The 144179-nt window shown below is 46.9% G+C and overlaps 1 protein-coding gene and 1 long non-coding RNA gene across 2 annotated transcripts; one reads left to right on the top strand and one right to left on the bottom strand.

Annotated features, from left to right (window-relative positions):
* Positions 1–48376: 48376 nt before the first annotated feature.
* On the bottom strand, positions 48377–103779 carry LOC146866674 (uncharacterized). The gene is made up of 5 exons (XM_085614448.1): positions 103530–103779; positions 101792–101894; positions 78688–78740; positions 72724–72776; positions 48377–48500 (listed from the first exon to the last, which is right to left on the bottom strand). Coding segments are annotated over exons 1-5 (420 nt in total). The 5' UTR covers positions 103740–103779; the 3' UTR covers positions 48377–48499.
* An 886-nt stretch (positions 103780–104665) lies between these two features.
* Positions 104666–127235, top strand: LOC146866673 (uncharacterized). Its single transcript, XR_014965728.1, has 4 exons — positions 104666–104709; positions 125960–126098; positions 126627–126691; positions 127139–127235. It is a non-coding gene; the product is annotated as an uncharacterized LOC146866673 (long non-coding RNA).
* Positions 127236–144179: the final 16944 nt, after the last annotated feature.

The following is a 144179-nucleotide window of genomic DNA, read 5'->3' as shown; positions in this document are numbered from 1 at the left end:
AGTGGGTGTAGCCACCCTTTCCCGCCTCTACTCTGATTGGTAGGCTCTATTTTGGACCATCCCCTAATCTTGGGGATATATGGGAATAACTTTGCCCTAGAGCCTTAGATTCGTACAGGACTTCACAGAACTGACCTTCGACGAGCTGCTGCCCAGCTGACTGAAGAAATCTCCCTTGGGATAAAGGAGTTATCCCCCTGCTTGGCAGGCACCTAAAAGACTACAAGATACCCGGTTGGAACTTCGTTGCTCTCACGACCTTCGACGCCTTCCAGCAACCTCGAGGTGGGTCTCCAGTGCATCCCAGCGTCCTGTGAGTGTGCCCAGCAAGTCTGAGCACCCTGGACCACGTGGGTGTCGAGATCCCCGCATACCCCGAGACACCGGTCACCTCTTGTCCAGCACATGACCCCGACCAGTGGGGAAGTTGTGCTTTGGCCCATTCTTGAGCCAACCATCAAGCAGCATTTGTGCCGACTCTCAGCTCCCTGGCCCGCTCCGGTGGCCCGTGGGAGCCCTTTTACGCACTCCATTTTGCTGCCTTCCGCGGTCCCTTGTCTCTCGACTTGTGGGCCCTGACGGAGGACAATCTTCTTTTCCAAGAGTTCCCCTGGTTGCTCAAGGCCTGCTCTACGCTTCCTGCAAAGGAGAGCACCCTCAGACCTCGTGGGTCTGCACCAGCAGCTGCTTTGTTCATCTTGCGTGGGTTGCGGTTGCCAATGCTTAGTGGATCCAATCGGGACACTAACACCGCAGCGACCCTCAGCTGACGTGGGACAGTCGCCTTCCAGAAGCTGGCCTTCCTTGAAGCCTCCCGGAGCCCGTGACTGCAGAGCCCAGCTGTACCTTCCACACCTGAAGCACCCGACATCCACGAGTTCCTTCCTGTGAGCTCCCTGGTCACTGTGCTGTGACCCAGACTCTGTCCCCTCTGCTTTCAGGTTCATCTTTGTCTTTTCTTCAACTTTAATCTTCACGACTTCAACGACACTTCCAGCTAGCAGCAGTTTGGACTCCTTTTCCATAGAAAATCAGCCCGCGACCCGACACCAGAATCGACCTATGCACCCGGCTTCCCTGGGGCAGGTAACAGTGGTACTTCGGTACTTCCGTGGTGGTGGGCTCTCCAAAGCCTTAAGTCTCAAGTCTTAACTTTGTACTGTTGTTAGAAGTGTCCTTAAACCTTAATTATCCAACCGCGACATTCTCCATAGGCTAACATTGCGATCCCGATAGCAATTTATCGCACTGCACACGCCTCCCGTGGGTCCCCTTCCTCTTAACTGTGGGAGGATTCCGAAGGGGCCAGCGATCCTGAATGCCCTAGGCATTGCCTGTAGAATTGTCGTGGTTCTTATACCACTATTTTAGTATATGGTTTGGTCCCCCCCTGGGGCCCATTGATTTCTGTGCTATTTATTGTGTTTATAAATGCTTGTTTGAAGTGTAACTTTGCCACTAGCCACATAAAGTGACTGTGGGATTCTGTCTAGAATAAATACATATATTTTATATATATACCTGTGTGGGCTACTCTTTCATTTGGTTATTCAAGAGGTTATTATGGTAAAACAATAAGCTTAACACTCCTTCAAGACTTAGCCTGAAGGCTGCTCTCCACAGCTACCACTAGGATAGCTTTCTTTAAAGGTTGTCTTAAACCTATCATCAATAGGAGTCGAATTGGACTGGTGCAAGGTGTCCCTATAACTAGGAACAGCATATGCCAGGCCAACTTCTCACATTGGTGTGCAGCGGTTGGATTCAAGCTTGCCATTGTTTTACCAGATAACAAATTGAATTTCTAAAGTGAAAGCCACAAGGTACCAAAGGTACATATAAATTCAAGCTAGAATACAATAAGTTCTACTGAACTTGGAGTTGTGTGTAGAGGGTTTAGCACACCTTGACTACAACTCAAGAGAGGGTTCAGTAGGCCACACTTAGTGTAGGTAGATACATCACTACACTAAACATGTCTTCAGGTGCAGGTGCCACTAAGGCTATGGAAGGACCCCAGAGGGTCCCAGTAGATAAGTATGATAATTTCTCCTTTGCAGAGCTCAGGGAAATGTGCACCCTTAGAAAACTGAAGACAAACAAAGGTGCCAACACACAACGTCTCAGGGAAAGCCTGCTCATAGCAGACTTTATGGAATCCATAGGGTCCAGAGGGACAGACAGAGTGGGTGGGCATCCTTCAGAAGAGGACACTCCCAGAGTGGACTCTGATGAGGAACAGGAAGAGGATGAAAATCCTGACCTGGAAGAAACAAACCACTCACAGCATGGAGGTGATGGCTCAAGAGGCACTCCCTCCACCCTTAAAAGGAGAGTGGTGGATCCAAGAAGGAACAGATCCCCCTCAGTGGGATCCAACCATTCTAGGAGATCCAAAGGGTCCTCTGCCTCTTCTCAGAGAAGAGAATCCTCTCATGAGAGGAAATGCAGACTGATCAAATTTGAGCAGGCTAAGCTTGAGCTTAAAAGAGAACAGTTAGCATTAGACAGGGAAACCCTGGAGCTTCAGAAAGCTTCAAGAAAGTGGGGTCTAGAGATCCGTGGTGGCAGTGATGAAACCCCTAGAGTTAGAGAGAAAGTCCCTGACAATAGGAACCTCCACAAGATTGTGCCCCCCTATCAGAATGGGGATGATATCCACAAATGGATATCTGCTCTTGAAAGGGCCTGTAGAGTACAGAGGGTCCCTGTAGAGCAGTGGGCAGCAATCCTGTGGCTCTCCTTTTCAGATAAAGGAAGAGACAAGCTCCTCTCTGTAAGAGAAGAGGATGCTGATGACTATTATATCTTGAAAGATGCTTTAATAGATGGGTTTGGCTTAACCACTGATCAATACAGACTTAAGTTCAGAGACACCCAGAAAGCACAGAATCAAGATTGGGTAGACTTTGTGGATTGTGCAACCAAGGCACTGGAAGGTTGGTTAAATGGCAGTAAAGTTAATGATTATCAAGGATTGTATAATCTCATTATGAGGGAGCAGATTCTTAATAATTGTCAGAACCAACTTTTACACCAGCACCTGGTGGACTCTGATCTGACCTCTCCCCAAGAATTGGGAAAGAAGGCAGACAAATGGGTCAGAACCAGGATTAGGCCTAAGAACCAAGTTGGTGACCAGAAGAAGGATTCCACTAAGCCCAAAGAGAAAGGTGGGGATGATAAACAAGAAAAGTCCTCTGAAGGGCCCCAAAAACCCAGTGCTGGGGGTGGGTCCCAAAATACTCCCTCTAATAACAAGAAACCATATTGCCATGTGTGTAAGGAACCTGGCCACTGGAAAACTGACTCCAGCTGTCCAAAGAATGGCAATAAAGAGAATGTTCCTCCAAAACCAGCTCCAACACCCCCTGTTACTACTAGTAGTAATCCCCCAGGTGGTGGGAGTGCACCCAAAAACTTAGTTGGGATTTCTTGGGGAACTCAGGGGGACTCTGACCTATCCAGGTCCCCTACTCAAGCAACTATGGTCTGTGATGGTGGCATGGGGTTTGCCAACTTTACCATGAGCCCCAGTATTCTGGGCAGGTACAGACAAGAACCAATAATCAATGGTCAGAAGGCTGTGGCCTATAAGGACACAGGGGCCAGTGTCACCATGGTGACCAAGAGGCTAGTGCCCCTAGATCAGCTTTTACCTGGGTTTAGCTACCAGGTGACCAACATAGATGGAATCAGGACAGATCATCCCATGGCAGTGATAAATCTCAGCTGGGGAGGGGTCACTGTCCCCAAGAGAGTGGCAGTGTCCCCAAACTTGCCTGTAGATTGTCTACTGGGGAATGATCTAGAAATCTCAGCCTGGGCTGAGGTTGACCACAAGGCCCATTTGAAAATGGTAGGAATCCCTGAGAGAGTGGATGAGACCCTGAGGGCCTCACCTCCACCCCAGGAGGAAATAGAAAGAGTGAAGCCTGAAACTATGGATCACTCTACCCAAACAGAGAGCATAGGGGAGGAGGAGCAGTCTTTCCCCCACCAGACTACAGGTAAAGGTCCAGTTTCTCAGGGAACTGATCCTGCCCCTTGTGAAGTAACTGCCCCAGAAGTGGACAAGCTTGGCCTGCCCACCTCTCTGATGGCAGGGGACCCTTCCAAGGTGGTACCCAGTCTGGAGCAGGTATCCTGCCCCTCTCTACCCTGCCTCAGTCAGCCCAGGGCTGCAGAGGTCAGGGAGGTCAGTGGACCCTTATTGGGCCCCTGCCCAGAGGAACCCCCTCATCAACAGATTAGGGACACCCAGCAGAGTAGTTTCAGCCAGGTGCATATTCCTCTACAAACTGAGGGATCCCCCTTACCCCTAGGTATAGGCACCCCTCAAACGGATGTTGTTGAGCACAGGGAAACCTGGGGCCTAGCTGCCCCAAACCTTCCAGTGCCCTCCACTATTCCAGCAAAAGGGATCCAACCCCCAGCTGTAGGCAGCCAGAGGTTGACCCTTAGGGCCAGATATGACACAGTCATGGGCAGAAAGGCTTCCATAGTGGCCAGTGATCTGAGGAGGTTGAGACCAACCCAAGTAGGGTCTCACTTCCAGACTCAGACACCCCACCAGCCCACCTCTGACCCAAAAACCAATACAGGTAATTTTCCTAGACTTTGGAGAAACTCTAGAACCCCTTGGGGTAGGATTTCCCAAGTGGACCATGACACAGGGAGCAACCATGTTAGTACAGGTTCTTCCTTATATGGCCACTCAGGAAATAAAGGCTTATCTGGACAAGGTTTGCCTTATCTCCTTTCGTTTGGGGGGGGGGGGTTATGTAGGAGAGTGGAATCTGACTAATGGTTGCCCCCAACTTTTTGCCTGGTATTTAAGTGGTTTTTGACTAGTCTGGCTGGGATCCTGCTATCCAGGACCCCAGCCTATCTGCTTTCTCCCTAAAACTGTTGTGAGTACTCTAGGTACAAACATAATTGGATCCTGGGCATGCCCTACCAGTCCCTTGTAGATGGTACCCTAGGTACCCAGGGCATGGGTCCCCCAGTAGGCCTACCAGGGCTGCAGCACTTATTGTGCCACCCTGGGACAGCCACCCAAACTGACACCACCAGGCCACTACTGTAGCCTGGGTAAGGTGGTGCTAGCACCCCTTACAGGGATGTAGGTACCCTATGTCCCATACCATACAACACATATACTCTCATAGGTCACCCCTATGGCAGGCCCTGGTAATCCTACAGGGCTGGGTGCTGAGGTATGTGTGAGGGGGGACCCCTACGTGAGTAGGACCTCTCTGCAACCTTCGTAAAATCGTTACTGGGTTGTTTGTAGTGTAGCCATACCATATACTCTTAACCGCATTATAAGTTATTGCGTCATCGCTGTAACTTAGGAATGGCTACACAGAACCATATCGTGTTTGGTGTCAAACATGAAGGAATCATACCCCCAGTCCAGCCATGGGCATGGGGGCACGATTCCCCCTTGCTAGGAGGGTGATATGGGAAAAGCGGTAGAATTTGGACACCAATTTAAAAGTGCACATGTACCACAAAATGGCTACTGTTCGCCACCTACACGACTCTGGCTGGCTGTTGCTGGGGAAAACCCCAGCCTCGCCATCTGGACAATAGGGCTCCTGTGGCAGGGAGGTGCCAGCACCTCCCCAGACAGGATATGTGGATTGGAACAGGGTGGGTGCACCAAATGTCCTTTCAGAGTTGCACGTAGGCAGCTGCAGAGCCCCAATTCTGCATACACCGCCTGGAACCGGTTCAGGGGCATCCTGCCCCTCGCCCAGGCGGGAAACACACAAAGGGGAGTGGGTGTAGCCACCCTTTCCCGCCTCTACTCTGATTGGTAGGCTCTATTTTGGACCATCCCCTAATCTTGGGGATATATGGGAATAACTTTGCCCTAGAGCCTTAGATTCGTACAGGACTTCACAGAACTGACCTTCGACGAGCTGCTGCCCAGCTGACTGAAGAAATCTCCCTTGGGATAAAGGAGTTATCCCCCTGCTTGGCAGGCACCTAAAAGACTACAAGATACCCGGTTGGAACTTCGTTGCTCTCACGACCTTCGACGCCTTCCAGCAACCTCGAGGTGGGTCTCCAGTGCATCCCAGCGTCCTGTGAGTGTGCCCAGCAAGTCTGAGCACCCTGGACCACGTGGGTGTCGAGATCCCCGCATACCCCGAGACACCAGCCACCTCTTGTCCAGCACACGACCCCGACCAGTGGGGAAGTTGTGCTTTGGCTCATTCTTGAGCCAACCATCAAGCAGCATTTGTGCCGACTCTCAGCTCCCTGGCCCGCTCCGGTGGCCCGTGGGAGCCCTTTTACGCACTCCATTTTGCTGCCTTCCGCGGTCCCTTGTCTCTCGACTTGTGGGCCCTGACGGAGGACAATCTTCTTTTCCAAGAGTTCCTCTGGTTGCTCCAGGCCTGCTCTACGCTCCCTGCAAAGGAGAGCACCTTCAGACCTCGTGGGTCTGCACCAGCAGCTGCTTTGTTCATCTTGCGTGGGTTGCGGTTGCCAATGCTTAGTGGATCCAATCGGGACACTAACACCGCAGCGACCCTCAGCCGACGTGGGACAGTCGCCTTCCAGAAGCTGGCCTTCCTTGAAGCCTCCCGGAGCCCGTGACTGCAGAGCCCAGCTGTATCTTCCACACCTGAAGCACCCGACATCCACGAGTTCCTTCCTGTGAGCTCCCTGGTCACTGTGCTGTGACCCAGACTCTGTCCCCTCTGCTTTCAGGTTCATCTTTGTCTTTTCTTCAACTTTAATCTTCACGACTTCAACGACACTTCCAGCTAGCAGCAGTTTGGACTCCTTTTCCATAGAAAATCAGCCCGCGACCCGACACCAGAATCGACCTATGCACCCGGCTTCCCTGGGGCAGGTAACAGTGGTACTTCGGTACTTCCGTGGTGGTGGGCTCTCCAAAGCCTTAAGTCTCAAGTCTTAACTTTGTACTGTTGTTAGAAGTGTCCTTAAACTTAATTATCCAACCGCGACATTCTCCATAGGCTAACATTGCGATCCCGATAGCAACTTCTCGCACTGCACACGCCTCCCGTGGGTCCCCTTCCTCTTAACTGTGGGTGGATTCCGAAGGGGCCAGCGATCCTGAATGCCCTAGGCATTGCCTGTAGAATTGTCGTGGTTCTTATACCACTATTTTAGTATATGGTTTGGTCCCCCCCTGGGGCCCATTGATTTCTGTGCTATTTATTGTGTTTATAAATGCTTGTTTGAAGTGTAACTTTGCCACTAGCCACATAAAGTGACTGTGGGATTCTGTCTAGAATAAATACATATATTTTATATATATACCTGTGTGGGCTACTCTTTCATTTGGTTATTCAAGAGGTTATTATGGTAAAACAATAAGCTTAACACTCCTTCAAGACTTAGCCTGAAGGCTGCTCTCCACAGCTACCACTAGGATAGCTTTCTTTAAAGGTTGTCTTAAACCTATCATCAATAGGAGTCGAATTGGACTGGTGCAAGGTGTCCCTATAACTAGGAACAGCATATGCCAGGCCGACTTCTCACACTTCATTCCTTCATGAAGTCTGGTCCTAGCTGAGGTGGGGTTGTTTGTGAGTGATAAGATGAGCTGGGTGTCGTCGGCGTATGATATAAGGTCCAGTCCGTGTTTGCGTGCGATGTTCGCCAGGGGGGTCATGTAGATGTTGAAGAGAGTGGGGCTGAGGGAGGATCCTTGAGGTACGCCGCAGATGATCTCCGTGGCTGTGGATCTGAAGGGGGGCAGGCGGACTCTCTGAGTCCTTCCGGAGAGGAAGGAGATGAACCATTCGAGGGCCTTGCCTCTGATGCCGGCGTTGCTGAGGCGTCGTATCAGGGTGGGGTGGCAGACCATGTCGAAGGCTGCGGAGAGGTCCAGGAGTATGAGGGCCACGGTCTCACCCTTGTCGGTCAGGGCTCTGATGTCGTCCGTGGCTGCGATGAGGGCGGTTTCGGTGCTGTGGTTGGTCCTGAAACCGAACCGTGTGGGGTCGAGGGAGTCGTTGGTTTCCAGGGCGTTGGAGAGTTGAGTGTTGACAATTTTCTCAATCACTTTGGCGGGGAACGGCAGGAGAGAGATGGGCCAGAAGTTTTTGAGTTCGGTGGGGTCTGCTGTGGGTTTCTTTAAGAGGGCGTTGAGCTCTGCGTGTTTCCAGCTCTCCGGGAAGGTGGCGGTGGTGAGGGAGGCGTTGATGACATCTCGGAGGTGCGGTGCGATGATGTCGTCGGCTTTGTTGTAGATGTGGTGCGGGCAGGGGTCCGATGGGGATCCGGAGTGGATCGAGTTCATGACGCGGGTGGTCTCCTCGGTGGTGGTTGGGCTCCAGGTGAGGATGGTGGTGATGTCGGTAGCGGGTTCCGGGGGGGGGTTCGTGTCGGTGGTCGGGAAGCTGTTGTATATGTCGGTGATCTTGTGGTGGAAGAAGGTCGCGAGGGAGTCGCAGAGGTCCTGTGATGGGGGGATGGAGTTGTTTTCTGCGTCCGGGTTGGAGAGCTCTTTGACGATGCCAAATAGTTCCTTGCTGTTGTGGGCGTTTTTGTCAAGTCTGTTCCGGTAGGCTGTTTTTCGTGCGGCGCGGAGGTGTTGGTGGTGTTGGCGGGTGGCGTCCTTGAGAGCTGACATGTTCTCTTCGGTCTGGTTGAGGCGCCACGTCTTCTCGCGGGCGCGGCATTCTTTCTTGGAGTCCTTGAGGTCGGGGGTGAACCAGGAGTTTTTCTTGTGGTTGTTGGTGCTGGCTTGAGCTTTCAGGGGGGCCAGGAGGTCGGCGCAGTCGGAGATCCAGTTGGTGAGGTTGTTGGCGGCTTCGTTTGGGTCGGTGGTGCTGGTGGGTCGGTTCTGGGAGAGGGTTGATGCGAGCTGATCCGTGGTGATACGAGTCCAGTGTCTTCTTGGTGGTTGCTGGGTGTGGTGGTGCACAGTGGTCTTCTTGAAGATGAAGTGGACGCAGCTGTGGTCCGACCAGGTGAGTTCGGTGGTGTGGCTGAAGGTGATGTGTTTGCTGGAGGAGAAGATGGGGTCGAGCGTGTGTCCGGCGTAGTGGGTGGGTGTGTTGACTAGCTGATTCAGTCCCAGGTTGGTGAGGTTGTCCAGTAAGGCGGTGGTGTTGTTGTCAGTGAGGTTCTCCAGGTGAAAGTTGAGGTCTCCTAGGAGGATGTAGTCGGTGGACGAGAGTGCGTGAGGGGTGACGAAGTCTGCGATGTCTTCGCTGAACTTGGTGCGGGGTCCTGGTGGTCTGTACATGAGGGTGCCTCTGAGGTTGGTCTTGGGGTCGCTGTGGATCGTGAAGTGGAGATGTTCGGCGTCGGGGAGTCAGTTGTCGGTGTTGGTTGAGATGCGGATGGTGTTTTTGTGTGCGATGGCGATGCCTCCTCCGATGCGGTCTTTCCGGATGATTTTGTAGCCGTCGGGGATGGCTATGGCGATGTCGGGTGCCGAGGAGGGATTCATCCAGGTCTCGGTGAGGAAGGCGATGTCCGGGTTCGTAGAGTTGATGAGGTTCCACAGTTCGATGGCGTGCCTGTGGATGGATCGGGTGTTGACCAGGATGCAGTGGAGATTGCTTCCGGGGGAGTTGTTCTTGACGGGAGCGATGTTGGTCCGTGGGCAGGTGAAGTGACAGTTGTTGCAGGTGAAGGGTCCGTGGGTCCGTTTAGGGTGGGCGCGGTAGCAGCCCGGAGTGCGGCCGGGGTTGAGGTTGACGAGGGTGGCGGAGTCGTAGGTCAGGCGGGGGGCGCGGGGGCCAGGGGTTCAAGCGCTGAGCGCGGGCCAGGCGCGGACGGGCGCAGACGGGCTTGCCTTAGGCGCGCCTTTGGTGCCCCAGCGGCACGCCCGCTGCGCGCGGCCGCCATTTAAGGGGTAGCTGGGGAGGCGCGGTCAGCTGGGAGGCGGGCGGGTAGGGGAAAAAAGCGGCAAAAAAGCGGCGGCGGGAAAAAGGCTCCGAAGGCGAGGAGGCCTAGAAAAATGAAAAAGGCGCAGAAAAACAGGAAAAACGAGGGGGAGACGGCGGGAGGGCAAGGGGGACGGCACTCAGGAGATGCAGGCAGGCACTTTTGAATGCAAACTGAACCAAACTAGCTGATAGGCAGCTTTAAAAAATAAGTGCAAACCCTAAGGCAGCTGCAAACCCTGATGCCATGTTGAGCTGGAGGAGCAAGTGACAGGACATAGAAGCCTAGGACCACCAGGGAATACAGCCCCAGATGAGTGAAACTCACATCCCACAGCTGCAGGCTTCATGCTGCATTTCGTGAGACCCTGGAACCTTGGCACTATGCAATGTGTCATGGTTCTCTGGTGCCCAGAGGCCACAGTTGCAACAGAATACTCCCCTCCCGAAGCCCCAGGTTTGTCACGGAAGGCCAGAAAAATGTGATTAACTAATTTTGAGGCATGGACTAAAGATGCAAGAACGTAAGAGCGCCCACTAGCAAGATAACCCTTCCAATGAACAAAGAACTTAAAGCGGCCTCTGAAATTTAGGGAATCTCAGCTCTCACTAAGTTTGTACTCTGGTCCTTTATCTACCATAGCAAGACTAAGAGGAGACATCAGAGAAAAAGGATCAGGCAGAAAATACTTCCTCTGTGAGACATGAAAAGTAGGGTGAATCTTTAAAGAGGAGGAAGATGAAGAGAGCTTCTCTCACATGCTTTAAAAGGGATCTTGTTAGGCAGACAACTTAGTCAGAAAGCAAAAGGACAAGAGTTTCAGAATCCTTAACCAAAATGCATCTTCTAGAAATGCCATTGGCAAGACTGTTCTGTTAGCCAGAGAATGTGAATAACGTAGAAATCATATTGAGAAATGAAATAGGCCCACTGTGTTTGTCTGTGCTTTCCTTGCATACTCTATAGACACTGGAGAATTTGATGCCCTCACTGGAACAACCCAATCCCCACTTTTATTGGGAGACCATGGTTGTCTACCTATCCTCCCAGTTTTGTCGAGACAATTGTAATTTGTAGGGGAGTTACTGGGCTGTATTGGAACAAGAACTTTCTGGAAACCAGTCTCACTCCACTGTAAGCCAGACCTTGTCAATTTGAATGGCTTATTAAATCTTTCTTGACATCTTTCAGAGGCCTTCTTTTCTGTCACTCCTTTCTCATAGGGATTGGATTGCGTGATCCCAACTGTACCCTGAGATATAATTCACTTTGGGAGAATTTTCTCTATTTCCCAGCACAGGAAGTAAATTCCGAGGAAATATTTGGATAAAATCCTTCAGAATGTCCCGATTGCCCAATCAACATCCCAAGCTAAAGCGTCCCAAAGAATACCAAAGAGCTAACACCAACAATATAAGTGACTCTATGTATGTGACTGGGTGCATGAGTGTCCTGTGACAGCCCATGAAAGGCAACCTCTGTAGAAGATCCACAGTTGGGTCTCTCAAACATCTTGAAGTTTGCCAAGAAATCAGCATAATTGTTCAGAAAAGGGTCTTCAGTGACAACTGAATGAGTTGCCTAAATGAGATCTGCAGCAGTCAAGGATCTAATCTGATAATCCACTTTGGATCTGTCAGAGGCAAATTGTACAGGTTGAAAGGCAAAATTTATCACCTGGCCAACCAAAAGCTTGTTTACTCTTGAAAGATCTCTGAAATACTTAGAAGTTGGAAGACTCATGACAGACGGTCTCCAGACATGGAGCAGATTGCTTGGTGAAGGACAGCATTCCCTGTCCCTGACAGGTCCAGTTCCAGGGTTTGTTGCTAAAGGGCAACAGCCAGGTTTACGCCAGGATGTGTGTCAAAATCAAAAATTGTAGTATTAAAACTTGTTAAGAGTCTAAATGCTTACTCAAAATCTGGGTCATAGTCTTCTGCAGTCCGATGTATGGGCGACAATTTGCGAAAGCCACAATTTCACATCACACTGAAAAATGTGATAGACAAGTGGCCTTGAGGAGCTGCCATCTTCTTAGGGGAAAAAAGCCAAACGCATGTAAAACCTCCTTTCTGGATGAAGATTTCAAAGAATAGAAGAAAACCACAAATCCAGAATCCAATAGTGGAATTCTTCATGAGCAAGGAGTCTGGATCACCAAGTAAAGGAAGCGGGTAAACAAGCAAAAGACACAGTTTTGTTAAAACACACCCTCCAACAAGACTGGAGACTTTATATAGTAAAGAAATGAAAAATAAATGATGTCAAACATCACACAACAGGAAACAAAAAGTATTGTGAATACCAGACAGGAATCAAGGAGGAAATAGCCATGATGAAAAAGACAGCTGCAGACCCTCAGGTCGGTGATTGCATTGTGTAACTAGAGCAACCAAGGGCAGCACTGCAATCTAGGAGCATGAGGAAATGGAGCCCCTCGGGTAGGAGATTGCCATTTTGGAGCTAGAGGAGCAAAGAGCAGAAATTAGGAATTCAGGAGCATGAGGAAAGGGAGCCACAAGTGAGAGAAATGCATAGCCTAAAGCTGAGACCCAAGAATTGCAGGACCATGTAAGGCACCGATAGGTTCCTAGGCGGCTGAGACACCGCAATTGCAACAGCTTTTTTTTGTAGGTAATACATTGAACATTTTCTTCATCTCACAGTACAGTGAAGTTTTGTTTATGATGCTGGCACACAGAAGTGACACAAATTAATGATGTCAGTATGTGTTTATGTATTGTATCTTTTCGCTTCAATTACATCTCTCATTATCTCTGTGAGAAGATCCTGCCACTTGCTCAATAGATACATTTTGCTGAAAGTTGTAAGTAACTGGTGTGTTTGTGCCCATAGACTTGCATGAAGAAATAAATGTATAGAAAATGTTAAAATTTGCATGCATTTTAGGATTCCACACACTAACTGGCCATTTGTGGTTGAGATCTCTGGTTGGTTCAAGTTTATTTGTTGTGCTATTCACTATTTAGGCATTAAACACGAGTTACACTTTTTGGCTTCCTGACTTCTTGTGTTTTATTTGAACAAGTGATGCATTAGCCTGAAAATCAAATCTGCAAGCTATATACAGGAGAGCGCTGGACCGGGCTGTACACAATGACACCAGGTGCCGGAGATAAGGTAGAACTTTCTATAGGGGGGCTGGGATAGAGCTCCAACCAGCACTGGACTTGGCGAACATGCTCAAAGCAAGAGCTCGAATGAACCAAAATGTAGGTAAGGTCTTATTGTGCTCACTGTTTATTTGTTTATTGCTTGCTTTGCAAGACATGTATTGTTTCATCGTTGTAAGTGTGTTTTTAGAAAGGGTGTTCACAATTGTTTTCCTCATAGGAGATGACAGGAAATATAAATTGATAGGGCAGGGTAGGATTGGTATGAGTGCAGTGAAGAGAAAATGTATATAAGTCAAAATCCAAGGTTTAGAGTAAGTGTTCTCTAGACAAAGTCCAGTTAATAGGGAAGATATGCAGGAGCACCATGAACAAAAGCACAGACCTTTGAAGGAAGAATTTGTCTGAGAAGAAGGCCTGTGATCCAGGCGCCTGCCCCCTCTATGAACCCTTCAGGGCATTGACTGAAGCTCTGTCAAATGCAAGTGGATCTCTGGTTGTGAGTGTGCAATACCTTCCTTTGTCCATCCAAGAGATCATTTAGAAAATAACTAAGGGAATCCTATCCCATTTTTCCATCTCCTTGTCCACCCTTTCTAAGGGTTGAACTATAGGCACAAATATGGCAGACCCTTTCTTTGTTACACTAGTGCAAGAGAACAATAAAAAAATCAAAACAAAATCCAGTATTTGTAAAGCGCGAACAGCTACCCGAAGGCATCCCGACCCTGAGGGCCGTCGGGAAGATTAAGCAAGCTATTGCCCAGAGTCACATGGTGCTGGGCTGACCTGCCACCGGTGCTGGGCTGACATGCCGCCGGTAATCGAACCGTGAGCCCCAGATTCCAGCATCAGTTGCCCTGGCCGCCCTGGCCGCCCTGGCCGCGGCCCCACACCTCTTCCCTCTAAGGAAGAGAGATGGGGTCTGAGAAGTCTAAACATGCAAAGCCCCATTAAAGAGACTTCTGCTTATAATATGAAAGGACCCTCGGTGTCAGCGGAAGTGCCTCCTCTACTAATCTATCAGGATGCTCATCTTTAATAATAGAAAGCAGCCTTGCGATGTGCGCATAGATTAGTGATGTTATGGATATGTAGATAGCCTGTGGATGAAGATAGTGATGCCATTTGTACATAGTGCAAAACAAGAACTTGTACATGATGTTCAGGGGGTTGTGCTAATGTTGTGCAAAGCTAGATGTAAAACCAAGTTTAGTTTCAGAGAAACAAATCCAACATTGTCGTGCATGCAAATAAGTGCAAAAGGTCACAGCTGGGAATTTCATTTGTGATGGCAATGTAAGAAATACTCTGCTTCGCTACATGAGTTTTACTCTGGAATATAACAGTAAAGGCATATGTGTGGTAAAAATGTGCGTGGCAAAGATGTGTGGTAAAGGCATATGTTGTAATGGATGCGTGGTAAAGGTAATGGGTGGTAATGAACGCATTGCAAATGCAGGTTCCCATGGGTTTACGTACATGTACAACAGAGGAATACTGCACTGAAGCCCCACTTGTGTGGACCATATCAGGTTTTGCTCATCATCAACACAGTTGTTAAATGTCATGGTTTGGTGGTGTAGATCCACTCATCTCACTGTAAACATACTTCTTCTTCTAGAGACTACAGAATTCCTGTTTTTGCTTCTGGACCTGTGACTGGTCATGGATCCAGACTTCCTGTCAGAGTTGTTTCTGCTGCTACATTAGCGGCTTTTGGTGGGACACTTTCTCTGCGTCCACTTGGTGTGTCTGCTGCACCACCACCAGGTGATGCTCCACCTGCAGCTTTGTCATTGTCACCACTTCTATCTCAGGTCAGTGGCCAGTTCTTGGATACCGGATCCTGTCTGTGGGTTTGGGTTACTATCTTTTTCATGTTATGTGTATTTGTAAAGAGCACTATCACCAGTGAGGATTTCCTGGTGCTGAGAAGTTGTGTGTACACAGCGCTGCCTATGGTAGGTTGGTTAATTGAAATGCCAGGTCTTCAGCTTCTTGAGGAATTCAAGAAGCGAAGAAAAGGCTCTGATGGGGAGTGAGAGGTCATTCTACGCTTTAGGAGGCATGTAAGAGAAGCACTGTCCTCCTGATCTGGCTCTGTGTATGCATGAGATATATGCGCCTTGGAGTTCTGTTAAGCAGAGGTGTCTGGGAGGTTAGTGAAAGAAGAGGCAGCTATTCAGGTAGATGGGGTTTGAGAAGTGCTTTTCCTTGAATTATGTTACAAATGTAATGTTAGATAGACTTGTAGAGTGCACGAATGCCTGGAGGAGTCACTGAGGTGTGATCTGATGTGAGTTCCATGTGGAATGCTGAGGATAAGCCTGACTGCCAAGTTCTGGATGGTTTATAGTCTTCTGGTTAGCCGCTTAGTGATCCAAGCATCGTGGGTGTTCCCATAGACCAACTTGCTGATGATTAGGGTACGAGTAATAGTCTTTCTAGAGTTGCTTGGGAGGCAATTGAAGATTTTCCTCATCACTTTCAGGGTGTGGAAGCAGGATGCATTCATGGCGTTGACTTGTGCGTTCATGTCCAGTTTGCTTTTGATAATTATTTTGAGGTTCCTGGTCTGGATTCTGGGTACAAATAGTATGCAGCATGAGCTTTGAACCAGTACCTAAAATATTGGTATGATTCGCAATGTACCCCAATGTAGGCCAGGCTAGTCTCCTAACCTTTCACCTACATATACCCTGCCATTGCACTACATAACAGTTTTTGGTGCTGACCTTTTATCTACTTAGGTGCTGCATAAATGTTGTGTAGTTTTCCCCCAAAACAAGCCTCATTTGGTATGGATGAGGATTCTCAGAATCACAGCAGGGTTATCATCTTCTGCATAATAACTGTGTTAATAAGGTTCATCACTATCGTCATCCTCGGCCGACATGACGCAGTATGGTAGAACTCCTGAGGGTACCATTTGGGTATATAAGCTCCATATCGTTGCTGAGGCAGGAAGAGGAGAAAGACTTCCATGCTGACACACTGACGGGAGACGCAGAGGTTCTTGCACGTAGACACTGCAGAATGCAGTGGTCTGACTTTCCTTGCAGTGTGTCTATCTCGAGAACAAGATGAGGTCATTCACTCTCCCACATCGGGTAATGGGGTTGGCTCTATCCTAAGCGGATTCCTGGCTATACACCTACATACATGCCAGGTACATTTAGGTACATCTAGTTAGGTTTAGCACTCGAGGAGGAGTACGCATTATTACTGTCATGCATTTATATGCGAGCATACATCCATCGTTCTAGTATTATGGTAGAATTCTACCATCTATTTACTCTGTTGGTGCTTATACCAGTATACATCTGTTTCTGTCTTATGGTTGTTACAGCACACATATTTTATACTAGAATGACGCTGATTCAATAAATGCTTATTGAAAACATCCCCATTGTTTATCCTATGTATCTCTCCATTGGAAATGGCCCTTTTTGCAGGGTGTTAGACTTGGGGGTCTCTAGTTGGCACAGGTATGCACTTGTGACAAATAGGGACCCTCTCCTCTAGTCAGGGTAGGGGGGTACACTCCTAAAATAACCCCTGCTCACCCCCTTGGTAGCTTGGCACAAGCAGACAGGCTTATCTCAGAGGCAGTGTTTAAAGCATTTGTGAACACATACAGTAACCAAGTGACAACACTACAAATGGACACCACACAGGTTTTATATAAAAAATAAGTATTCTTTATATAGATTTACCACAAGACCATTAAACGACAAAAACACACAATACTGTTACTTGAGATGGTAAGATTTTGCTTAGTTCTCTTAAGTTCTTAAATGCGACACTTTAAGTCAATGTACCTTTTAGATGCGACACGCAGGGCAACAAAAGTGTTGCAACGATGTTGATGCGATGAAGTTTTTGGTGCAAAGAAATAAAGACGTGAAGATCTTCCAGATACATTGTGCTTCTCCGATGTTGCGAGAAGACTCGACTCGATGCTTCAGCTGCAGCGGCATCACCCTTTACGCAATGCGACGACAGCGGCCTTGGCAGCGACACTCTTCTCCGGCGTTTGCAAGACGCTTCCGCTCGATGCGATGTTGAAGCGGCGACACCCCTTTACGCGATGCGACGACAGCAGCTCCGACGGCGGCACGCTTCTCCGTGGATGCGAGGCGCTTTTCTTGATGCGGTGCAATGCGACAACTACGATGGCTGCGATGGCGACACGCTTCTTCCTCGATGCGAGACTCTTCTCTTGATGCGGTGCAATGCGTCAGCTACGATGGATGCGATGGCGACACGCTTCTTCGGCGTTACGAGACACTTCCTGGATGATGCGAGACGCTTCCGCTCGATGCGATACGGCAGCGGCGACACACTTTACGAGATGCGACGACAACAGCTCCGACGGTAGCACGCTTCTCCTTCTTGAGTCGCGCTTCCAGCTCCTTGTGACACGCAGTCCCTCAGACGGCCCAACAACAGCAGCAGGCACTTCCAAAGAACTCTGGGGAGCTGGGGGGTGAAGTCTGTTGTTCCTGAGACTTCAGCAGGAGGCAAGCTCTATTCCAAGCCCTTGGAGATCCTTCACAAGTTGAGCAAAAGTACACACAAAGTTCCTTTCTCCTCTCTTTGGCAGTAAGGCAACCACTGCAGGCCACTCCCCCAGGTTCAGGGATAGTTTCCTCCTCAGCTTCTTCTGGTTCCTCCCTCAGCAGAGGTTCTTCTTGTTTTCCCAAAGTGATCTAATTTCTTGGGATCAGGGTCCCAATATTTATACCCAGAAATCCTTTGTCCTCTGAAGGCAGAGGTGTCTTTGCCCAGTCCAAACCAGTTCCTGAGCACTCTGTTTACCAGACTTCTCCTTTCCTTTCACAGTGCAGGGCAGAAACATTAGACACCCCACAGGAGGTGGAGCCAGCATTGTGGAAGGCAAGTACAGCCCTGGAGCACTTTGTTGACAGGATTCCTTCTCTTCATTCACTGTGCAGGGCAGAGACATCAGCCGCTCCCCAGGAGGTGGAGCCGGCATTGTGGAAGGCAGGCACAGCCCTATTCAGGTCCCAGGTGCAACTCCTCCCACCCATCTAGAGGCAGATCTCTCTATTCACCACTGGGGCACCTCACCCTGTCTCTTTGAATTCCCTAGCCCTGTCACTCAAACTCCAGACATAGGAATACACACAGCCTAGCAGAGGTAGGTTTGAATGGTTAGACAAGAAAATGCCTACTTTCTAAAAGTGGCATTTACAAACACAGAATGTTAAAAACCAACTTCACTAAAAGATGTATTTTATCATCCTGAGTTCAGGCATACTAAATTCAAATTTCTACCATGTTCCCTGAGTCAGTTAGGATTATAAAATGTAATAACCAAACTGCTCATTCTGGCCTATGGAGAACAGGTAGCCTTGCAATAGTGAAAAACAAAAATGGCTGTAATTCACTATTAGAACATGCCACACACACCAGGGCATGTCCTACCTTATCCTTACAATGCACCCTGTCCTTGGGCCTACCATAGGGGTGTCTGATATGAAGAAAAGGGAAGGTTTAGGGACTGGCAAGTTGGTGCACTTGCCCAGTCAGCATGACAGTACCAGACTGCATGCAGGCTCTGCAATGGCAGGCCTTAGACACATGTTTACAGGCTGCTTCTGTGGGTGGCACAACCAGTGCTGCAAGCCCACCAGCACCACTTGGATTACAAGCCCTGGACACTCCTGGTGCACTGTACTAGGGTCTGACAGGTATATTAATTTACAATAGGGAGCGCTTGCACTATGGCACTGGACAGCAGTGCCACAGTGCCCTGAGCAACTAACACCAACAAAAACATATGAGGCAACAGCGAAAAATGGAAGGGAGACTCACGCCAATGTGCCAGGTCTAACACAGAGTTATCCCCAAACTTGTTGCTTCTTCCTCCTATTTTTTCCTGACCTGTTTGTGTTGGTTTTAGAACTTTGGGCACTTAACCACTGCTAATCAGTGCTAAAGTGGATATTTGATTTACTTGTTAGTCCCTAATAAAGTGCACTGAGTGTGCCAGGGCCTGTAAATGAAATGCTACTAGTGGACTTGCAGCACTGATTGTACCACCCACATAAGTAGCCCTAAAAAGGTAACTCAGACCTGCCATTGCAGAGTCTGCTCGCAGTTTGTAACTGACATGTCGACTTGGCATGGGCACCCACTTGCTAGGCCCTAAACCTTCCCTTTTCTACATGTTAGTCACCTCTAAGGTTGGCCCAAGGTACCCCTGTGGGAAAGGTGCAGTGTATGTGAAAGGTAGGACATGCCCTGGTGTGTGTGGCATGTCCTGATAGTGAATTACACCCAATTTCGTTTTTCACTATTGCAAGGCTACCTGTTCCCAATAGAACAGAAAGGGAAGTTTGTTTATAACATCTTATAAACATAACTGGCTCTGTGAACTAAGTAGGAAAATAAAGTTTAGTATGCCTGAACTCAGAATCTAAAGATGCATCTTTTAGTGAAGGTGATTTTCTCATTCTGAGTTTGCAAATTCCACTTTTAGAAAGTAGGTATTTTCTTGCTCAGTCATCCTGTGTGCCTCTGCTCGAATGTGGATTGCCTGTCTGGGTTTTGGATGACAGAAGGCTGGGGAACAGGAGTGGCTCGAGATAGTCTAGGTAGGGTCAGGAAAGGGCTGAATAGGCCTGGGATGCAATGGGGGAAGGGGGAGGAGATTTCTTTGCACCTCAAAGGGCCTGGTCTGCCTCTGACAATGCTGTCTCCACCTCCTGCCAGGAATTCACACCAGAGAAGGCAGAACTGGTTCTGGCTGGGCACAGACACTCTCTGCCTAAGGGATCAAAGGATTTTGGGATATAAATATTGGGGCCCAGACCCCTGGGGGCCGATTCACCAAACCAATCTGAGATAAAATCCTAAACTTACTACTTTTGGTATTCACAGAAGGCATTTAGTAGTAGTAAAGTTAGTATTTTGTCTTAAGTTAGGATTTTGTCTTAAATTTTGGTCTGAGGACCAAATCCTAATTTAAGACAAAATCCTAATTTAAGACAAAATACTAATTTAAGACAAAATTCTAACTGAAGACAAAATACTAACTTAAGACAAAATACTAAAAAGACAAAATACTAACTTAAAACAAAATACTAACTTAAGATAAAATACTAACTAAAGACAAAATACTAACTTAAGACAAAATCCTAACTTAAGACAAAAAACGAACTTAACACAAAATACTAACTTAACACAAAATACTAACTTAACACAAAATACTAATTTAAGACAAAATACTGACTTAAGACAAAATACTTTACTACTACTAAATACCTTCTGTGAATACCAAAAGTAGTAAGTTCAGGATTTTGTCTCAGATTAGTTCTGTGAATCGGCCCCCTGAACTTTAGAACTCTTTAGTACCAAGAAGACTGCCAAGGAGAAGAGCTCGAGAAGCTGTGAGGAGGAACGACCACATTGGTGTGTGCTTTGCTGTGTTGGCCTGCAGTGGCTGCTTCTGTCTTGAGCAGTGAAAGGACTGGACTGAACTTTCTGCAATCTACTTTTGTGAGTTTCTCCAAGGGCTTGAGGTAGGGCTTGCCCCCTGTTCAAGAAGTCTCAGGAACAGCAAAGACTTCAAGTTCTTCTGCCCTCACTGTGTTTTTTGTGCTGCAACAGAAGAAAAGCAACCCAACAACGTCTACGATGCCGCTGCCGGCTCCATGTCCTGAAGGCGCCGCAGAGGGCACCGCCGCAATGCCGCACCGTGACCCTGTTCTCTACGCCGCCGCCTGCTGACATCGCCACCGTGACCTGTGGGCACCGCACTCCGCACCACCTCACTTTACGACGCTGCCTCTGACACCGCTGTTTGCACCGTGGTTCGAGGGCACTGCTTGTAAAGTTACACGACGCACCACCCTCATCTCGCACCACAGCCTTGGCCTACTGATGCTGGCGCCATTGACTCCAGTTCGATGACAGCGGTTCGGCAACGACGACGCCGCGGCTTGCACCGTGATCTGCCAGCACTGTGACGAGCACCACCTTCATCCCTCACCGTGACCCTGGTCTCACCGACGACGCCATCTGATGCCGCCATTGAGCTGCTGCTCGCACTGCGATCTGAGGGCACTGCACACCGCTGCACTTCGCTCTGCAGCACACGACGCCTGCCGACGTCAGCACTCCTGACTCCAACAGAGAGGAGATAGACCAGCAACGCGTGTGACTTTGAGGGCCCCAACGACTCCTGCACCAACCTCCGGAACCGACGCCTGCAGACGCCGTATTTTCGGAAGCTCAACAAGAGGTCATCGACACCCTGCATCTCTAAAAGGTACTGTTTGCGGGTTTACCCGCCACCGTAGCTGGCCTGCGACGCCGTGGTCAGCCAGAACTGTTTGGATTTGTTTACTCATGACGCCATGAAAGCCCCAGACGGAGCTATCAACTAAAGATTTTTAAGTACTGTATTGTGGATTTTTATCGTTTTTGGTTTTGTCTTAAGTATATAAAAATATTGGATATTTTTCTAAACTGGTGTGGTGTCCTTTTGTAGTGCTTACACTGTATTACTGTTGGTTATGTGCAAATGCTTTACTCACTGCCTCTAAGATAAGCCTGACTGCTTGTGCCAAGCTACCAAGGGGGTGAGCAGGGGTTATTTTAGGAGTGTAACTCCCTTATCCTGACTAAAGTGGTGGTTTCTGCATGGCTTTTGCACGTGCCCTAGCCTGCCAAAAAACTATTTCTAACACTCTCTGAGGCAAAGTGAGCAAGAGTGACTGAGCGAAAAGTCCTGTACTGTTTCTATGATCCCTGAGGGGTCAGGGTGGTCATGTTCAATAGTTGCCAGAAAGGATTCACTCCTTGGTGAGAGGAGTTCATGGTGGCACTGTGAGGTAGCTGGTATACGGGCGAACATATCCAGTGGGGGTGCCTGGAATCAGTCTGGACACCGATCCCACAGTTTTTGTTGTCTAAATGCGCAGATCATATATAGATTTGTAGGAACTACACAGCATGGCACTGCCAACATTGGTGTGGTTCTTATTTAACTGTCAAATCTGAATAGTTTGGTCGTGCTTTCTCAGAGACCCCTACTCACAATTACCCAGACACGTCTGAAGTGGGAAGGGATATATCCGCCACAGCTGAGTAGGCATATCCTATGTATTGGCTGTAGGTTTATTCAAGCTTGAAAGATATACGGGTACATGCCTCATAAATCAGAAATAGCGATTCCTAAATAGCGATTAATAAGGAATCGCTATTTAGAAATCGCTATCCACAATGCATGAACCCGTTCGCACAAAATTACCGAATCGGTAACAATCGCAAATGTGAATAGCTATTTCACAAAAGAGATGCGCAAATTCCGAAAAACACCTTTTGCGATTTTGCTTTTGCCGAGATCGCAATCAGCGAACTCGCAAATTGCGATTTCGCAAAAAGCGTGTCACATTGGAAGCATGCTAATGACATCACAACCAGGAAGTCATCCAGTCCATGCTTCATTCAGTGCCCAGAGGAAGTGACAGGAGGAAGCAGAGTGCTGGAGCTGAGCTAATTCATCACCCAAGTCTGTTTGCTGTAACTTTCTGTGCACCAGAATGGATCAGACAACATCAGGGGAGAGTGCCACGACCAGAAAGAGAAAACTGAAATTCAGTGAAAGAGAACTGGAAAACATAATTGAGGAGGTGTCCAAGAGCCATGATAAGCTCTTTGGGAAACTTTCACTCAAAGTGTCAGAGGCAGAAAAATGCAGGCTATGGCTGCGTATAAAGAGCAAGGTCAATGCTGTGGGTGTCACACACCGCAGTATAGATGATCTCAAGAAGAGGTGGTACGACCTGCGTAGCCGTGGCAACGAGCGAATCGCAGAAAGGCTGAAGGAGGCCAGGAGCACAGGAGAGAGCCCATCTACAGTTCCAGACAACACAGCCCTCGAGGACCTGGTGGAGGCCACAATTCAGCCTGATGCAGCGGTGGGAGTGACCCAGCTGGACACATCTGGCGTGGCTAGTACTACACAAGGTAAGATGCATGCAACCATACACTTCAAAGTACTGTTCAATTGTGTACATACCCCCAGTCCAACCCCAGTGTACAGGTCAAACTCCAGTCCACGTTTTCCCTCATATACCCAATGCATTATGGGAGTTGTAGGCATGTCAGTCAAGTGGGCGGTCAAACACAACAATGGCAAGTAAAACACGCCAACAGTGCATGGCCGTCAGTGATTGCAGTCAGTGATTTAATGTGAGCCAAGTATGCTTAATGTAACTCAATAGTAACCTTAACACAAATTAACATTGCACTGTTTCACAACGCAGATGCAGCTGAAGTAGACTCGGAAGACAGTGATTGTCTAGACATCTCGGAGATTCCTGCTGAGACTGATGTGGAGACTCCAGTTGCCCCAGCAAGCACACCCCCCGCACCCACAAAACGCAGGGCCCAAGTTCCATCACTGCAGCCCATGGAATCAGAGCTGGCTCCTGCACCCACTCCTGTGACCAGCCAGCCTCATGTGAACACAACACCTACACCCCAGGCACTGGTCCAAAGTGCACGGAGGCGCAGTTCAAGGGCCCGCATTGCTGCTCAGGAAGACCAGGCTCCAAATGTGTGGGGTGGCGTGGAGTCCCAGATGTTGCGGGTGCAGCGCCTGCAAGCAAGACACATGAGGTCAAACCAGCTGCAAATATCGAAATTGGCCAAGAACATCAGCCTCATGACAGACAGTGTGCGGGAACTAACCACAGAGGTTGTGGAGGGAAATAGGCAGACCAACTCAAGCATGTAGGAGCTCACCAGGGGATGCTTAAGTGCCGCTGCACACAGAGGAGAAGGCATTGCCAGAGCATGATACGCATGACAGCCTATACCAGGTCCAACAATAAGCTCTGCAACACCACTGCGCTGCTGGCACGTCACTCCGTGGCCATGCAAATTGATATGGGCCATTGTTGTGGGGATGTGGCCAGGGCCCTTGGACAAGTGACCACTGCCGTGGAACAGATCCAGGCCGGTACTGTTGGCGGCAGCAACTTAACGGTGGTGGAGGGGAGTGAGGAGGCATCCAGCCTTAGCAGCCTGTCGGTGCCAGTGACCACTGCCAGGAGGCGCAGTTCCCGCAGGACAGCATCTTCTGTTGCACATCAGGGTGATGTAGCCGATGTAGGCGAAAGGCATTTGTGCGTGCGTGGCAGGAAGTGCCAGCCAGACATGTCCTCCTTCATTTGCCCATGGTGACGTAACCATGGTCAAAACCATTATAGTGATTGATATCCAGGGCCTGGAATTGTTTATTTTCCGGTATTCTTCTATGCAATCACGTTTCTATTTTGCACAAATCTCTGTGTAACTACACAATACTACATGGGCTCATGCTAGTAAATGCTTTTCTCTTCGACATTTAAGTGTCTTGTCTCATCATTACATACTTCAGAAATGTTGTGTGATGTCTGCACATCTCCTTTGCCCTTCTGCTGATCTTGCCCCATGCGCTTGTCGGAGTTGTGCGGGTGGTTGGTTGTCCCCCTTAGACTCACTGTCGGACACCTCAATGTGTATACCACTCATGGTGGCAATATTGTGCAACATGGCACATGCAGCCACGATCCGGTAACAGGTCTCTGGAAGTTACTGCAACGCTCCACCAGTTTTGTGTAGAATGCGAAAGCGGCTTTTCAGTAGTTCAATCATGCGTTCAATCACATTCCTTGTGCTGATGTGTGCTGCATTGTACCTCTGCTCATGTGGTGTGGCTGGGTTGAGGTATGGTGTCAATATGTAGTTCCGCACGGCATATGCGCTGTCACCTACAGGGTGGAAAGGAAAGGGTTAGCCTCAGTCATGCATTGACATTCATTTGATTTATGTAGAGAATATGTATATGTGTGTACAGAGTAGATGTCCTTCGCCAAATTCACTCCTGAGCAGACACGTCTGGATGCCACTGTGTCGAAATATATAGGAGTCATGGGTGCTTCCAGGGAATTGCGCCAAATGATATGTTTTGCATTGCACACTACTTGCACATTGATTGAGTGATAGGATTTCCTGTTCCTGAAAATGTATTCATTCGCTGCTGGGCGACAAATGGGGACATAAGTACAATCTATGCAGCCGATCACACGAGGGAACTGTGCTACCTCATAGAAGTCCAGTTTTGTCTTGTTCAAGTCCTGTTGGGTTGTGGGGAAGGTGATGTGGGTATGGATCCTTGTCATCATGGCGTCAAGGAAGGTTTTGAAGAAACGTGAAAGGGAGCTATGTGATTCCCCTCCAGCTACAGCTACAGCTACTACCCCCTGGAAACTGCCTGAGGCAAGTAGGTGCAGGCAACATAGGACCTGTACATGTGCGGGATAGCATGGGTCCTATGGGTCTGGCTCTGCATTAGGGGTTCCAATTCTGCTATTGGGTGCAGGATCATTGCACTGTTCAGCTTGTACTTATCGGAGATTTCATCTTCTGTTTGTCTCAGCAATGTGATGCGCATTCTGAAAATCCGCTCCTGTATTCTCCTTTTGTGCTGGGCTGTAGCATGGATCCTCATCTTCCTCACCATCACGTAGATGGGGCCTTCTGAGTCAGTTTAAATAGGTTTCTGAGTGGTTGCACCTGTGCCTGATAGTTCCCTTCATTGTGCATAAAACCTTATCTCATTTTCCTTGAAACTCCTTCAACAATGTCTGTCGAAGAGCAGGCTGCCCCAGCATCACATGCGAATGTAGTGGTGGATGGGGAGCAGGAAGGTGCTAGAAGCATTTCGGAAAATGTCAGATATTCACTTTGTTTAAAACTAGCAGAGTTTGGAGTCCCAGGATTAGGTGGGACCGTAACATTTGTGATTGAGGCACACAAATCATTCAGGACGGAGATATTCTATTCATGGGTTAAATTCCCACCTGCAGATGCACGCACAAATACATTTAATTCTCACACTCCGGAAGAAACACCAGAAGAATAATGTCCATATGAGGACAATGAAGTTCCGCTCAGTTACCAGAAGCATATAAACTGGTTTAAAGGCGCCCTCCCACACACCACATAAAAAGTGAGACTCGGTCCGCTTAGCAGAGACGGAGCACCTTGGCCAGTCCTTGCGGCTTACACACTGCATTCAGACATTGACACATTGCCAATAGCAGACCTGTGTCCAATTCACAAAGAAAAAATAAAACTTACAAAAATTTGACACAATTAGTAATGAGAACCCTCACACTTCAACCAACTAAAATTACCCCAGCAGGTCAACTACAAGGGACTGCAACTAAAATCACCCCACAAACACTGAATAAAGTCATGGGAAGAAACGGCTACTAAACATGAGCAAATGTCATTCTGGATAGCACAGAAAATAGCACAGTTAGAGGCAGTGTTTGCACACACAGGCCCACAAGTAAAAACAAAGAATACTGACAATCTGCTTGCCAATGGGGATAGCTCCTCCGATAGAGGATTGTACCACTTGGTGTACAGTCTTCGCTGCCATCTATGCCAGAACCTATGGTATCCCTTTAATAGCAGTGATACAAGAAGTATTAAGACAGATTCAAAATAGGTATGGAGCAGAACCTGCTCTGAAGTTGGAGATTAAATTGTTAGTTCATTTCTTCCAGGTATCTACAATTATGTTAGAAAACATAAAAGGGGAGTCAGCAGCGGGGGCTATATGCCATCACTTGACGGAATGCCTTCCTGCACAACAGGTACCAGAATTATCTAATATTACCGAAGATACATACGCCAAATTAGGTAGAGATTATTTGGGAACTAGAGCTACAAAACCACAAGTGATGGGTAGTCTTGAAAAGGATAACACCAAGCAAGTACCTGATTCTTCAAAGAAGAAATGGGAGAATAAAAAACAAAAAATAGAGCAAATATATCACAACCAAGGGGTGAGTCTCCTCAGCAAGAGCCCTCCAAAAGGTGGTATAACCTTGGAAATCATGATAACATTAAATAACCTGACAAAAAATCAGGATACTGATACACGTTCCTCTCATCCCTTTCAGGGTCCATCAAAAAACTCGGAAAGGGAAGAACGGTTGGAACACAGATCAGAAGAATGAACAAAGTCAAGTGACACACATCGCAGTTTCAGACTTTAATATCAAAACAGAAGATAAACCAAAATCAAAACTTCAATTTAAAAAGAAGAAAATAGCAGGACTTAAAATAAGACATGCCCAGGCTAGGAGGACTCAGCTTCTGAACAGAGAATGAGGTCTGACGATGCTACAGGGTGCAGCAGAAGTAACAATAGCTCACCAGAACCTGACGGAATTGCTAGTGACAACGGTGTTGGATTTAGGGGTGGGCGGAATGTGCGAAAGTGACTTTTGCAAATTATCGCGAAAATGGTAAAAATCTCCGCAAACACGCGGAAATATCGCGAAGATGCAGAAGTTTTTTTCCCGCCCGTTCGCGGTATTTTCTGCGTGGTCGCTGCTCGCCAACTTACCCATGCGGTTGCTGGCTACCAACAATCCAACATCTCGTGGAGAACGCGACCGGATCGGGAAAACTTGTCGGCGAACGCGGGGATTCAGGTAAGGCGATCGCGCGCGCGCGAGAATGTATTATTTTACAGCGCAAGCAAGAAACAAATTATCGCTAAGCTGCGGAATGCGGAAATTTTGACATTTTCGCGCTCTCCGCGGAACGCGAATATGTCAAATTATCGCAATTTCCCCGAGCGGAACGGAAATTTAGCCCAGGCCTAGTTGGATTAACATATCACTGTGGAAACACCTGATACCAGGGTAAGTGTCACACATTGGTTATACAAAATAACACTCCACATGGAGGAGGACATACCCAGGAATGTTAAAGGTCTCTTCTGAGAGAAACTGTCCTTTGGATGAAATATTCTTTTAGCATAAAAAGATTGCCCGCCTGAATTTGTTATGGATTGTCCGAAAGGAAAACAGTCATTTTATCAGCCTTCTCTGATGTCGTTCAAGAATCACTGAAGCATTCATACGCAAAGGAGTGGGCGGTAGCATTAGCTCCTGCATTATATCGTAATCATGCAGGGTGGGATACTGAGATACCTCACCGTGTAATCCCAGTAAAAACTACTCAAACTCCACAGAGACAGTACCCATTAAAAAATGAAGCGAAAAAACAAGTCAGAGAGATCTTGGATCACCTTGAATATCAAGTTGTAATAGAGAATTGCACCTCTTCCATGAATAATCCTTTGTTTTGCGGAATGAAACCTGATAATTCATACGGTCTAGTTTTAGACTACATGCATTTGAACATATGCATAAAGATATTTGCAGTACAAAATGCACACAGTGCCACATTAATGAATAACATTGTGCGGAAAAAATACAAAACATCACTGGATATCTCAAATGGATTCTTTTGCCAAAATATAGTGCGTGAAAGCAGATTTTTGACAGAATTTTCAACCCTAGCCTCTCAGCGTCAATTTGTTGACAGCCCCAAGGGTATAAGAATAGCCCCGGGTTGTTCTCAGCAAGGGTAACAGAGTTGCTTCAAACTTTTGATGAAGAGGCATTGAATTTATCTGACGGATGATGAATAATTGGATCTCTTGACTAGGTTGAACAACATTATTTTGGGGCTTGCCTCTGAGGGCTACAAATTTAACTTTAAAAAATCAAAAATTGCCCACCTCAATGTCCTATTTTTGGGATATGAGTGCTGAAGTGAAGGAAAAAGCCTTGCCGCTAACTTTTTAGAAAAGTGTGCGCTCCTCCAACCTCCAAAGACTTACAATCCATATTAAGATTCCTAAATTTTGGCAGAACATACATTTTAAATTATACAGAAAGCCTTTCTACGATTTAATCAGACCTGATTTCTTAGTCCAACACTGGACACAGGAACATACAGAAATACTATGTTCCCTATCAGCTGACATGATAGCATCCAAACACTAACACACAAGTGTAAACTGGGCCTGGGCAGCAAATTCTGTTCCGCTCGCAGAATTTGCGGAATTTGGGTAATTTGGATAATTTCACGTTCCGCGGAGAATGCAGAATTGCCCAAAATTCTGCATTTCGCAGCTTCAAGTGACACACATCGCAGTTTCAGACTTTAATATCAAAACAGAAGATAAACCAAAATCAAAACTTCAATTTAAAAAGAAGAAAATAGCAGGACTTAAAATAAGACATGCCCAGGCTAGGAGGACTCAGCTTCTGAACAGAGAATGAGGTCTGACGATGCTACAGGGTGCAGCAGAAGTAACAATAGCTCACCAGAACCTGACGGAATTGCTAGTGACAACGGTGTTGGATTTAGGGGTGGGCGGAATGTGCGAAAGTGACTTTTGCAAATTATCGCGAAAATGGTAAAAATCTCCGCAAACACGCGGAAATATCGCGAAGATGCGGAAGTTTTTTTCCCGCCCGTTCGCGGTATTTTCTGCGTGGTCGCTGCTCGCCAACTTACCCATGCGGTTGCTCGCGGGCGCGGCCATCTTGTTTTCACTCTTCTCGCGGTGCATGATCGAGAGAAGAAAGACGTGATCGCGCGACCAATGACATTACTGCGGGCGCGAACTGTCGCGAGACAGCGCAAATGGCTACCAACAATCCAACATCTCATGGAGAACGCGACCGGATCGGGAAAACTTGTCGGCGAACGCGGGGATTCAGGTAAGGCGATCGCGCGCGCGCGAGAATGTATTATTTTACAGCGCAAGCAAGAAACAAATTATCGCTAAGCTGCGGAATGCGGAAATTTTGACATTTTCGCGCTCTCCGCGGAACGCGAATATGTCAAATTATCGCAATTTCCCCGAGCGGAACGGAAATTTAGCCCAGGCCTAGTTGGATTAACATATCACTGTGGAAACACCTGATACCAGGGTAAGTGTCACACATTGGTTATACAAAATAACACTCCACATGGAGGAGGACATACCCAGGAATGTTAAAGGTCTCTTCTGAGAGAAACTGTCCTTTGGATGAAATATTCTTTTAGCATAAAAAGATTGCCCGCCTGAATTTGTTATGGATTGTCCGAAAGGAAAACAGTCATTTTATCAGCCTTCTCTGATGTCGTTCAAGAATCACTGAAGCATTCATACGCAAAGGAGTGGGCGGTAGCATTAGCTCCTGCATTATATCGTAATCATGCAGGGTGGGATACTGAGATACCTCACCGTGTAATCCCAGTAAAAACTACTCAAACTCCACAGAGACAGTACCCATTAAAAAATGAAGCGAAAAAACAAGTCAGAGAGATCTTGGATCACCTTGAATATCAAGTTGTAATAGAGAATTGCACCTCTTCCATGAATAATCCTTTGTTTTGCGGAATGAAACCTGATAATTCATACGGTCTAGTTTTAGACTACATGCATTTGAACATATGCATAAAGATATTTGCAGTACAAAATGCACACAGTGCCACATTAATGAATAACATTGTGCGGAAAAAATACAAAACATCACTGGATATCTCAAATGGATTCTTTTGCCAAAATATAGTACGTGAAAGCAGATTTTTGACAGAATTTTCAACCCTAGCCTCTCAGCGTCAATTTGTTGACTGCCCCAAGGGTATAAGAATAGCCCCGGGTTGTTCTCAGCAAGGGTAACAGAGTTGCTTCAAACTTTTGATGAAGAGGCATTGAATTTATCTGACGGATGATGAATAATTGGATCTCTTGACTAGGTTGAACAACATTATTTTGGGGCTTGCCTCTGAGGGCTACAAATTTAACTTTAAAAAATCAAAAATTGCCCACCTCAATGTCCTATTTTTGGGATATGAGTGCTGAAGTGAAGGGAAAAGCCTTGCCGCTAACTTTTTAGAAAAGTGTGCGCTCCTCCAACCTCCAAAGACTTACAATCCATATTAAGATTCCTAAATTTTGGCAGAACATACATTTTAAATTACACAGAAAGCCTTTCTACGATTTAATCAGACCTGATTTCTTAGTCCAACACTGGACACAGGAACATACAGAAATACTATGTTCCCTATCAGCTGACATGATAGCATCCAAACACTAACACACAAGTGTAAACTGGGCCTGGGCAGCAAATTCTGTTCCGCTCGCAGAATTTGCGGAATTTGGGTAATTTGGATAATTTCACGTTCCGCGGAGAATGCAGAATTGCCCAAAATTCTGCATTTCGCAGCTTCGCTGAATTTTTTGCTTGTTCGCATTCTCAAAATGCATGTTTGCAAGATATTTCCCCCCAAGCACGCAAACAGCGTTCACGAACAGGAAAAAAGCATTGCGAACAAGCAATTCTGCGTGTTCGCAGAATTTCTGTGTGCTCGCGGAGATTTTTTGCCATTTCGCAGAGCTTTGCGTAGCGCAACTGCGCAAATTCCGCCCACCCCTAGTGTAAACACTATGAATTTGGTGATCCGTATAGTCACTGGTAAATCTGGATACACTTATCTAACCTTCAATGAAGGCGAAACTGTACCCTTTGCATACAACTCACATTTGTACACAAACGCTGAGATGCGTTTTGCATCCACTGAAAAGATGCTGACAGCAGTTCAGACTGCTGTAGTAAGAGAAAGTGCATTGGCCCAGAGGAAATGAATAATTGTTGTGACTCCAGTACCGGCCTTAGGGGCTGTTACAAAAGCAAGTGTTCGAGACACAAAAGCACTGCATCTACGATGGATACAATGGGCTAATTCTATCACTGCAACCGATGTGGACTACAAAATTATGCTACATTAAAAACACAAGCATTTCTGCAGTACGAACAAGAATATCCTCTCCCAAATTAAATATTGCCTCTAGATCAGTATGAATACATTATTTACACTGACGGATCTGCTCAGCCTGCCATAGAAAGTAAACAGCAATACAGCACAGCATGGGCGATTGTAAAAGGTCGTATGTGGGATGGCAAGTTCCGTCCTAGCAATACACAGACGCAGTCTTCAAGAGATTGCATGGCACAGCTGGCAGAAATAAAAGCCCTGATACTGGCACTAAAAAATACAGATCTTCAATTCCCCACACTTATTATGTGTGATTCATTTTATTGTGTCCAGTCATACAATGAATACCTTCACTACTGGGGTGAAAATCGTTTTAAAGACTCGAAAGGTCGCACAATAAAGCACAAGTTGCTTTGGGAACAGGTGGCAGAGCTGAAAAAAGGCTTGCTGCGGACTCATGTGATACATACGCTGAGTCATCAATGTGTTGTCATGCACGTTGAAGGGAATTCATTGGCTGGTGAAGCTGCCAAGGCGACAGGGCGAAATGTTGCCTTTGCTGCAATCACTCGTTCTTGCACGAGAATAGACGGAGACAGAATGGTAGCTGTCATTGCTTCACACAAAAACAGCTCAGACATGCCAAAAAGCTTTCCACTCAAGTACTCCTACAAGTTAGATGCACAAAATATACCATATGCTCAAATTCCAGGAGTGGGGGATAGAGTGATACCAAACATGAATCACAAATTAGGTTTCATTCTAGCTGCACACGAGGGTCTGGTTTCAGCACACACCGGGATTACTGCAACAATTTTGCTACTGAAACAACGCTATTGGTGGCCAGTTTAAACAAAATAGACAAAAGCATTTGTCCTTAAGTGCGACATCTGTCAGCAGATGAAGTGTTTAACGGTAGCACGCCCACCAAAAACACCACTTCTAATTTCAGACAAACTTCTCGCTTGTGTCTATTTGGACCCCTGCAGCCCCTTTCAATCTGATGGGGCTTACAACTATATCTTGGTGGCAGTGGATTCATGCTCTAGATTCGTGTGGGTTTGGCCTCAGTGCTCGGCTGACGCCTGAATGATTATAAAGGATTTTCAAGTCTTCATAGGGACATATGGAATTGTACATTACATTCTGACCATAACCCCGCGTTTAGCTCTCAGGCTTACAAGGAAGCCATGGGAAGTTTGGGTGTAGCATTGCGGTACTCCTCTCCATATCATCCTGAGGGAAATTTGATTGTGGAAAGGAAAAACCGGGAAGTAAAGCAATCCTTAAGAGCAAGGGTATTCGGCTTGGTTGGCAGTTGGGTCAATCACCTCTAAGGGGTTCAGAGTGCACTTAATAACATGCCAAGGAGCTCACTGTGAGGCGGTACTCCTTAAGAGGTCCTGTTTGGGATGAGAATGTGGGTACCCGACCTCGATTGTGGCAGCACAGTGGCTGATGACAAAGGATTTAAAATGAATGATCGTTTGGCTGTTTTACAGGAACTTTATGAATTCCGGGCATTACAAAGTAATGTCCATATAAAACGCTCCACCATTGAGAAAGTCAAAGCTATTCTGCAAGACCTGCCTGGGTCCCAGAGATCGGGGATCTGGTCAGAGAAATTGTGGACAAGAAAGAATGGGCCATCATATAGAGTGTTTGTACCTATCCTGGCTGTCGAAGGAACAAGAACAGTACTTCTTCCACCTCTTGCCAGCAAAAAGAGAAGAGATTTGTCTCCATTGATCTGATCAAACCACACTATGTGGCCGATACTGGATAGCAGGACGCGTGGGCTCCTTAGCAGGCGCCGATCTCCGCTGGTTCCATAAAGGAAGTTAAGACAGGAAGACTAATAACATTCAAAGATTCTATTCTATGAAGTAACAAAGTTTCCAACAAAGGAATAGAACTCATGCCGATTGAAATTGAACAACAACAAAATTCAAATGAGACACAGATCCCAATTCGGCCTAATACTGACATCCATGTGAATATGCCTCAAAACGAGTCATCTGCCAGTTCAACAAAACCTGCTGAGCTACCAAAGATAGAGCAGACAGCATTTGACCACTTCATCAATTTTGATACCTTCTGACTGAATCCGGTTGAATCTGGTTCGCCTCTAGCTTCTGTTTCCCTCAAAGAAAAAGTATATAACATCTTCCTTTGGCTGAAAAAGACATATGGTTTCTCCCTGGCTACAGCTCTGGATTGCAATTGATATACTGTTCCTAGTCCTCTGGATAGGTTTAGTGACTGTCTTCTTCTTGCTCGTGAAGGGACATCATCTCCCAGAATGCTCCTCAGTATCACATGTGAACTTGGTACTGAAACCACATCCATCATCTCATCATGAACAGAGAAATCTGTCCTTTGTGAACATTACAGCAATTCCTTTTCCTGAAAGAATAGCTTGGGATAGTGTTTCATATGATGTATGTGGTCCCACTGTACTTACATCCTGCACCTACATCCGCAAAGAAAAATATTCTTCCTAATACGAAACAGACATATTTTGCATACTTCATTTCCCAACTGTCTAAACAGGGTTTCGGCTTATGGATGGACACTATAGACATAAAATCAGACTGGGGGACTAAGGAATTGCAGGTTCAGGGAACTGAGGCATTATTTAGAGCATGCCTCATACCACAACAGATTATCTTCCTGAACGACACTGTGCAACAGACTTCCTGTCTTGGGTTACCCAAGATTAAGGACTAAAACACACCTTGTATTCCCTTGCATTCACACTTTGAGGGATGGAAAAACTATACAGAAATGGTGAGGGTACATTAAATGACATTATGCAATATGTTTCATACAATTCATCAGACACAAATAGGTGTCAGTCAAGATTCAAGAGTAGCACCGAAGGATTTAGTATCCCTAGACCAGACTTACGCTATGTACAACGAGAACAGAAGTTATGCCTAGATTGGCTAAGAACCTCATCACTGTCCCAAGTGAAACAACACTTGTACTTACTGTCAGATGACATGGATTTAAGAGATTTTTTGCTAGGTCCTCGAAATCTATGTTGTGAACACTTTTTATACGCCATTTACAACGAAGTTTGGAAAATCTCTCAACAGGAAGCTGCGGAGAGGTTGCGAGAGGTTGATAGGAATAACCTAGAAAAGGCTTTGGCAGTGGTTGACAATGGTATGACCACACTAACATCCAGGATGTATTCACTGGGCAACATTGTGTCTTCTGCTACAGATATAATGGAACAGGACCTGTCCATCTAAACTGGGGTGGCATAGTGAGAAAAAGAATGATGGATTTAACCCAGATCTCTTGACTGGGGGGTGAATGTTTTGTCTTTTGCACCCAACAAGATGGGCAATCACAGTTGAGCTACACTTTATTATTAAGCTGGATTCTACAATCATTGTGCTCTGGTCACGTGCCCTAGCGATATATTAACAGTATGTCTCTGTTTTCGGCTTATAATCTATAGAAAAGGCAGCCGAGAATGGCACAAAGAGATGCAAAATATACAATGCAGCACATTGAAATATTAGAGCAATTACCTTTCACCGTGGCAGAGTCACTGTCCACAGAATGGTTGATTCATAGCTATATAACATTGCCTGTAACAACTTTCCAATTTAAATATTGCCTAGAAAAACACCGGGTAGCAATGGGTAAGAACTTCATCCATGAATCTTGGGAGTTACTGTATAGATTTAGATGCAGGAATAGGGACACAAAGGTGTTTCTCAGCAGTACAGACTGCTTCACAGGGCCTGTAATGGTTCAGTTGCAAACCTATCCTGTCATTTCCCTAGCTTCCGTGGTTAATCCAGTGTTCATGCTGCTCTCAAATGAGAGTTACTTAATCCTGAATGATCAAGGTTGTTGTTGGATGCTTCAAGTCACCGCATATCTAGTTACAGTAAGTTTTTACAAAATGATGAGTCCTTAGCCTCAGCCTGAGAGACTTTGATCGCCAGAATACAAGGTCCTCAGCTGAGATGGAGGCACTGGTATAAATAAATTGACCTTTCCATTTCGGAGGAATGGTACAGAGTATCTTTAACATGTCTGTTACGAAGGGTATAGTACACCTAATTGAGACCATAGGTTCTGATATGTTAAGCACCTTTCAGACAGTCTTTGGAGTGATTCCAGCTTTTAAACAATACATATTAGAAAGCATATTTGGAGGACTTCTGCTAATTCTACTACCGGGTATCCTCATTTAAATTTTTCTGCTATGCAATGTACATCCCAGTCGGCAAGGAGATGGAAAAAACGCTCTTTGAACGGCGTTACTGTGACCGTATGGTATCCATCTGGGCACACCCCGACTTCAGAATCTGAGTGAGTCTTGCTTCCAATCATTCTGTCTAGTCTGGATTGACTGTGTTTTGCTTGTTCTCCACTGCTTGTTCTGCGGACAAGAAAGCGTGTTGGACCTCTGTCTAACACTTCCATCGGTTGCGACTCCAGAAATGGATGTATTGCTGGACCTGTTAATGAGCCACCTGGTGCAGTGTCCTCAGCGTATTCCCATGGTGAAGTTGGCATTCTTAGAGCCACCATGGGATGCTACCACTCCTGTTGGATTGGATAACGGCTCTAATGCAGGCACACAGGCTTTGGATGTTTCGAATGCTTTCTCAGCATCGGCTGTGGGAACTGAAGATCACCTTTGTTCAATTGACCTGATCTGTGATGCGTAATAGGAGAAACATCCATTAAGTTTTGAAAAGGCTCCCTTGAGCCATTGAGCTGACGAGCTTGTGGAGATGCACCTGAGCGCCTGTGAGAGGTACTGAGACCTGTAAGGATTGTGGCAGCCTGCTCAGCAACCCCATATAACCCCATATAAAATTCATTTTTATCTCTACTGATGACGGATGAAAATCCAGAAACACGTGTCTAGAGATGTACAGCACTAACCTACACCAACTTTGGTGGAACACTCCAGTAAAATCTCAAGTAAGCATGTACTAAGAACTGCATTTACCATAATGCTAAGGGGCGAACTGTGTTGGGTGATGAAGCAGTGTGCTCCCACTCCTTCCTGTTTTGAAAGGGCCCCCTTGAGCCATTGAGCTGACGAGCTTGTGGAGATTCACCTGTGAGAGGTACTGAGACCTGTAAGGATTGTGGCAGCCTTCTCAGCAACCCCATATAAAATTTGTTTTTATCTCTACTGATGACAGATGAAATCCAGAAACACGCGTCTAGAGATGTACAGCACTAACCTGCACCAACTTTTGTGGAACACTCCAGTAAAATCTCAAGTAAGCATGTACTTAGAACTGCATTTACCATAATGCTAAGGGGCGAACTGTGCTGGGAGTTGAAGCAGTGTGCTCCCACCCCTTCCTGCCATTCCCATGCAGTCATTACATCGCAATGTCTTTACAACGCAACTTTTACAATGCAAGTGCCTTTACATCGCATGCTATTACAACGCATGCCATTACAAAGCATGCCATTACAATGCATGTTATCACAAGGCATTATAAGATAAGTAATGGAGAATTTGAAGTTTTAGGGTAAGTATGGGTTTTGGGGTAGTTGGGAATAGTAATTTTTACCCCTACACTATTGAACACTTTCCCTACTGTTGCACTCACTGGAGTGGGAATAGTAATTTTTACCCCTACGCTATCGAACACTTTCCCTACTGTTGCACTCACTGGAGTGGGAATAGTAATTTTTACCCCTACACTTACCCAACTGTTGCACTAAAAGTATTATCCATTGTAATGGTATGCATTGTGATTTAATGCGATGTAATGGTAGTTGCGATGTAAAAACAGTGTTGTAAAAGCATGCGTTGTAATGGTTTGCGTTGTAACGACATATATTCGTGTTATAGGTAACATCGTCTGTGAAGGCAAACAGCAGTGATGTTGGGTCTCCCACACAGGATATTTGGCTCTCCGTGTGCTGGGAACAATTCGGCCTCTTTTCCTAAACAACCAAAATTGGAATTTTAAACACTTTTTTTCTTTTCTCACTCTTACTAAGCACTATGGCGTTCAGGCGTACTCAGTTGCTCAAACTATATATGAACATATTTTAAAGAACTTATAGAGCTTTTTACCTTATATAAAGGTCTTATAAAGTTTCAAAGCATTTTTTAGAACTTTTAGACATTTTTATTCTGAATATTTAATAATGTTTTTATGATTGATTTTAAAGACATTCACTTTTATTTTTGTAGTATATCGTCCAGTCTGATGAGGAGTGGGTGTTATGATTTGCAACGTCCCCAAATATAGGCCTAACTTTCACCTACATTTACCCTGCCATTGCACTACGTCATGTGGTTTGGTGCTGACCTTTTACCTAGTTAGGTGCTGCATAAATGTTGTGGGGTTTTCCCTGAAAACTTGCCTCATTTGTTATGCATGAGGATTCTCAGAATCATAGGAGGACTACCATCTTCTGCATAATAACTGTGTATAAGGTTCATCACTACCGTCATCTTCGGCTGACATGACACTGCAAGCTAGAACCCCTGAGGGTACCTTTTGGGTATATAGGCTCTATATCTTTGCTGAGGGAGGAGGAGGAGAAAGGCTTCCATGCTGACACACTGACGCAAGATACTGAGGTTCCTGCACCAAGACACTACAGCACGCAGTGGTCTGACATCCCTTGCAGTGTGTCTATTTTGAGACATAGACAATGTCCTTTGCTCTCCCAAATCAGGTAAGGGGGTTGGCTCTATCCTAAGGGTATTCTTGGCTATACACCTACATACATGCTAGGCACATTTAGGTACATCTAGTTAGGGTTAGCATTGTAGGGGTATGCATTATTACTGTCATGTATTTATACGCGAGCATATATCCATTTTTCTTGCAATATAGTAGAATTCTACCATCTATTTACTTTGTTGGTGCTTTTACCAGTATACATCTGTTTCTGTCTTATGGTTGTTACAGCACACGTATTTTATACTAGAATGACTCTGGTTCAATAAATGCGTATTGAAAGCGTCCCCATTGTTTATTCTATGTATCTCTCTGAGACAAAGTGAGCACGAGTGACTGAGCGAAAAGTACTGTACGGTTTCCATGATCCCTGAGGGATCAGGGTTGTCATCTATGATAGTTGCTAGAAACTATTCGCTCCTTGTTAAGAGGAGTTCATAGTGGCACTGTGAGCTATCTGGTATACAGACTAACTTATCTGGTGGGGGTGTCTGGAAACAGTCTGGACACTGATCCCACAGTTTATGTTGTCTAAACATGCAGATCCTATATAGATTTGTAGGAACTACACACAAATATTAAAACACACTTTAAACACATGCATCTTATCTTTTCTTTTTCATGCATACAGTACATGTGCATGAAAACAACACAGCACATCAACTCACTCTCAAACACCATCTCCACCACATGCACACACAGGCCCATCAAAATGCCTTCTTAGCATGCTGGATAAAGAACATGATTCAGAAAAGCTACACGATTGCTATACTAATACAGCTAATGCCAGCACTAAAAACACACCTGCTACAAACCCACACAATACTGATCATTCTTCTACAAAACATAGTCTCACTTTCACCAAAGGCCATTCTCTAAACTGTCTACTAATAAAGGCTCGATCCCTCTCTAAAAACAAACATCACATCTACGACCTTCTCACAGATATCAAACCAGACATACTATTCATAACTGAGTCATGGTTGGGAGATGATTTGGCTCCAGTCCTGCATGAAGCCGTTCCTCTAGGCTATCAAACGATCACCCAAAATCATATAGGCAAAAAAGGAGGTGGTCTAGCTGTTGTGTTCAGGCAAACATTACATATCACTAAAGTTGACGACATCTCCATAAAGAATTGTGAGGCTCTTCTAACAACATTCAATCCTACAACGTCTTCCTCCTTTAACTTCCTGCTCCTTTACAGATCTCCACCTAGCAAAGCGACATTCCCAGACGCACTTCTAGACACAGTTTCAAACCTGATAACAATACACTCCAACCTATGCGTTCTGGGTGACCTCAACATTTGGTTTGACAAACCCAATATGATCCATCCAAAAACAATAATCACTGGCCTAGATGCACTGAACCTGCATCAGATTGTCCACAAACCAACACACATCGCTGGACATATCCTAGATGTCATTTTTGCTAATACTGAACTAGTTACCTTTCAAACTATAACTCCAGTCACATAGTCAGGCCACCACTTGCTTGCTTTCAAACATAAAGCAACACTAAGCCACTCACCTAAAACTACCTTACATCCATCCACCTATTGGCCGTGGAACAAACTCAATTTGGAACACTTAGTAACTTAGGGCCAGATGTAGGAAGCCAAATAGCGAGTGCAAATGCTGAAATTCGCAGAAATTCAGCATTTGCGATCGCTATTTGGCTGCTTGCAATGTAGGTAAGTTTAAACCTACTCACAAAATAAGGAATCGCAAAATTGCGATTCTTTATTTTGCGCAAGCATTTAGAGAATCGCAATTTGCGATTCCCTAAACGCTATGCTAGTAGACATCGCCAATTACGATTTTGCCTTAAGGAATCGCAACATACCACCAACTTCAAGTTGGTGGTATTTTGCGATTTCATTTCAAAAAGCACTTTTTGGCTTTTTGCAAAGTGCCATGTGGCACACATACATGCCCTTATGGCATGTATGTGCGCCACGTGTGCACACATGCACATTTCAGGGGTGCAACAGGGTGTCCTTTTGGAACCCTTGCACCCTTGAAATTGCGCCCGCAATTTGCGAGTGCCTCTTGGTGACTCGCAAATTACGGGCGCAAATCCTATTCATTCCTATGGGCTTCGTGGCTCATAGGAGTGAATGGGATGGGATTCCTTGATTGCGAATCTCAATTTGCGATTCGCAATTAAGGAATAATAAGGAATCGCAAATATTTTTACGATTCCTACCTACATTAAATTTTGTGAGTCCTTAATAGCGATTCGGTAAAAATCGCTATTAAGGACACTCAAAATTGAATTTACCTACATTTGGCCCTTAGTAACTCATAAGACCTTGACTTCGGTCATAGGCCTGCACTCTCCCCGCAGCTCCTGCTCTTCGCTGCGCAGCGGAGGCCCCGGCCCTGGGTGTTCGAGGCTGCTCCCTCCAAGGTTTTTGTGATCTGTGCGATTTTGTCACTTTGTTACTCGTGTTAATTGTGCTACACTGATTACTTGTTTTTCTTCTCTGTGCGCTAATTCCAGCTTCTGTTTCATTTTTATTCTGTTCCCTCCACTGTGTGCTAATTCCAGCACCTGCTTTCATTTTTGTTCTGTTTTCCCTCACTGTTCCCTCCCCATCTGCGCCTGCCCCCTCGCGCCTCCCCCGTTTCCGCCACTGCTGCCCCAGCCCCTCCCCTCGTCACGCACCCATTCTCCCACCTCCCAGCTGAGCCTCCCCCCCCTAGATAATGCAGACCGCTGCACGGTCGCGCCACTGGTGCACCGAAGGTGCGCCTAAGGCAAGCCCGTCTGCACCCGTCTACGCCTGGACCGCACCTAGTGCCGGAACCCCTGGCCCTTGTGAGAGCCACGACACCTGATGATGATATGACGTCGGCTTCCTCTATGGACTCAACACCGGCTGAACATCAAACTGCTGCCAGGCCAGCCCGACACTAACCGACGGACCCTTCACCTGCAGTGGCTGCAGCTTCGCCAGCCGCTGAACACATGCACGCCCCATGTCACCCGTCAGAGCAGAACGCAACCACATCAGATGCATACTACTCACCACCCGCTCCATCCACAAGCACGCTGTCGAACTCTGGGACCAACTCGACTCAGCCTCCCTGAACGTCGCCTTCCTAACAGAGACCTGGATGAACCCCTCCTCAGCACCCAACATCGCCATAGCCATCCCAGATCGATACAAGATCACCAGAAGGAACCGCACCAACAAACCAGGAGGAGGAATCACCATCGTCCACAGGAACACCATCAGAGTCTCGACCTGCACGACAGACACCCCTAGCACCGCTGAACACCTGCACTTCCAGATCCACACCGACCTCAACACCACTCTCAGAGGAACACTCGTCTACTGACCCCCCCCCAGTCCCCAGCCACAGTTCATCGACGCCATCTCCGACATGGTCAGCACACATGCCCTTGCGTCCACAGACTACATACTCTTGACCTGAATTTCCACCTCGAGAACACCAACGACAGCAACTCCGCTGCCCTGCTCGATAACCTCGCCCAACTCGGACTCAAATAGCTCGTCACGACCCCCACCCAGACCGCCGCCCACACGCTCGACCCCATCCTCTCAGCCAGCAACCACTTCACTTTCAGCCACACCACCGAACTCCACTGGACCGACCACCGCTGCGTCCACTTCCCCTTCAAGAAACCCGCCATGCACCACCAGCCGCTACGGATATCCTACTGCAGCTGGAACAAGATCATGGAAGACCAACTCATCACCACCCTCGCTCGAGACCCACCGACAGACACCACCGACACAGCCACCAGCAACCTCAGGCAATGGATCGACGACTGCGCCAATACTCTCGCCCCAATCAAAAAACCCTTTAACAGACTCACCGACAGAAAAGCCAGCTGGTTCACCACCGACCTCCAGGAAACCGAGCGGAATTGCCGAAGACTCGATAAAAAGTGGCACCTCGAAAAGACACCGTAAAACCACACAGCCCTAAAGAACGCCATCCGCAAGCACCACCAACTCGTCCGAGCCACCAAAAGGTACTCCTAACTCATTGACAACAACGCACACAACAGCAAAGATCTCTTCAACATTGTGAAGGAACTCTCCAACCCCAGCGCCAACGACATCCTGCCGTCACAAGAGCTGTGGGACTCCCTAGCCACCTTCTTTCACCGCAAGATCACAGACATCCACGACAGCTTCAACACCCAGACCCTGTCTACAGCCGCGATCACTACAGGCCCACCGCCCCCCAGCCCAACCAGCCACCTGCTCTCCTGGACCCACATCAATGACGACGACACCATCAAGACCATGAACACCATCCACTCCGGCACACCAACAGACCCCTGCCCTCACCACATCTTCAACAAAGCAAAGCGCATCATTGCATCCCAACTTTGGAAGATCATCAACTGCTCATTCGGGACCGTCACCTTTCCGGAAAGCTGGAAGCACACCGAGATCAATGCCCTACTCAAGAAACCCACAGCAGACCCAAAGGACCTCAAGAACTTCCGGCCCATCTCCCTCCTTCTGTTCCCGGCGAAAGTCATCGAAAAGACCATCAATAAGCAACTGACCCACTTCATCGAGGAGAACATCCTGGACCTGTCCCAATCCGGTTTCCGCAGCAATCACAGCACCAAAACCGCCCTCATAGCTGCCACAGACGACATCAGGACCCTACTGGACAACGGCGAAACCGCGGCCCTCATCCTCCTAGACCTCTCGGCCGCATTTGACACCGTCTGCCATCACATCCTATGAACACGCCTAAACGACGCAGGAATACACGACAAAGCCCTGGACTGGGTCGCCTCCTTCCTCACCGACAGAACCTAGAGGGTCCGCCTCCCGCCTTTCCGTTCCGAAGCCACCAAGATCATCTGCGGCATGCCCCAAGGATCATCCCTCAGCCCCACCCTCCTCAACATCTACATGGCACCGCTCGCCAACATCGTCCGCTCGCACAACCTCAACATCGTCTCCTACGCCGACGACACTCAACTGATCCTCTCACTCACCAAAAACCCAGCCACCGCCAAAACCAACCTCCACGAAGGAATGAAGGCCGTCGCCAGCTGGATGAAGACCAACCGCCTGAAACTCAACTCAGACAAGACAGAGGTCCTCATCCTCGGACCCACTGCCGCCACATGGGACATTTCCTGGTGGCCTGCCGCCGTGGGAGCCGCACCCACACCCACCGACCACACACACAACCTGGGGGTCATCCTAGACTCATCGCTCTCAATGACCCAGTAAGTCAACGTGGTCTCTTCCTCCTGCTTCAACACCCTCCACATGCTTCGCAAGATCTACAGATGGCTCCGCACCAGAACCAGAAGGACAGTCTCCCAGGCCCTCGTCAGCAGCAGACTGGACAACGGCAACACCCTCTACGCAGCAACCACGGCCCAACTCCAGAAGCGACTCCAGCACATACAGAACACCTTTGCATGCCTCATCCTTGACATACCCTGCCACACTCACATCACTGCCCACCTGAAAGACCTGCACTGGCTACCAGTCAAGAAGAGGATCACCTTCAAGCTCTTCACCCATGCCCACAAAGCACTTCACAACGCCGGACCAGCATACCTCAACAAGCATCTCACCTTCTACACCCCGAACCGCCAGCTGCACTCGGCCGACCTCGCCCTCGCCACCATCCCACGCATCCACAGGACCACCACCGGCGGCAGATCCTTCTCCTACCTCGCGGCCAAGACATGGAACGGCCTCCCCACACAGCTGCGACAGACCCTGGACCTGCTGACCTTCAGGAGACTTCTCAAGACCTGGCTGATCGAGCAGTAGCTGCCCACCCCCGCTCAGTGCCTTGAAACCCTCACGAGTGATTAGTGCACTTTACAAATATGTGATTGATTGATTGATTAACACAAATAACATCCAGTACAAATCTGGAAACAATAAATTATGTTCAAAATCTATACGAGTGGCTACAGGAAGCTTTCGACATCCTGATACTACTCAAAACCACACAATAGAACGAAAGAAAAAAAGCGCCTTGGAGAAACAGAAAAAAAAGACATAAAACAACAAATTAGAAAGCTGCAACGTACCTGGCTCAAAACAAACGCCAAACAAGACAAACTTCACCTATGAAAAATTAACAGTTTATACAAGTCAGCTATCGAAAAAAGCTAAGAAAAGGTACTATTCAGACAGAATTCTAAATTCTAAATGTGCAAATAAAGAATTTTATAAAATACTCAATGAATTTCACAAACCATTTTGCCTAGAATGAACTCATCCTGTTGCTCAAGATTTCACAGACAAACTGGCAAATCATTACATGTACAAAGCAGACACATTGGACTCGTACTTCAAACAGAAACAAAGCACCAGTACTAAACCTTGTACAAAACAACAATCCAAGAATACTCTAACCCAGCCTCTCCGTTACTTCCAACAGATCTCACACTATTAATTTATGGACCTGGTCAAAGCAAGCAGGCCTGCTGGCAGCCCTTCTGACCCCTGTCCACCACAAACTTTCAAGGCAATTCTTTTGAACAACATCTGCTGCCACTCCAGTAAGAAGAATCAGCTATGATTCCTTAACTACCGGAATATTTCCAGAAGAACTCAAAAAGTCACACATACGCCCTGAAGAAAACGAACTTGGACCCGCTGAACCCTGACAACTACAGACCCATTACAAATGGACCTTTCCTGGGCAAACTGATAGAAAGAGCAGCGTTTGCCCAGATGTCACAATTCATTGAAGAGAATGACATACTTTCAGACTTTCAAACAGGATTCAGTCCAGGAAGAGGCACTGAATCGGCCCCCCTTGCCATCTGGGATGACCTGAAGAATACAGTAGACCGCAACAGCGTTGCTGCGCTACTCCTCTTGGAGCTCTCGGCTGCCTTTGACACGGTTGACCATGACACTCTGAAACAAAGACTCTATGAAGCTGGCATAGAGGGAACTGCTCTAGACTGGATCGCGTCCTACCTTTGAAACCGAACTAATGTCATCCATACCCCACCTTTCTAGTCCAAACCATACTCCACAAAAGCAGGGGTCCCTCAAGGTTCTATCATTTCCCCCATGCTTTTCAACATCTACATGAAGTCATTACCGGAACTGATCAATCAATTTCACCTCACGTGCTATAACTATGCAGATGACACGCAAATACTGCTTCAACTGGAATGCCCCAAAGACACTGGAAAATCCTCAATTTTCAGTTGTCTCAGAGCTGTGGATCAGTGGATGACTTGGAGCCATCTCAAATTGAATGCTTCCAAAACGGAAATACTCATGTGTGACGATCGGAAACATTATGACCCTCTTGCCGCCTGGCCTGATGAACTGGGATCACTGCCTAAAGTATCATAGTAAGTAAGAAATCTTGGAATGACCATGGACTCCAAGCTGTTGATGAATGCCCAAGTGGATAAACTAGCAAGATCAAGCTTTGTCACTATAAAAACGCTGCGACACATTTTCCTTCATTTGGGATTTGGGATTTCCACACAAAGTCCAAGCTACCATCTCCCTTGTTCTGTCCAAACTCGATTAAGGCAATAGCCTCTACCACGGATCACCTTTAACGACCATGAAAAGACTACAACGGATTCAGAACTCGGCTGCCAGACGACTCTTGCATATCAAACCTCGAGACCACATCTCACCTGCTTTGAAAGCCTTGCATTGGTTACCGGTAGCCAGAAGAGCCACGTTCAAGCTACTTTGTATCACCCACAAAGCAATACATGGAATGCGACCGCTCTTCTTCAGGAAGAAAATCACCAAACACATTCAACATAGGAACCTCCGCTCTAAAGGGGCATCTCGCCTCAAGATCACAAGATACAATAAAAAACCATGGGTGGCATATCCTTCTCTATTCAAGCAGTCAAACTATGGAAATCTTTACCCCCCAACATAAGATCCACCGACAACCACCTTATTTTCAGAAAACTACTCAAGAATTGGCTCTTCCCCCAAAAGCACAATACGCAAACAGAAATTTACAGCATATCCCTCTCTATATAAGCATTTAGTTTCACTATAGATAAGTACCTATCTTTGTGTATTGCTTTGTATAAATATGTAGAATAATTATGTTGTTAAAACAAAATAAAAAATAAAAATAATCTTTGGTCTACATGTACTTGCTTCCATTGTGCATCTATGTACCTCCATATACTTGGATCTTTGTGACTTTTCTCCTGAAAACCATATCCAATGCACTACCCTGTTTCTCATCCTGTACCTCTATCAATATATTTAATCTGCATATACTTACCTCCTTTATGCAGTGATATACTTTTAATGTACTTATGGATCTATATATTAATCACTTTCTTCTAATTTAGCAATTCCAATGCACTACCCCATTTCTCAGCCTATACTTCTCTCAATGTATCTTCTAGCCCAACTTTCTGACTCCTCTCAAACTTCTTTCTACTACTCTTTCCAATGCACTACCCTATCGTTCACCCTATACATCCATCAATATATCCTCTACATCCACTCTCTCATTTATCCCAAACCCCATACCACTACTATGATCCCCAAAATAACCCTTTCTAGACTCTCGCCTACTCTACCCCTCCTTGCATCATCTGACACCTCTTTTACTATACCGATCCCCCAAAACAAACCTTTCTAAACACTTCCCTCTGACTCCTTCCCTCCAAAAACCCTTTTTACTCATACAAAAGCCTCCTCCTACTGCTATGACCTAAAAATTAAAAAAAAATCCTTCACTCTTCTATCCCTCCACTATCCTTTTCAATCAAATTAACAGACTAAAATGTTCACTTCTCAAATTCCATATTCCATTATACTAATTCAACACTAATCCTTTATGGGTTCCAGAGTAGCATGCTACTCGCCAATAAAGCATTTCAACACCTCATCAGGCTTAAAAGCACTATATAAATGCAAACCCTTTTCCCTTTTCTACCCCTCCCCAACCCTTCTCAATCCAAATAACTGACTAACATATCCACCACTCAAAATAATTTCATGTTTCACCATACTAATTCAACACTAATCCTTATGGGTTCCAGAGGAGCGTGCTACTTGCCAAAAAAGTGCTTCAAAACCCCATCAGGGGTAGTAAGCGCTATATAAATACAAGCCTCTTTTGCTCTTCTATCCCGCCATCTACCCTTTTCTATCCAAATAACTGAATTACATATCCACCACTCAAATTACTTCATATTTCACTATACTAATTTTCAACTCTAATCCTTTATCGGTTCTGGAGTAGCGTGCTACTCGCCAGAAAAGCGCCTCAACACCCATCAGGGGTAACAGGTGCTATATGAATGCAAACCTTTCTTCCCCTTCTATCCCTCCGCTATCCTTCTCACTCCAAATAACTGACTAATATCCACCACTCAAATTACTTTCATATTTCACCATACTAATACACCACTAATCCTTTATGGGTTTCCGGAGTAGCGTGCTTCAACACCCCATCAGGGGTAACAAGCGATATATAAATACAAACCTTTTTTTCTCTTCTATCCTTCTGCTATCCTTCCGAATCCAAATAACTGACTAACCTATCCACCACTTAAATTTACTTGCATGTTTCACTATACTAATTCAACACTATGGGTCCCTCTATGCTGCCTACAAAAATATGGGTGAGACTTCCAAGGACCTATTGGCATTGCCAATGCTTGTTCAGCAGTGTAAGTGACACTCTGTCCTTGGAGCCTTCCTTTCATTGTCTGACACCAGTCTTTCCAAATATTTAATTTGATCTTCTGCTGACTTGGTTTGTTCTGAATAATGGAAAAAAGTAGCAGTTCATCCTGTTCCATCGTCCTTCGAGCTATATTTAGATTTTAATGAAGGTTTGGAATTCTTGATTAAAGCCACCAGCTGAAAAGATGAGAAAGCCTTACCCTTTCATGTCAATAAGCAGACTACTGTGGCAGCTCCTTGCTGTGAATAAGTTTATGAATGGAAAAGCTGACCAAAGGGACGACCAATATGAATTGGCTTAGTGTTACAATGACTTTTGTCAGTCTTCAATAATAGCACCAGAGAGGTGTTTTGCTCCTTGTCCACAGCTCCTTGTCCACACTGAAAAATACTTCTGAACTGCCTTAAGCCATTCCTTGGTGCAGAGGTCTGTAAAATAAAACCAATGTAATGAGCATTTTAACTATAGAACTTTATAAGTAATGCTTAGATTTAACATGTATGCATGCATTTAAATTCAAAAGACAAGACTGCTGTCCCTGAACTTGCAAGTTCAAAATATGTTGAAGGCTGCTTTTAAAAAAAAACTGCTTTATTTAAAAAGCAAATGCAAAAACAACAATTGATGGACAGAATGCAGAACAATGTCATACATTCACCCCAGTATAGTGATCCGGGCCTAAATCCATCGTTTTTTTGCTCACCATGCCATTCCAGTTTGAACCCAGCCATAGACTAATCAGTCTTGACCCTGTGCCCAATGGGAACAGTCCAGCCCGAACTGCCAGGCCAGGTCCTCCCTGGACAGGAAACAAGTATCCTAGGACCGTTTTTGGGGTTTCACCCCTGTTCAGCCAGGATAGCTTGACTCCAGTGGCATGGAGAGCACGGGACCCACGTCTGGACATACCCGTCCCACTCGGAGTGACAAATGCAAAAACAACAATTGATGGACAGAATGCAGAACAGTGTCATACATTCACCCTATTACAGAGATATGGGCCTAAATCTATTGTTTTTTTGCTCACCATGCCATTCCAATTTGAAACCAGCCATATGCAAATCAGTCTTGACCCTGTGCCCTATGGGAACAGTCCAGCCCGAACTGCCAGGCCAGGGTATGCCCAGGCGTGGGTCCCGTGCTCACTACACCACTGGATTCAAGCTAGCCTGGCTGATGAAAGGTGATGCCTTGAAACCGATCCCAGGATGCTTGTTTCCAGTCCAGGGAGGACCTGGCTTGGCAGTTCAGACTGGACTGTTCCCACAAGGAATAGGGTCAAGACTGATTTGCATATGGCTGGGTCCAAACTGGGGTGGTGTGGTGAGCAAAAGAATGATGGATTGAACCCAGATCCTTGTGACTGGGGTAAATGTTTGCATTGTCCAGCATTCCGTCCATCAATTGTTTCTTTTGCATATGTCGCCCTAAGTGGGAAGGGTATGCCCAGACGTGGGTCCCGTGCTCACTACACCACTGGATGCAAGCTAGCCTGGCTGATGAAGGGTGATGCCTTGAAACCGGTCCCAGGAAGCTTGTTTCCAGTCCTTGGAGGACCTGGCTTGGCAGTTCAGGCTGGACTGTTCCCACAAGGAACAGGGTCAAAATCGATTTGCATATGGCTGAGTCCAAACTGGTGTGGTGAGCAAAAGAATGATGGATTAAACCCAGATCCTTGTTACTGGGGGTGAATGTTTGCATTGTCCAGCATTCCGTCCATAACTTGTTTATTTTTCAATTGTTTATTTTGCTTATTTACAAAGCAGTCACAGACATGAAGCAGGCCACCATCCCTGTGAGTGCTGGCCATTCCCAATGGGGTCACAAATTGCGACCTGCCTCATGAATAATAATGAGGCAGGTTGTTTGCAACCCCATTGAGAATCCCAAACAGTGTCTGAGACACTGTTGTACATTCCATTTTGCAAGTCCCAAATTGCGAGTCGCATAACAACGCAATTTGCAACTCACAAAATTGAAGGGTTGTACATCTGGCCCAGAGTGATGAAGATAGATAGATAGATAGATAGATAGATAGATAGATAGATAGATAGATAGATAGATAGATAGATAGATAGATAGATAGATAGATAGATAGATAGATAGATAGATAGATAGATAGATAGATAGATAGATAGATAGATAGATAGATAGATAGATAGATAGATAGATAGATAGATAGATAGATAGATAGATAGAAGCGCACCCATGACGAAACATTTTGCCTGGTGTGGGTGAGAGTTTTACATCCTTTTTTAAAACATATGTAAAAATATTCATTCAAGATAGAACAAAATAAGCAACCCACCCACACACACACACACACACACACCTACTCTTGTACCACACAGCGCACATTGTACACACAAGGTATATCCTTCTTGCATATCTCATATATAGTGAGGGCAAAGGGCCCTAGATATGGAGAACTGACATACCCTTTACTGGGTAGTAATTTCTGGCAGTCTAGCCAAAGGGATACGGGTAAAAGAGATGTCTCTCAGTGTTGGCTGGGGACCTTTAAAAGTGATGGGATGTAATTCTTGGCTCGATTTCCAGTGAGCAATACTGAATTCTACTCAGGGTAGGGGGTTCGTTTGCACTCAGATTTGCACTCTCACTCACTCACTCTCACCTAATCTTATTCCCTCACTCTCAGTGACTTACTCAGTCTCATTGACTCACGCTGTCTCACTGTGATCCACTTAGATTTACTCACTTCCACTTACTTTCACTTAGTTCCATTTCTTCTAAATTACTTAATCTCACTCTGACTCACTCAGTCTGACTCAACAAATCTCACCGTGACTCACTCATTTGTTCCTAGTCTCACTCTGACTCAATCACTCCCACTCAGTCTCCCACTGACTCACTCATTCTCCCTGATTCACTCAGTCCCTCTCATTCTGGTTCACTCAGTCTCACTCATGCTCATTCAGTCTCACTTATTCCCACTCAGTTCCACTTATTCCGACTCACTTAGTCTCACTCATACTCTCATTCCCACTCAGTCCCACTCATTCTCACTTAGACTCACTCTGACTCACTCATTTACTCAGTTCCCCTCATTCTGATTCACACAGTAGCACTCTGACCTACTCATACTCACCCAGTCTCACTCATACTCATGCATTATAACTCTCAATCACTCAATCTTACTCTAACTCACTCACTCAATCTTACTTTGACTAGCATTTTCTCAATCAATCTCATCCATTCTCACTAGGCCTCACTCAATCTTGTTCAGTCTGACTCAATCATTCTCACCCATTCTCACTCTGAGTCACTATCTCACTCATTTTCTGGCTCACTAAGACTCACTCAGACTGTGACTCGTTCAGTCTCACATACAGGAACACTCAGTTGCACTCGCTATTAATCTCGCTTACTCTCCTTCCTTCTCACTCGTATTCACTATAACTCACAAACTCTCTCACTTTCACTCACTCAGACACACACACACACACACATACACACATAAACATGTTCATACATACACACGTTCTCTCAGAGACACACACTCTCAAGCATGCACACACAGCATTTGAAAGCTATTTTTACTTACCTCACTGACTGCTCAAGTCCCGTTTGGACTCCTGCTCCCTTTTACTTGCAGTGCTGGAGCATGATGTAGCAGTTACTACACACCTGTTCAGTCACAGACTCGAGGTTTCAGTCTCTGATATATGCTCATTCACCTAACCCTTCTTCAACTTTGTGATGAGCTGGAAAAGGGTAGGGTGACTCACTGATTTGTGTGTAGTGATTAAGCCTGCAGTGCCAGCGTCTACCATTATCTCTGACACATCAAATTTCAAAAATGTGTGAGGCAATGAGCTGTGCTATAAGTGCTGGGGGTTTCACCAGCTATGGATACTCCCTTTAATGACTGTTGTAGGCAGCACAAGCTATCCAACAGTGTTACAACAAGCTTCATCAGACAGCTGCTGGACATTTTCATAGTACCTAGAGTGAATAATATGTTATTATTCACTCTGCATAATAAAAATGGAAAAGGGCCAGAAAACAAGGAGGGCACAGCCCTGGAGGCCTAAAGGGAGAGCCACCCATGTGCGCTGTCTGCCTCAGGGCTAGAATTACGTTGCCAAAACTGTCAGTCTTGGAGCTCTGTCTCAGGCAGGGTCTGCCAGCATTGCTCGCAGGTGGGGTGCAGGTGCAGGGGCTGTGGGTGTCGTGGGGGCTATCGGGGGGTCACGGGGGATGTCGTGGGGGCTGGCGGGAGAGCAGGGTTTAGAAATAAAAATAAAAAAACCTCCTCGAAGCCGGCTCCTGTGTCTTCTCTGCTCCTGCTCTCCTGAGTCTGCTTCCAGGAACAGGAAGCAGGAAGCCAGGCTCCCAACCCTAAGCCAATCACAACGCTACAAAGCAGTGTTGTGGTTAGTCTGAGCTCCGAGACACCGCACTCAGACAGGGGCTGTATGTGTGGGCATGTTCTCCATGCAGGCTGTAATGCAGCTTGCATGGAGAACAGGAAAGTGCACATGACTGCTTTGGGCAGCCCTCGAGGGAAGCCAAACAGTCATTGTGCACTTAAGTGGGCAAACCACTCCACGCCCGCCATGCTGCATGAGCAGAGCAGCCCCGCCCACCCTTCCACCTGCAAAATAAACAGATCATGATAATAACTGAAAGTTATCATCATGTTATGTTTCCCCTTCTCGCACTGCTTGAAAGCAGTGGGTCGACGCTCCCCCGCCATAGCGGAGGAGCTGCCACTGGTCTCAGATATCTCCAAAAGCTCATCTTTCCCCAAATCTTGATCATGTTTCTTCCTCTGCACAGCTTTCCCTTCAGGAGCAGCAGAACGATCCTCCACACACCCCATAGCCACAACTTGAGACAAGCAAGTTAAAGCCGCCTCTTCCTATTTCTAGTTGTTTCGAGGCAACCAAATCTCAGCAACTCTGACATTTGGCTGCATACAAATAATGCGCCCACTCCCCGCAAAGCGCGTCTATCATTAACCCCACCATAGGGCCCGAGCGCTGATTTCTCTCAGAGCCCTCAACTGTTCCGCCCAAGGACCAAGCACATGCACAGGGAGCGCAGCCATTAGCAGTGAGCTTGCAACTCACATGGTGATACATTTTTTTTGAAACCCTAAACAGTATAACCAAATTTAAACCAGCAAAAACTAGCATGTCTCTTACCTGTCTCGACAGGAAACGATGCAGGCATGAAAGAGGTAGGGAGGAGTCTTGATTTTATTTTGTGAAAATAAAAGAAAGACTAGAGTGTAGACAGGCCTGTCTGGGGGCAGGGTTGCCTCATTTTGTAATGACTGGGATGGGCAGGAGCCTAATCTGGGTAATTAAGTTTACTGGTAAGTAATGGATTGATTATTAGTGCGTACTAAAGTTGCAATTTTTATGGCTAGGAGTGAAAGTAGGCAAAAATGCAGGAAAAGACGCCGACTGGTATTTAGAGAATGTATGAGTTACTATGTGTCCCTTATTTTTGCACCCCTTATAGTTTTGTGGTAAAATGAGACAAAACACCAACCATACACTATGTGAAAAGAAAACTAAGAAAATATGCTTGCGGCTAATCAACCCAAATGTTACGTCAGCGAAAGTTTGACATTTCTAATTTAAAATGAATGTGTGAATCTTTGCATTAAGATAATATTCTTAAAATGAGAGCCCTGGAAGCCTCTATGTAATAGCACCAATTCATCTATTCTTACACTTTACCTCATGTCCCTAAATGGTACTTCAGGCTGCCGATTCTCCCGGTTTTGGTAGTTGCCACTATGTCCACAACTGCACTGCGCGTGATCTTCGGCTACCAACCTTGTACTAGTTAGCACAATGTACCTCATGTGTGCCTATTATTGTATTTGAATTCAGAAAATGGCAATGTATAAACAAAGTGTCAGTAAAATGTATAGTTCTCCCATTCCTCATTTGGTATTCTTAAATCCTCTGAAGCCTTTTTTAAAAATGCATTTCTATTGTGTTTACTACATGATCCCAGTTCTTAAAGTCCCATACCTTCTTACCTCAGTACAGCTTCAGGATGGATTTGGAATTCCCTCTGGACCCATTCATATCTTGAGTCCTTTTCAATAACGCTGTTTTTATACGGACTGTCTTTAAAATGGACGTTACTGTGTGATTTTGGTATCTTGGACATTTAACATTTTGGTAGGTTAACACCAAGTCTTTTTTCGTTTTCTTTTTTTTATAGTCATATCTTTGACTGTAGTGCCATAAAACAATTTGCCCGGATGATTTTTGCAATCAAATAAACCAGAGTGTTTCCAAAAAATTAATTTGAATCTTCCTAGATAGCACAAGTTAAACTGAAATAGTAAGACAAGGACGTTACCTGCTCATTTGAGCTTTGCAGCATGTGTGACGTGTGGGGAAAGGTAGGGCTGGACGCCAATGAACAAGGCACAGATGCACTACGTAACACCAACAGAATGTTCTGCCCTTACTAAGTTCGGTAAACAACCGCTCTTACTATTACCCATTTTTTAATACTTCGTTTACCAGCCTCAGAAAGATAGACAATTCATAGCAAAGACTTTCCTTCAAGTTTTGCAGCCCTCGTCCATAGATGCTCTAAGAAAGTCTCTCAGGTAAAAAATAAATATAAAACATCGTTTTCCACTGGTGGCAAGTGGTGTTTGCCACCGCATCAAGCACGCCTTCAGGGGTGTGACGGTGAGTGGTGACTTGCACATATCAGCTGGCTGGATTCTATTTCTCTTACTCTAAGCGTGGTTAATACCAAGTATGTCGCACTTACTAAAGGGAGTGCCGTGGGCTGAGTGATTCATGCATTGAGCCTGGAAGGGAATCTGTTCTCAGTCGCACAGCCTCATTGCCCAGCACTCTGCTTTATTCAGGAAGTGTTTCGAGAGCTGAGTGCAAAGAAGTAGCAGAGATACAGGAAGGTAATCGGATCCATTTGGTAACAGAAACTGATGTTGTCTAATGGATAAGTTGTCAGCTTTATAAACAGGAAGACTGAGTCAGTGCTTAATTTGTAAACTATGAAGTGCAGGTGCTCAAATCTTTGTTGGAGGCCACACCTACTTTTCACTGGCTCCACCCACTTCCTCAATTGGCTCCACCCACTTCCTATATTAGCTCCACCCACTTCCTCAACTGGCACTGCAAAAAGACAGATGAATTTCAGCAAGGGTGCCTTCCTCATAGTAAAGTTTGATAGGAGGTTCCCCTGCTACTTCTACTTCTAGGTACATCCAGGCTAGTGTCCGGCACTCAATATTTCATCAGCCTCAAATCACACATGCAGTCTGTCTAAAAAAAACATTATTGCCTAGCTGCGGGCAGGTTAGACAAGCACGACATTCTGATAATACAGCGCTCTAAATGGGATCTTACAGCCACAAGAAACTCACTAAAAGAGATACCACAGAAGTACTCCTCCTCAGTCCTGAAGCAGCACCCAGGCGGTGTAAAATGTACTGAGTGCATTTGGCTCAAATAATTATAATTAACTGTACGCCATGAGAAACTGCATTTAAAAATACCTAATAAAGTATTTGCACAAGTCATCCACAGCTCCAGCCTGTGCCTGTCCCTCCCTGAGCTGAAGATTCCTAAGATAAGAACCTCTCTCCCAGTACTGCTCTCTCCACTGGCCCAGGCTGTCCCTCCCGGCCCTGAATATTCCTGGCATAAGAGCATCTTTCCATAGCCCCAGCTTGTCGCCTCTCACAGCACTGCTGTTATCAGAACGCCTGTCCAAACCCCCAGGGTAGAGCGCCCTCTGGAAGCTGTCCCTGTTCTAGGAACCTCTCTCCACAGCCCCATGCTGCCTCTTTTGTTGAAGCATTGTCTGCTAAGAGTCTCTCTCTGCCTCTATCTCCTTCAGACCCTCTGGAGCCTGCTGCACCTCTCCGAGGACCCTCCCACTCACTGCCAGAAGTTTGAGGCAAACCTCTTTGCCCAGGGTCGGTGCCAGCACTACTTCCGTGGCCTGCTGCCTGAGGTACCACCGGCTGGGCCACGGGGTTCAGCCTGGTAAGGGCTGGCCTCAGCCGCCATGAATATTTCAACAGAAGCCTGGGAAGTGGGAAAAGACACCGCTGTAGGGGGCGCATTCTCTCGAACTACACCACCGCTCTCTGGCCCCGGAGTCTCTTACTGTCTGTGACCTAAGACCCCTCTGTGCCACCTTAGCCACCCTCACACATGCTGTGGCTTCGCCGGTGACGCCTTTGCGCCCAGAGTCTAGCACTCTCTGCGACCCCCCAGTGATGTCTCTCTGCGTGCCGTCTGCCCCCTGAGTCTGGTGGTACTGTCTGAAGCTGCGAGGCACCAGTTCTGTCCCTCTGTCCCCGGCCCCAAGTGTGGCATTCTGTGGCCTCGGTGATGTCTCAGTGTCTCTGCCCCTTGAGGCTGGCACTGTCTGAGGCACCAGTTGTGTCCCTCCCTCTGCCCCCGCCCCCCTCACCAAGTGTTGCACACTGCTGCGGCCTCAGTGATTCCTCTTTGCCCCCTACCCCCGCCTACTGGGCACACTCTGCGGCCTCTGAGAGTGTTGCCCGGGCCGGGTTTACTCAGAGAGCAGGGCCGTTTGTTGAGTGCGACAACGATGACGGACCACCACACCTGAGAAAGTGAAACCAACAGTCGGGATCGGCCCGCGGCCGCTGGAACATAATTTGTGCGAGTCTGCGCATACCAGCCGCTATGTTTGGACAAGTCAGCGAGTCAGCCAGGGGCTGGGCGGGTAGGCTAGTGCGGCGCGGCAGGGACTTTTACTTAAACCCGCAGCAACCTGCGCCGGCCAGTACAGTACTGCGGCGCCAGCAGGCCCTATCCAGATCAAAAGTGTACACAACTTGTATACTGCTACAGTTAATCTGAATGATGAATCACATGCATACATTGCATTGCATCCTAGTAATAATCGTATCTTATGGAGCTGCCTCCCACCATTCCAGTGATCTTACAACCAGACCCTCACACTACCAAAAACAAAAACAGCGTTGGTTTCTGCACGGTATTGGAATGGCATCACTCACTGACTAGTTAGTTGGCTTAGCTTAGCTAGTTTACGCACAGTTTTAACTTCTTACTGTTACTTGTGGTGGGCGGTCCGGCCGGCCGGCAGGGACACACACTGGCTGGCCTGGCTGCACTGTCTTTGCTCAGTGAACTGATTTTTTACGATTAGGCGGCCTGGTGCCCTGATGCTGTTTGCTACTAGACAGTACTGCACTGTACTACTGGCTGATGATCGATGCCTATGCATGCCTGCACACAGGCTGCCCTCAACGTCGTCGTCTGTCGGGGGTCGGGCGGCGCCGCGCCTGACTTGAACGATGGATGATGACTCACACTCTGTCCTGGTTAGCAGTGAGCTGGGGTGGTTATGCTGGGGCGTGGCCATGTGTAAAAAATCAGCTCGCGCTGCGCGTACAGCGACAGCCCCTACCCCTCGGCCCCATCAAACCCAAATCCAGCCCGCCCCTGGCGTCCCAATAAATCAGTGTGTGAAGGTATGCAGTACTGGTGTGTGTGTATACTGTGTTCCGCGGCCTGCTCACTGGCAAGTGGCAAGTTGCAACACTGTCTGCAACGCACAGTCAACTGCAAGCACCCACTCACTGTGTGAACTAAGGGCTGCGACCCGCCCGCAGCCGCCATGATCACAACATATGTATAATTTATTATCTTGGATTTGCCTTGGGCTCAGCGGCAGCCTCAGGGAAGGGCATCTAATTAAGAGAAGTCTCACACAGCCGCAACCAGTCACTGTTAACCGCTGTGACTCACATTGAACAAGCTGAGGCTGCATGCACCGAGTACAGACTTACGGTAAATTTAAAAAACATCAATGTGTGACGTGCGGAGCAGATGCGTAGACCCGGCCCTGTCAATTAAGTGCCGGTGCTAAGCACCGGAAAGCACCGGCACAAATTAAGCCCTGGTTTGAGTGTTCATCTCCACCTCTCCACTTTACTGAATGGTGTGATCCTGTGAAACAGTTGTTTGCCTCTCTTCCCTTTTCTATATTATTTGAAAGCATCTAAAAATACACAAACATCTCGCACCCAGAATTAATCTCTGTACGAAAACAATCATTTAGAAAGCCAGTTTGTTTGGTTTGTTTTAGGTGTATGTGCTCTTTGTTGTGATTTCAAAGGGCTGTTGTATGATATGATTGGATGCACAAACACAAAACACAGACACAGGCACCAACATGCCCAAAGACAATACCCAGGGACAGACACACACACACATAACTTCCCTTTCACACACTCAACCTTAAAGTCTGACAACATGTATAGTCAAACACAGTTGGATGATGATTGGGTACATAAACAGACTAAAGGTTGTGTGGTTGTAGATTGGGATGAATAGGTAGTTGGGTGGCTCATCAGGACTTTGGTGTCAGACTAATGCACTATCTTATGTGTGAGCACTGGGGAACCCAGACACACACACACACAACTTCCCTCCAACGCACACAACCTTAAAGTCAGACAACATGTATAGCCAAACACAGGTGGATGTTGGTTTGGATACATAGACGGACTAAGGGTTGTGTGGTTGTATATAGAGATGAATAGGTGGTTGGGTGGCTCATCAGGACATTGGTCATCTGACTAATGCACCGTACAACGTGTGAGTACCGAGGGACCCGCAAAAGGTCACCATCAGGGAATTCCAACCTAAAGAGGATTAGTACTATGCACATCCAAATAAGAGGGGTGCAAACACTTGTTTGCCCATTCCCCTTGTAAAAGTGAAAATCAACTAACCCGCCAGCTGCACAAGTGGGTAGCCTGTCCACAATGCCTACCATCACTGAATGAAGGTCTTCCAGTCGAGGGATTCTGATGTTCTGGTGAGACCCCTTCCCCTGATTGGATCATGATTGAGTTGCAAAGTAGGTATTGTAGACACACAGATGCCATCTCCTAACAACATTTGTTCTAAACTGGTCAACATCCTTGGGTTTTTTACTGTGTCTTTTCTACATGTTTGTATGTATGGTCACTGTTTGAGCACTGCATCATCTGCTCTATATTTATACACTGTATATATTGCATTGTGTTCCTAAAAAGCAAATTAAGGATTTTTTGAAACAAAGAGAAAAGTGTCCTGTACTTATTCAGGCATAATCCTACAAAATATGAATGTAATGTTGGTACATTACATGGATGATTACGTTACAAATCTCAGAAGTACTCAGAAGCGAGTACCACAGGGCTATTGTTCCAATGAAGTAGGGTTACGCTGCTCCTTGTGGGTATATAGGGTCGTCATTGTGTAGTTTATACATAGCAGATATTTGAGACAGAATGCCTCAACCTGATCCTAAGTACTGTTCCTGTCCAAGCAAAAGCGCTCTGCTTGCTCCATACAGAACCTCAACATCAACTTTTGTTTTCCTGTTGAAGGGTGAAGATTTGAGGCCAAATATTATAATTTGTAATGTTTCCAAGTTTATTGTAAATCTATTTAATTCATAATAACTGGGAAACATTTGTAATTTCCTCTATATTCCAATATGGATAAGGTCCATTACCACTAAATCATCAGCATACAACAAACATGGCATGTGTAAACTTGCCATTCTAGGAGACAAATATGCTGTATTTAACAGAATATTTAGTTAAACTTCTTGAAAAGTGTGAACAAGGAGGGGGCAAATATACTGCCCTGTCTGAAGATACCTTCCAAGACAACTTCTGCCTTAGCCCAGATATGGCTGTGTTATTCCATCAGGATTGACATGTCGAATAATACCTGAAAATCAACAAAACAACAGAATAAATTGCTCTGTTGATCCGATTGACTTTCGGGCAAGTGATCCACTCATAGATTGACCTGCTTTAAACCCACCCTGTTCCATTGGTATTTGGTTATGATCCTCATCCAGTCCAACAGAACAAGCAATCTCTATGCATACTTTAGCACCAACTTCAATTAAGCTTATAGATTTTAGGAGCACCAGGATACTTTTTCCTATGCATGGGCCGAATTACTGCTCCTTTCAAGCTTACAAGGAAAACCCATTCCTAGTGAACCACCAAAAGACCTGGACAGAGGACATTGCCCAACACTCTAGAGTCACTTGTATATAATCTGCAGGTATCAGGACCTGCAGCTCGAGCTAAATTAAGGGAAGCTAAAACCTTTTTTATTGTCCTTATGGAGATAAGATTTAGCACATTTCCATTGTAAGAATATTCAAAATTGACATCAATAGGTTGCTCCTTTCCATTAATATCTCCTAAATATTCAGAAGAAGCATTTTCTTTCACAGCTCTCGGGTTTGAGGTGCAAGAATAATGGCTGAGAACCACCCATTTAGGTATACCATACCAAACAATGACAAAATGGACAGTAGATCCTGCGATAACTTCAGAACTGGACTTTATGATAAGATTTCCCCTTGGATGTTATTTGCCAGCATCAGCTCATCTTGGTTTTTGTCCTCATTCATTGGATTTAGGCAAAGATTAAAATCTCTAATACAAAAATCGTATCACTAGGATGCAAACTCTATATATTACCTAGCTCCTCTTTGAATTTTTCCAGCTGGCTTTCATTAAGTATTATTGAGAACTTTAATATATATTCCTATAGATATTTGTCAGCATAACTGCTTTTAGATTTGCAATATTAGGGTATGGTTCCTCTATGAAAGCCATTAGCCAATTATATTTGGTTGAGATTAGTGCAAGTCCTTTTGCAATCTTTGTTGAAATTAGCTTTAACAGCCCACCAGATTCCCCTCTCACATTTTTAGACTTTGTACAGGTTTTAAGTTTAACAGAACCTTCTAAAACTAGGTCGCCTTCAAAGAGTCACATCTCCTGAAAGCAGATTATACCTTTTTCTGGTAACCTTCTTAAATAACTCTTGATTTTAGCACTTTAAGTAAAGCGTAGACATTCCACGATAAACAGGCGAAGCTGCGAGAAGGAGTTATAACCTAATCAACTTCACTTAACCTTGAAATAGTCTTTTGATGTCCTCATGCAAACATGCAAAATAATGTTCTGTGTCTGGGAAAGAGCCACAGTCCTCCTGTCTATCAAGTTGATATCACTACTCTAAAATTACTTTTGTTTGTAGATAATATTTACTTAATCTTACATTCTTGGGGGCATATTATTAAGGACGGCGTTAAAAATATCGCCGGTTTAGCGGCAGAAAACTGCAGTTAAAGCGGTGATAATGGGCTTGATAATATGCCGCAGAGAATTCCAATAGAAGCCCATGTTCACACTAGAACATGGGCTTCTGTTGGAATTCACAAGGGCATATTATCAAGCCCATTATCGCCGCTTTAGCGGCAGTTTTCTGCTGCTAAACCGGCGATAATTTTTAGCGCCGTCCTTGATAATATGCCCCCACGTTTGCCTGTGTTGTAAGTAGACACTTGATCCAAGCTCAGCCCAGCATGATGACTTAAAAGTTAGTTCATTTAGGCTTTTTAACCTCTATATCTCGATTGGGGACAATCCGAATTCCTTGAGTCATAAAGTAGTGTGTGCTTTTTGGAGTTTGTGACAAATTTCATTTTTCATTTCATCCTCTCTTGCACAACTGGTGGGGATTAAAGGAATTAATGGCTGTTAGGGAGGAATCTTTAATATGCTTCTTGTACAATTATCTTTCGTTTTTTTGAAACCTTTTCAAAGTTCCATGCTTCCTTTTATTTAATAGTGAGTATCCATGTCATGCTAGACATCTACAACACAAATAAATAAAACCTTCTCTTTTTTTAATTGGCATTGGCCTTTTGGAGATAGAAACAGGCGGAAACTTGCACCACAGTATGTGAGGAGGAAGTAAAATGTAAATTCAATTTTTTAGTTGATATGACAGCCAGGTTTATGACTGAGGGCATACATGCATTTATGTACTTATGTTCGACTGAAATTGTCTTAAGAAAGCACACCTGGGATTGCATTGCCTCATTATTTAAAAACACTGCTTCAAGAATACCTAACATGGAAGAAGATGCAGAAGCAGAAATAATTAAGTCAGGTAGTGTTGTAGAATTTGCCAAAGAGGCTTTCATCCAATCAAATTGCTTATTATCTAAAGTTGCACCTGACACTGAATACAAGATTTTGATTACAGGATTAAAGATTCGATTGATGTTGAAGTCACATTAGCTAAATCCATAGGGGCATATTATAAAGAACGTGTGATAACCATCGCAAAAGTTACTTAACGCAACCTACAACATCGCAGTCTATCGTGGGAAATTTACGCTGTGTTAACCAAGTATTCAAAAAACGGCGGAACCATGCGATAGTCACCAGATAACGCGTCAAATGGGCGCGTTAAAATCAATGCCACGCCGCAAAAATGCGAAACACCAACGCCTGAAAAGCTGTGATGAGGCCAAGCGTGATACAAAAAGCTGCGAGGACCAGCCACAGGCCTGCAAAATCCCACGCGTCTGGTGGGAAAATGCACTATAAAAGCAGAACAAGAAAAACACACCATCAACACTCCAAAGTGTGCAGCACCATGGATGCACCCTGACCCAGCGCAGAGGCCAACGCGAACCCCACAACCCCCACAGACCACCAGCAAGGAACAACGGGGACGGGGACAGCCGAGGAGAAGAGGGAGAGGAAGACTGGGTGCAGTCCGCAGCAAAACCTGATCAGCGTCACGGAGGTGACAGAACACTACCATCAACTGTCACACAAGTAGACCACCTGGAATGCAGTCGGAGTGCCGAGGAGGCCAATCAAGGAAGCCAAGAGGCGCTGGCATGATGTGACAATCTAAATCAGGCACAAACCCGCTGCAAACAGGAAGGCTGCAACGGTGACGGGAGGTGGCAGTCCTACGCCACAGGGGCTGGAGGAAACCTAGGCCACAGTAATCTGTGTGGAGACGGTACAAGGAGTAGGGAGTACGGACACAGTTCGAGAGGACCGGACACAACAACAGGGTGAGTAACGACCAGGGACTGGGAGACGGGGGAGATGGGCACAATGGCACACATGCACAATGAGGTGTAGCACACTGCACACCCACAATTACCCTGGATCATGTCCCAGATCCCCTTGGCACACTTCAGCACACACTCAGGCCGTGCCCCTTACGAATTGAGTGGCTGACGACAAAGCTACATATCCAAGCTCTAACCCGCTGCCTGCGGTGACACATCTGCGTCCGCTGTTCACAGCACAATGCAATGTCATAGGGCCCGGGGCCCTCATGCATACAACAAGACAACAAGGACACAAACAGATATCATGTTGAACTGGCTACGGGCACATGCGCCCGGCCCATTTATTGGCAGGGCCACATGTACTGTGACGCCTGTGCTGGATGTGTGTGGGGTGAGTGTAAGCCAGGCCGCATGGAATGCTTGGTGCTGGCAACCGCTTAAACAGTGGACACCAGTGCAACGGAAACTGAAATCACCTGCATAACAGAGTCAACTGCTGAGCAACATGGAGGGAGCCGGAGAAAGTCCAGAGGACACCCAACATGCAAACCAAAGTGTCTGTGAGTTGCAGTGCTCTGAGGTTGGGGCACTAGAGATGAGCGCCCTCATGTGAAGAAAAAGTCTCGGATTGTGTCCCTTAGAGATATTACTGATGCAGATGCAGTGGGGTTTGTTAGACCTGCATCATCTTCCTCATCAATGTCTCAGGTCTCCCACACTGCTTGAGGTGACATTGCTGCGCAATCTCTCCACAGCACAAAATTCAATCAGTAACGGACGATGGCTTGCGGTGCACTGAGTTAGTGGCACCTGGAGTGCTGAGCAGGGTATCAGGCCGATTATGGCATCCACGACAGGTGTGAGCAACTCTGTAAGTCTGTCAGGATCACCGTTTCGACTCTGGCATATGTCGGTTGGAGGTGGTCCTTGTGGTGGTGGCGTGTGCCTCCCGCGGTGATGCGACGTCTGGGCCGGTCAGGACTCGATTTGATGTGTGAGCCCTGGTGGGCCACAGCTGAGTCCGGAGGCAGCGGACAGCGCAGGGCCACAGACACATGGCGTTGATGACCCCAAGGCCGTCGCCTCAGAGGCCATCCAATATCTCAAAAGAAGGGATCCCGGACCTGACCAGCACAGTTAGTGGCCCCGGATGCACAGCAGCCGGCACAGTCTCCCTGCCATGGAAGGGTGACTTGCGGTGCACTGAGGTAGGGCCTGGCACAGTGAGAGGGTCCTCATCGATGTCGAAGGTGAATGTGGCGGAGGCTTGCGAGGGACAGAGGAAGGTGTCCTCCAGGGCATGATGCGGAAGGTCTGAAGTTATCCGGAAGCAGTAAATGGCGGAATGGAAAGCGACAGCATCGTTTTCACCACAAATTCGGTATCAGTTGCATGAGGATGAAAACTACCCTCTAGTCCATAGGCTCAGACGCCACCAATGTACGACCAGAGAGTGTCCATGTCTGTCGGGGAACAGTCTTAGTGGCACCGGGACTGAGAGGGGATGCAGTCTGCGATGATGCCGGTACACTGATATGAACTCCGCCATCACTAAATCAAGACTGTGACCTACTGGACCATATTGTAGGCTGGAGGCAGCGGTCAGCAGTGGCCCACAGCCATGTGTCATTGGCTCGCGATGCACAGAGTTAGCGACACCAGGGCAGTTGTCGGTAGTGTTTGATCACCTTCGTAACGATGATCCTTTTTTCCTCCTGACTGACGCGCGTCATCCCCTTACGCCTCTCCTTGCGTGCGATGATATGTAGTCTGCCTCTGAATAATCAATGTTCAGTTCCAATTCTGTGACCTATTCGTGCACAGTGTAGGCCGAGGGCAGCAGTCCGCTTAGGCCCACAGACACGTGTGGTTGTAATGCTATGCACAGACTTGGTGGCACCACATCGAAGGGAGTATAGTGACATAAACTCTGCCTTAAACAATGTTCACTGCCATGGTGTAATCAAGACTCAGTTCCAAATGTGTGACCTACTTGACCGTAGTGTCAGCCAGATGCAGCAATAGCATACATCAACGAGAAAGGAGTAAAGCATGCCTGTGTCGTGGAGGCCATGATGGTCTGAGGAGGCTGCCAGTGTTGCAGGCCATGGGCTTGTAGCTTGCGCTGGCACGTGGTGGGCCCTCCATGACCCACGCTGTTGTCGGCAGGTGATCAGTGTGGCCTGGCTGCGCAGGGGCGGGCCTGACAGGTTCGGGGCCCAGCGGGCCAGGGTACTGCAGGTGCACAGGATCGCAGTCAACTCAGCTCAGGAGAACGGCATCAGCCTCGTGGCGGGGTGAGAGGCGCCGCCCTAGCAGAGACGTTGGGCATTTGGGAAGAGGACCATGCCCCGGGCTACGTGCTTTTTATTCACACCCCTACGCTGGCCTGGCCTACGCCGGGCCATCCCACTCTGCTCACGCTTGCGGGGGGGACGTAACAGGCAACATTTCTGCAAACTCCCCCACTGGCCGGGGTGATGTGGTTGCGTCCACTGTCCAGTACACTCCATACACTAGCGGTGTATGTCGCCATGGATGTGGGTGTGTTATGCATACTGCGGTCTGTCCTGCACATCGCCGCCACTCTTGGCATTGTGTACTTTCCCAATCATGGTTCTCCTGCCTCCTTCACACATGCCTGGTTCCCAACTCTCCCCATATTCCTCTATTGTGTGGCTGAGATGCCATGCCGTTGATGGCTCATGTTCACGGCTTGCCCAGGTTACCATTGTAAGTTGTTCTGTCGTGTCTGGTGGGTGGGCATGTTGTTTTGAATGTTGTATGTGATTTTGTGACGTGTGCATTGCCAGAGTTGTAAGTTACATGGTTGTGGAGTTGAGGTGTGTGGGGAGTTCATTTGGTACTTGGCAACAGGCAGTGCATTCCCATTGGTGCCATCCTGGGAGCGCTGGTTGATAATGGACTGTCGGCGGATGAAGGAATCATGCACACTGACTGGGTATTTGGCGACGACCAGAGAAGAGATTCCACAGTGTTCGGATGTTGCCTGCACAGTGATGTGAGACGTGTGCTTTCTGTTGCGGTGATTGTGTGCTTGTGTAACCAGGGGACACAAGTAGGACATGTGTGCTGTGGATTGCCCCCACCACATGCATGCATCCAGCTATGGCGTATGGTCCTTGCTTGGTCTCCAGTGGATTCTGTGCATTGTGGTGGATGTATAGCTAACTGGGGTTTCAGGCTGATGATGGCATCCAGGACAGGTGTGAGGGACTTGGATGCGGCTGGCTGTGAGACTCCTCCGACTCTAACGGGTGTTGGTTGGGGGGTACCAGAGGCCAACAGGTGCATCACAGCCAACAGCTTTGTGTGGGGTGGGATGTTGGTTGTCCGCTGTGTTTGTGCCGTTGGCCTGTTGGGCGATGATGGTCAGGATACGGAGGATGGTTGTCCTTCCTTTTGAGCCTGTAGTGGGCAATGGCATCCTCTGGTTTTAAGTTTGTGAGGCTGGTGCATTTCCTGTGTGTCCGCTGTCTTTGTCCGTGCTGCCTCTGTGGTGGTCCGGGGTGGGGTTCTGAGGGGGTGGTGGGGTCCTGGGTGTGGTGGGTGTTGTTGCCCTATTGGGGCTCCGGGCTGCATGTTCCGTTGCCCGGGGGCATCTGTTCTTCATGTTTGGCTTTGGGCTGTGCTCCCTTGTCTGGTGCAGGCTGTCGTCCGACTTGACACCAGGTCAGAGCAGGTGTTAGTTTCCTGGTGCTACCGTGCCTTATTGCCTGTTTTCTGATCTTATAGCTGATCTGGCTGGCCGTTGAAAATGTTGCGGAGTGGTGTTGTTGCGGCTTTTTGCGATAGTTGCCGGAGTCATCCTTGGCGATGTTTTTTGCGGCTGCTATCACTGGTGATATTGACTGTTTGCACCAGCTTGTGAATGGGGTGGTAGGTTTATCGCAAATTTGGCTTCGTTAAGGTGTCGATAGCTCGGCGAGAGCTCCTTGAGAATATGGCCCTGAGTTGGGTCCTTAACACCAGAAAAGCTTACAATCATCTGTGTGGATGAAGATAGGCGTTATTCGGGAGCCCCCAAGTCAAATCCAGGGATTATTGAGAGCTGATAGGTCCAGGGGAGTTAGGAGGTACTTTCATAAAATCTCTCACTCGCACTTCAGAAACTTGTTGATCCGTGGATTCCTACCACCTCTAAAATGTTTAGCTACATGGTCACTTACGGAAGTTCCTAATGGAGACACACTTGAAGTACTGCAGAATTTGTGACTTTCCCTTGAGATTTCTGAGGTAATACTGTGGATTCTAGTACATTTTACTGTCCTATTAATCTGTTTTTATTTTTACGGTGTTTCTTAGCAATATTTAAGGGTGATATTTTTAAATTTGAATGCACTTATTTATTCTTTGATAGATGTTTTTTATCAGCTGACATAATAATATTGTTCTGAGCCATAGCAAATTTAGAAAACAAATGAATGAATTGCAGTGATAAGGATTCCGGGTATTGTTGAGATGTTGAAAGTATATACTTTAAAGTAATTTAACTGCAGAAACGATGCTGCAGTCTTTGCACCGCCAGCAATTTCTAGATGACAACAATTATATAGTCTGCACTGAGGCAGATCAGCAAGCGAGGGGGCGAACTTAATCTCTGTTCACACTCTGCTATATAGGTTGCAGTAGATATAATGAATAGTGAACTTTAGAGGCACCACAGGGCTTAGAAGCACTAAAATACAAGCACTGTAGGGCTGTGACTATTCTTATCTTGTCAACATGCACTGAATAATGCGGGCAGCATGATCTGGTCACAGTTTTAGCAAAATGCAAGCAGACAAAGGAAGCAGAAAGGAGCACAACTATACTAGAACAGTCACTATATGTGAAAAAAGAAGATAATGACCCAGCGCAAGGTTGCATCATTGGATCATTAAGAATAGCGTGATCCATCAATTCAAGGTTTTCATAAATAAATCCAGTAAATTCAGTAAAGACTATATATATATATATATATATATATATATATATCACAAGATGCCCAAAAGCAGAACACACTCCCTGTTCGCATTCTCCAGTTTAGGGAAGAAACAACTGCACTTGGCGCCAGCAGAGCTTGATGCGTTTCAGGTAAAACACCCTTCCTCATAGGCTTTTCTGCACATTGACAAACTGCAAGCATAAGGCAACCAGTTTCTTAGTCCCTCCTTTATTGCAGTTAGACTCATATGTCAAAGTTCAAACTCAATAAGTCATTTCAATGCAAAGTACATTGGGACTGGTAGTCCTTCAAAATAAAACCCCAGTGGGCTGCTTGCAGTTCCTTCAATGAAAATAATCCATAGTCACAAATGCAATTGCACAACACCTCCCTGTTCAAATTTAGTGCGAAACCAGGTCCGCCATGCTGATTGCAGCACCAGCAGCGGAACCGCTTCAATATGCAGCGGTGCGCTCCTCGGTCGGGTCGCCCAAAATTATACAGTTCCACAAGAGGCACAAAAGTGGAACACACTCCCTGTTTACATTCTCCAGTTTAGGGAAGAAACAACTGCACTCGGCGCCAGCAGAGCCTGCCGCGTTATATATGAATATATAGAAATAGGTGTTTTCTGCATGGGAAATACATTGTCCTTGACATGTAAACTGTAGCTGCAGTTTATTGAAGCAGCAGCTGCAGCCTCAGCACACGGACAGTGGTGCTCCAGGCAGATATATATGTATGTCATATATGTTGGTTATGTATATCCACACTGTAGGCCACATATGACACTTACCTTGCCTGCCATTATTGAATGTTGGACGCCACTTACAATGGCCTTATACGGAAATGAAAAAATGCCAAACAGGGAGTTCCAATGTACAGAACTTGTTTTAGAGGGGAAACACAGGCACTTTACTACTGTTCATCATTCAAGTTAAGTGCACAGTCTTAAATCCTGCAAAAAACAGAGTTCAGAATAAAGTGAAAAGTCTTTGATGACTGAGCAGAAACGGCCAATTTGCAACACTGACACTGTGAGTACGTAGTATACAGCATAATCACATCATTCAAGTCTCCGCTACAAAGAATGGGGGGATGACGTGGTAGTACTCCATATACTCCACACTCAAAACTCTATTATCTGAGTGATGCATTTTGTTCATGCACAAAGCAATCATGTTCTCCCTGGCAAAAATGTGTGCTGGTAAACACTTATAAGGTGTTGTAATTGTTATACACCATTGAATCCTGACTCCAGTGGAGTGTGAGTTCTCTGACCCCAGGAAGTTTGCACTGGAGGCAGACCTTTTGGTGGATTCCAAAGGGTCTGAAGAAGCTTTTGGGAGTGAGCCTAAAAGGGGTGGGTCAGGTTTCCCCTAATCAGGTGAGTTAGGGGAGTTTGGTAGCGACCCAGATAGGTCCCCGTGTCGTGGGATGGATGAGGGATCCCATGTCCTGTCTCTGAGTAGAGGGAGTGGGGGTGGGCTGAGTCCCAGGCTGCCCAAAACCCAGTCCTATAGCCTGGTTGGTTTCATGAGCGTGCAACCGGAGGGGGGCCTAGTATGTACCAGGAGGCCATCCCCTGAGTGGGACCCCAAGGTGTAAGGTGAGCTTGGGGGGACTACTGTAACAAGCGTCCCACCACTCCAATTGGGAGGGTGCATGAGTCCAGAGTAAGAGGTGCGGGGCAGACAGTCCCCAGTGGAAGGACCAGTGGGTCAGGGGTTACCTGCTCTGAGGTCTGAGTACCCAAGGAGTGACCCTGGTGAGGCTACTTCTGGCCGGGGGGTCTTCATGCTGTGTCAGGTGGACAGGAGGCTGGAGATCTACACCAGGCAGGCTCTTGCACACCTCATGAGTAGTGTGTTTCCCTTGGGGGAAGTGGGGAGGGTTGATGTACTCCCCTGGAAGTCCTGACTTGTCAGGCACAGGTCCAGCCTAAGGGTACAGACCCTGGGTTGGAGGGCCAGGTTCAGGGTGTCCCCCCTGACCCGGAGAAAGTGGAGAATGCCAGCAGTGCCCCTAACAGTTTGTCTTCTGGGAGTACCACTCCAGGTGGGAGGGTGCACAGCCCCAGGAGGAGGGGCAGAGAGATGAGAGCCTTACCGCTGACCCCAGTCCAGCCTATGGGTACAGACCCGAGGATGGTGTACCAGTTGCAGTATAGCACTCCTGAACTGGCGGGAGAATTGTGTGGGACCCCTATCACAGATGCCTTGACAATTCAGGGGTCTAGGGGTATCACTCAAGGTGGGAGGGTACAGGGCCCAGGAAAGAGGACAGGGTGTAGGAGAGCCCACCCCAACCCAGTCTCAAGGCACAAACACTGGGCTGGTGGGTCATTGTCAAGATGTCATCCCCGACCTGACAGGAGGGAGAGTTGACAGAGGGTGCCAAGCACCTGGGGCTACTGTCCCCCATTCTCTGATGCCACAGAGGTTAGAGAGCCCTGATAGGCATGAGGCCTGGCACTTAGCACTGACAGCTGTCAATGGCCACTGTGGCTGCCTGTCCAGGTGGACAGAGATGCCCCTGGGAGGGGGACAGAAGTTACACCCTAGAGATGGACTGTTACACATCACTGTGTTGGCCATGTGAGCGCTGTTTGCCTGCTGGGGCACATCTGTTAGCAAAGTAAGTTTAGGCACTGCACAGATGGGGTCCGCAGGTGAGGAGAAGGGTTCCCCACTGGTTAGCTTAGTGGGCCCTGAGAGTATGGATAGAGGGATCCAACTGGGCTCAGGGAGGCGTAGAACGGGAATAGAACCCTGCTGTTGCAGGCCAGGTTTCCTGTTCTATCACATCAAGCAGGGAAGCCCATTGAGGTATGGATTAGGCTACCCTGGCTTTAGGCTGGAAGGGGGTTGTGTTGGAAATGGCCGTTTTTGCAGGGTTATCCCCACACTTATTGCTTCTTCCTCCTATTTTTCCTGACCTTTTCTGTGGGCTTTAGGACTCTGGGCACTTTACCACTGATAATCAGTGCTAAAGTACATATGCTCTCAGTGTAAATTATGATTCTAATTGGTTTTCCATGATTGGCATATTTGATTTACTGGTAAGTCCCCAGTAAAGTGCACTAAGTGTGCCAGGGCCTGTATATCAAATGCAACTAATGGTCTTGCAGCACTGGTTGTGAAATCCTCATGAGTAGCCCTGTAAGTGTGTCTCAGACCTATCACAGCCGTGTCGGCATACGCCGTTGTTAACTGCTTTGTTTACCTGGAAAGTGCACCTACTTGCCAGGCCCTAACCTCCCCATTTCTTACATGTAAGACTCCCCTCAGGTAGGCCCAAGGTACCCCCCATGGGCGGGGTGCAGTTTATGCGAAAGGTAGGACATGTACTGGTGTGTGTGACATGTCCCGATAGTGAAATACTGCAAATTTAGTTTTTTTTACCATTGTAAGACTATCTGTCACATAGGATAGCATAGGAGATACTTTTTAACTTCTTACAAGTATAACTTCACCTTGGGACAAGATCGAAGAATAATGTTTAGGCTCTCTGAACTGTTAGTAAAGATGATTTTTAAATATTGTGTTTGAAAATTCCACTTTTAGAAAATAGGCATTTTCTTGTTTAACCATTCTGTGCCCCTCTGCCTGGTTGTGGATTGGCTGTCTGGTTTTGGAGTGACAGGAACCGTGGATGTGCATTCACTGTAGACGGCCACTGGGGGGTTGAGGTGTATCTGGCCCTTCCAAGATGACTCAAAGCTGAGCTGAATAGACCTTGGCAGCATTTAGAGTAGTGGGAAATGTTTTACTTGCACCTGAATAGGGCATGTCTCCCTTGCACAATGTTGTCTCCACCTCCTGTGGTCATATGCACCAGTGAGGGCAGAACTGGTTTGGACTGGGCTCAGAGACCCTGGCACAAATAACAACAAATACAAAATGGGGTATAAGTAGTAGACCTTAGACCCCAAAACTTTAGAACACTTCTGGACTCAAGAGGAACCTTTGCCAAGGAGAAGAGCTGGAGTGCTCTCAGGAGGAGTACTGCCCCTTTGCTGTGTGCTGTGTGGGGTTGACCTGCAGTTGATGTGTCTGCCAAGGAAAGCTCAAAGACTGGAACTATGTTGAAAAACCTGCTTGAAGAAGAATCTCCAAGGGCTTGTGTGTGCTGGCCTCCTGTTCTAAAGTCTCAGGGACACAAAGACTTCACCCCAGCTCCGCTGAACTGTATGTCATGATTCCACGTCTAATAAACATGAGTAAAAGACAGTCTTGTAAAAATTCTGTGTGACAAAACTAATGTAGTGTCAGTAGAATTTATGTATTTTTATGATCCCATAAAAAACCCACCCCTATTCCGTGCATCCTGCACTCCAAGGAATGTAATGTAGTGTGCTAAGTGTCATTGTGTGCTTATTTGTTTAGTCACGTATGTTGTATTAGTATATCATGATATGAGTACTTCTTTGTTTGTTATTGTATGAGAAATGCATTAACATGGTACATTGTAAATGTTGGCAAAACTATGGAGAGACTTGTTTAACTATAATATTCTGGCAGCAGTATCTGTTATTCAACTGTTCGTAAAGAGAAATGCCTCGCGCATTGCCTCGCGCTGAGAGCGCAATGAAGAATGAGCCTCAGTACGTTAACACGTCACCTTGCTTATGAATGCGAGCGATGTCAATCGTTGTATGGGTGCGGTTCGGGTGTGGCAGGTGTATAAAAGTCACACCCGAGCATCTAGAAGGCGCTTAGCCTTCCGAGTGAGGTCATGTCAACATCACAGCGGCTTACCAGAATTCGTCCAGACTTCCAGGAACTTCGAAGTAAGCACGATCCACGATCTTCTGAAAAGAAACAGAGAAAGCTAAGTTACTTTTAATTCTTTTATTCAACAAGGCGCCCTACGCAAGACAGTAGTGACTGGCAACTTGAATAAGAAGAACAATTTTTGGACATACTTTTGATTTTCAAAAGGAACCTTGGCAAAGGAACATTTGCATGTTATATTAATGATTACTAAACTGAATATTTAGTAACGTATTGTAGAGAAATACTTTCTATCTCTCGGTGCATAGGTATTATTATTAAGGAACCACAAATCGTGTGATGGAGTATGCAGACGTAGAAGCAGAATTATACTAAGTAAGTGAACAAAACCAGAGTGTAGAGTAAAAAAGTACGAGAAGTGAAAACACCTCTTGAATTTTAGAATTAAATCACTAATAATCATTTTTTCTTCATAAAGACAGACGAATACTTGACCAACCCCCTGCATGATTGCAAGTACTCTCATCTGGACTTCACTTCGGACAAGAACATCCATCACACAACGACAACAGGATGCTAGGACCATACCTGTAGATTCGCAGGTAGGACATTTACACAATCCACTTCTCAGCCTAAATGTAGAGAGAGTAGAGCTAAAAGGTCTTCCATAGTATAAAGCGCTCAAAATATTACTTGTTGCCTCGCAGGTCGACAACAGGAATTCAGCAGCGTCCGAAACCGGCCCTCCTCCCTAAGTGTCTATTCTATGGCCTTCGTTTTTTAGGTACAATTCTCTGGTTATACTTTAGGGGTTCTGGGAGGTTGGCCCATAGCGTCTCTGCAAAACCCGCCAAGCACCTTACAGGTAAGAGGACAAGTTTCTTGCAGGTAAGAGTGACTTGGTAACCTGACAGAAGGCTAAGCCCACGTAAAAAGTTTTGCCCAGACGCTATGGATCAACCATTGCCGATTTCCCTATAAGAAATAGCAGCCCTTTTAACAGACATTAAAAATAAGAACACAGAGTTACGGAAAGACGTTTCGGCTTTGCAGGCTAACTTAGGTACAACTAGAGCTCAACCTTGGAGTTTTCCATCTGCGAATAAACCTATTTTAAATCCACCAAGTTTTCAACCTAAGATGCAGAAATTACAGAGTAATGGCACTGATGCTTTACCAACACAAATTCAGGTAGTAACTCCGGTATCTGTTCCTTTAGCACCCCCGCAGAGATTCAATGGGGATAGCAATAAATTTACGATATTTTTGAATCAATGCCACCTTCATTTTATAGCCAAGCCTGCTGCGTTTCCAGACAATTCCTCCAAAGTAGCTTTCATATTATCATATCTAGCTGGGGATGCGGCTTTATGGTCAGTGCCTATTGTATAATGGAATGACCCCATTTTATATGACCTTAGATGAATTAAAGAAACGATGAAAAAATTGTTTGCTAAGCACGTTTTCGTGCAATCAGCAGACCATCAATTACTACAACAAAAACAAGGATCCTCTGATCTTTTACATTACATTTCAGTATTCAATAGACTTGTAATAGAGGCAGAATGGCCAGAAGAAGAGCGTGTCTCTTTGTTCTATAAAGGCCTTAAAGACGAATTAAAAGATATGGTCACTCAGATTTTAGACCCTCCAACAGAATGCAGGGAATTCATAGACCTAGTAGTAAAATTTAATCATTGTTTGTCTGAAAGAAGGGGTGAGAGAGGGAGAACAGACCATATGGTATTTCAATTTAAGGACAGAGTTTTCACTAAAACTGAGACAGTCAATAAAACTGATTTAGGAGAACCCATGCAGATAGGAACCCTTAGGGGACCACTCACCAAAGAAGAAAAAGATAAACGTAGAAAACTAAATCAATGTCTGTATTGCGGAAAAGGTGGGCATTTTGTGAAAGACTGTCCTACTAAACCTACAAAACCCAAAGCTAAGATCTCTGATGTGGCTGTTTCTCAACTATCGGAAAACTAGCATGCTCGACTAGCAACGAGGTCGGTTTTTCGAGTAAACAATCCACTTTGGCCTCTATTACTCCGACTACACCACAATGTCATATCAGTATTCGAGTGTTGTTACAATCACAAGTAGATAAAAACAGAGCTTGGTCAGTGGATGCATTAATAGATTCTGGAGCTACAGGGAATTTTATTGATGCCCAATTAATGAATGAGTTAGGTTTAAAAAAGGTACTTAAAGACACCCCAGAGAAAGTACGAGCTGTAGACGGAAAATAACTAACCTCATGTCCTATCAGACATCACACAGAGACTCTCATCATGACTTGTTCTACTAAACATAGTGAAAACATTTCATTTGACATTATTGATGCCCCACAGTTTCGTTTGATATTAGGAATTCCTTGGTTGGTGTTACACAATCCTCATATTGACTGGATACAAAAAACCATCTTATTTAAATCAGAGCATTGTGTATCTAATTGTTTACAACATCAAGAGGTAGAACATTTAGTCCAGGGTTACGATTTCCCTATGGAATCAAAAAATGTTTTACTATTAGAAGGAGTTCCTCAAGAGTATGACGATCTCTTAGATGTCTTTGATAAAAAAAGGCGAACACGTTACCCCCACACAGAGACTTTGACTGTCGCATCGATTTAACTCTTGGCGCTACATTACCATGTAGTCACATTTATGCACTAACTGAATCAGAGAATAACCATCTACGAAGCTATTTAGATGCATACCTTGCCAACGGTTCTATCAGGCACTCTAAGTCATTGGTTTCGTCGCCTCTTTTTCATTCCGAAGAAAGGAGGTGAATTGCGCACGTGTATTGACTATCACGCACTAAATAATGTAACTATTAAAAACCGGTACCCCTTACCATTAATACCAACGTTACTAGATCAAATTAAAGATGCTACCGTTTATACAAAACTGGATTTACGCGGAGTCTACCATCTGGTAAGAGTTTGTGAGGGCGACGAATGGAAGACGGCCTTCCGTACCAAATTCGGTCTATATGAATATCAAGTCATGTCCTTCGGACTTTGCAACGCTCCAACTGCGTTCCAGTTTTTTATAAATGAAGTTTTGAGAGAATTTTTGGATGTATGTTGTGTGGTATATATTGATGACGTATTGATATATTAAAAAACCACCGAAGAACATGTAAAACAAGTAAGAGCCATTCTCCAACAGCTTATAAAAAATTCCTTTTATGTGAAGCTTGAAAAAAGCATGATTCATGTCACTAAAGTCGAATTTTTGGGCTATATAATAAGTCCATCTGGACGCGAAATGGACCCAAAGAAAATTCAAGCAGTCTGTACTTGGCCCAGTCCATCGTCTGTAAAACAAATTCAAAGTTTTTTGGGCTTTGCTAATTTTTATAGATGGTTTATTTCTAATTTTTCTCAGCTCATTACTCCCATTACACGATTATTGCGAAAAAAATACAAAATTTGAGTGGAATAATGAAGTAGAACAAGCCTTTCAAACCTTAAAGAAACAATTTACTTCAGCCCCTATTCCTATACATCCAGATCCTTCCCAACCCTTTATAGTTGAGGCGGATGCTTCTCAATATGCAATAGGGGATATTTTGTCTCAGAGACATCAGAATACTGGACAAATGCACCCCATAGCATACTATTCTAGAAAACTTACCCCAGAAGAACAAAACTATGCGATCTCTGATAGAGAATTGTTAGCCATAAAAGCTGTATTTGGAGAATGGCGACACTACTTGTTAGGTGCTCGTCTTCCTATTATCATTTATACTGACCATAGAAATCTGCAAACATTAAGATCAGCCAAAGCTCTTTCAGCCCGTCATTTACGGTGGACTTTGTTTTTTAATGATTATAATTTTATAATCACTTATAGACCTGGAAAAGAAAACAACAAAGCGGATGCTCTCTCACGAATTGGTATAACTGATGATACGATTGTAACATTAGAGTCTTCTCAGCCGATTTTACCTTCACACTGTTTCCAAGTGGGAGTTATCGATTCAGAGGTTATGACGGACATACAAAAAGAAATAAAGACACAACACAAATTAGACTGGCAAAAGGAATACCCTTTATTGCAATGGAGAGACAATTGTCTATATAACAATGAACAAATCTTTGTACCAACATCTCAGTTACAATATCGAATCATGCAAGCCCATCATGATACGCTTTTGGCTGCACACCCAGGCATGACTAAAATGTATCAATTTTGGTGGCCTTCCATGTTTAATGATATCCAACAATATGTGGAAACCTGTGTCACTTGTATTCAAAACAAACCCACACATCATGCCCCAAGTGGTTTATTACAACCATTGCCATTACCTCCACAACCATGGCACACAGTAGCTCTAGATTTTATAGTGGAATTACTACATACAAGGACTGGATTTACTACCATTTTGACTGTTATAGACCATTTTACTCGAACGGCTCATTTCATTCCTTTACGGAAACTACCTACTGCTTTTGAAATGACTCAGATTTTTACAAAAGAAATAATTAGATTACATGGAATTCCTTCTGTGGTGCTTTCTGATAGAGGCGCCCAGTTCATTTCCCATTTTTGGCAACATTTAGGAAAAGCATTAAACATGGAAGTACGCTCCTCATCCAGTTACCATCCACAGACTGATGGTTTAACTGAACGAACAAATCAGACTATTGAACAGTATTTACGTTGCATGTTAGCCACCTGCGAAAGAGAATGGTCAGACATATTATGGGCTATGGAATTCGCATATAATAACATCGACCATTTTTCTACGGGCATGTCTCCTTTCTCTTGTACTCATGGATTCTATCCTAAAGAAATTTTCGAACAAAATAACTTTTCTATAACAAATCCAACTGTAAATGAGTATTTAAAGAACTTGGTTTCTGTCCAACAACAGGCACAATATCATTTAGCGCAAGCAAAAGAAGTTAAAAAACAAACTACTGATAGACATCGATCCATACCACCATCGCATGTAGTGGGAGATAAAGTTTGGTTATTAACCAAGAATTTACAAAAGGTTGTAAGAAATTTTGTCCACGCTTCATAGGACCTTTTGTTATTGAAAAAGTAATTAACCCAGTTTGTGTACGATTGACACTTCCACTCAAGTACCATTTTCATCCTGTGTTTCATGTTTCGTTTGTAAAACCTTTTCATTCTCACACACGAATCACTAAACCTCCTCCCGCCATTGATGTGGATGGCGTTCCAAATTTGAAGTAAAAGCAATCCTTGATTCAAAACGAATTCGAGGTAAATTACACTATCTGGTGGATTGGAAGGGGTATGGTCCTGAAAAACAATCATGGGAACCACTTGCTAATTTACAGAATGCTCCACGACTAGTTAAGGCCTTTCATTTGCGATATCCTGATAAGCCCAAACCCGTACCGATGGTTTTAGGGGGGCTTTTGTGGGAGGGTTACTGTCATGATCCCACGTCTAATAAACATGAGTGAAAGACAGATTTGTAAAAATTCTATGTGACAAAACTAACGTAGTGTCAGTAGAATGTATGTATTTTTATGATCCCATAAAAAAAACCACCCCTATCCCGTGCATCCTGCACTCCAAGGAATGTAATGTGGTGTGCTAAGTGTCATTATGTGCTTATTTGTTTCGTCACATATGTTGTATTTGTATATCATGATATGAGTACTTCTTTGTTTGTTATTGTATGAGAAATGCGATAACATGGTACATTGCAAATGTTGGCAAAACTATGGAGAGACTTGTTTCACTGTAATATTCTGGCAGCAGTATCTGTTATTCAACTAAAGAGAAAAAGCCTTGTGCATTGCCTCGCGCTGAACGCGCAATGAAGAATGAGCCTCAGTATGTTAACACGTTGCCTCGCGCATGAACGCGAGCGACGTCAATCGTTGTATGGGTGCGGTTCGGGTGTGGCAGGTGTATAAAAGCCACACCCGAGCCTCTAGAAGGCGCTTAGCCTTCCGAGTGCGGTCATGTCAACATCACAGCGGCTTACCAGAATTCGTCCAGACTTCGAGGAACTTCGACGTAAGCAGGATCCACGATCTTCTGAAAAGAAACAGAGAAAGCTAAGTTACTTTTAATCCTTTTATTTAACAAGGCGCCCTACGCAAGACAGTAGTGACTGGCAACTTGAATAAGAAGAACAATTTTTGGACATACTTTTGATTTTCAAAAGGAACCTTGGCAAAGGAACATTTGCATGTTATATTAATGATTGCTAAACTGAATATTTAGTAACGTATTGTAGAGAAATACTTTCTATCTCTTGGTGCATATGTATTATTATTAAGGAACCACAAATCGTGTGATGGAGTATGCAGACGTAGAAGCAGAATTATACTAAGTAAGTGAACAAAACCAGAGTGTAGAGTAAAAAAGTACGAGAAGTGAAAACACCTCTTGAATTTTAGAATTAAATCACTAATAATCATTTTTTCTTCATAAAGACAGAAAAATACTTGACCAACCCCCTGCATGTTTGCAAGTACACTCATCTGGACTTCACTTCGGACAAGAACCTCCATCACACAACGACAACAGGACGCTAGGACCATACCTGTAGATTTGCAGGTAGGACATTTACACAATCCACTTCTCAGCATAAATGTAGAGAGAGTAGAGCTAAAAGGTCTTCCATAGTATAAAGCGCTCAAAATATTTCTTGTTGCCTCGCAGGTCAACAACAGGAATTCAGCAGCGTCCGAAACCGGCCCACCTCCCTAAGTTTCTATTCTATGGCCATAGTTTTTTAGGTACAATTCTCTGGTTATACTTTAGGGGTTCTGGGAGGTTGGCCCATAGCGTCTCTGCAAAACCCGCCTAGCACCTTACAGGTAAGAGGACAAGTATCTTGCAGGTAAGAGTTACTTGGTAACCTGACACTCTATTGCAGGGAGTTCTGACCCGCCAGGAGGTGCCTGTTCCAGTTTTGGGTCTCTTGAGGTTGTTCCTGATGCTGGGAGGTGGAAGAAACCTAAGAGAAGCAAGAAAAACAATCTCCGACGCTGATAGCGATGCCGCTGTGACTCCGCGACCTGCACCGAGGCCAGGGGCACTGCTGGTGAAGTGCACAACGCACCGTCTGGCCTGCACCGTAACTCCAATGCCTCCTGACGCCCGCCGACACCTGCAGTTATCATCATTCCAGACACCAGCGCTCACACCGACTATGTCATCACGAACACCTGCATCCTGTTATCGCGGTGCCGATGGTGACTCCACGAACTCGCTGACTTCGCATCACCTCACCATTATCGATTCCTCACTGCCGACGCAACAGACTTCCCCTGGCCTTGATTCGACACATCGCATCCTCGTAGACACAAAGCCTCACCTCCCCCATGGCAGCCAGGGAGCCGGCCTCAACTTTGGTACCGTCGCATCACCTCCTCGACTCCATGCATCGCCATAGACTTCATTTCATGTTTGGGGGTCAGTGTGAATCTGTTCCCGACACCGCGCACCTCGCGGTCGGTGCGTACTATGGATTTAATTGCTGTCACGATGTCGTAATATCTCAGGTGGATTTGTTTTCTACAAGCTTCATTTTGGAAATACATTTTTTTAAGTGTAAGTGTATGTTGGATTTTTGTCGTTTTGGTCTTGTCGAGTTTAGATAAGATACATTGGGGGATATTCTCAAGAACGTGTGAGAACTACCGCAAAAGTAGCTTAACGCAACTCTTCACATCGCAGTCTATCGCAGGAAAATAACACCGTGTTAACGTGGTATTCACAACACTGTGGCACCATGCGATAGACCCACCACAACATGTCAAATGAACACGTTAAAATCAATGCGACGTCGCAAAAATGCGAAACACTAGCGCGAAAAAAGCGGAGATGACGCTAATCGCGATACAAAACTCTGCGAAAATCAGCCACAGGCCTGCAATCCCCAGGCGACATGTGGGAAAATGCACTATAAAAGTTGGAAAAGAAAACACATACAAAAGCCAAACAACAGCGAAACACAATGGAGGCAGCCGGAGCAAGTGCAGAGGACAACCAGAACCCCACAAGCCTCCCGGAGGACCAGTCTGGGATCTCGGGGTCAGGGAAGGGCAAGGAGAAGAAGAGTAGGAAGAAAAGGTCCAGTCCGCAGGAAAACAGGATCCTGATAGCGGAGGTGATAGAACACCATCAACTACTGTTCGTCACCTCCACTGTGTCACTGGGAACTAAAAATGGAATGGGGTCGTTGTTCACACCCTTATGCTGGACTGGTATATGCCAGGCCATCCCACTCTGCTTACGCTCACAGGGGGGGGGGACGACAACGCTACATGTCCCAGGTCTACCCTGTAGGGATCTGCTGCTCACAGGTCTAGTTGTCAGCATGCCACAGCTACTCCCTCATGGCTGGTTTACACCCACACCACACCCATCCAGCACAGGCATCACAGGACATGTGACCCTGCCAAGAAAAAGGGCCTGGCGCACGTGCTGGACGCCATTTCCACTCTGCAACTGGGTATCTCCCTGTGGTTATCATTTCTGCCCGAGTGCCTAGTGCCCGGGCAAAGCACATTGCCCAGTGCGGGGGTGACATGATGGTGTCCGCACCACGGGACTCAATCATAAAGGGTCCATGTCTTGCGGGGCACAGACTTGGTGGCACTGGATACACAGTGGCAGGCACAGGCACACCGCCACGGTACGGTGTCTTTCGGTGCACTGAGGTAGGGGCACCTTAAGTGCTGAGCGGGTGTGCAGCCTGCCATGATGCGCCGTCCAGGCAGTTCGGAATGCTGGCATTATTGTGAGCCCTGCTGGACCGCAGTGTAGGCCTGAGCCAGCGGGCAGTGCGGGCCTACCGCCACGTTCCATCGCCTCGCGGTTCACAGAGTTAGTGGCACCTCGAGGGATGAGCGGGTGTGCAGCCTGCGATGAGGCCGGGTGCACTGATATGTTCTCTGCCATAGCGAAATCAAGACCCAAAATCAAGTGTGTGACCTGGTGGCCCGCGGTGCGGGGCTGCATGATGTGGAGGGTGCCATGGTCACTGGCCCCGGGCTTGGGGCTCCCACTTGCACATGGTGGGCACTCTTGGAGACACGCCGGTGGCGGAAGGTGAGCAGTGAGGCCTGGTTGCGCTGGGGCAGGCAATCACCGCTGGGTGGCGGGTGGGGATGGGGTGCATCGGCCTGTGTGTGGCAGGGGCAGGCAAGCGCTTATGGCATGTGCTACTGAATGTACTCTGCCATTAATGTCTCTGGCAACTGTTTCAGATGAGGGACCTGGGGGACTGCAGTGTGCACCGGCACGTGGTTGGAGACACACCGGTGGCTGCAGGTGAGCTGTGAGGCTTATATCTGCAGTGTCGGCACTCTCACTCCCTCTCTTTCTCTCTCCCTCTCTTTCTCTTTCTCTCTCCCTCTCTCCCCCCTTTCTCTCTCTCTCCCTCTCTCTTTCTCTCCCTCTCTCCCTCTCTTTCTCTCTCCCTCTCTTTCTCTCCCTCTCTTTCTCTCTCCCTGTCTTTCTCTCTCCCTGTCTTTCTCTCTCCCCCTCTCCCTGCTCTCTCTCTTTCTCTCTCCCTCTATCCCTCACTCTCTCTCTCTCTCTCTCTTTCGCTCTCTCTCTCTCTCTCTGTCCTTTGATGGGCGCATGACACATCTTCTTATCTATATTTTTGTCTTGCAGGCTGTGACTCACAGAATGCCCAGAGAAGACCCGCTGTGCCTCTTCAAGATTGTTGTTTTTTGTTTGTTCTGTAATAAACGTTTTATTTGAATTATATGATATGAATGTATGATTTCTATTTTTCTGGCCACACCTTTATGTTAAGTATCATGATTGTGCGACTTCAGGTGATTTGTTTGGTTCATGGTTTCGTGGAGTTGATGTGCATTCTCTTTGTACAAACAGAGGGGGGTGGGGTCCAGGGGGGGTTGGCGGTGGGTGTTGTTACCCAATTGGGGCTCCGGGCTGCATGTTCAGTTGCTCGAGGGCATCTGCTGTTCTTCATGTTTGGCCATGGGCTGTGCTCCCTTGGCTGCTGCTGGGTGTCGTCCGACTTTACACCAGGTCCGAGCAGGTGTTAGTTTCCTGCTGCTAACGCGCCTTATCGCCTGTTTTGGGATCTTAACGCCGAACTGGCTGGTCGTTGAGAATGTTGTGGAGTGGTGTTGTTGCAGATTTTTGCTAGGAAACGCCTACTCTGCCTCTCATTAGCGATAGTTGCCGGGGTCATCCGTGGCGATGTTTTTTGAGGATGGTATCGCCGGACAACTGGTGAAATGGGCTGTTAGCACCCGCTTGTGAATGGGGCGGTAAATTTATTGCGACTTTTGCCGATAGCCCATTTATTTTTCTAAACTGGTGTGGTGTTTATTTGTGGTGTTATCACTGACTTACTGTGTGTTTTGAGTACACATACTTTACACATTGCCTTTGGGATAAGCCTGTCTGCTCATGCCACGCTTCCAAAGGGGTGAATAAGGGTTATCTTAAGTGTGTATCCCCCTTTGCCTGGACTAGAAACAAGGGTCCCTACGTGGACAAAGGTACCTATCTCTGCCAACTAGAGACCCCCAATTCTAAAAGTGCCCAATCAGGATTGCCTTTGAAATCATAATGAGGCCTGCAGGCCCCATTCACCATGTACAATTTGATTGTGAAAATAGGTTTACAACCAAAAAACACTTATGACGAGATTACCTATTTTATGCAATCCAACACTTCACAAAAGGATTAGTGGCAGTCATTAGCCCATTACAACGGCAGCATTCTCAAGTCATATAAATCCCACTCACGGATAGATGGACATTCCAAGGAGTGGTTCACCTTGGAAGCTTGTGAATGCCTATATTCCCACAAGTTCTGTGCCACTGGATTCAAGCTAGCCTGGCTCATGAGCGTTGTTACCCCGACGCCAGTCCCAGGATGGTTGTTTCCGGTCCAAGGAGGATCCAGCTTGGGCTGGACTGTTCCCATGAGGAACAGGGTCAAGACTGATATGCATATGGCTGGGTCCAAAATGGGGCGGCGTAGTGAGCAAAAGAACGATGATTCTAACCCAGCTCTCTTTACTGGGGTGAATGTTTGATTCATTTAGCATTCCGTCCATCATTTGTTGCAGCAGCACATTTCACCCTAAGTGGGATGGGAATGCCCAGACGTCAGTCCCGTGCTCGCTGTGCCACTGGATTCAAGCTAGCCTGGCTTATGAGGGGTGTTTCCCCAAAACTGGTGCCAGAATGCTTGTTTCCAGTCCAGGGAGGATCTGGTCTAGCAGTTCGGGCTGGATTGTCCCCATGAGGAACAGGGTCAAGACTGATTTGCATATAGATGGGTCAAAAACTGGAGTGGCGTTGTGAGCAAAAAAACGATGATTTAACCCAGATCTCTTCACTATGGGTGAATGTTTGATTCAGTCAGCATTCTGTCCATCATTTGTTGCCGCAGCAGTATATTCCCATAAGGGCATTACCAAACTCCGCTCCCTCCCCTTTTTACCCTGGAAAGGACTGGGGGGCATATTATCAAGGACGGCGGTAAAATTATCGCCGGTTTAGCGGGAGAAAACTGCGGCGATAATGGGCTTGATAATATGCCCTCGAGATTTCCAATAGAAGCCCATGTTCACACCAGAACATGGACTTCTATTGGAATTCTCAAGAGCATATTATCAAGCCCATTATCGCCGGTTTAGCGGCAGTTTTCTGCCGCTAAACCGGCGATCATTTTTTACGCCGTCCTTGATAATATGCCCCTGGATTTCTTTCAGCAAAGGGCTGGAGTAATTCCCTTTAAAATTTGGAAATGAGAATGCATTACCCCTAGATTTGGTGACAGCGTACTTATTTTCCCCATGGTGCAACAAAATGCAACAGAAAAGTGTATTTACGCATAAGATTCTCCACTATGGAAAACTCTGCACAGCTGGAATAGGCTCCTGAAGGGAAGGTCACATGACTTTCCCTAAAGTACGCCTGGAAACAATAGCCCGGTTCGGCAATCTTCCGTCAGGATTGCGAATTCCAGTATGTAATAGAAGTGCATGAGGTGGAGGCCGTCACCTCCGCCTGGACATTTGCTACGTCTTTGCGAGGGTTCCTAAATCTGAGGCTGCCATGCTATTAAATGAATGTTGATAAGATATTTAATACACATGCATTTGTGTTAGGCAGCCTTTTGCTCTGTAGTGTTTATGTCTTAAATTACGGGACTTCACTTTGATCTCCTCACAGAGCAAAGACCTCCTTTACGTCTATTGCTGTGCCTGTCCGCGATCGTGGCCGGCAGACACGGTGGCACCATGCCTTCATTTAGGTGATTAAGGCAGGGGCAGGGCTGGCCGCAGCAGCATCACTCACTTCCCCTTCAGTGGGGCTGAGTGAAGATTAGCCCTGGCTCACGTGCCCCTGCCCTCCTTCCTGCGCCACGGAGACAGCAGCAGGGCATGCACCCTTCAGGGCAGCACTGTGCCGGAGCTGGTTTTCCCAAGGAGACAGCAGCAGGCCATGCACCCTTCAGGGCAGCACTGTGCCGGAGCTGGTTTTCCCAAGGAGACAGCAGCAGGGCATGCACCCTTCAGGGCAGCACTGTGCCGGAGCTGGTTTGCCCACGGAGACAGCAGCAGGGCATGCACCCTTCAGGGCAGCACTGTGCCGGAGCTGGTTTGCCCAAGGAGACAGCAGCAGGGCATGCACCCTTCAGGGCAGCACTGTGCCGGAGCTGGTTTTCCCATGGAGACAGCAGCAGGGCATGCACCCTTCAGGGCAGCACTGTGCCGGAGCTGGTTTGCCCAAGGAGACAGCAGCAGGCCATGCACCCTTCAGGGCAGCACTGTGCCGGAGCTGGTTTTCCCAAGGAGACAGCAGCAGGCCATGCACCCTTCAGGGCAGCACTGTGCCGGAGCTGGTTTTCCCAAGGAGACAGCAGCAGGGCATGCACCCTTCAGGGCAGCACTGTGCCGGAGCTGGTTTTCCCATGGAGACAGCAGCAGGGCATGCACCCTTCAGGGCAGCACTGTGCCAGAGCTGGTTTTCCCATGGAGACAGCAGCAGGGCATGCACCCTTCAGAGCAGCACTGTGCCGGAGCTGGTTTTCCCAAGGAGACAGCAGCAGGCCATGCACCCTTCAGGGCAGCACTGTGCCGGAGCTGGTTTTCCCAAGGAGACAGCAGCAGGGCATGCACCCTTCAGGGCAGCACTGTGCCGGAGCTGGTTTGCCCAAGGAGACAGCAGCAGGCCATGCACCCTTCAGGGCAGCACTGTGCCGGAGCTGGTTTTCCCAAGGAGACAGCAGCAGGCCATGCACCCTTCAGGGCAGCACTGTGCCGGAGCTGGTTTGCCCAAGGAGACAGCAGCAGGGCATGCACCCTTCAGGGCAGCACTGTGCCGGAGCTGGTTTGCCCAAGGAGACAGCAGCAGGGCATGCACCCTTCAGGGCAGCACTGTGCCGGAGCTGGTTTGCCCAAGGAGACAGCAGCAGGGCATGCACCCTTCAGGGCAGCACTGTGCCGGAGCTGGTTTGCCCAAGGAGACAGCAGCAGGCCATGCACCCTTCAGGGCAGCACTGTGCCGGAGCTGGTTTTCCCAAGGAGACAGCAGCAGGCCATGCACCCTTCAGGGCAGCACTGTGCCGGAGCTGGTTTGCCCAAGGAGACAGCAGCAGGGCATGCACCCTTCAGGGCAGCACTGTGCCGGAGCTGGTTTTCCCAAGGAGACAGCAGCAGGCCATGCACCCTTCAGGGCAGCACTGTGCCGGAGCTGGTTTGCCCAAGGAGACAGCAGCAGGGCATGCACCCTTCAGGGCAGCACTGTGCCGGAGCTGGTTTGCCCAAGGAGACAGCAGCAGGGCATGCACCCTTCAGAGCAGCACTGTGCCGGAGCTGGTTTTCCCAAGGAGACAGCAGCAGGGCATGCACCCTTCAGGGCAGCACTGTGCCGGAGCTGGTTTTCCCAAGGAGACAGCAGCAGGGCATGCACCCTTCAGGGCAGCACTGTGCCGGAGCTGGTTTGCCCAAGGAGACAGCAGCAGGGCATGCACCCTTCAGGGCAGCACTGTGCCGGAGCTGGTTTGCCCAAGGAGACAGCAGCAGGGCATGCACCCTTCAGAGCAGCACTGTGCCGGAGCTGGTTTTCCCAAGGAGACAGCAGCAGGGCATGCACCCTTCAGGGCAGCACTGTGCCGGAGCTGGTTTTCCCAAGGAGACAGCAGCAGGGCATGCACCGTTCAGGGCAGCACTGTGCCGGAGCTGGTTTGCCCAAGGAAACAGCAGCAGGGCATGCACCCTTCAGAGCAGCACTGTGCCGGAGCTGGTTTTCCCAAGGAGACAGCAGCAGGCCATGCACCCTTCAGGGCAGCACTGTGCCGGAGCTGGTTTGCCCAAGGAGACAGCAGCAGGGCATGCACCCTTCAGGGCAGCACTGTGCCGGAGCTGGTTTTCCCAAGGAGACAGCAGCAGGGCATGCACCCTTCAGGGCAGCACTGTGCCGGAGCTGGTTTTCCCAAGGAGACAGCAGCAGGGCATGCACCCTTCAGGGCAGCACTGTGCCGGAGCTGGTTTGCCCAAGGAGACAGCAGCAGGGCATGCACCCTTCAGGGCAGCACTGTGCCGGAGCTGGTTTGCCCAAGGAGACAGCAGCAGGCCATGCACCCTTCAGGGCAGCACTGTGCCGGAGCTGGTTTGCCCAAGGAGACAGCAGCAGGCCATGCACCCTTCAGGGCAGCACTGTGCCGGAGCTGGTTTGCCCAAGGAGACAGCAGCAGGGCATGCACCCTTCAGGGCAGCACTGTGCCGGAGCTGGTTTTCCCAAGGAGACAGCAGCAGGGCATGCACCCTTCAGGGCAGCACTGTGCCGGAGCTGGTTTTCCCATGGAGACAGCAGCAGGGCATGCACCCTTCAGGGCAGCACTGTGCCGGAGCTGGTTTGCCCAAGGAGACAGCAGCAGGGCATGCACCCTTCAGGGCAGCACTGTGCCGGAGCTGGTTTGCCCAAGGAGACAGCAGCAGGCCATGCACCCTTCAGGGCAGCACTGTGCCGGAGCTGGTTTGCCCAAGGAGACAGCAGCAGGCCATGCACCCTGTTGGGTTATGAGTGCATCTTGTCTCTGAGCTAGCATTTACAAAAGGTAAGCTACAGACGTCTGGGTGAGACAGGGTCAACAGCGAGCCCTGTCTATCAAAGCAGACAGGGTGATATGAAATGAAAGTGAAGAGAATATTAGTCCATGACATGAGAAGGGGACTGTTAATCTCAAGGTATTTCTCAGTGAAAGCGCTGTATACCCATCAACAAATGATAGAATGAGCGGTGGCTGAAGGAGGTACTGATTTTTCGGGAAGAGAGAATGTATTGCTTGCTTTGGGAAAATCACTAGTAGTTTGTGGGAGGTAGATATATGTGTTGCACACATTAAATTAAATCAGCAAATGCTTCCATTAATTCCATGCCTTGAAGGCATGTTATGGAAATGAGTATCTGCGCTTTCCAAAACTCCGGGCCTAATGAGGTAGCTAGGAGGTTTAGTGCCTGCTGCTGGGATTTCTGAAGTCACAGCTTCCAATACCAGTATGACCGTTTCGGTGGCGTCAGGGTGTCATGTGCCGGGTGCAAGGAGGGAAATGTCCCCGTGAACTCTGTTTGAACTGTGAAATACAGCAATAATCAGGGTTTAGTAGGCCACGAAAGGCCTCTAGCCCCAGCGTCACTGCACCTGCTGCACCAATGAAAGCTAGACCCCTGGATAGTTTGGTGTGGTTAATACATGTGCTGCACACATGTGAAACGCACGTTTAATCTCAATGCCTATTTTATTTATGTTACCTATTTTCTACTCTGTGATGCTAACTCCAGTGAGCAATGGGATCCTATACAGTGATCACTTTTCCTTTCAAATAAGGTTTATTTAAAGGTAGATTAGAACAAATCATTACAGAACAGCCACCTTCGTACATCCCAGGTGTAAAAAGCAAGAATGAAACATAGCGCGCTAGTTCTATTGTCCCAGACGAGCTCAGGTCCTAAACAACCGCTAGTAATTATTAGGATATTAATGATGCCCTACATGATGAGTCGTTCACCTGAATGCCCACTAAGTATATCTTGAAAGGGAATCAGAGGGAAGAAAATCGAGCAAATAGAAAATCAGAAGCAAGGCGGGGAAATTCAGACAAGAGGGAAGAAGCAACTCCATGAGCTTTAGTGGTATCTTTAGGAAATGCAGACAAAAGACCTGTCCTCCTTCCCCACCCTTAGCATCACCGAATATTATAAGCTGAAGTATGGGAACAAGATCCTCCTACCTTCCACTTGCAATGCATTTTTCAGAAGTACCCCCTTCCCCCTTCTTCAGGATGAGGATATAGAAGCCTGGGCCCTGAAGGACCACAGAAATAGTACTGCCACCAATCTCCTCTGAGGAGCCAACTTGCCTAAAGGGAAGTCTATACACTTTCTTGATCAGGGTACCGTCAGAGTTTCCAAGGTAGGAAAGGTGCTCAGAAAAAAATGACACCATCGTTTTTGCCACTGGAGAGTTAGCCTGAGTTCTCAAAATGCTAATGTTGCTTTGGCATCTTTGGTTTTCAGGTGATTCAAACCAAAATCGCCTCAGTCGCCACACGACAAATTCTGCTTCCCCAGGTCTTCATGAGTGAGGGATATCCATCCCGCCATTTGCAATATCTTCATTCCCACACACTTCATTGCGGTTTCCATCCCCTCAATTTCTTACTTAACAAGTTCAGGTTTTGCCTAAACAGTCACTCATGGATGCATTTTCCACTCTGTCCAGTTTGTTTAAGATCATGTCTGCCTGTACATAAAACTGACAGTTGTCTCTGTGCCATCACCATCTTCCATCCTCTTTTTCCTGCAAGGGTGAGGCTGGAAAAAGTCTTTTTGCTCCAGGATCTGGCTTTTGTCAGACTTTAGGTCACTGCAGATTGTGTATTCTGCTGCCAAAAAGGTAGTAGGCTAAATTCCCAGAACCGTAGGCTTTGGTCCCCTCCATCAGGGAAGTGACTCCTAGCTAAATCGCAGCTTCAGCCCTGGGTTCCGCTTTACTGGAAGGGGTCTTCACCGGTCTTGGTTCAATCATCATGCATCACCTGTCTCAGGAATTGCCCTCCTCCTCAGGTTGCAAACAGTGCACCTCTGTCATACAGCACACCAGCCTTCCCCTCTCACGAGTGCTAGCAGGACCTCTGGAAGCATCCACTTCTCCTGGGGGCCACCTTGATCCTCAAAAACATTATGTGAGAGCAATTCTAACACCACCCTTGGTAGTCTCAAGCCCAGCCCTTGATTTTCATCTGTATTGATGCACTTTCAGTTCCTCTCTCCGGTGCGTGTTGCCTGAGAAAAATATAAGTAATGGTCCTCCTGGTCCAAACTATGGAAGCAAGTTCTAGAGCTGAGAAACAGTGGCAGTTCTGCATATCTACAGAATCTGCCCCCAGAGACCATGTTCATGTCAGTATGAGCTTCTCAGTCTCCCCATCCTGGCAAAGATATGTTGACACAACACCAAATGACACTAGCAAAGAGGGTGTGTGCTGCAGCGCTGGGGAGTGATTGGTTCGAAACATGCTGTAGGGCATTGTGCCCTATGGGAAAGCATTTTTGTGTCATGTATGATTGTCCAAATTGCTGCCCTTACCTTAACTTGGGTTACAGTGCTTAAGCGTGTAGTGGCGTGAGCATGAGTGAGCAATAGAGCACATGCTCTTTGCATTAATTTATAGCTGGGCTGAATGCGTTTGAGTCGATTATAGTCGAAGTGGGAAGTGTTTTTGTGACCTGCATTTATGAGTAGTTGAAAACCTCCTTGTTGTTGCTGCCATCCTTTTACTGCGGTTCGGAAATTGTGATTATTCATGAAGTGAAACGAAGTACATTCAGCGACAGATGTATCTGTGAACTACCTACTATCTGCGTCAGAGCACATGTTGTGGTTCATGAATGTCATCAGCGAAGTAACCCAAAGGAATGCACCGGCTTACAGACAGCCTTGGAAATGCTTTTTCAAGTCCACGCTGAAGCAACAGAGGGCAACCCTAGGTATGCAACTGTGCAGAGAATGCATGGCAAAGTGTCTGAAGGGCCCACTCAGGATTGAGATAAGAGCAACCAACAGGTATGCATTCGATGCATATAGCCACAGCAGGTGACACATTCATAGTGACAGAGGAGTAACACACAGGCATGCACAGGAGAAACACAGGCACGGGAATTGAACGTCAGAGCCCTCCCAAGGTTGTTGCTTGGTGGATTTAACCATGGTAAATAATCAGAAGAGTGACTGACAGAGATGCGAAACAGCCATGCAGGCAACTTTGGTCCGAGGTTACAGACAGGCTTCTATACCCAGAAAATATGAAATTAGACACAAACTAAGAAGTCATACAACTGTGGCAAACAAGGCGAAACTGAAAGTAAGCAGTGTCATGCAGATTTCAATGTTTGCCTACTAGGGTAAGTGCTCCATAGAGTCCACAGAGAGCGACAGACAAGTAACCCATGGATGTTCAATGGCTACAAGCAGCCATAGCGAGAACCCTCTAGAAACCACCCCGAGGTGACAGATTAGCAACCCACCTGTGTGCACTGGGAACAGGAAGCAGCATTTATGCTCATTGGTAGGTGCTTTATAGAGTTCACCAAGCAGCAGAGGACCAACCCACAGCCATGCACTGAGTACAGGCAGCCGCGGTGTGTGCCCTGTGGAGTCAAAGAAGGGGGGACTAGTTAGCAACAGCATAGTTGCAATTTGTTGGGATAATAGTGGTGGTAAGCAACAGTTTGAAACCCTAAAAAGCAACGATTTAGTGAGAAAGAGGAGGACAGTAGTTTTCCGTTAGCACAGTCTGATGAGTGATATTTTAAGATGGGGATGGTAACAAAAAGTAACAAAGTATTAATTTTAAGCATTTGATATAGGCAGACTCAGATTCAAAAAACCCAAGAGGGCTTTGCAGATGACAATGTTATTGCAGTAGGAGCTTCTCCGGTATGAGATGGTATACGAAGAACAGACAACCTTTTAGTGTACAGGCAATCGAGAGCCCCAAGGCGCCGCCACAGTAACATTGTACATTTGTTTTTAAAATACAATTAGATTTCACAAATGTGCTTTAAAATGCAAAGTTTTACATTAAAAAAAAATCTTTGAGTGAGAATAGTACCATAATCATAAAATCCAAGAGAACATGAAATGTTTTACTTAAAACCAAAGCACTCATTGCAGAAGTTTTAAATAAACTTTACTCTGTCTTGTGCCCTCCATCAACAGTAATCCTCAATTTGAATCTTGTTGACTTCAACGCGGACCAGGCCCCCCCAAAACATATACTCCTGGCTACGGCCTTGTCCGTCATCGGCCATACCCGCCTTTTTATGTCTCACTGAGCCAGCGCGCATGCGCTGCTAGCACGACATTTAGTAAGGGAGTTTTCAAAGTGCTACTGCTGGCATAGAGCTACAGTGCACGAGGCGTACACGCGCGCAAAGCAGCCATATGGCTTTACGTCGCTCTCCCTCAGAGCTTCCTCTCCGCCCCCTTCCCTGCTGCTATTTCATGCGCCAAGTGCGCACACAGAACTCCCGCTTCTCCCCCCTCCCCCCCACAGATCGCGTCTCGCGGCCGCTCGCGCAGCCAATGCTTGTTTCATTGTATTTCGGCGTCCCGGTTAACATGCTAACTGTGTACTTGGCACAACAGGTACGCGGCGCGACATGAAGCCGCATAACTGCATCGATGACGTTCCTTTTCTCACGCAGGATGCCTAGTAGATAGTGAACCTATCGTGCGGACATCTTTTCCCCGGAGTCTTTCTTCACACTCATTAGTTCTCCTCGTTCGTGCGCTTTTCATCCCGCACCTTTATTTACCGATCTGTTGAACCACGATATGGACACCACAATGCAATGACGTGACATCGGGAAGGAGCTCTCTACTTTAACTGCTCCAGGTAAGAGCGGCGCAGTGTCAGTTTGTATACAGTAGTGTGGGTCATTTAAATGATGATCATGTACTCCCTGGTTCTTTGGGCATATGCGCTAATTTTCCTTCCTTCTATGCATTTCCTTATGGGTAAGTTTACGGCCTTTTACCACCAGGCTCTAAGCAAATGCATCTTATACTCGGCGCATTGCTAGCTTTGATAATTCCATGTGGGCCTCTCAGAATGGATCATTAACATTTCTGCCCTTCATAAATGCGCTCCATGTTTTTCCACACGCTCTGCTATTTAGACTAGTTCACGACCATCCGCCATAGTTTTCCCATTCTCGATCGTGCTTTTACTATCATGCAACTACGCACGCTTGGGAATGCTCGTGCGGCACAGGGGTTTGTTTATTTGTTTCTTATTGACCGCCCCCTATACCTTCCTGATCCATTTTTTCATATAGAATATTGCACTGATCCAGTGTTTCTTTATGCGCGCCACTTTTTAACCTTATAACTCAAAAATTCATGGCCAGCCATCTTTTATTCCCCATTCCATGACGATCATGCTTAAGCTATCATTTACCAAGCTTATGCGGCACGTTCTCTCACTGACCAGGCCCAGCAACCTCGTTATTTATTTATATAATCTTTTCAAATTAAACTAATACACTGATCCAGTGTGTATTGCCACACTGTCAACATGACCAAAAGGAGTATGTAATTAACGCCGAACACAGATCCACACGCTTGTCTGTTAATGCGCCTTTAACAACTGTAGATTCCTAGCTGACTCACCTAACTTTCCGCAGGTTACCTATTCGGCCCTTATCAAGGAGGCTCAAGTTGCACGTGGAGTCACTGACTGTGATGTGACTTCAACGATCCTGTACCAGACTTGGTGACTCGACCATTTCCACACCTTTGATCCATAGACCACAATTTGCCCATTTATTGCTGTGGTACGTACATACCCCACCTTATTGTTTCTTTATGTTGGAAGTTTGGGTTTCTCCATTATAAATTCTGCTTATCTGCACTATTTTCTGTTTCAACTTGTATCAACCCCGCCACCTGCTTTTTCTACATATGTAAGCCATAGCCCTTTTTACCCCTCGTTTGCGCTTTTCAGCACATTTTGATGCCTCATTATTAATCATGATCTTGTTTAGTATTTAGATAGACTACTTGAATTCTCTCTTGCACTGCCCGTTCCCACCATGTTTGTCTAAAACTGTTTCACGTTCATATGCAAATTAGGACATCTCCATAGACACTATACATATCAGCGTTACGAGCGGACCACACCCTGGTCATTTCAACACCACTTTGCATACAGAGGCATATAGATATAAGGTGTTGGAGATCCTCCCTTTCCATAAGATTGTTCCTGTGTAATCAATTTGCAATTTTTAAAATATTTAATAATGGTTAGCAGTTGTATGGTTCTCACCATACAGTTCACACCATTCTTAATGTATTGTTTCGTGTTGTGTTCATGTATAGTATATTTTGTTTTTAACACCACCCTTTTTCTTTTTGTAAATATTGTTTCTTTTCTGTGCCAGTGTTTATATATGTGTATATTTATGTTATTTATGTTATACTTTTTTCAGCCCTCACGAAGTTCAATTGTTTGAACGAAACGCGTTGGCTGAGGCTTGTTTCACCATTTATTGGAATACGAAATAATTAACTCCTCACGAAGGACCTTTTCTTTCATTATTATTGAAACTGACAAATCTGGGATTGCACCTCTCCACCCTTTTCAAAGTCTGAATATACAGTTTCCTGTTTCCCACACAAAGGGCTGATTATTCCCTTCTGAGAGTCTGGAGCCAGGGCTTAGAAGTAAGGACCTGTGTGCACTTCAAAGACTCTTCTTCTAAATACTGGGTTGTTGACCCTACCAAGACAGTACACTAGTGGACCTGTAAACAACTCTGCCAGGAAAAAGGACTGCTGTGCTGCTACAAACCCTGCCACCCTGCTGGACTGCTGCTCTGGAAGAACTACTTTTCTGCTCTATGTGATGCCTGTTTACAGCTGCTTGCTACCCTCTGCCCTACTGAGGAAAAGGACTGGACCCATCTCATTTGAACCCAGAGTGACTCCAAGGGCTTGCTGGCTTCTTCTGAAGTCTCAGGACTATCAAAGACTTCCTACAACCCTGCAACAGCACCTGGACTGTGCCATCTGTGAGTCCTGCTTTGCCAAGTGGTGCCAATCCAGTCCTTGGCCCTTGGAAGTGCTTGTTTCTGCACTGACCCAGCAGAATCCACACATCATTGACTTTGCACCAATCAGAACCTGTGCATCGCCCTTTAACGCCAACGCAGCTCCTGCCTAGCTACACCGCTTTAACAGACTGTGCGGCTCGATGACGACAGACTTCGCGGCTTGACAACAAAGCATTGCATGTATCGCAAAGGGGTTTGTTGACAAGGCTTCACTGACTGCATGGATTAGAACCAACGCATCACCTGCATCCACAGGATTGATAACGGCACATCGCCTCCTCTACTCCTCACATCGAGTCCTCAACGTCAAAACTTTCTCCATCCAAGATACTTTTTCAGTGGGAGCTGCATGAGTCCTGTAGCCAGCCTGCTTTCCATCTTGGTCAGTCTGAACTTTGGATTTACCCCGGTTTAGCGCAACCAGATGTCCCCCTTTGACACTTAATGACTCTAAGCACTATATTTTGATTTAGAATTTAAAAATTCTTAAATCCGGTTCCAAGCATTGGATTTTTGTCGTTTTGGTCTTCTTTTACTCATAAAAATCTTATCTATTGTTCTAACCATGCGTGCAATATTTTTGTGGTGATTTCATTGTGTTACTATTCAAACCTCCCATATTATTTTGTTAAAAAATGGATACAACCTGCATCCGATTACTTAAAAATACTATATTCTCCGAAACCCCACAAGATGATATGTTTAAAGGTCAGTTTGAAGATTCATGGTACCAGTTGGTTGATTCTGCTTCATCTACAGGAAAACAAGCAGACACATATTTAATACAAATGGAAACTGTTTCAGATATATTTTCCTTTTTGCCATGGAACACATACTTGATTGAACATTGTATGGAGATCAAACTAGATCTACAGCAAGAATTTCCCTACTAAATACCTGAAGCCTAAAGTCAAGCTGTGGCAAGAAAAAGCTCAAAACAAATATCATAGAGCCGTCACAAAAGAAAATAGACATCTCCACTTGTTTTGATTCCTGAGCAGGATGTGTCAGTTCGCTTTTGCTTACCCAATGTCACAGGATGCTGAAATGATTGAGCACTTAAGAAAAGCCCAATATATTATCCCCCTTGATTTAATCAAAAGTTATTGGCAGTTACCTGAATAGAAACCAGGCAGATATAATGCAGGCGTTTCCACTCTAATGGTGTTAACGCTTTAAAATATTTCCTTTTGGTTTGGATGGGGCTCCTGCAATTTTTGAATAACCTATGGATAAGCTCTACACCAATATGAGTTATTTGCATATGCTTATCTAAATGATATTTAAATATTCAACCCTATCTGAAAAGAGCATCTACATCACTTAAATATAATAATCGAGGAACCTAAACAAGCAGGCCTTAAGGCCAGTCTGACTAAATGTGTTCTTACAGCCAGTCAAGTTCGATCTCTAGGATACACGTTGTGCAATGGTGTTATTGAGCCTCAGATTGACAATGTAGAAGCATTAAGAACAAGCATTAGCATAGCCAATAGGAATCGCTTTTGGGACTTTATAATTATTTAGTTATGCAGCACAATATCCTTGGTGCAACAACATCAACTGTTGCATGGCTAAACACTTATAAGGTCCCCAAGGCGAGACCTATTGGCTATGCCAATGCTTGTTTAGTCTGGTACAGAAATGATAGTCGTGTGGTGATAAAACAATTGCAACTATCAAAGTTGTCTTCTGATTTATACTGCAAGGGACTAGTACTTTCCAAGCCCACAAATATGTGGTAAATCGTGCTATTTGGCACGAGGGTTTCAACATTCGGTCCCTCAGACTGCCACTTTCTTTAGAGCTTGGGTTTGAAATACCATCCTCTTATGCGTGGTAACGTTTTTAGTATATTTCAGTATTTACTTGCCAAAATGTTGCCCTTGCTGCTGGTTCAGCGTACTTAAAGTGCGGTTATCGTAATCCCGCTGGTTCCCTTGGAGTCGTCAATCAGCAGCTGTGAAAGCACACATCGCGACCACTTTGGCAGTTCTGACACTCGGGACATGCAGCGCGCGATATGCTAATTACACCGTATTCTAAACCCATCGGGTTATTTCATCAATCAGACAGCATTAGTACCTCGGCACCTGTCAGGAACACACATCAAAGCCCTTGTGATATGTCAAAACACGCTTTTCCTCAATTAAAATTGATCTACACTGGGTGTTGGAAAAGTGTCTGTTTCATGTAGGGCTTCCTTTCAAAGCCCGAATGATCAGTCGAGGCGCGGAAGCGTGAACACGCCTCTCACAAGCCTCAGAAGGAGCCCAGACAGCTCCTTTCTCACCCACGTGCCTTTCTTTGTAGTTTGCAACAGAACATGCAAGCACCGGAATACATCTTGCTGATATGTGCATGAATGCACATCCGCGTGACTTCTTTTATTACGTTTTCTTTCATTTTTCTAATATATACCCATTGATTTCTATTTCAGGCTGTTATTTATTAAACTTGCTGCCTCTGAGCAACACTTGAGTTAATGTTCGCTTAATTTCATGGCTGCAGTTCTAGGAACAGCGTGTTTAATGGCACCTAAGCCTTTCAGTTTATAATTAGATGCCTGTTTGCATATTTACTTTTTCCCGGCAACACTCCGCGGGCAAGATTACACGGTAAGAGTAAATGTTTTCGGAAAGCTGTTGTCCCTCTCCTATTGCATGTGTTTCTGGTTAAAACATATATTTAAAATTCGCTTCTATGCTATACGTAGTTTCATCCTGCATGGTTTTTAGGTCTCGCCTGACCCAGCGCATGCGCTGGTCTGGCAAGACTTATTGAGAGGGCTCCAAAAAGTGCGACCAGGCCAGCCTAGAGCTACAGTGCATGTGAGCGGGCGCGCGCGCCGCGCTTTACCGCAATTACTTTCACTTTCGCAGCCGCTTTGATGTTTGATCGCGATCACTTTCACAGCTTGGCACAGCCAATAGGTCTCGCTTTTGGGACCTTATAAGTATTTAGTTATGCAACTGTTGCATGGCTAAACACTTATAAGGTCCCAAAGGCGAGACCTATTGGCTATACCAATGTTTGTTTTGACATTGTACAGTTTTCTAATATTTATCTTACAAATGTGAAGCCGTGCAATGTGTTGAATTTCAAGAGTTGCGAAAAATGTACACGTCTATTTACTAAAATGAGGGAATGTAATCTGCGCCATTATTATTAACCTTTGCTGCTTGTCTGCTCAAAAAAATACCACACGTTCCTGCAGGCAACGCCTCTGTGTTTATAAAGTCTTGAGCCTCTACATGTATCTTCTGCCTTCCCCCTGCGTACAGACTGTTGTCACCGTGTACTTTGGTGGCTGATGACTTAAATATATGCAAAATGTAATTTTACACAGGCAATCTCTGTTCACGGAATTATGTAACATGCAATGTTTGGTTTACAATGTTCAATTGGATTCAGTGTACTTAGCAATGCAAACATGAGGAGAAATCCAATCAATGAAACAATGCTTTTAACTTAAGTAGACCGTGCAAGTATAACTCCTCTCCCCCTTTGGGACTATTGTGGTCTCTCACTGTGGTCGCTCACTGCACTCACTCCTTTGGTGAATGCATGGGTTCATCTGGCACCTTACCACTTTGAAACTTCACCAGCCGCCACTGACTATTTGTGAATTCTCCACATATACAGCGGTGGTGGTGGCGGCGGCGGCGGAGGGTGGAACACGACCATGTGGCCCTCCCAGAGCACTTCCCTTTCAAACCACCGATGGATAAGGGAGGCTGTGACGCGCAGAGCCTCGGAAAAACACCTTCCCCCCTCCCCCCCTCCCCCCCTTCCCTCAAGAGTACACCTCACCGGATGCAGGACCGATGAGGAGCCCTCCATTCCTTCCCGCCTGCGGACTGTTGTCTCAAGGAACGCCGCCTCATGTTTCCCTCACTCTCGTGACTCGTAAGCTACAGGAACGGTGAGGAGGCCCCCATCCCAGCAATGGCGAGATCCTCCTATGTAATTTTGTATTTTGCATTGGTGTCTTTCCTTGAGTGAATAAGCAACTTGTATATATGTAACCGTAACCACTAGTATCAGTGAGTAGGGGAACGTCAGTGTGGACATTTGGAGGCTTTTTAATTGGATAATAGACTATCCACTCACGATATACTGTGGTAGTTCCCTCTTGGGTCCGCAGATCGGGCGAACGTTACATTTTATTGCGACCAAATCGCCCCCAATAATGCAGACGCCAACAACCAATTGTAGGTAAAAGGCCACTTTATTTTAAGACTAGGTGACAAACTTCATCCGAAACCAATAAATTTAGTAAACAGCCAAAACCATAAATGCCAAACCTTTTGTGTTATTTCATTTTCTTTAAACTTGTAACTTGAGTAAACTTCCATTGCATTCTTTTCAAAACCTTTTCCCTTTTCCCTTTTACCGTATTTGTTATCCTTTCCCCCCTTCCCCTCCTCCCCCTCCCCCTCTGAGGGTGATCAAAATCCGCTCTTGACTTGACCCACCCCCCAACTCCGCCTCTGTAGATTCTGTGGTATGTCACCTGTCTTAACCGTGGCAAGAACAAACAGATCACAATCATTACATCGTAAAGTGCACCAGACCGTACACTATCTTTCTACTTTTTATTTTTTTATTTTTTTTATTATATAGGGTGGGTGGGTGGGACCGTGTTCTCCCTCTCCTCAGACGCCTTAGCCTCCCGCCACCCGCGCGCCGCTAATAACCCTCCTTGCGCGCGCTACCCTGCCCTCGTTCGCCTGCACCATGTGGGCGAAAACCCCGGGGGGAGACGGCTCGCGCCCGCTTCCCCCCGAGGCCCCATCGCCCCCAATAATGCAGACGCCAACAACCAATTGTAGGTAAAAGGCCACTTTATTTTAAGACTAGGTGACAAACTTTATCCGAAACCAATAAATTTAGTAAACAGCCAAAACCATAAATGCCAAACCTTTTGTGTTATTTCATTTTCTTTAAACTTGTAACTTGAGTAAACTTCCATTGCATTCTTTTCAAAACCTTTTCCCTTTTCCCTTTTACCGTATTTTTTCTCCTTTCCCCCCTTCCCCTCCTCCCCCCTCCCCCTCTGAGGGTGATCAAAATCCGCTCTTGACTTGACCCACCCCCCAACTCCGCCACTCAGGAAAACCTTGAGTTTTCCTGACCCCACCCAAAGAAAAATTGTAGCTTGCAACATTTATTCCACATTGCCCGCACACCACAAGTTAACATTTAATTCTTGTGCCAACAGATCTCTAATCTCCAAAATGTAGTATGAAAGTCCGAAATCCGACAAATGCACCCCATCAGCCCTGAACAAATGCGTCTCTTTGATAGTGATGTTCTCGTGTGCCATTGATTTAATTCCCATTCCAGCACAGTACACTTTCATGGCGCGGTTTAATTTTTTCCTAGCTTTTTCCATCGCCTTGTTGCTCCGGGCATTTTCCCATTTTTGTCTACCAACAAATTCTGTCCACACAATGCTCGTACCCAGCCAATTGCTTTTTATCACTGCCAGATCCAGCTGCATTTTCTTAATTAAAACCAATCCTGACAACGAAACCAGGTCATTCTCTCCTAAATGGAGCTATAATAGATCGGGATGACCTCTCTCCTGGCTGAGCCTTACCAACAATGGAAATGAACAATCCCAAGTCATACTCCCCTTACCACACCAAAAAACTTTGTGACTCGCACTAGGTAGTCCGAGGGAGCGTCTATAATGCTGCTGGCTCGCAAATATCCCTGCCCATTTGATGAATGAATGTCCTAAGAGCCAAATCTATTGCTTATGGGCACCGATGGTCCGAACGCATTGCTTGAAAGGACCTGCTATTCTTCCCAACCTCACTTCTTCCTCCAGCTTAGCCCTTACCACTTCCTGATGCTGTTTGGCTGACTCCAAACTATCTGCCCACCTTCGCTGCCGAGGACCTTGATAACTTATCTGAAAACCATCCTTCAGCCCCCAAAACAATTTTGCCGCTGCCCTCCCATCAGGAAATTTATTTAACCAGAAAAACAGCTTCTCCCACTTAATTGGAGTATGCGCCCTTTGCATAAGGCAAGATAGCTCCTCCCGGTCCACCTCCGCCGCCCGAGGCAATTGCCCTTGGTCCTGAAATCTATGTCCAACACCCCCCGTGTTCCTAGCAAAACATTGTAAGAGTGCGTGTTTTCCCCCACACTGTGAGCATTCGTGTTTGAAACGACAAAATTGCCTAGAGCAATATCCTCGGTTATAATTCCAACATGCTCCGGACCCTGCTCCTTGATCTGTTCCCCAAGAACCCGCCCTAGTCTGGGCGGGACGCCCGAGAAAAGGCCAATACATCACAGGCAAACCGCTTGCTGTATGAGTCGTAGCCGGAGGATGTACTGACGACATTGACTGTAACCAGAGCTCCGCATCCACGTCCCCCCACGTTTTATCCGGACAAATAGTCATCCTAGCTCTAAACTCTTCGTCGTAGTTGAGCCAAGCAAAACCTCCAAAATGCATATGTGCCTTACGCACCACATCCATGTACTTAAATAATGCCACTGCCCTTTCCGGATACTTTTCACAGTAAATGCTAGCATATATAAAAAAGGCTGACGTCCAGTTCTCTACGCTACGCGGCACTTTTGGCCTCCTAGCAAGCTCTAGTTCCTCTTCCTTGGACCCTTCTTTAGTCTGCAGATCACGATGCAGCAACCTGAATACATCGACAAATTCATGATCCCATATGCGCTGCTTGGTTTTTAGCGATAGATGTGACCCTAGAGGCATTGCTAGTCCCATATAAGGTAACCTCTTCTGAACCCTTCCTTCCTTCCCTGCTGTCACCATTGGAGTTAACTCAGGTCTATCCTTAATTTGATTCTCCCTGACTTGCCCAACCACTGGTTCGGTCGCAAGCGACCTCCTCAATTTTTTAGTGCCTTTATCCAATAAAACCCCATCGTCCTCCTCCCAAGCTGCCCACCAACGCTTACCGGTTGACGGCTGGTCGGCCCTCCTCTGGAAATCCGTACGAGAAATCCGCTCTTGATATTCCCGACAACCGTCTGTGTTTTCTTCCGGGCTCGCACTTGACTCCTGTAAAGAGCTAGCAGAAATAATTGCCCCCTTCTTCCCCCGAGCTCCCCCAACATCACCTTCCATCGTGCTTAGAAATTGTGGCCTAGCACCCCACTCCTTATCCTTCTGTAAACCTACAAACCCGCTCCGGTCATCTGCATACCCCCAATGGTAGCACTACCCCCCGGGCGTTCACCATCGCCCACTCCACCATCGTAATTCCTCCAATTTAAAACAGACCCCCGCTCAAGTGGTCTGCCCGTAACACCTTGACCCGCTTGTGGTCCGCTAGCCGAGGCACTCTTATCCGAGGCCGTTCCAGTACCACGCTTTGCTACTCCTCCTGCTTCCTCTTGCAAATGTTGCAGCTGTCCAGACTGAGAATCATGAAAGCCGCTCATGCTCCCAAGACCCCGCTGTACCTCCTTGCCCTGGCGCTGTCCATAACTGCTTGCTAACTTCTTATGCCGTTGCACAGGCTCCATCGATGAGTGATCTACCCATACCCAGTGACCCCCAACATTGTTCTCTGCATCCTTCCGCAACTTGTTTCCCTCAGGCGGCGGGCGCGCTTTTGGGAAAATAAACTCCTGACTAAAGCGAGTGCCTTGCAGTCCATGTCTGACCATATATTCGTGAAAGTCTGAGTAATCATATAGCTCCTGTTCCTCTATAACCGTGCCTTCGCTGACTATTTGTCCACTGGCCTTTTCTGCCGCAACTTTCCTTCTCACCAACTGCATATTCTGCTCCTCCTCACCTTCACCATCGTGCTGTTGCTGTGCCCCAAACAGGCCATAATACCTATCTCGGTCCACATGCCCCAAACCCTCCAACTCTTCCTCGTCACTACTTGAACGCACCCCTTCTTCTATTAGGCCCCCCTCCTCCCCTACCTCACTGTTATGTTATGTTAATTTATTCAGCGCACAGCTACTCGGAAGTGTCCCGGCGCTATAGACCGCTGGGGAACCCGTCCTGGCTATCCCTGTGAGATGGTCCCTTTCTGGGTATCTCCAAGGTGAAACCAGGCATCCCCTGCGTCTGCGGGGGACCGTTGTAGAGATGAGGCAAGCTTAATGCCCAGAGTTGCAGAGTGTGTTCCTGGTTAGAGTAGGTACCGAGGCGAGAATTATCGAGTCCGTTTTGACCCTGGTCCACGACCCTGCCGCGTCGGGAATTGAACCCTGGTCCCTGGCCGATTCTCTACTTACGGATCTGCCGCCTCTAACCAGTGAGCCACACCTCTCCACTGCCACTTGAATATTCCACCAGCGAGACTGGCTTTTGTATAATTAATTTTTGAGCCCCGCAACCTTGCCCAGCCATCATTTCTCCCTCCTGAAAAGCACTGTGTCCTTTTGCAGCAGCCAATACTTGTTTACCCAAGCCACTCACCCGTCTATGCAGTCCTCCCCTTTTTCTGCCCCTCCCTCTTAAGGGCCGACCTACATAACTTATCTGCTCCCTCACTGGCCGGTCCTCTTCCTCAAACAAGCCTGTCGTGCTCAGCTCCCAGGCTCCTCGCACCAATGGCGAAGCCCCAAAATCCACCGGCCTCTCTCCCAGCGCTGACGGTGAAAGCGAGTGTGCTCTGCGCCCCCCCTTGGCTCCCAAGATGTTTCCTGGCCTTTCTTCACTGGGCGCTCTCACCTTGTAGGCTGGTGCCTTCCTTACTGCCTTCGGCGTAGGAGGGGGCGGTAAATACGCCTCCACCGCCTTCCTCACACCACCTGCTGCTTTCCGCTTCGGGGGGCGCCGTATCACCGCTTCAGCCTCCTGCCATCCGGGAACCAAAATGTCTCCACGTCCAGCCTCATTAATAATGCGCAGCGCCTCACGCAGGCGCTGCTCCTCCACCATTTCTGTTGAGGTGAGGTGACGCCGACCGTGTTCTCCCGTCGCCGCTCCCTCTCCTCAGACGCCTTAGCCTCCTGCCACCGCGCGCCGCTAATAACCCTCCTTGCGCGCGCTACCCTGCCCTCGTTCGCCTGCACCATGTGGGCGAAAACCCCGGGGGGAGACGGCTCGCGCCCGCTTCCCCCTGAGGCCCCATACTTTTGAATGGGAAAGATATGCATTGAATAGAGAATTAGACGCTCAAAAGGTAGCATACACGTAAAGTGTCTTTTTATTGGATGGGAGGTCTTTCAATTGCCCGGGGACACGATCACGATCCTCACTTGTGTCCGCACTTTCTGTAAATTCAAGCACGTTTAATGGTGTGTGCTTGGATAGAATAAGCAGTGAGCCGTCATGGAAATTTGGAGCCTTTTCATTGGAAGGAAAACTATCCAATCACAACGTACTTCAATAGTCCTATCTCTGGTCCGCAGATCCGGAGTCAATTGTATTCTTTTGTGACTAAATACTTTTCAATCGGATCGATACGGGGAAGCTGACGTTCGCATTTAGAGTCATTTTGATTGGATGGATTGTAATCCAATTACATCGTGCATGAGATGGTGCTCTATCTGGTCGGCGGAAGATGTGCGCGTTATTTCTTTTTTTTCTGACTGACTGTCCACGACCAGATGACGTTGGTGGATATCATGGATTGGAAATAAATAGCAGCCAATCGGCACACTGATTTTTGATTTACAGGAGACGTTGCTTGTTATTCATTAGACATTTTCTTCATCCAATCGGATTCGATCATTTCGAGTTTTTCTTTCTGGTCTGAAGGTAACAGATGAGATCCAACTGAACAATTCGAATTTTGGAGTAATATGAGTGGTCAGAGTTTTACTCAAATAGGAGATGGTGATATTGAACGTACACGAGAAGGCTTCGAGTGGAAAGAATAACGCAGGTTTCTTTACAGCATGCCCAGGTCAGAGGAGATTGGTTCTGACTGTTACCAGGCCGAAATATCTTAAAGCCTAGAATTAGGGCCGCTAGTAGGGAGCTTGATTATCTATGCATGTGTTTCTTAATAATTTGAGGCTGAGTGCAAGGTCAGCTCCTCCGTTATGGCGGAAGAGTGTTGGCTCCTACAAACCGCACCTGCTCAAAGACAGCAGAGGCAAATGAGAACAAGCATTTGAAATGCAATAGGTCTCGCATTTTCGCGAGTGTAAGTTATTGGCATTGTAAATAACAATGCCTTTTATTTATTTTTTAAAAACGGAAACAAAAATAAAAGGCATTGTCATTTGCAATGCCAATAGCTCAAACTCACGTAAATGCGAGACCTATTGCATTGCAAATGCTTGTTTACTTTTCATGTTGATCTGTACTTCTCCTGTCATGTTCAAAGGTTGGCAGGTTTGTAGAAAGCGTTCCGCAGTTAACTTGCCAAATGCGAATAATTTGCAGTTTGGAAACTCTTTTATTCTGAGCGTGGTCGTTTATGGGTAACAATAGATTTAAGCGTCTGCTATAACATTTTCTGAAGGAAAAAAGTAGTTTTCTGTGAAACTGTATTGGGAATCACAGATTTTCGTGCAGAAGTGTAACCAGTGGCGGCTCCTCGAGGGAGTGCTGCGGGGATGTGAGGCGGGGCGGGGCGGGGCGGGGGAGGGGCAGGGTGGGGGTAGTAAACTCCGCCATGCGGCCGAACAGAGTTAAGTAAATAAATAAGACGAATGACATTGCGCGCTGCACATTGCACGCGCTGCATCGCCAGCGTTGCAGTGCGCGCAATGTAATTTGTTTTATTTATTTACTTAACTCCATTCGGCCATATGCCGAAGTTTACTACCCCCACCCTGCCCCTCCCCGCCCGGCCCCACTGCCCGCAGCACTCCCTTGAGGAGCCGCCACTGAGTGTAACTCCTGAGGCGCGTACTAGGATACAATGGCAACAGTGCTTAAGACGCGGGCTCTGCAGCTTTCTGAGGCTGAGTGGCCTGGAGCAGCAGTGAGGTTGTTGAACATGATGAGCATTGAGCAGGGGCTCAAGATGTACAAATTAAATGAGCAGCTCATAGAGTAGATCAAGAGTAAGACCCAACTGCATCCACGTGCCAAATGACTTTGATTACGTTATCGTCTGTGTGTCATTTATAAACAGATGGTCCATTCCAAGGGCCAATTTCTGTTTGCATTGGTGTTATGTAATGTTATGTTATGTTATGTTATTTTAATCTGTAGCGCCACGGATACTCACGAGTGTCCCGGCCTAAAAAGAGTGTCTGTTTAAGCGAAAAGATGTGTTTTCAAGTTTTTCTTGAATACTGCTGAGTCTTGAATGTTACGGAGGGCAAGGGGCCGTGCATTCCAAGCAACAGCAGCCTTGCCAACAAACTGCCACCTAGCCTCTGGTATTTGAATCAGGGAACCTGAACAAGGCAAAGGGATGAGGAGCGCAACTGTCTAGAGGGTACATAAAAAGAGAACCGTTTTTGTAGGTAGGATGGGCCGAGGCCGTGCAGAGCTTGGTGGGCCAAAACCAGTGCTTTGAACTTCACCCGTTCCACCACGGGCAGCCAATGCAAAGATCGAAAGAGATGTCGCACGCTGTTCCTGGCAGAGATGACCAAAAGAATTCTCGCTGCTGCATTTTGGACCATCTAGAGCCACGTACCACATGTTTTTGATTACCTTATCGTCTGTGCGTCATTTATAAACAGATCGTCCATTCCAAGGGACAATTTATGTTTCATTGGTGTATCACACCCAATCTTCCCCAGGGTTTTCAAGTTCTGGAAGACATGATGCAAGTAATGTCCCACTATCTCAGATTTCCGAAGGACACTGGTTTCTATATGCGTGCTTCATTTCCCCAAGTGGTGGGCACTTTTTACCTGGGCTGTGAACTCTGCTCCATTCGTAGAGTTTGCTGAGTTTTCCACACTACGCGGAGCATGCGGAATTCCCAAAAGCTCTGCTCCGTGTTGCAGAATTTTTTTCTAGCTCGCAATCGCCAATGTTAAGTTAGCAAGCACGAGCAAGAAAATCCAAATCTAGATCACCTCCCAGCGAAATTTCTCAATGCGAGCAGTGGTGATTGGTCACTACCACTCACGTTGAGAAACCTTCCGTTCGTGTTGAGGGAGCTGCCTCTCAAGTAGAACTTCTACTCGAGTGGCAGAAAAAAGCAGTGTCCTCTTGTCCTACGCGTGGCGCCATTCATGCTGATTTTGCAGTGTGGGAAAAACACTGGGCGTTAAGAATCAGTGTGAACCGTGTGGCATAATGCACTCCACCACTTGCGGAACTCCGCGTACTGCAACAGAGTTTTTTGTCACTTCACAGAGTTCCGTGTAGCGAACTCTGCAAACTCCGCCCAGGTCTAGTGCTCTTGATTGAATGCATATACACATCATCCATCCAAAAGGAAAGGAACAAATTATTTGAAACAGAAAAAATCCTCACTCCTTCAACGTGCTCATGATTACTGATGTAGATATAATTATAATGCAATGCTAAGCCAACTCTTCTGGGTCTTCTCTTGACTGATATCTCATCCAGCAACAGCATTCAGCACCCATTATAATGGACATACAGCAGGAGACCAATTAGTTGCTTGGAGAGTATGGCATGCACTTTTCCAATATGTCATGTTGAGGCATCAACATGAGTTATGGTTCTGTGGCACAGCAAGTGTTGCCTACATAGGAGAACTGATCAATTATATTGGAGAGGAGAGGGGAGAGGATGTAGCCTTCCGGCTAGAGCGGTCGACCTCGAACCTGGGAAACCGGGTTTCAGTCTCGGCAATGGCTCAACATCCTGTTATTCTAGGCAAATCACTTAATCTCCCAGTGCGTAACAAAAACAAGCATTGGCATAGCCAATAGGTCTCGCCTTTGGGGCCTTATAAGTATTTAGTTATGCAGCAGGTCCCAAAGGCTTGACCTATTGGCTATACCAATGCTTGTTGTTATATCTGTACAATAGGAAATGGTCCCAGTAAGCACTATTTGACATATAATTACTACAGAGAAAAGCTAACAACACATCAAAGAACAATACAAACAAAAATTGAACTGAGAAGTGTTATTTAATCACACCCTCATTTTCAACACATGTTATCGAAGAATACATTAATTATTATTAGCTCAATCGCTCCTCAGTGGTCAGATGTGAATCTGGGAATAAATACTTTAGTTTTCACCGGACCGTTGCGGTCCGGTGAAAACTAAAGTATTTATTGCGGTCCGGTGAAAACTAAAGTATTTATTCCCAGATTCACATCTGACCACGAGGAGCGATTGAGCTAATAATAATTAATGTATTCTTCGATAATATGTGTTGAAAATGAGGGTGTGATTAAATAACACTTCTCAGTTCAATTTCACTTGTATTGTTCTTTGATGTGTTGTTAGCTCTTCTCTGCAGATGCATGCTAGGAGAGCGCTGTGAGGGAGGGAGGCGAAATGGGAAGAGGCACTGAAAGGTGGGTCGGGTAAAGACCGTAGGGAGGCAAACAGAAGGGTAGCGAGGGGTGAAGAGTAGACAAGGAAGTGAGGTGTAGAAGAAAAAGATTCAGGAGCAGAGACAGGTAAATCAAAGCTGGAGAGGGGAGAATAAAGCAGCCATAGAACGTGAGAGGGCCAGGTAGAGAGAGGGAGAGGTGTGTCAGAGACAGGTAGAAGAAAGGGGGTGGGCAGCGCACTCCTATTGGCTAGCTAATCAAAAAAGTTTATACTGAATGATATAGGTGCTACAGCGTGATGCTCGCTGTCGATCGAGCATAAAAAATCAAGAAAAGTGGAAACAACCAACTAGTGGTTGACGCTGCGCACTGTGCTAAAGGTAACTAAGTTACAAGCAGTTAGTCTTGTTGGCCAAACATCAAAGTATACAGAAAAGTGACGTTCATAAAAACATATATTTTCAACATGTATATAGAGACAACTTCATATTACATCTTCATATGAAAAACAACATATGTACATAATAGTGATCATCTACCACTAACAATTCAAAAATGTGAGATACAACTTAATGCTTCAAGATGATCACAAGATGGTGTGTTGATGAGCCCAATGCATTTCGGGACCTAACTGTCCCTTCATCAGGGGAAATCTGTGAAGAAAGTACATATATATCATAATCAATGACAAACATTGTGTATTTCCAAGAAGAGTCTATGGTGGGGAGGTATGTGATTGATGTGTTAGGTTACACATCCCAATAGCCCAGATGTCTGATAGATAGACCTTACTTTTGCTGCTAAAAATAAAAGAAAAAGAAACATAGACACCCGATAACAAAGTTGCATGGCCAGTGAAAGTGACTCAAAAGCAAGTAGTAGGGATAAGATACAGTGCAAGAAATGAAAGGAGTGATCCAGGATAAGTGTATAGTATGATGTAATAGAATACAATGATGGCTAAATAAAGCCTCACCTCGAATATTATGTGTTTCAAAACAAAAAGGAAATTGGAATTGATGTATGTAACAAACTGCAACAGGATGAACTGAAATGTAAAAGAAAACAGAAATAAGTACAAGAATCCGTGTAAAAAAGAATGCTTAAGGAGAAAAGAGCGTTGCCCTACTTACCGACTGTGTGGTGTTAAACCAAAGAAAAAAAGCTGGAAGAGATGCAAGAAAACATCGTGTTGGAAAAAGTAGAAATATGAAATACATTATTGCGCTAGTGGAACTAAACACGAGAACAATAACTATACTCACTTAAAAATAGAAGGAGAAAGTTTGCGTGACTGGGACTTGATAAGGAAATGCGTGTCACTCAAAGAAAACACGATGGTCTGTGGTGGATACCAAACTTCAATCAAACGTGCGAAAGCAATTGTGCTCAATCCGGCGCTGAGGCAAGCACTATGAGAAATAACAGGGATAACGAATGTCAACTAAACCTGACGTCCTGTCATAACGAGTATTAAACGAATTGCTGATAAACTACTTCGCTGATGCAGATTACTTACACGAGAATGCCGCCGGCGAAGCGCAGACCGGTAAACACACTGGCGTCCTGTTGAAACAACGGGATGATCAGGTGTGAATCGCGCGCCAGTAAATAAGGTTTGAATGACGGAAAAGATGCGGAACTAATAAACAAAGAAAGGGGACTGGCGGGTAACGCCATGATTGAAAAGGTATAATACAAAACAGCAAAAAGAATAAGGATGTGAAATATCTAAAGCGAAACTGTAAAGAGGTATATAAGATAAGAAAAAGTATGTTAAAGGAATAAAATATAAACTATTGAAGAGAACCACGAAGAGACCCTGAACCACATGTAAACCATGAGACAGGTGAAGATTCAAATAATTGCCTGATCTAGGAAAGTGCATGACGCAATATTAGTATGGCAACAAAAATGTATTTGTATTATACCTTTTCAATCATGGCGTTACCCGCCAGTCCCCTTTCTTTGTTTATTAGTTCCGCATCTTTTCCGTCATTCAAACCTTATTTACTGGCGCGCGATTCACACCTGATCATCCCGTTGTTTCAACAGGACGCCAGTGTGTTTACCGGTCTGCGCTTCGCCGGCGGCATTCTCGTGTAAGTAATCTGCATCAGCGAAGTAGTTTATCAGCAATTCGTTTAATACTCGTTATGACAGGACGTCAGGTTTAGTTGACATTCGTTATCCCTGTTATTTCTCATAGTGCTTGCCTCAGCGCCGGATTGAGCACAATTGCTTTCGCACGTTTGATTGAAGTTTGGTATCCACCACAGACCATCGTGTTTTCTTTGAGTGACACGCATTTCCTTATCAAGTCCCAGTCACGCAAACTTTCTCCTTCTATTTTTAAGTGAGTATAGTTATTGTTCTCGTGTTTAGTTCCACTAGCGCAATAATGTATTTCATATTTCTACTTTTTCCAACACGATGTTTTCTTGCATCTCTTCCAGCTTTTTTTCTTTGGTTTAACACCACACAGTCGGTAAGTAGGGCAACGCTCTTTTCTCCTTAAGCATTCTTTTTTACACGGATTCTTGTACTTATTTCTGTTTTCTTTTACATTTCAGTTCATTCTGTTGCAGTTTGTTACATACATCAATTCCAATTTCCTTTTTGTTTTGAAACACATAATATTCGAGGTGAGGCTTTATTTAGCCATCATTGTATTCTATTACATCATACTATACACTTATCCTGGATCACTCCTTTCATTTCTTGCACTGTATCTTATCCCTACTTCTTGCTTTTGAGTCACTTTCACTGGCCATGCAACTTTGTTATCGGGTGTCTATGTTTCTTTTTCTTTTATTTTTAGCAGCAAAAGTAAGGTCTATCTATCAGACATCTGGGCTATTGGGATGTGTAACCTAACACATCAATCACATACCTCCCCACCATGGACTCTTCTTGGAAATACACAATGTTTGTCATTGATTATGATATATATGTACTTTCTTCACAGATTTCCCCTGATGAAGGGACAGTTAGGTCCCGAAATGCATTGGGCTCATCAACACACCATCTTGTGATCATCTTGAAGCATTAAGTTGTATCTCACATTTTTGAATTGTTAGTGGTAGATGACCACTATTATGTACATATGTTGTTTTTCATATGAAGATGTAATATGAAGTTGTCTCTATATACATGTTGAAAATATATGTTTTTATGAACGTCACTTTTCTGTATACTTTGATGTTTGGCCAACAAGACTAACTGCTTGTAACTTAGTTACCTTTAGCACAGTGCGCAGCGTCAACCACTAGTTGGTTGTTTCCACTTTTCAGAGACAGGTAGAGACAGTTGAGGAAGATGGAATAATAAATACTGAGGTAGACAGGTGAGGTAGAGGGGTGCGTTGATATAAAGGAAGTGCAGAGATGTGTCAGAGAGATGTTAATGAAGAGGAAAAGAAGTAGAGGTATTGAGAAAGGAGTAAGATACTAAAAGAAGTAAGGGGGTGAACAGAGGTAGAACGAGTGGAAGGAGAGAGAACACGTAGAAGATGAATGGCAGTGTAAAGTGAGCGATCTGGCAGTGAGTGTGAGGAGTGGGATACAGAGGGGTATGTGGCAGTGAGCGCGAGGTGCGGGGTACAGAGGGATATGTTGTAGCAGTGAGCACAAGGTGTGGGGTACAGAGGGATATGTTGTGGCAGTGAGCGCGAGGTGCGGGGTACAGAGGGATATAAGGCAGTGAGCGTGGGGAGTGGGGTACAGGGAGATATGAGGCAGTGAAACACAGGGTCGGGACGTCCTGCCAGACATGATAGGTGCATACTGGCAAATAGCTATGTTATCGACACGAGTCTGTGTACATTTTAGTGGGATCTGAAATCCGGGCTATGCTGCAACCTCATTTTTTGACTTTCGACTCCCCCAGAACTTCATTCAGAAGACCCCTTGCTCTCAGGCTACACAGTGTTAAAAGGAGGTCTTGGTGTCCAGACCTAACCACTTGTGCTTGTGGCGCGCAGCTCAAACTGGCCATTGTCATTCTGTTTGTGATAATCAGCCACAGACAGAATGACAATGGGCGGGAGGGTCTGCGAGGAGTTCTAGGCGCCCCATCAGGGAGTTGAGGCCTCTGGCAGGGAACAGCTCTGCTCCCTGCAGGACCCAGAATTACGGACAAGAGGCGTAAAAGCATGGGCGGCGGCAACGGGGGCAAGGAGTGGCGCTCCGGGGATGGCAAGCACCTTTCCTTGCCCCCCCTGCAGACGCCCATGGCTCCAGTCTATGACACTCTACGACACTCCTCTCCACTCTATGCCACTCCACAACCCTCATTATTACTCTATGCCACTCCACTCTATGGTACTATTCTCCACTCTACTCTACCCCACGACACTCTCCTTTCATCCTTAACTTTTAGCAATGCTGAACAACAGCCACACTGGGGTACAACACGGCTAACAGAAATTGTCACATCTAATAGCTCTTGCATAGGCCAGACACATAGTCAAATCCGATAGCTCTAGCATAGATAAGACCTTTGGGCTTTGCCAATGCCTGTTCTTTTACCAATTGCACAGTGCTGCTGACTTTCACATAGCCCTACACACTTTATCAGTAGCCCTGGGCCTAAATGTACTGTTTCCCCAGTTATTTGGCCATTTATAAACAGATCGTCCATTCCAAGGGACAATTTCTGTTTCATTGGTGTATCACACCCAATCTTCCCCAGGGTTTTCAAGTTCTGGAAGACATGATGCAAGTAATGTCCCACTATCTCAGATTTCCGAAGGACACTGGTTTCTATATGCGTGCTTCATTTCCCCAAGTGGTGGGCACTTTTTACCCGGGCTGTGAACTCTGCTCCATTCGTAGAGTTTGCTGAGTTTTCCACACTACGCGGAGCATGCGGAATTCCCAAAAGCTCTGCTCCGTGTTGCAGAGTTTTTTTCTAGCTCGCAATCGCCAATGTTAAGTTAGCAAGCACGAGCAAGAAAATCCAAATCTAGATCATCTCCCAGCGAAATTTCTCAATGCGAGCGGTGGTGGTTGGTCGCTACCACTCACGTTGAGAAACCTTCCGTTCGTGTTGAGGGAGCTGCCGCTCAAGTAGAACTTCTACTCCAGTGGCAGAAAAAAGCAGTGTCCTCTTGCCCTACGCGTGGCGCCATTCACGCTGATTTTGCAGTGTGGGAAAACACTGGGCGTTAAGAATCAGTGTGAACCGTGTGGCATAATGCACTCCACCACTTGCGGAACTCCGCGTACTGCGACAGAGTTTTTTGTGACTTCACAGAGTTCCGTGTAGCGAACTCTGTGAAGTGACGCCATTCATGCTGATTTTGCAGTGTGGGAAAAACACTGGGCGTTAAGAATCAGTGTGAACCGTGTGGCATAATGCACTCCACCACTTGCGGAACTCCGCGTACTGCGACAGAGTTTTTTGTCACTTCACAGAGTTCCGTGTAGCGGAACTCTGCAAACTCCGCCCAGGTCTAGTGCTCTTGATTGAATGCATATACACATCATCCATCCAAAAGGAAAGGAACAAATTATTTGAAACAGAAAAAATCCTCACTCCTTCAACGTGCTCATGATTACTGATGAAGATATAATTATAATGCAATGCTAAGCCAACTCTTCTGGGTTTTCTCCTGACTGATATCTCATCCAGCAACAGCATTCAGCACCCATTATAATGGACATACAGCAGGAGACCAATTAGTTGCTTGGAGAGTATGGCATGCACTTTTCCAATATGTCATGTTGAGGCATCAACATGAGTTATGGTTCTGTGGCACAGCAAGTGTTGCCTACATAGGAGAACTGATCAATTATATTGGAGAGGAGAGGGGAGAGGATGTAGCCTTCCGGCTAGAGCGGTCGACCTCGAACCTGGGAAACCGGGTTTCAGTCTCGGCAATGGCTCAACATCCTGTTATTCTAGTCAAATCACTTAATCTCCCAGTGCCTAACAAAAAAAACCATTGGCATAGCCAATAGGTCTCGCCTTTGGGGCCTTATAAGTATTTAGTTATGCAGCATGTCCCAAAGGCGTGACCTATTGGCTATACCAATGCTTGTTGTTATATCTGTACAATAGGAAATGTTCCCAGTAAGCACTATTTGACATATAATTACTACAGAGAAGAGCTAACAACACATCAAAGAACAATACAAACGAAAATTGAACTGAGAAGTGTTATTTAATCACACCCTCATTTTCAACACAAGTTATCGAAGAATACATTAATTATTATTAGCTCAATTGCTCCTCGGTGGTCAGATGTGAATCTGGGAATAAATACTTTAGTTTTTTACCGGACCGTTGCGGTCCGGTGAAAATTAAAGTATTTATTGCGGTCCGGTGAAAACTAAAGTATTTATTCCCAGAATCACATCTGACCACCAAGGAGCGATTGAGCTAATAATAATTAATGTATTCTTTGATAACATGTGTTGAAAATGAGGGTGTGATTAAATAACACTTCTCAGTTCAATTTCGCTTGTATTGTTCTTTGATGTGTTGTTAGCTCTTCTCTGCAGATGCATGCTAGGAGAGCGCTGTGAGGGAGGGAGGCGAAATGGGAAGAGGCACTGAAAGGTGGGTCGGGTAAAGACCGTAGGGAGGCAAACAGAAGGGTAGCGAGGGGTGAAGGGTAGACAAGGAAGTGAGGTGTAGAAGAAAAAGATTCAGGAGCAGAGACCGGTAAATCAAAGCTGGAGAGGGGAGAATAAAGCAGCCGTAGAACGTGAGAGGGCCAGGTAGAGAGAGGGAGAGGTGTGTCAGAGACAGGTAGAGACAGTTGAGGAAGATGGAATAATAAAGACTGAGGTAGACAGGTGAGGTAGAGGGGTGCGTTGATATAAAGGAAGTGCAGAGATGTGTCAGAGAGATGTTACTGAAGAGGAAAAGAAGTAGAGGTATTGAGAAAGGAGTAAGATACTAAAAGAAGTAAGGGGGTGAACAGAGGTAGAACGAGTGGAAGGGGAGAGAACACGTAGAAGATGAATGGCAGGGTAAAGTGAGCGATCAGGCAGTGAGTGTGAGGAGTGGGATACAGAGGGGTATGTGGCAGTGAGCACGAGGTGCGGGGTACAGAGGGATATGTTGTAGCAGTGAGCACAAGGTGTGGGGTACAGAGGGATATGTTGTGGCAGTGAGCGCGAGGTGCGGGGTACAGAGGGATATGTTGTGGCAGTGAGCGCGAGGTGTGGGGTACAGAGGGATATAAGACAGTGAGCGTGGGGAGTGGGGTACAGGGAGATATGAGGCTGTGAAACACAGGGTCGGGACGTCCTGCCAGACATGATAGGTGCATACTGGCAAATAGCTATGTTATCGACACGAGTCTGTGTACATTTTAGTGGGATCTGAAATCCGGGCTATGCTGCAACCTCATTTTTTGACTTTCGACTCCCCCAGAACTTCATTCAGAAGACCCCTTGCTCTCAGGCTACACAGTGTTAAAAGGAGGTCTTGGTGTCCAGACCTAACCACTCGTGCTTGTGGCGCGCAGCTCAAACTGGCCATTGTCATTCTGTTTGTGATAATCAGCCACAGACAGAATGACAATGGGCGGGAGGGTCTGCGAGGGGCTCTAAGCACCCCATCAGGGAGTTGAGGCCTCTGGCAGGGAACAGCTCTGCTCCCTGCAGGACCCGGAATTACGGACAAGAGGCGTAAAAGCATGGGCGGCGGCAGCGGGGGCAAGGAGTGGCGCTCCGGGGGTGGCAAGCGCCTTTCCTTGCCCCCCTGCAGACGCCCATGACTCCAGTCTATGACACTCTACGACACTCCTCTCCACTCTATGCCACTCCACAACCCTCATTATTACTCTATGCCACTCCACTCTATGGTACTATTCTCCACTCTACTCTACCCCACGACACTCTCCTTTCATCCTTAACTTTTAGCAATGCTGAACAACAGCCACACTGGTGTACAACACGGCTAACAGAAATTGTCACATCTAATAGCTCTTGCATAGGCCAGACACATAGTCAAATCCGATAGCTCTAGCATAGATAAGACCTTTGGGCTTTGCCAATGCCTGTTCTTTTACCAATTGCACAGTGCTGCTGACTTTCACATAGCCCTACACGCTTTCTCAGTAGCCCTGGGCCTAAATGTAATGGTTCCCCAGTTATATGGCCAGAAGAAGTTGTTCCCAAATATCAGGGCGCTCCCATGCCTTCCATAACATCTTCTCCACGAGGCTGCGGGACAGACAGACAAGGAATGACATCTGTGGGCACTGCTGAGGAGAGGGCGAACGAGTCACCCGAGCAAGGCGGCGGGTGGTTCGGCCTTGTGACCCACAGTGTTTGTATGGAAACATTTATATAGCGCTTACTACCCTACAGCAGGGCCTTCATGGGTAGCACGCTACACCGTGTGTCATCGGTGGCTTTGTGGAAAAAGAAGTGTCAGCGAGAGCACAGGGAAGAGCCAGTAAGGGTATAAGGAACTGAAAGCTGTCAGCGAGGAGGGAAGCACGCAGCTGTCAGCAGTGCCCGAGGGTATAAAGAAGAGACACCGGAAACAGACAGCTCTCGGGGCTGAGGGTACATAAAGGAGGCGGCTGTTTGTGAAGACGGTGGAAAGAAGAAGCTCTCCAAAATGAAGAAACAGAAAAGCGAGACAGCTATTTATCAGACCACAGGAAAGAGGAAGCTTTTCAAACAATCGCCACCGAGGGCTCATCATGTAAGTGACAGATGTCAACGATGACCCAGGAAAAAGAGACCTGCCAGTGTAATAGTGAATAAAGAAGAGACAGGTGTCAGTAAAGATGCGACAAATAGACAGTTGAGGGTGAATTCACAGCAAAGAGACACTTGCTATCGAGAATACAGAAGAAAAACAGACGTCATTGTGTGCGGGAGTAGGGGAAGAGACAGTTGTCAGTAAGGACACGGGAAAGAGACAGCTGATAGAGAAGCCAGGGTGGAGAGAATATGGTGTAACGGCCAGAACCGCCGACTTTGGAACTGGAGAACGAGGTTCGAGTCTCGGCGTCGGCTGTGATTCACTTCTCCATCTGCCTAAAAAAAAAAAATGAATGTGTCCTGTGTAATATCAGCGCTCATGGAAAGCGACGAATACCTTTGGGTCAAGTTCGCACTATAATTAAAAAATACTGCAAAAAAGAGGATAAATGAAAGAGAGAGGTGTAGTGTCAGTGAGCGCAGGGAAGAGACAACTGTGCGTGTGATGAGGGTAGGGAGAAAATAAACTTATCATTTGGGAATGAGTTAACTGATAGCGAACCTACAGGAAAGATACAGCTCTTAGGGAGGATACAGGAACGAGAGAGTCTTCAGTGTGCGGCGGTCAAAATTAGAGACGCCTAACAGTGAGGACACAAAAAGCCGTTAGAGTACAGAGTTCTGAAGAAGAGTGCTCTAAACGAGGACACAGAGAAGTGGGGGTGGAGGTGAAGGGATTCCTGCAGGACGCAGAAAAGACAAAGCTGTCAATGTGGGCATGACGGAAGAGACAGCTCTCTGTGAGGACACGAGCAAGAGACAGCTGATAGTGAAAGGATAAGAACAGACGCTGCTTTCAGTGAGGGCAGCTGTCATTGACAGCTTAGGAAGGGCAGCTCTTGCAGAGGGCTTAGGAAAAGACAGCTACCAGGCAGTGACAGTCTTGCAAAGAGCTGGCTTTCAGAGACGGCGTGAGAAAGAAGAGAGAAACAAGCATTGGCCGCGCGTGGCGGGAGAAGCGGGAGTTGTGTGCGCTGTGAAAGCGAAAGTGATCGCGATGACGCTCTAAAGGCGTTCCTGAGTGCTGCTGGCTGGCCTAGCGCATGGCGGCAGCGCGCGTGCATGCTCACGTGCACTCGAGCACTAGGCCAGCCAGCAGCACTTAAAAAAGCCAGATACAAAATGTTTCTCCGAGCCAGCGCATGCGCTGGGTTCAGCGAGACCTAATGAATGTGTCCATCAGTAACAAAACTAGTGCTCATGTAAAGCGCTCTGATACCCAAAATCTTTGGGTCTAGTTAGCACTAACATAGGATTCAGGGACGTTATAGCTAGAAATTAGTATTTAAAAAACCTTAGAAATTCACCGAAAAAACCCATAGGTTTCAGGGACGTTACAGTTAGTTGGACATTTCACTCGTACAAAACCAGAGAAATTTGAATGTTATAGTTAGTAGAGCTAACTATAACTCGCGCCCCCGCAATGCACTGCTGATAACGTCACATATTACATCACTCATGACATGGTCAGTGACATCACTGATGACATCACTGATGACATCTCAAATGACATCACTGATGACATCATCCAGTGAATGTGGGTTTCTGCAAAGTTTAATACTTTTTATATATGTTAATGCCAAGGTGTATTGAAGAATGAGTTGGTGTATAAGTGTGTGGGTGGAGGATTTAATAGGTGTGTGACTGACTGTATAAGTTAGTGATTAAATGTGTCTTACTGAATGCATGGGTTAGTGACTAAACTGTGTGAATGTCTGTATCAGTCTCTCAGTTGTTGTGTAAGCTGCTGTATGGGTTGATGATTAGGTACATGACTGTCTATATGGGTTACTTATTAGTTGCATGAGTATCTGTATGGGTGCCTCGGTGTTTGTGTGTGTGGTTGGGTGGGCGGTGTATGAATTTCTGCCTACATGTGTGAGTGGATAATTTACTGGGTGTATTGGTTCAATAGTGCATGTGGAAATAGCTGTATAGGTGAGTGAGTGTGTGTATCAGTGTGTTGGTGAGTGAATGTATGTCTCACTTGTATATGTGTGAGTAACTACATATGTGTAAGGCAGTATATGTGAGTGTTAGAGTATATAAATGACTATATGTGAGAGTTAGTAATTGTGAGAGTGGCTGTATAAATGAGTGTGTGCTTGTGTTAGTGATTGTATAAGAGAGTAAGTATATCTTAGCATCTGTATGAATAGGTTAGATGGTGAATGTATAACTGTATAGGTGAGTAAATGGCAGTGTTATTGATTCTTTACATGACTAGCTAAGTGTGTCGATAACTCTATGGATGAGTGACGGTATATGAGTGTTTGTATAGGTGTATGAGAACATATAATAGTGCTGTATTGATGACTGACTGCATGTATGAGTAACTGTATGGATGAATGAATGAATGTGTGTGTATAGCTAGGAATTAGTCAGTGGGTATATAGTAACTGCTATTGATTAGTCTATGGTTTCGAAAATGGTAGTCTGTATTTTAGAGTCGGTGTTAAAGGTTATATTAGGGTGTGAGGAGGTGCATCAGATTATCACTTGGATGATGTCATCAGTGATGTCATCAGTGATGTAATTTGAGATGTCATCAGTGATGTCACCAGTGATGTCACTGACCATGTCATGACTGATGTAATATGTGACATCATCAGCAGTGCATTGCGGGGCAGCAAGTTATAGTTAGCTCTACTAACTTTAACGTTCATATTTCTCTGGTTTTGTATGAGTGAAATGTCCAACTAACTATAATGTCCCTGAAACCTATGTTTTTTCTGTGAATTTCAAAGGTTTTTTAAATGCTAATTTCTAATTATAATGTTCATTAAACCTAGAGTTTTTTCAGTGATTTTAAATTATCATTCCATTCTAAACCTGGTCAAAACAGCCGATATCGCCAGATTTCCAGCAATAGCTTCCACAAAAAGAAATCGACACAAACGAGAGCAACAACTAACGCTAATAATATGCAGAGTAGTCGTTCCTATGCAAAAATAACACGAAAACACCACTTCCCGATATTTCCAACGAGCAGCCAAATCTGCGGTGCGATCCAAAAACAGGCAATAAGCTGCGTTAGCAGTAGGAATGTAACATCCTTTTACTGGTGTAAAGTAGGACGACTACCTACAGTGTGAAAGGGAGCCCAGCCCAGAATCACATCCGAAGACCAACACATGTCATAGAGCTACTGATCATGCACCTCCCACACCCAAGAAGGCCAAAAAAAACACTGCCACCACCCTCAGGACCTCCCCCGGACCCCCCCCCCCCACAACCACCGAGGCAGCGCACAACAGGAGAGCGAACCTTCCAAAAACGGCGTGGCCCCTCAGCCACGCAATAGCTGAATGTTGTGAGATGTGGCAACCAAACATGTGTGAAGGACGCAAGTCACCCACCAATAATAATGCACACAATACCAAGTGTAGCAGTGATGTGCTGGACAGACCTCACTATGCAGAGCACAAACCTCGCCATGGGTACATATACTGCTGGTGCTTGTAGTGTTGTGGACAGTGGACGCAACTATGTTACCTCAGGCAGTGGGGAAGATCTCGGTTATGTACCTGTGTCGTTCTCCACTGCAAGCGGAAGGTCAGTGGGCTGGTCCAACGTACGCCACTCCAGGGTAGAAGTGTGAATACATAGGCCGTGGCTTTGGGCGTGGTTCACTTGTGTGAAGGGCAACGCATCTGCCAGAGCGGCGGCCCTCACCCTGCCATGTGGCTGCTGCCATGACCGCAGGCCTCCTCGACACAGGCCCCCTGCGAACACAGCGGCACAGCACCGCAGAGTTATGTCTGTACACACTACTGCCTTCTATCTACACTGCGGACAGCAGGACTCACAATTCAGATGGAGTCGCAGATGATGCAGTCCAGTAGGCAAGACACATTGCTCCCAGTGTGGCCCGCCCGGACCACGCATCATCGCAGGCTGCGTACAGGCTGGTTGCTTCAGGTGCCACTAACTCACTGCACCACAAGTCATCGCCACGTAGCCTTATTAAGGAAGAATTCATTAGACAAAAGACATTGCTACCAGTGCGGCCCGCCCGGACTACGCATCATCGCAGGCTCCGCACACGCTGAATACTTCTGATGCCACTAACCTCAGTGTACCACAAGTCATGAACCCTTTACGATAGAATCTTTTGTGTATTATTTCACATCTGGTGCCCCTAACTTAGTGCAGCACAAGTCATGGACCCTTTATGATTGAATCTCTCTGTGTTATCCGATGATTTCTGTTGTACTTGTTGCCAGCACCAACCATTTCCTGAGGGCTGGCTTACACTCACCCCACATGCATCCAGCACAGACGTCACTGGACATGTGACCTTGATAATAAAAAGGGGCTGAGCGCACGTACCCGTACCCAGTTCCACAATCTATCTAACTGTGTCCGTGTGTTCATTATGTGTGCATGATGCTTCCCCTGGGCCCTGCCACATTACATTCTGCTGTGGACAGTGCTCGCAACCATGTTACCTCTGGCAGTGGGGAAACTTTGGTTATGTAACTTTGTCTCGGTCATTGTATAAGTACATAGGTTTGGTAGAGACTGGATCATTAGAGTACTGCAAGGAGAGTGTATAGTGAATGTATAAGTGCTTCGGAATTGGCGGAGTGATTGGATAAGTACAAATGTTGGTGGAGCCTAACCCCCGAGCACAAGTTTGGCTCTAATTGGCTGCCCTCCATGTACAAAAAAATGGAAATTTGGGCTTTGCATGGCCCTGTATTGCTACAGTTGCAACACTCCACTGAATGTGCAATAAACAGTCATATCCACACAGATATGTCATGTGCACGATCTTTCATGTGTGGAAATATGGATGAATGTAGGGTCAGTGATTCCACCTACCTTCCATGTTGGCCATGTTTTAGGACTTGGGTCACAGGGTGACACATTGGCGCTTTCGGCCCGGGTGGTGGCAGCACTTCAACAGGGACACCCGCATCAGTTGATTCCTCATACAGCCCAGGACAGAACCACGCCCAGAGCTCTGGTGTCATTGTTCCCAGCCTCACACACTACTTGCATACGCCAGGCCAGCCAAATCCACTTACGCATACAGGGAGGGACACCACGCTACATGGCCCAGATTTTCATTGTAGTGATCTGCTGCTCTCAGGTCTAGTTGTCAGTACATATAACTAAACAACAAGAGAGGGAGGGAAGCTACTGATCCCCCTGGACTGTATTGATCAAACAACAAAAGAGTGTATCCTGAAACAAAAATAAGCTAGCACAAAAGTACTCACTGTGTTTTAAAAGAACCCTCACTCACCAACCTAGTTGGTCACATGCTTCATCAATGGGTTCCCACCAGAGAGGCCGAGTGCCTCTCGGGTGTGCTACAAGGCCTGAATTACAGCGGAGCTGGATTTTGTGAAGTCAATGCAAGCTGTGAATGGTGTAGGGAGTGAAGTTAAAATGGTGTCGCAGTTTAATCCAAAAGTAATTTTAATGGTGGAAAACTGGACACAGTTAAAAAGGTGCAAAGGCAGGCTTAGTGCATATACAAAAGGAATATGTAGGACTTTGTATACATGGTCAAGTAATGACAGCGGGGAAAATGAAATATATTAAAGCTTATGTGAGGTATAGATTAACCTCACGACACGAGTCCTTGTGGGGGGCGGGACTTGTAGTCAAACTCTATGTAAATAAAAGAAGGGGCATTATCAAGCACGGCGTTAAAATTATCGCTGCTTTAGTGGCAGAAAAACTCTAATAGAAGCCTATGTTGACACCAGAACATGGGCTTCTATGGGAATTCTCAAGGGCATATTATCAAGCCCATTATCGCTGCTTCAGTGACAGTTTTCTGCCGCTAAAGTGGCGATAATTTTAATGCCGTTTCTTGATAATATACCCCGAAGTTTGTTAGAAGATGGTTACCCACGACAGCCTTTCTACAGAGTGGATTGCTTCGTGGGCAGCAATAATAACTTACTTAGTCAAAGCCTGCCGCCCTCTGGACACCTGCCTGTACCCTCCAGAGGACTCCGAAGATAACGCATCCTTCATCACGGAGGAATAATATAGGAAGTGTCCAGCCCGCACGGTGGTGTGTTTACGTGGGCGTGGTGACGTAGTTACGTGAAAACCACGCGTGCGTGAAAATGACTAAAACGCTGAAGCTCTTGGAAATCAACCTTACGTGTACGGCACAAAAACGCTGGAGGCTCAGCGTACATGGTTATTAAGTTACGGCGACAAAGTAATGTAAAAGTCACATGTGCGCAACAGCAATTAGAACGCTGAAGCTCATAATAATCAGTGTTAAGTATATGGCAAACAAACCGTTGTAAGCTCAGCGTGAATTCTTATATATTTCTTTCAGAAAAGTTTATTACGTCATGAGAGTGCTGATAGTCAACAGTACCTGACACACACTACCCAGATTTGAATCAAAACAATGCATGAGTCAATGTCAAAGTAGAGCTACCCTGTTTAAATAGTACTAGAGATGGTTGGACCACACTGTTTTGATAAACGAGGGATTTCTCAAAACTTTATTAGTATCGGGGTACACTACTAATACACGAGATTAAAGGGTGTAACAGTGGTGGGATTTGGTGGTACTACCCAGTCTGCTGGTATTTGGCAAGAGGACTGTAAAGAACATTTTAAAGGCATTAGGAAAAAGTGTTTACTCGTGTTAGTGATAATTGCCAATGGAGCTGTGTTAGGGTTACTAACTGAGTATATTACCTAGTGTCTAAGCACAGAACCCCAGGGGATATTATCATTAAATCCCTGTGTGTTGTTGTAAAGGCGGTAAATCCACCTCTGTTCTTTCTCAAATAGTACGTTGGCTGACCTATTCCCTGGTTTAATCTGTTCGATCACCATCCAGAGAAGGTCATTCACGGTATGGTTAGCCTGAGCAAAATGTTTGGTTAGTTTGGTGATGTTCTTTTTTGCACCGTATGTTACTCCGGTGTTCACCGATACGTTGCTTTATTTTGCAAGTAGTCATACCAACATACCTGGTACCACAGGGACAGGTTATTAGGTATACGACGTTCGACGAATTACAGTTGGTATGTGCACGTTGCGTCCAGATTTTCCCATGTTCCAGCTCAAGTGTCTTTGTTGCAGTGGTCAAATGGCAAACGCTGCATGACCCACAGGGAAAATGCCCCGTGACTTTTGGAAGACCCCAGGATTGAAGGATTGAAGGTGCATTATCATTCAAAGTTTGTCTAGGTCTAGTGTGGACAATAGCGTCCTTGATGCTCCTGGCTTTTATGAAAGAAAATAATGTTTTTTCCCAATTTCTGTTGTTGCTTTCTAAGATTCGCCAATGTTTGCAGATTGATTTAGCTACTGCATTAGATGCAGTACTGTACGTGGTGACACACGTTAGTGGAATTTACTCCATGAGTTTAGGTGTGTCTTCAAGCAATGCTTCTCTGTGTTGCTTTCTCGCCCTCTTACAGCTCCTCTTGAGGATCTTCTCAGGATAACCTCATTTTTGTAGTTTCTCAGTGAGTCCCGCTAATTGAGAGCGGTAGTCTTCCATCTTGCTATAGTTGCGCCTTATGCGGAGATACTGCCCAAAAGTGAGTTTTTCTCACAAAGGTCTGGGTTGGAAGCTAGAAAAGGCCAGGAGGTTATTCTTTGCAGTGGGTTTGTAGTGTGTCTTCGTTATCAGTCTTCCTTCTGATTTTGTTATGACCAGGTCTAGGAAGATCATCTCTTTCTTGTCATAGGAGTTGGTAAACTGAAGATTGGGGTCACGATTGTTGATCCAGTCAAAAAATTCCAAGAGTTGACTTTCAGACCCTTGCCAGATCACTAAAACGTCATCTATATATCTCTTCCAGAAAGAGATATAGGACGAAAAAGGGTTAATTGTGTCCAGAATGTGTCTTCTTTCGAAATCATGGACATAGAGTCAGTACGCCACAGTCACAGCGACTCCCTGATGGCTGGTTTACACCCACACCACACCCATCAAGCACAGGCGTCACAGGACACGTGACCCTGCCAATAAAAAGGACCAGGCGCACGTGCTCCACGCCATTTCCATTTCAGACTAAGTGCACCGGATGCACTGCGGCCGGCACAGGCACATCGCCACGGGACAGTGACTTTCGGTGCACTGAGGGAGGGGCTCTGTAAGTGCTGAGCGGGTGTGCAGCCTGCGATGATGTCCCGTCCCAGTGGTCCGGACTGGTCAGGTTTTGTGTGCCCTGCTGGACCGCAGTGTAGGCCTGAGCCATCGACCAGCGGGGGCCTACCACCACGTGGCGTGGCCTCACTGGTCACAGAGTTAGTGGCACCGCAAGGGCTGAGCGAGTGTGCAATCTGCGATGATGGCGGGTGCACTGGTATGTCCTCTGCCATGGTAAAATCAAGACGCAGCACCAAATGTGAGACCTGGTGGCCTGCAGAGTGGGGCTGCATGATGTGGAGGGTGCCCTGTCCGCGTAAAGGTGAGCTGTGAGGCCTGGGTGTGCAGGGGCGGGCAGAAACCTCTGGGCGGAGGGAGTGGATAGGGTGCAGCAGCCTGGGTGTGCAGCGGCAGGCAGACACCTCTGGGCGGTAGAAGTGGATGGGGTGCAGCAGCCTGGATGCAGAAAGGCGGGATAGCGATTTAGGCATGTGCAGTCGTATTTACTCTGCCATTACTGATTCTGTACGATGTTTCAGATGAGTGAGCTTGAGGGCTCCACTATGTCCTGACACGTGGTTGGAGACACACTGGTGGCGGAAAGGTGAGCTGTGAGGGTTTTGTCCACAGTGTGGGCACTCACAGTCCCTCTCCATCTCTTCCTTTCTCTCCCTCACACTCTTTCTCTCTATCTTACTCTCTCTCACACTGTTTCTCTCTTTCTCTCTCTCTTCCTCTCTCTCTCACTCTTCCTCTGTTTCTCTCTTCCTCTTGCTCACACTTTTTCTCTCCTCTCTCTCTTCCTCTCTCTCACTGTTTCTCCCTCTCTCTTCCTCTCTCTCTCTCACTCTTTCTCTCTGTCTTCCTCTCACTCTTTCTCTCTCTCTCCTTTGATGTACGCATGATGCACAATCTTATCTTGCTTTTTGTCTACCAGGCCTGCGGTGATGCTTGGCCATCCTGGCAATCAACACCCCCCCTGAATTGTGAGCTCGGCTTGACCGCGTGTACGCAACGGCTGAGGAGGTTACCTCTGCATGTGGTGGACCCTCTTACACAAACGTCGATGGCGGAATGTGAGCAGAGAGGCTTGTTTCCGCAGCAGCGGGCAGTCACCTCTGGGCGGTGGGAGTGGATAGTGTGCAGCAGCCTGGGTGCACAAGAGCAGGCAGACACCTCCGAGCAGTGGGAGTGGATGGGGTGCAGCAGCCTGGGTGCACAGGAACTGGCAGACACCTCTAGGCAGTGTGAGTGGATGGGGGGCAGCAGTCTGGGTGCGCAGGAACAGACAGTCACCTCCGGGCACTGGGAGTGGATGGGGTGCATCAGCCTGGGTGCACAGCAGTGGGCAGACACCTCTGGGCAGTGGGAGTGGATGGGGTACAGCAGCCTGGGTGCGCAGAGACAGGCAGGCACCTCTGGGTGGCAGGAGTCGATGGGAAGCAGCAGCCTGAGTACGCAGGGCGGAGCGCAGGGCGGACATACACCTCTGGGCGGCGGGAGTAGATGAGGTGCAGCAGCCTGGGTGCGCAGGGGCGAAACAGAGAATTACGCGAGTGCAGTTGTATGTACTCTGCCATTACTGATTCTATACTATGTTTCAGATGACTAAACTTGAGGGCTACACTATGTCCCGGCACGTGGTTGGAGACACACCGGTGGCAGAAAGGTGAGCTGTGAGGATTTTTTCCACAGTGTCAACACTCACTCTCCCTCTCCATCTCTTCCTTTCTGTCACTCACACTCTTTCTCTCTCTCATTCTCTATCTCTTCCTTTCTCTCTTTCACACTCTTTTTCTGTCTCTTCCTCTCTCTCTCGCATTCTTTTTTTCACTCTCTCTTCTTCTCTGTCTCATTCTTTCTCTCTCTCACTTCCTCTCTCTCACCCTGTTTCTCTCTTTATCTCTCTCTTCCTTGTATCTCACTCTCTCTCTCACTCTTTCTTTCTCTATCTCTTACTCTCTCTCTCACTCTTTCTTTCTCTGTCTTCCTCGCTCTCTCACTCTTTCTTTCTTTCTTTCTTTATTTCTCTCTCTCTTCCTCTCTCTCACTCTTTCTCTCTCTCTCCTTTGATGGACGCATGACGCACAATCTTATCTTTCTTTTTGTCTTGCAGGCTGTGATTCACAAATTGTCGATGGATGACACGCCATGCCTGTGCCTACTTTTATTTTGTTGCTTTGTTGAAATAAAATGTTTTATATGTAAATCCATAGATGACTGAGATTCTTTTTTGTCCAAACTCACATGCATGTTCTTAATTCTAATTGTGCAACATCAGCCAATTTGTTAAGTTCCAGATTTCCTAAGGTTGCTCTCACATTTGTTTGTGGGAGGTGGCGGTACGGGGGGGATGGCGGACAAGGGGCTGGTGGCGGGGGGTGGCGGATCAGTGTTGGGTGTCCGAGCTGCATGATCGTTGGCTCCATTGCATCTGTTGTCATTCAGGTGTGGCTCTGGGCTGGGCTCCCTGTCATGTTGCAGGTTGTAGTCGGACTTTATACAAGCTCAGAGCAGGTGTAAACTTCCTACTACTAACACACCTTATCGCCTGCTTTGTACTCTCTTCGACAATCTTGCTGGTGGTTGAGAAACTTGCGAAGTGATGTATTCGCTGCTTTTTGCACGGGTACGCCTACTCTACATCTCATTCGCAATATTTGCCGGGGTCATCCGTGACAATGCTTTTTGAGGCTGCTATCGATGGTAAACTAGTGATATGGGCTGTTTGCTCCAGCTTGTGAATGGTGCGCTAAATTTATCACCATTTTGGTTGCGATAAAGTGTCGTTAACTCGGCGATGTGTCCTTCAGAATATGCCCCTCGGTGTTTCAAAGACTTAAGAAGTACTCGAGTGCCGCGCTGTGAGCCGCTCAAAAAACAAACAAGAATTCCGGCCCAAGGACCCCATCCCCCGGGGCCTGGCCTCACCGTTGGGGGAGCCCCAATGCCCCCACGGTCCCGCCGGCTCCCCGCATCCTGCGGGAGCCGACATTGCATTTCCACACGGGGAGCTGCTGACACGCAGCTCCCCATGTGGAAAAGCAATCAGCTTTGGATTTTGGAAGCGAGAGCAGGTTTCCCTGCTCTCGCTTCCAAAATCCAAAGCAAGTTTGCTATGACAGGGCGGGAGCCACGTGGTTCCCGCCCTGTCATAGCAAACAGCAGTGTCCCGGGGGTGGGCACCCTGGGACACTGCAGGAGCCGGCCCTGGGGGGTGGCGGTCCCCAGGGCCATCACAGGCTTCAGGAGGAGGTCCGCGCACCCCCCCCGCCCAACATGAGTGAAGCCCCAGGGGGGTGGTGGTCCTCGGGGCTGCGGGGGCCCCAGCGGCCCCTGCTATTATTTTTTAAGAAATGCCGGGACCTAACCCACCCGGGGGCCTCATTTAAACAATTTTAAACAATTTCGGTGGAATTCCCAGCCCCATCGCGTATAACGCCGTTTTTTTTTGTATTAAATGCTTTTTTGACCCCCAGGGCAGGCCTAGGGGGTCAGGGTGTTTCTACCCTGCCCCCTTCACTTGTTTTATATCTTTGCTTCTCTGTTTTCGGGTGACTCGCTTCTACCGAGTCATAAGATGGCTGCCAACACTTCCTGGTTTGGAGTGTTGACAGCCAATTAGAATGAAGCTCGTGGTTGTGGCAGCCAATTAGAATGAAGCTCGTGGTCGGGAGGGTTCGCGACTCCACCGCTACCCTAGATATTGAAACTTTTATTTTTTGAATTTCTCAGCAACTGCTGAACGGATTTACACCATTTAAAAAAACATCGCTTTCTGAACCAAGCACTACCTTTTATGCCGAATTTGGGGTGATTCCGTTCAGCAGTTTCCGCTTTAGCCTTGCCCAAAGTTTCCTATGGGAAATTGATTTTTTAGACTCTTTTTTTTTAATTTCTCAAAAACTACTGAACAGATTTACCCCATTTAAAAAAAGGTCGCTTTCTGAACCAAGATCTACCTTTTTTCCAAATTTGGGGAATTCCATTCAGCAGTTTGGGCTGTAGCCCGTCTCAAAAATTCCCATTGAAATTAACATGGAGAAAACGCGTTTTGGGACCCCCCTTTTTTCTCAGACCCCGCTTGACAAATCACCCCCAAACTTTCAGGATAGGAGCTGACCTGGATTTTCTTTTGGGAGAATTTCGTGAAGATTTGTCAAACAACACCAAAGTTATTAGCAAATAAAAAAATGCTTTTCCTATGGAAACTAGGTTCTAACTATAACTACCTACTGGCAACCGCCAGTAGGCAATATATATACGAGATAGTAATGCCAGTGAAATTACTAAAACATTGCTTTCCTTGTTTCCATGTGCTTGGACGGGATCTTATGTACCCTCCGGAAACAATTTGGTCCATCATGGATTGTGCTGCATGTGACAACCAGATGAAACTTAGCCCTAGTTACAGGTGAATCACTGGTAGAAGGTCATGAAGATGTACCTGACAGATACGAGTTGCAATAGACAATACACAAAGGGAAGGTGCAGATCTTTACTAGTAACTTTTAATTTCTTAAAATATATATTGGTCTGGACACGTCCAACATTCTTATGAATTGGTGGGATTTCTCTCCTTATACCAAAAACCCTTTAAAAACCGTTTGCTTTTGTGGAAAATGTGGTCTATTTTCAGCAATGATATCATTAGGAACTTAGCTGTGATAAATTTGTCTTCAACTTTTGAAAACATATTTTGATCTTAGTCTCCTGGTCCAAAAAATAATTCTGTGCAAGGCTCACACAAACAAAGTGCATTAATGTCAATTACGTGAAATAAAAAAACAATGTCATAACCATGTGACTTTTGTAAGTACCAAAACAGTTTGCCAATTTGTAAAAGTTTACCCTGAGTTGGAGAGGCAGTTTCAACAGGCATTCGATCAATTGATTCAATCTATTACCACTGATTAACCGCCATCAACAGAGACCTTATTGGCCATGCATTGTGAACATGGCGTGAGAACTGCTTAACAGCATTTCAGAACCAATGTCTGCATAGATTCCTGCTGATTCTTTTTAGTGTCCTTATGGGCACATATTGAATTGGTTGAATAATGTATACAAATGGACAGATTTCTTATTGTACTTGTCGTTCCAACCATTAATGTTCTCATCAGTGCAGTGTCTGAACTGAAATGTTAGTTAATCGAGCACAGCATCTTTACTTGCAATTTTGTGTTCCTTAAGAGTTGTGTCCGTGGTCTGACAAGGCCTCTGCATGATCTTCACAGAGGTTGCCTAGAAGTCATAGGTGATAGCCATCATACACTTGATAACGAGTACCTTCTTCCTGACTTGTATCCGCTAGTGTTTTTGGATGATCCACTTCAGATTTACTCTGCATTGATGTTATTGTAACATCTGATGGAACCCTTATGGCAGTACCAGCTTCAAGTTCAGTTTCACCTTCAGTTGCATTGTTAGTGGTCCCCATGTCCACATTGCATTGTGTCATTTCTGCTTTTACCTCTTGAGTATCGTCACCTGTAGAGGATAGTTATGAAACTGTGAATTAATGGCTTTTAGGGGTACTTCAAATTCCAATGTGGTGTCAATGAATTAACATGTTTATATGCTTAATTAGCAGAAATAAAGGTCTTGAATGACACCAATAAATGGGTAATGGTATGAAGGTACATCATGTACACAACTACAACTACAGTAACAGTACATACTTACAGTATTGTCCTCGCACTCCAAGTTGTCCACACCTGGCTAGCCTGCAATACAGCCAATGCCCATGGCAATCAATACTCGCTCCTAAAATGTGAGGTAGAGATCAGTTGGGGAGCCGTCATCCATCTCCCGACAATGTTCTTTATTCTGCATTGTTTTCCCTCTAGTTGTACTTTGGAGTTCAGACCATCTTTCTTTGACAAAAGTCACGTGCAATGGCATGTTGTTTCAATAAAGTTGGGTTCAAATGGAAAAGTAGCTTTCAATAAAATGTCAAGTTTTCTGCTGGAAAACGTTGCTTTGCACTCTCAGTAATTTCTACATTCTACCATATGACAGAAAAGTACTTGAAGTCATGAATTTAGGAAGTGCATGTTTATACAGGACATGAGACAACTACACACAGTATTATGTCCAAATTACTGTTAATATAAAAATATAAAAGATATTAGCATATGGACATGGTGACACGTGGTGCCATTTATGTAAGGGGTAACAATTTTGAAATACGTTATTGGTAGAAAAATATAGTGATGTGGAATAGTTCATGGTTGGACTATGGATGGACGATTGAGAGTAAAGAGTTATGAACAGAATTCGAAAAAATCTCTTGTACGCTCTTGGTAATCAGGCATTTTTAGAGTTGAAGTAGATGAAAACAAGATTATAAGAAAAATATTGGGAGACTTTCCATTGCCCATTTACTCACACTGCCAAATGACTATTATCACATCAATTATCACTGTGCAAAACAGTTCAAGTAATCAAAATGGTGGAAGCTGCAAGATATAATTACCTCTTGGGTATGCTACAACTCTCAGTCTCTACAAAGTTGTTATACAAAGTGTCCACAGAGATTCAGAACTTTGCTTGGGTAGGTAATAAAAAAAAAAGACTTGGTATATCCGGGGTCCCTCTTATAGATAGGGCACACTTTTCCTGTTTGCGCCACAGTGCACTTTAAGCAGATACACAGGGTGTAAACAGGAAGTGTGCACCCTATCATGTAGAATGCGCTGCCCTCAGGGCAGCCGCGAACTCGCACTACCCCCAGGGCAGCTCATTCAAGAGTATTGTGGAGCAGCTATTTGAAAGGTACTCAGGGTTTCTCTGTGCAGGTGGCAACCGACCTGCCCTTTAAATAGGGATTTGAGATGCCTTGCAGGTGGGTGCTGTGAGGGACTGCACCCACCTGCAAGGGGATGTCTGGGGGGTCAATAGAGGGCTACCATCAGGGGGCACACTGACAATGCGACACCTTTTATGGTGGCGCACTGTCAGTGCGTCTTCTGACAGCTTCTTTGCCTCTACGCCTGCATCTATAATACTGTGTGGGCACAGAGGGAAAAGGATCCCCTTATTTGCATGGGGACACGCCCCTATGCAAATGAGGGAATGTCCTCTTGAGAAATCACTGGCATTACATGTGCCCCAGCGCTTTCAGTATTACAGAAGGGGCCACACAAGCATCTGTACTACGATGACCCACCCATGTGGACTACCATTGAAGAATTTCACTTGACATGCCCAGACGCAACTGCCTCAATGAGAGGAAAGTGGCAGACCTACCTTTGCCCCCAACAATCTCAACGTTAGCCGCTAAACTGCCTGGAAACAACTCCAAGGCACTATTACAAATATAATACTTGTGAGAGGAATGGGTGTTTTTGCTGAGCATACACGATAGAGAATGGAGGGAGGCATGTCCCAATTACACGTAGTTAAAAATTCTCATGACTTGTACTGGTCACTGTCCAAGCTTCACATCTGCTGGCGTTGCATATAGTGAGAGTGTGATCTATTGCATAAACAGTGGTCATGCCCCTAGCTATCTCAACGACTGTAAATCTGGCAAGTACTATGGGCCAATGTTTCATGATACCTCAGACCTTGATGATAGTAACTCACACTGGCATTGATGAATAATGTAGCCTTCAGGCTTCCAGACTACTGCTTTCCTGTGTTCAACTACCAAGTCAAAATCCATTTGCTCAAGTCTAGCAAACTTCTATTTCTACTTATGCAATTCTACCTTTGTTCCACCTAGAAGACCTTCCCTCAATGCATCTTGTTCAAGGGTTTTTCTCATGGCGATTAGAATCAATTTTTTCACTGTTGGAACAGAATGTTGGAATTGGATTTTCTCCAGTATGGTTCCTCTTGCTCTCCGTGTGAGATTTCCCTTTACTTCTAATTATCAAGGATGCCAGTGTTCTTCAAACAAGTAGTTTACAGGTTTCAGATAAAAATAAAGTAGCCTTGCATTGAGTCGTTCGGCTTTCACTTTACACCAGTCAACAGAAAAGATATGCATATTTTGGATAATATATGATACGTTTATTTAAATATTTTATAGAGTGCTATGTTTCTCTCTTTGGTTACTATGGAGAGCTGCATAAGATACAGGGTGTTCGAGTTAAAGTCCTATTAGTGAGAGGAGGGTCCAGGTCTAACATTGCTCTGTCACTGCCTGCAGATGTGTGGAGTGGAGTGAACTGGGTGTAGGCTGGAACAGCTCTGTTTCCAGTCATTCCTGAAAAAGCTGTAATTTCGTTCCATCCTGAGGCTCTGTTCATTGAGTTTCTTTGTCCGGGCTCATGAACTTCTAGAGATCTGCCTCCATGTGTGCTCATTTTACAGAGTTGTTTGAAAATTAGGTTTTCCTTTGAAGATTGCAGATTTCTGGTTGGCACATAGCGTGAGGCAAGCATCTGTAGATGTTCTCAACATTCGCCCTAGTAATCACTGTATATGGTTTAAAGAACACTACATTTTATACTTGAATTTACTTGGAACTATCTGTAGACTGCTGAGTGCCAGATCTAGGTTAAGGAAGCTCACCACGAGGAGGAGCCTAGCGCGCAACCAAGATGGCCGCGTAGGTGCGAGGCTCCCGAGGACCTCCGCAACCTCCTACGTTTATCCTGTCTTGATCCTGAATCGGTTGAGGGGACTGTGTCGGTGAACCTGAGCCGAGGTGGTACCCGTTTTCCGTTTTTGAATCGGACCCCGGGGGCCGGGGTGAGCATCGACTGAAGTTTGCGGCCTTCTTCTCTCCTGACCCCGGACTCGAGTTTGGGGGTGACCCAGTGGCGAAGTGAATAACAACGGCGGGCCGGGCCTGGCGAGTCGCGTACCCCACACTTTCACTTTCGCTTTTAAGTCCCCTTGCCGTCATCGCGAGTGGGATTACGGCGCTTCTTTGTGTGGTGGTGGCCTCGCTGGGGGACCCTGCCTGCCTGCCTGCGGGGACCCGCTCCGCCTTCCTGAGGTGACCCCCGGGGCTCACGGCCTTGATTGCTTGCTCTCCACTGCGTGACTGGCGGGGGTGCGAGATACGCGACGATGGCCACGAAGCAGGATGGAGATCGGCTGAAGGCCAAATCGACCCGGCGTGGCACCGCGCCTCAAGTCAACATTATGGATCGCTACACCCTCCCGAAGGGGTCTCCCGGCGGATCGCACAAGTCTTCCGAGTGTCCCCCGGATGCCCCGGATTTGCCTACAGATCTGACTTTGCAGGACGTCATGGGCGCCATTGCTGAGATGAAGACCTCAGTAGGCCAACAATTCGACACCTTGGCGCACAAACTCGATGCGGTCCTCATCGATGTCAACCTTGTTAGAGCAGATCTATCTAAGACAAATGACCGGGTTGACTCCTTGGCCCATACCGCGTCGGGCCTCACGACTGAGGTAGCGGCCCTTCAGACGGAGGTGCGCCGGCTCCGGCAGGCAAGTGCGCTCACGGATCGGCACCTGGAGGACTCCGAGAGCAGGGCCCGGAGGAATAACATTCGCATTATCGGAGTGCCCGAGGGACGGGAGGACTCGGCGGCGGATCTCTTTGTGGAGGACCTGATTTCTACCCATCTCCAGCCTCGAGGACTGAGTAAATTCTTCGCGGTGGAGAGGGCCCATAGAGTTCCTGGCGGCAGATCGAAGGTCGGAGCTCCTCCGCGGCCTCTTATTGCCCGTATCTTCAACTTTCAGGATAGGGATGCGATTTTGCAAGCTTCCAGACTGCAAGGGCCGCTTAAGCTGGAGAACATGGAGGTGAACTTTTATCCTGATTTCACGCAGGCGGTCCAGAAGCAGAGACTGAGTTTCATGGGCGTCAAGCGGCGGCTTCGAGACATGAACTTAAAATACGCCATGCTTTTCCCGGCCAGGCTGCGTGTGGAGGCTGATGGTCGCACTCACTTTTTTGACCGTCCCGAGGTGGCCGGGGACTGGTTGGACACTTTGTCTGGGGGACATGATCGGGATGGGATGGGGGCGGCGGGAGGAGAGTGCCCACCGGACCGGGTATGAGGTATTGACACTGGGGCTCATTCCTGATGATGCCACCTTTCGGCCAGGCTTAGGGTCTCTTGACTGTTGTGTCTTGTTTCCCCTCCATTGGAGGTGGTGCTGTGTCTCGAGGGGGTTCTCTTTCCTCCTCTAGGGGGTCTTTGTAGTTTAGTTTACACAGGGGCGACAGGCACACTGCAAGTTGGGGGGGCTATTTGGGCTCATGCAGGGGTGCAGGGAGGGGGGAGTTTTGTTTGGGATGTTGGGTTGGGGTTGGGTATTGTTTATTTGTACCACAAGGCAGAAGTATTGTTGTGCTATCGCTAACGTGCTCTCTGGGGGGAGATTGATCGGTTTTGGCTATGATGGGGGGTAGGGGACTGAGCCTTTTGTCCTGGAATGTCAATGGACTGGGGGACAGGATAAAACGGGGAGTGGTCCTGCAGTTCTTAAAACGAATTTCACCCGATATAGTATTTCTGCAGGAAACACACCTCATTGGAAACTCCTTTCGTGCCATGAACAGACGGGGCTATCGCCTTGCAGCCCACTCGGGCTTCACATCTGGTTCGAGGGGTGTGGGCATTATGGTTAAAACCTCGCTCCCGTTGGAGGTTGATGAGGTGCTCCATGATGATAGGGGACGATACACGGCTCTGGTGGGTAGATTGGAGGGTAAAGTGATTGTTTTGGTTTCTGTTTATGTCCCGCCAGGGTTGCAGACAACTACTTTTGCTGATTTGGGGCGCCTTCTTCTTGGCCTGCCGGAGGGGATTCTAGTGGTTGGGGGGATTTTAACGCTGTAATTTCCGGAACTGAGGATCGTCACCCTCCCAGGGATCTCCCCCGTGCCCAAGCTTGGTTATCTGGCCTCTTGGATACCCTGGGGCTGGTGGATTGTTGGCGGCTGAAACACCCTACGCTGATACAATACACCTTTCATTCTGGGGCTCATGGTAGTCTTTCGAGGCTTGATTATGTTCTGATTCCAGCAGCACAGGCAGGGAGGGTCGGGGAGGTACGACATCTGGCTCGGGGTATTTCAGATCACTCCCCGCTCCTGTTGTACTTCGACATTGTCCCGAGGGGGGAGGGGAGGGTGGTCCCGATTAATTCCTGGTACCTGCGTGACCCCACAATTCGCGCTGATTTGGTTAAATCTCTTGAGCGATATTTTGAAGACAATGTGGGGTCTGTGTCGTCTGCGGTTTCTTTGTGGGAGGCGTTTAAGACGGTACTCCGGGGGGAGGCCCTGTCCCTCATTTCCCATTCCGGGAGGCGCGAGCGGGAGGAGGTGACCCGTATCGAATCTGATATAACTGAGTTGGAGGGTGGTTTGGAGTGTGGGGTAACGGATGATAAACTGCATGCTCTCCGACTCAAACAGGCGGACTACAAGGCCCTAGTCACGGAGGCAGCCAGGGGCCTGAGTAGAGAGCAACAGGGGCGACTGTATGATGTGGGTGATAAGGCTGGTAAATTGATTGCGTGGCTGGATAAAAAGGAGAGAGCGAGTCGAGTGGTCCCGTCGATTGAGAGACTGGATGGTGTGTGTGTCACTGAGCCGGAGGAAATTGTTGAATGTTTCGCTGAGTATTTCCGTGGGGTGTATTCCCCGGTATCTTCCCGCTCGGAAGAGGATTCCCATGACCTGCTTAAAGACATTGCGCTGCCTTCCCTTTCGGAGGAGGATAAATTGTCGTTGGATGCGGCCCCGACATCTGAGGAGATTGCCCTCGCCATACGTTCGGTCGCCTCTGGCAAGGTCATGGGTCCTAATGGCCTTCCCATTGAATTGTACAAATTATGACCGGATACGCTGGCTCCGCATCTCCGCGCTATGTTCCTCGCGGCCCGGTCGGCGGGTTCCCTCCCGCTGGACCAGCGTCTTGCCACTATTGTGGTTATTCATAAGGAGGGGAGGCCGCGGGATCGGGTCACGTCTTACAGGCCCATTTCGCTGTTGAATGCGGAGCCGAAAATTCTCGCCAAGGTGCTGGCTAATCGGCTGGTTGGCGTGGTGTGCGATCTGATCCACCAGGACCAGTCCGGCTTTATCCCTCATCGCAACACCGTGCTTAACTTGCGGCGTCTGCACGGGGTGCTCGCGAGGGTCCCGTTCATACGAGAACCAGCCATTTTGGCGTCCTTGGACGCCACTATGGCGTTCGACACGCTTGAGTGGCCATATATTTGGGCGACGCTGGCTAAGTTTGGGTTTGGCCCGGGATTCATTGGCTGGGTGAAACTGTTGTATTCCGGACCGCTGGCGCAGGTGGCGGTGAATGGTAGAGTGTCGGCGCCGTTTGAGCGGGGCAGGGGCACGTGGCAGGGCTGCCCGCTGTCGCCGCTCCTTTTTGCGCTTGCCTTGGAGCCCCTTGCGGAGTGGCTGCGGTGGCACCCTTCGATTCGTGGTCTCCGATGGACCCCCGAGTATGAGGATCGCGTATCCCTTTACGCGGACGATATTCTTTTGTACCTTGCTTCCCCGCGCAAATCACTGATTGTGTTAGTGGATGTGTTGCGTTCATTCGGCCGCAACTCCGGCTTAGTTATCAACTGGGCTAAATCCTGTGTGTATGTCCTCTCGGGGGAGGCTCCTATCCTTCCGCGGGGTTGTCCTATCCAGGTTGCTCCGCAGGGATTTAAGTATCTGGGTAGCTTTATTACCCTGGACGCTGCGGCCCGATATAAACAGAACTTACTCCCCCCCTCCAGCGCCTGAAGGAGGATGTGGCGCGTTGGAGGTGCTTGCCGCTCTCGCCGCTCGGCCGTGCGGCACTGTTTAAGATGATGTCGTTGCCACGTTTCTTATACGCTTTGCAAAACACGATGGACGTCGTCCCGGCGCGCTACTTTCGGGAGGTTGAGGGTCTGCAGCGCCACCTGTTTTGGGATGGGAGGCCGCGTATCGCCCTCGCGAAGCTGACGCTCCCGTGGTATGACGGGGGGGTCGCCCTCCCAGACATCAAACGGTATTACTGGGCCTCCCAGCTGACTGCGATAAACCACGGCCTTTATGGGCCCGCCCTTAACCCGGCTTTTGAAATGGACAAACTGTTACTGCCGGGTGGTGATTATAATCGTGCGCTTTACTCTACATCTCTCGACGCACGTTTGACGGGCCCTACGCGGGTCGCGGTACGGGTGTGGCACGCGGCAAACTTGGCTATGGGGTGGAAGTATCGGTTGACCCGGGCGACGCCACTGTATGCATCTGAGCGACTGGGCTGCTTGTGGACCTCGAAAGGCTTTGAGAAGTGGGACATGATAGGCATCAGCAGGGTGGCCGATCTCTGGACGAGGGGGGGATTCAAAACGTTCGATGTGCTGCAGAAGGAATTCCAGTTGCAGGACAGGGAGTACTTCCGATATGTACAGGTTTGTCACGCGCTGTGTTCTGTATTCCCGGATGTTGCCTCCATACCGGAGTGCTCCCCTCTGGAAGATAGAGTGCTAGATGGGCATGTACCAGATGGCACTATTTCATTGATTTATAAAAAGCTCATCAACGATCGCTCCGGACTGCTGACTGGCCTTCGTGAGGCATGGGTCGCCGATGGATTGGAGCTGGATGACGAGGACTGGGTGTCTGCGGTGGCCTCCCCGAAAGAGGTGGCCATACCGGCCCGCCTTCGCTTCGTCCAGCTCAAAATACTCCACAGGGTCTATGTTTCGGGGCCGGGTCTGATGCGTATGGGATATGCCGTGGATGGACTGTGTAAGCGTGGGTGTGGTTTGTTAGGGACCTTTATCCATATTTTGTGGGAATGTCCGGAGGTGGCGCGATTCTGGCGTGGTGTACATGCGGTGTTGCAAGCGGTCACGCATGTGGCGCTGTTTCCCGAGGCTAGGAGATGTCTGCTAAATGTGTGGGAGCCGACTGATTATACGGTGCCGCAGACGTGGTGGGTGACTCTGGTATATATGGTGGCCAAGCGTGACATAGCACAATTGTGGGGCTCCCAGAGGTCACCAACGGTTTCGGTGTGGAAGGACAACATGGATTGGTGTATGTTTCGGGAGAAGGTAGTGTATGTGGCGAGAGGTAAGCCTGGGAAATGGGTGAAGGTGTGGGGCCCCTGGAACTCCTATCGTGGCGGGATTTGTACCCCGCCGCTGACGCCTGACTTGGCAGTGGCCCAGTCTGCTTGTCACCTGGGTTCTGGGCATTGTGTCTACTTTGTTCAATGATGGCTGATTTCAGAAGAATCTTTCCCGATATGTGCTCTCACATTTACCCACAGAGACTGGGTAAAAACCCTTGATACATCATCCCCCAGTTTCGAGTGCGTCAGTATTGATAGTAGGTTTTAAACATTCAATGCAAGGTATAGTGACAAGTATATGTGAAAAGAATGCTATCACCAAGCACCAAGGATAGTGGTGAAAACATGACACCAGACTTTTGGAAAACATGAAACACAGTGTCACTTGGAATGCTGCTGCAAAAAGGTTCTTTCCAAGGTCAACAAAGATTGGAGTGATATTGTTTGTATTTGCAGTGATTCAGCTACGTATATGTAAAAGTTGTGTGATTACCTCTCAAAATCAATACCTGAGCTGATGTGCTTCCCTGTAAGAGATCCTTGTAACTTGTTAGATGGTATGCTGAAAGCATCTTTACAATCTTCAGAGTTAATGAAGAATGCTATTGACTTTTAAGTTCATTCCAGTGGACTGTTTTGTTATGCACGAGAAATAAAACGCAAATATTTCTCATTCTGTGCTTTGTGTGGCATCTAAGAAAGATTCATACCAACTGTGTCACTTAGCTGATGGTTCCCTGTCCAAGGGGCTGTGAACACTATATTATCCATGTGGCAACCGTTTACATAATTTTTGTTGAGTGATGATGCCAAAGACAAGAAATGTGAGGATCTTTGGTTGCATATTGATAGTGATGTGAAAAAAAGTACACTGTACTGCATTCTTAGATTTTTACCGGAAAACATAACTGCTATAGTGGACATAATAAAAACGCTAGAGTCTGGAAACACCCTTGTCTGCCAAGTGTTCAGCATAATTGGTGTAGATGTGAAGGGGCTGGGTGACACCTTTAGTGACTTTGGCACTGCAACATGTTCCATGTTAGAGCGCTTGCCACTTGGTAAGCAAAGCAATGTTGAAGAGTAATTCAGGAACTTTTATTTTACAATGTATGAGAAATGGCTTGCAATGATGCACAGAAATGTCCCTTCACCAACCAGGACATTTGAATTCAATGAAACCTCACTGTGGTACTCTACACCAGTTTTAGACCCCTTCCGTAAAGGTGAATTTTCTCTGTAGTTTCAAAAGTGCTGCTCCATTGTTGCAGAACCTGTCCAGAAAATCGCAAACTTCAAGTGCACCAGTATTGGCATGGAAAGCTATGTCAGTGGTCAGAGTTAGCAAATTGTGTACTGGCTGTTTTAGCTTTGTCCATCTCAAGTGCCAATGTTGAGAGGGCCTTTTCACAGAAAAAGGTTTACATGGAAAGGAAAAAGTGAGCTCACTTGACTGAAGAGGTAATGTATGATGTACTACAACAAATTTGATTTGCAAAAATGTATTTGGATCTCATATACACTGTCTATATACCATGCACTATCAGTACAGAAAGCAAGCAATAATAAAAGCAAAACGTTCTATAAAAAACAGAAAAGCACAGTTTCTGTTGTTTTAATGGCGCTAAAATGTGTAACAACTGTGACCACTGTTTCTTTAAGGTATTGAAATCACTTGAAAACACTAAAAAAAAAACACCAGAATTTACCAAAAATAGAAACTGAAAACAGGAAAACCTAGGGATAAGTAACCCAAGGAATGCAGTGTCTCATAGAGAATTTACTGTGGTTCAAGCTAACTGCTTGTGCATGCCATGTGTGTTGCTGTCTAAGTATGGAATCAACGCTTCATGCATGTGGAGTCAAAGCGCAACTTCAGCCGTGGCAAAGCAGGTCAAGACAACGGAAGCCTTGCAAATTATCTACACGTCAAAGGTCGAGAACCTGAGGTCAGGGCATACATTACCGTAGCGCACTGCCACACAAGATAAAAATGTACACTATACTGAGTACTAGCACCGAAGGCAGATTCAACATGGTTTACGAAGCACAGCATCTGATAATCATAACTTGCAAAGTAACCCTTCGAACCGAAGCTCTGCAAGGCGTTGATGAAGCAGGTGTTATAAAATACAACTTGTTTAGATGAAAAGAAATAAATGACGTACTGAGTTCAATAAAGAGAGTCATCGCACCACAAAACTTGGCGAAGGTGACTCAAGGTGGTTCATATAAAAGCTGCCAAGTAGGGCTCAGAACAGCTTCACAGGTCTTCGAAGAATAAAGAACCAAGGGGGGCGTGGCCAAGCCGCGGGCTGAGATGGCCGCGCGGTGTTGAAGCTCCGTGGCCGACTCAGCGCCAAACCTGTCTTTCCTGACCTCCTGATGCGGGCGAAGGCTGCCCGGACCCGGCGCTGACTCCCCTGCTCACCTGCAGCGACCCGGAGTGGTGATCTGGCCCCGACTGCGCCCGGAGCGACCGAAGAACGCCGGGGCCGAGCGGACCCGATGCCCAAGATGGCGGCCTGACTCGGCGGCCGGGGAGGTTAGTGCGGCGGCGGCGGCCGATGTGGATGCGGGTGACCGGGGGGAAACTGGGGGGGGGGATTTGAGCGCTGGGGCGCGGTCTGGTGTGGGTCTGCTTCGCCCCCTTCGCCGCCGTTGGCCTGGAGCGGCTCGGGCATTGGGCCGTTGCTCGGCGCCGCGGTCGCGTCCTCCCTCGCTGGCCCCTCTCGGGTTCCCCGCGCTGTTGCGGTCTGGGGACCTGGAGGGGCGACGGCACGGCTGACTGGCGGTGGGGGTGGGCTGGAGGGGATCTGCGCCGACCCTAGTGCCCGGGCCGCCTCTGCCCCCCTTCCCTGGGACCTTGCTCGGCTGCTCCGGGGGTTCGCGGCCTGCGCCGTCCGGGCTCCCTCTCCCCGGCCCTGAGTCGCCTGGCCGCGTCTACTGCCGCCCCGCTGGCCGCCCGCGCTGCTTGGTCCGAGACTCGGACCCCCAGAGAGGCGCCCCCTGGTCTTTAGCGCGAAGAGGACGCCTTGTAGCGGTGCGGCCGGTGCTGGTGCCCGGGTCTGGTGTGCCACGTGGCCGGAGCCTGCGAGGGACCGCTGCATCGCCCGCGCTGCGGGCCGAAGAAGTGGCGGAGCCGTTTCTCCTCCTGAGTCGTCGTCACAGTGCCTTGAAGCCATCTTTTGGCCCCCTACCCGCGACTGGCAGTCTGTCAGGGTGGGGGCATGGGACGAAAGGACCCCAAGCAAAAGACTCTGCCCTTTGAAAGGCTCCACGATCAGCCGGCGGACCAACGCCCGGACATGCCGGACCCTGCTGGGGGCCAGTCCTCTGGCCCGGCGGCTGCTGCTCCATCCCCAGAATGGCTTCAAGAGATGCGTGCTGGATTCAGGGCCCTCGATGGACGCTTTGATGCCCTGAACAAAACGTTAGAAACGATGGGGGCGAAGATCCAGGCCCACGATAAGCGTTTGGGGGAGGCTGAGGCTCGAATATCTGCGGTGGAAGATGGCACAGTGCAGGACACCAAGCGCTTAGACCGGCTGGAGCGCATACTAAAGGAAGTGGCCATCAAGAACGAGGACTTGGAATCGCGCAGTCGGCGCAATAACGTCCGAATCACTGGGGTTCCTGAGTCCACGGCTACCGGCAGGCTGGATGTTTTTGTTGAGCAACTATTGTCGGACATTTTTGGGAGAGACTCCTTCACACCAGGCTTTGTGGTAGAGAGGGCGCACCGCTCACTTGGGCCGCGACCTAACCCGGGGCTCCCTCCTCGCCCTCTGATCGCCCGGATCATGAACTTCCGAGACCGGGACACGGCCCTGCGGCTGGCCAGGGAGAAGGGCGAGATCACCTGGCAGGGCTCGAGACTCTCGTTCTACCCTGACTTTACCGCCATGGTACAAGAGGCTAGGCGTAAATATGTTGGGGCGAAAGCTGCGCTCCGCAACCTAGGCCTCAAGTATGGTATGCTGTATCCGGCCCGGCTGAGGGTTGACATCGATGGCCGACCGCGGATATTTGACAATCCTACTGCGGTGCAGGAGTTCTGCCGAACATATAAACCATGCAGGGGCCCTTCGGGGGGCGATGAGGATGGACACTCTCCTCCGCGCAGTGGTTCTGCGATTAGCCAAGACCTGTTCTCCGGCTCTGGGCCTGGCTGAGTCGGTGCCCGCAACGCAGCTTTAGACTTCTTTTTCTGTCAGTTTGCAATGGGGAAGTTCGAGACACTTTGCTATGTCCTTGCCTTTTCTATGGTGCTGGGTCGGCGGCGGGTCGTTGCCATTCCCCTTTGGTTGACACCGCCGGGAGCACTTTTGGCTTACAATGCCTATTTTTTGTTCAATTGTATATCATTGGTATTGCTATTTGAAACTTCGCTTTTCTTCCACAGGTTGGGGTTTGCCTCACGTTTGCGTGATGTGGCTGGGTGGGGGGTGGGGGGACGGGATGGGGAGTTTTGATATTCTTGACATGGCTGGTCAGATTGTAACTTTGCGGATACACGGAGACGCTTCTGCTTTCCTGCTCTCATTGCTAGTGGTATGGCAGCAACGGTACACATAGGCTTACATGAAGCCCCCCTTGGCCTTTCTCTCATGTCTTGGAACGTCAGAGGCCTGAACAATCAACGAAAATGCAAGCAGGTACTACACTATCTGAATCGACACAGGGTCGACATTGCCTTCCTGCAAGAAACGCATTTACACACCTCTGTTCCCGCTCGCTTTGCAGCTTCCTGGGGCGCCCATAGATACTTCTCCAATTTTAGCAATTACGCCCGAGGCACCGCGGTGCTGATTCACAAGAGAGTCCCGTTTCATTGCCAGCTATTCCGGGGGGATCCGGAGGGTCGCTTCTGCATAGTACGAGGGGTGTTGATGGGTCATGCGGTCATCCTGGTATGTGTGTATGCCCCTAACACTGATTCCCCGGAATTTTTTCATGCGCTGACTGCCCAGCTTGCGACGCTTGAACCAGCGGGCCTCATTCTTGGCGGCGACTTTAACTTATTGCTAGATGCTGATTTGGATAGCACGTCTGGGGCTGCTCCCTCCAAGCCCAGGGCGCGGCGCGCTCTTTTGGACCTTTGTCACCAGTTCTCCCTAGTAGATATTTGGC

This window comes from Triturus cristatus, chromosome 1_2 (genome assembly GCF_964204655.1).
Source record: "Triturus cristatus chromosome 1_2, aTriCri1.1, whole genome shotgun sequence".
Taxonomy (NCBI): domain Eukaryota; kingdom Metazoa; phylum Chordata; class Amphibia; order Caudata; family Salamandridae; genus Triturus; species Triturus cristatus.
The sequence above is the reverse complement of the archived record's forward strand: the minus strand, read 5'-3'. Positions and strand labels throughout refer to the sequence as shown.

Bases quoted from the DNA above. Each gene is read 5' to 3' on its own strand.
- LOC146866674 (XM_085614448.1), bottom strand. From the start codon at position 103,739: ATGGTGGAGGAGCAGCGCCTGCGTGAGGCGCTGCGCATTATTAATGAG. The intron at 101,895-103,529 runs GTGAGAGCGCCC...AGCTCTTTACAG, and splicing joins GGAAGGCACCAGCCTACAAG to GAGTCAAGTGCGAGCCCGGA. The intron at 78,741-101,791 runs GTAAGCGTTGGT...GTTTCTTTTCAG, and splicing joins GGCCGACCAGCCGTCAACCG to AAGATCGTGGATCCTGCTTA.